Source organism: Panthera onca, chromosome A3 (genome assembly GCF_046562875.1).
Source record: "Panthera onca isolate mPanOnc1 chromosome A3, mPanOnc1 haplotype 2, whole genome shotgun sequence".
In the NCBI taxonomy this organism is placed as follows: Eukaryota; Metazoa; Chordata; class Mammalia; order Carnivora; family Felidae; genus Panthera; species Panthera onca.
The window spans coordinates 128120208-128230365 of NC_138341.1; the positions used below are offsets into that span (position 1 = coordinate 128120208).

The following is a 110158-nucleotide window of genomic DNA, read 5'->3' on the forward strand; positions in this document are numbered from 1 at the left end:
ACCTGAAAAATCTCCAACATTCATTAGAAAGACAGAAAAGCACGAACATGATAAAACACATCAAAAAGATCTTTATATTTTCTACAGGCGTACCTTTGTGCGGCTGCACAGACTGAGGCAGGGTTTCTCAGCGTCAGCACTGTTGACGTTCGGGGCAGGATCATTCTCCGTTGTTGGGACTGTTCTTCTTTGTAGAATGTGTATCCTCAGCCTCAGCCTCTACCCATTAGGTGCTGGTGGTACCTCTCTCCTGGCTACGACAACAAAAATGTCACCAGATGTTGCCAAATGTGCCCTGGGGACAAAATCGCCCTGTTTTAGAACCACTGGAATAAGATGGAAAGGGACTGTTTTGAAGAGAGAAAATCAGTTACATCTGGGAGGATGGGAAGGACTGGGATGGTGATAGAACGTCTTCATTCATTACTGATTTCATTCATTTATCTATTTCACACATATTTGTTAAGCACCTACTATGTGCCAGGCAGTGTGTTAAGCTCTAGGGATGCAGCAGGGAAGAAAACGAACAAAAATCCCTGCCTTTGTGGATCTGACATTCTTGTGGGAGAGACAGACAAGAAATAAATGAGTAAAACCTCAATACATAAGATGGAGCGAATTGCTTGGAAGAAAAATTAGGCAGGGAAAGGGCTGGGGTGGGGGGCTCGGGCCAAGGTGGGGACTTTACAGCCTCAGTATAATGGTTTAATTTCTTAGAAGAAAAATAGTTCCATGTGCTGACTGGTTTTAGATTCTTTAAAGACTGGGTGGGCCTGGCTCCCGGCAGATGTGACAGCCTTCATGGGATTGCACTGCCGTGCCTGAGAAGCAGCTGGCCCAGCGCCTCCTTCCTTCCCCACATCCTCCCAACTTTGGACAATAAACCTGACAGATACCCTCAGCTGTAGATGACAGCTGTCAGGCCGGCCAGACACATGGAGACCTCATGGTGCTATAAAATAATACTAATGCTCCTTGGGGCCCTGAATGTCTGGTCCCTCCTACCCCTCTGACTTCATCCCCCACTTTCCCTCTGACTCACGAGGATCCAGCCATGCTAACTTTCCTTCTGCTCCTTGAATATTCGAGCTGGGCCCTGCCTCTGGGCCTTTGCACTTGCTGTTTCCTGTTGCCTGGACTGCCTTCCCCATGATCTTCCCACGGCCTACTGGTTCTTGTTAACCACGTCTCGTCTCGGATGTCACCTCCCCAGAGAGGCCTCCTCCGACCACCCCAGCCAGAAGAGGTCCGTCCTCCAAATCTCTTTCCACGGCCCTCTTCCCAGGCATGCTGCCTTCATTGGACTTGTTACTTGATGACATGATTCGGTTTGATTATTTGCTGGATGGTTATTGTTGGTGTTTTCCACTAGCATGCCTGTCCCTTAAGAAAAGAATCTTATCTCTTGATAAGGCATCCGAACAAGTGCCTGGCACATAGTAGGTGTTCAATAAATACTCATCAGCATATGAGTGAATGGATGAATGAAGAAACAAGCGTCATCACAAGTATGATGACTGCCTATCGTATGCTGAGTAAACCTTCCTCTGTTAACTCTGGGTTCTTTTTGTCATTGTTTTGTCATATCTGTGTACTTTCTGTACTATTATTGCTTAGCATTTCTCTTTAGATCAATTCCTTGATTTAAAGAAACTGATAGAAAGGCATCTTGACAATAACACCCTGTAGGGGGGAGAATCACCATATACTTTCTATAAATAGCAGAAAAATGGCACAAATAAATTCCATGAAGACACAATAACATCATCAAATGTTGGACATTTGCTATTGCAGGTGCTAAGCCAGGAGCACTCTGTTGTTGTTTTTTAAATTTTTTTAATGTTTATTTTATTTTTGAGAGAGAGCATGAGCGGGAGAGGGGCAGAGGAAGAGGGGGACCCAGAATCCGAAGCAGGCTCCAGGCTCTGAGCTGTCAGCACAGAGCCCCATGCACGGCTCGAACCCACAGACCGCGAGATCATGACCTGAGCTGAAGTCAGTTGCTTCACCGGCTGAGCCACCCAGGTGCCTCCGTTTTGCTCAAAAGGAGGCTGGCAAGTATCAGAGAGGCGCTGGAGACAGGGTGACCCCAGTCTGCGGCTTTCTCCTTGCCGCCATCAGTAGGACCGAAGGAGAACTCGAGTAGAACTGGCACCCTCACTGCACGACTTACCATCATGCGAAGTCAAATCCATAGACGGCCTCAGCCCGCCTACCACAGCGGTGGCTTTCGAACTTCAGGGAAGGCCGTGCTATCGCGCGTTACTTTATGAGAGGTTCCTTCCCCCTTTTACAGCCGGGGAGGCTGACACTCACTGGAGCCAGTCACACAGCCAGCAGAAGGTAGAGCCAGGATTCGAACCACTCAATTCACATCTCAAGTTCTTGCCCCATTCTATAGAAAGCATGACCTCTGATCCCAAGTGGACCATCTACTTTCTGACCTCTGAGTCGGGCCGGTCCCGGCTCCCCTGCTGTAGGACGAAGCAGGGCTCCAAGGGTAACTGCGAGGTGGACAGAACTGAGGATCTGGAGGTGCCCAGCCCTGCTGTGAACCTGGTTCTTTCCCTACCAGCTGCAGGGCCAAGAGCCAGGCCACTTCCCCTCAGCGAGCCTCCGCTCTCCCAACCTACACGGAAGCAGCCTCAGGACCTGCCTTGAGGCTTCTTGGGAGTGTGATGGTCGGTTCGAGACTCTGGTGCCCAGTTAGTCAGTCAAACACGGGCACAGATGGGGCTGCTGGGAAGGTGTTTTGTGGATGTCACTGGCATCTATAATCGTTCCCTATATGGACAGGAGATTATCCTGGATCATTGGGTGGGCCTGGTCCAATCAGTTGAAAGACTTTCAGAGTAGGTCTGAGGTTTCCCTAAAGAAGAAGAAATTCCACCTGTGGACTGGTGTCTGCTGTGTCTGCTCCTACCTGAACCTCCAGTCTGCCCTTCCTGATGTCCTGCCTGGCTTTGGACATGTTTAACCAGACTGCCACCACATAAGCCAAGCCCTTAGAGTCGACCCCTCTCTCTCTCTCTCTCTCTCTTTCTCTCTCTCTCTCTCTCTCTCTCTCTCTCTCTCAATCCTGGATCTGCTTCTTTGGCAGAACCTTGACTGACTCAGGAAGGATAAATAAGATAATACTTAGAAGGTCTGGCACAGGGGCGCCTGGGTGGCTCAGTTGGTTAAGGCGTCGGACTTCGGCTCAGGTCATGATCTCACGGTCTGTGAGTTCCAGCCCCGCGTCGGGCTCTGTGCTGACAGCTCAGAGCCTGGAGCCTGCTTGGGATTCTGTGTCTCCCTGTCTCTCTGCCCCTCCCCTGCTCATGCTCTGTCTCTCTCTCTGTCTCTGTCAAAAATAAAAATAAACATGGGGTGCCTGGGTGGCTCAGTCGGTTGAGCGTCCGACTTCGGTTCAGGTCGTGATCTCGCAGCTCATGGTTTCGAGCCCCGTGTCGGGCTCTGTGCTGACAGCTCAGGGCCTGGAGCCTACTTCAGAATCTATGGCTCCCTCTCTCACTCTTTGTCTCTCCCCTACTCATGCTCTGTCTCTCTGTCTCTCAAAAATAAATAAACATTAAAAAAAATTTAAAAAAATAAATAAAAATAAAAATAAACATAAAAAAAAAAAGGTCTAGCATATGGTAAATGCTCAAGAAATACTTGTGCCATTATCATTGCTTATTCTCCCCTTCTCCCTCATCTGAAAGAGCAGACCTCGCTGAGGCCATTCTGAGACCAGCAGATGTGGCTGACAAGACTCTGACCTGGGAGTCGGAGGACATCGGCTCCGGCTCAGCGCCACCCCCCCCCACCCCCCGCCCCTTCCTAGCAGTGACCTCCTTTGAGCCTCAACCTCCCTCACCTGTAGAGTGACAATAATCTTACCCCCCACAGGCTTGCTGTGGTTTGATGTCACCCTGACTGTGTAGCACCTGGGACACCAGAGATACTGTGAAGAGGCCTCACGGGCCTCCACACCTGTCTGCTGACTCAGCACGCCATAGGCACAAGTGTGCTAGGCATTGTGGGGGATTACAACCCACATGGAAGTCGGGGCATCGCACGGCCCGTCTCTGAACTGAGACACACACAGATGTCTCTGAAGGAGCACACCCCTGTCCCTGGAGATCCTCGGATGGGAGAAGGCCAGGAGGGAGGGAGGTAGAGGTGGCCTGGGTGACTGAGGTTGGGATCATATGACCCATAATTTCTCTTCAAGATCAGTGTTCTCAAGATTAACTCCTAACCACCCAGCCACTGGCCCATTCATCAAACTTCCACCAAGGGCTTACTACCTGCCTGCACTGTGCAAATAAGGGACAGAATATGTGCTAGACAGGCCTCTCTCGACCCCGAGCCTCCTTCATCCCTGCTTCCAGTCTCTCCTTCTGGGGAAAATCCCTCTCCTGGGACATCAGGGGACAAAGACATCCAGGGACTAGGAGGAGATCTAGGGGCGGCCTCTCTGCGGAGAGATCCAGGCCCTTCCCACCATGTGGAAAAAAGTAAAAACCTGTGGTTTCCCTCCAGGGCCAGAGGCCAGGGAGCCTGGGGCTGGGGCTGGGCTCCTAGAGTGCCAAAAGTGGCTGGTGGTGACATTTCCCCTGGGAGCTTTCCAACGGGAGTGGGAAGAAGTAGGGGGGTGGATGGGGGAAGGGGGGCAGGGAGTACTTGTATCACCAGATGGGGGAGGGGGAGTAGAGGCTGACTGCGACTGAGAGACAGAGCCGGTCAGGGAGAGAAAGACTCAGGAGGACAGCTGGACGTAGAAATAGATCTGGGAGAGGGGACGGAGAAGGGGAGAGGCTGAGACAAGGAAGAGAGGTGAATCTCCACGGATTGTGAGGTGGTGCCCTGGGTCCTGTCCCTCCTGGTCTCAGGCCCCCCGGGACCCCCATGAACCTCAGGACAAGCCCAACCTCCCCTCACCCCAGCTTGTGCCCTGGCCCCTCCCAGACTCCCTCCTGACCCTCTCCCCTCACACCCCAGCGCCTCACTGACCAGGCCGCCATCTCTCCCCGGCTTTTGGGACTTGGCCCAGGCTGTGCCCTCTGCCTGGAACCCTTCCCCTCCTCCTCCCCCTGCACATCCTGCATGTCTCAGCTCAGACCCTGCCTCTCCCAGGAAGCCCACCCTCAATCTCTCTCCAGGGGCAGATGTCCCCCTACCCCCGGGCTCCCACAGCCTCTGGGCTTTCTTCCCCCTTCCCAACACTGGCTTCTGTGTGGAGGGATTGTCTGGGTCCCTGTTTGTCCCCCCACTTGACCAGCAGCTCCAGAGGACCATGTCCTCTCCGTGGGCCTCAAGGTCAGGCACTCGGTGGGCGCAAGGGACTGGAGGGGTGACTGGGATGGGGTCACCTTTGGCTGAGGGGCTCAGGGCAAGCGTGCATGAGAAAGATGGGGAGAGAAAGAGAGTAAGAGACAGAGAGAAACAGATGTTCAACAAAGCCCGTGCTCTGGCAATCTGGCTCTAGAAACTACAGTATCAGCCCATGAAGGCAAGATCTCGTCTGTCTGGTTCAGGGCCTTGGCCTGGCGTCGGGCCTATGGTCAATACTCAGTAGCTTTTGGCCAATTGTCAGTTGATCAGTCCACTGTGGCTCAGAGGCAGCCCCCACCACTGACTCTGTGACCCCGGCCGGCCACGGCCCCTCCCCGAGCCTCCCTTCCCACATCTGTAAGTGGGCATTTTAAGACTTGGCTCTTAGGTCCTACACATATTAACACTCAAGGACGAGCTATTGAGTGAGTGAATGGACTCCGAGCTGGAGGGGCCACGAGAGTCCAGGGCTGTGAACTCAATCATCCCGACATCACAGGACGAGAGTCATAAATGACCAAGTGAGCCGAGTGCGGACTGCCGTAGCCACCACTCAGCTCCAGTCACCAGCCACCGGATCTCCTGGTTTCTCAAGGGCAGCCGTAAATACAGTCTTACGAGAACTTTCCTAACTTTTAAGTGGTGACAACTGATTTATAACACTTAGACACATCTGTGAGCAGGATGTAGTTGCAGGCTGTTGGTTTGAGCCTCCCCAAAGGCCAACTGCTGCGGCTCAGAGGTGGGGACTGGAGCCCAGAGAGGGTGAGCCAGCAGCCCCAGGTCACAGAGTACAGGAACTGGAGGGAAAGTGGCCATCTTTCTCCCCAGGCCTCAGCCCCGCTGCCCAGGCTCAGGGCGCAGGCTGGACTACTTGGCCACAGTCCCGAGGGAGGCAGCCCTGCCTTCTCCACCCAGGCCTGGCCGTCCTGGGACGAGAGGTTACCACATTTCTGCCCACCCCACCTAGACCAGGCCGTATCAGGCACTGAGATCCAGAGAATAAGTCTAAGCAACAGGCTGGCCTAAGAAGCAAGAGCTGGGGTGGGCTGGGGGGTGGGCACATTCCTTCCTCACTTCAGCAGAGCTGGGAAAGGGACAGATCTTGGTTCAATTCCTGCTTGGAGAAGTGTGCTCTGCTTCCGAAACTGGACCCCCCCGCCCCCCAAGCCCAACACCACCTTTATAGATCTTGTCGGGCGATACCTGTACCAGGCCCGTCTCACCAGAGCTCATTTGACCCCTACACCCTCCCTGACCTCCTCTCTCCATCTCCCCCACATCTGCCCCAGTCACAACAGCTAGTCCAGACATGCCCCCACCTCAGGGCCTTTGCACTTGCTGTTGCCTCCACCTGGTATACTTCCCCCCATTGTCCACATGGCTCATGTCCTCACCTCCTTCTAGGCCTCTGTGAAATGTGACCTTCTCAGTGAGGCCCTCCCAGCCTGTTCACCCGGCTGAAAATCACAAACCATCCCAACATCCCCGTTCCCCATCTGGCTTTGTTTTTCCCCATAGGACGTCTCACTAACATCTTATACGCTACACTTGTTTATTTGTATATTGGTTTCCTGTTGCAGCTGTCACAAATCACTGCAGCTTCGTAGCTTACAACCGTGCAAGCTTATTATCTCATAGTTGTGGCGATCGGAAGCTCAAGCTGGGTCTCATTAGGCGAAGCTTAAGGGGCAGGAGTGAGCTCATTCTGGAGATGCAGAGAGAAAATCTGCTTCTTTTCCTTTTCAGCTGGCTACAGGCCACCCGCCTTCCTTAGCTCTGTCTTCCATCATCAAAGCCAGCAGTGGTGAGTCTGGTCTCTCGCGTGCTGCCTCCCTCTTGGACTTAGAGGGACCTTTATGATTCCACTGGGCCCACAGGATGGTCGAGGATCATCTCCCAGCTCAAGGTATGTTGATTCGCATCTTTGATCCCCCCTTGCCGTGTCACCTAGTGTGTTCATTCTCAGGTTCCAGAGATCAGGCCGTGGACATTGTGGGGTGGGGTCTCACATTATTCTGCCTAACACACACACACCCCAAATTGGCTCCAGGAACACACAGGTTATTGTCCATCTGGTCTATACTAAGCCAGTGCCTGGTGCTTAGTGGGTGCTCAATAAACATCTGGTGATGGATGGGTGGATGGATTATACTGTGGTGGCTGAAGGAAAGAGAGGCATGAGGAGATTCGGACACCCCAAAACTACCCCTATCTGACTCATGAGGAGACCTTGGCTCAGAAGGACCCAATATGCCAAAGGTGAGGGAGCTCTGACTTAGCCTCTGGCCATCCTACGCCAGCCAGAGCGTGCCCATGTTGTCATCCTGTGGCCACAAAGACGGGGTGGACACGGGTGTTTTCATTCCCTTATCGCTTAGCTCTGCCCATTCCAGGAAGGAACTGAGCTCCTTGTCCCCTGACAGGCTGTGGGCAGCGTGTGAGAGCCCCAGGGAGAAGGCCTGAGGTCTGGGCAGCTCAGACAGGGGAGAGGCGTGGCCGTGAGCCCACTCTCCAAACGCCCGCTTACGACCTCAAGCTCTCTCCCCAGGCCGTGCCAGGCTGTGCGTGCAGACAGCTGCCGGGGCCCAGCCTGCCCATCTGGGGGCTGCGGCAGCAGGTTGGGGGGGCTGGTGGGGGGGGGGGGTGCAACAGGACCCCACATGAGTCACGCAGGGAAAATCTCTCCCTCCCAGCCCTGCCTGTCTTCCCGACTTCAGAGAGGACGGGCTCGGGCCCAGGTTTCCTCATGACTGAAAAATGTTCCACCCCGAAGGACGTGAGCAATTGGGCTGCTGGAAAAGATGCAGAAATAAATGGCTTTTCGGCACCGGGAGGGATGCTCAGCCACATGCGGCAACGTGTGGAGACCGTGGGAACAGCATGTCGAGTCAAAGAGGCAAGAAACAGAAGGAGAACCTGTCCTAACGTAGAAACGCTCACGCAGAAAATAATACTGCTCGTTTCACAAAGACACGTATGCACCCAGGGACACATGTCATGGGCCTGGGCATCAAGAATGAAGGGAGAAATCAAACAAAATAAGATAAAAAGCAGTGGAAATCCCTGACACAAACCAATAATGACAGGTTTGACTCCACAGCTAAAAAGAGCTCTGCTTCACCCTCAGTTTATAAAGAGAAGTTTATGGGGCGCCTGGGTGGCTCAGTCGGTGAGCGTCCGACTTCAGCTCAGGTCATGATCTCGGGGTTCCTGGGCTCGAGCCCCGCGTCAGGCTCTGTGCCGACAGCTCGGAGCCTGGAGCCTGCTTTGGATTCTGTGTCTCCCTCTCTCTCTGTTCCTCCCTCGCTCACACTCTGATTCTCTCTCTCAAAAATAAATAAACATTAAAAAAAAATTTTAAGAGAAGTTTAGGGGCACCTGGGTGGCTCAGTCAGTTCAGGGTACAAGCAGAGCCTGCTTGGGATTCCCTCTCTCCCTCGCTCCCTGCCTGCCCCCCAACTATCTCTCTCAAAACGAATTAAAAACACTTAAAAAGATCTTTAAAAAATAATTAAAGTAAATAAAAAGAGAAGTTTAAACTACATTAAGATACATGCTTTCATCTATTAGAGTAACAAAAAATCAAAAAGCTCCTAACGCACAGTGTTGGCAAGCTTATGGGGAAACGGGAACCCTCACACGTTGTTGGGGGGAGAATAAATTGGTACGACCTCTACAACGTGCAATTTGATCCTATGGACCTCAAATGTCAAATGCACAAATTTGTCCTAAAATCTGACCTCAGGGATTTTCCCCACAGATCTTCGTGCCCGCGCACACGCACGCACAAAGGCGTTAAAGGAGAAAGACAATGACTCTGGTATTGCTTGGAAATGGCAAAGAGCTGGAAATAACCGAATGGTTCAACAGTAAGGGAATGACTAAGGAGGATAAGGTCCCGCCACACAGTGGAATACTGCGCAATTGTAAGATAAGAAAGGATGACGCCCCCGCATAGGTGACAAATTAAGATCAACAAGACGTGCAAGGGCGCCCTCTGGTGGCTCAGTTGGTTCAGCATCTGACTCTGGGTTTCGGCTCGGGTCATGATCTCACGGTTCGTGGGACTGAGCCCCGAGCTGGGCTCTGTGCTCACAGCGTGGAGCCTGCTTGGGATTTTTTCTCTCCTTCTCTCTCTGCCCTTCCCCTGCTCATGCATGCTCTCTCTTCTCTCTCTCTCTCAAAACAAGATATGTCATGTGAAAACAAGCAAGATGTGAGACAGAGGGAACGTCATGCTTCTATTTGTGTATAAAGACCATCTAAGGTCACGTCTATTTGCATGCGTATGCTTTCTCTGGAAGAGCCCACAGGCAGCTGCGCACAGGCCTGCTTGGGGGTGGGGCTGGGAAAGCTGGCGGCTGAGGGTGGGGAAAAGACTTCATTTTCACTACATACCTTCTTGTGCCATTGGAATATTTTACCATTTACATGTCTTACCAATGTTTTGAGCATACTTTTTTTTTTAAGTTTATTTATTTATTATGGGAGGGAGGGGCAGAGAGAGAGAGAGAGAGAGAGAGAGGGAGAGAGAGAATCCCAAGCAGGCTCCATGCTGTCAGGGCACAGGCCGACACGGGACTTGATCCCATGAACCGTGAGATCACGACCTGAGCCAAGATCGGACGCTTAACCGACTGAGCCACCCAGGTGCCCCTGAGCATAATTTTTAAAAAATAGAAAAGCCACACTCATTTCTCCCCAAATTTAGTGAAATGCAGATAATATGAAACCAATCGTCTCTAACCCCTCCCCTGAAACAACGACTATTAACAGCTTTCCAGATTTAGTAAATGATCTCAAATTTTGACATGCTTCTGTATTGTTTGAACTTGTATGACAGGGGCATGACCCAAAATTAAACATAAAGTCTTTTCCCGTTTAAGTCAGAACAAGCAAGAAGTCTGTTGTAGTGGCAAAGGTGAGAGAAAATGGTGGCCTGGACAGGCCGTGGAGGCAAAGAAGTGGCTGGCTTCAGGAGACAAGCATCAGGGACAGTTGCACAGGCAGGCGAGCAGGGACGGTGGGCCACAGGCTCCCGCGTCCAAGTCCACACGGGGCTGGTAGGCCTGTCCCCGTCAGATGGGGCTGAGTACAGGGTCCCGGATAGGAGCCCAGACAGGATCACAAATTCAGGGATGGTGGTGGGTCTGGGGGCACGGGGAAGGGGTACATGGGTCCTGGATATTAGAGTCTGGAACCCTCAAGCTCAGAGCAAGATTCATGGATGACGCACTCAGTTTCAAGAGTGAAACTCCACGGGTACATGGAGTTCCGGAGTCTGGACTCATTGCTGTGAAGTCTGGAGGGAGACGGTGGTGACAATGTTAACGATCACAATAATAATTACAAGAGCCAACACTTTGTAGCACTAACTAGAAGCCAAGTGCTTTATACGTGTTAACTCACTTATTTTTATTTTTTGATATATATTTTTACATTTATTAGAGACAGTTAAGTAGGCTCTAGAGCTCAGCATGGGGGTGGACACAGGGCTCGATCCCACGACCCTGGGATTACAACCCGAGCTGAAGTCCAGAATCAGATGCTCAACTGACTAAGCCACCCAGGTGTCCCTGTTAACTCTTTTAGTCCCCATAACCATTCTCTAGAGAGATGCTGTCATCCCCATTTCACAGATGAGAAAACCGAGGCGCAGAGGGGTAAAGCAAGTTGCCTAAGGTCACACAGCTTGTTGACATGCACACCACTCAGGGCACACCGCTGAGTAAAAAGGAGGTCCCTTCACCCTAGAGCCCCAAATTCCACCTTCCTCACTCTGCCTCTCCAGCCCACCACAGCGCGGACAACAGCAACAGCCCTCTCCTCGGCTGCCCGGCTTCTGCCCTCCTCCCCCATGGTCCCTTCTCTACCCAGCAGCCAGAGAGGCAGTCCTAAAGTGTAAATCTCCTCGTCTCTTGGCCTGGTCCCTGGTAGGGCCGGGGATTCAGGTGAGGCAAGGCCCAGGGCACATAAATCTCAGGAGACCCTCACTTTCAGGTGAGACCCTGCACCTGCCCGGCCCCATTAGTGAGGCCCCCTAACTTCTTTTTTTAAATTTTTTTTTTTTTCAACGTTTTTTTATTTATTTTTGGGACAGAGAGAGACAGAGCATGAACGGGGAGGAGCAGAGAGAGAGGGAGACACAGAATCTGAAACAGGCTCCAGGCTCCGAGCCATCAGCCCAGAGCCTGACGCGGGGCTCGAACTCACAGACCGCGAGATCGTGACCTGGCTGAAGTCGGACGCTTAACCGACTGCGCCACCCAGGCGCCACTAGGCCCCCTAACTTCTCACCCTCGGCTTCTCACAGGTCCTGGTCTTGGGCCTGCTATTCTGTACCCTTCTCTGGCTCCCCATGGCCTTCTAGAAATGTCCAAAGTCCTGAGCAGGTCTTGGAATTCCTGATCCGACCTGCTGGCCTGCTTCTGTCTCCACCCCCCTCCCTTCTCCTCTCCACTGGCCCAGCTCCCGGTGCCCTGAATCTCCCACATCCTTCCCACCTCTGGGCCTTTGCTCAGGCTGTACCCCGCCCCCACCCCCCGCCCACTCCACCTTTCTCCTGATAAAATACTGTTCAATGATCAACTGTTCCTCACTTGATATCCACCCCCCTTGTCGCCCCCGCCCCGGTCCCCACAGCCAGAATTAACCTCTTGGCTGCATGGATCCCCCATGGGGTCTGTTCCCTGGGGACCTTCCAGAGCGTGAGTCCCATATTCCTCTGCGTCCTCTTGCCTCCCTGGGCCCCTGCACAGGCTCTGCTCAGAGCAGGCTCGGTCACCGCAGCAGGAACAGACCCTCATTTTACGTTCTCTCCCAGCAGAAGGGGCTTCTGAGGCACAGTCTTCAACTCAGGGTGGAGAGATGGAGATCAGAACAAAGTCCGGGAGAGGTTCTCGGGCCGGTACCCTGGCCTGCCTCAGCCCCCTCCCCTCTTGCCCTCGGCCCTGGGCTCTTTCTGTAACCGTCTCACTGACAGAGGCATCCGGCAGGAAGGAGTGGGCTTCCAAGGTGGTGCCGGGGAGACCCATATATCCACTGCACCTGGCACTCCTCCCCCAGGCTCCCCGAGAAGCTATCCTGTGCCGGGTGGGGGACGGGGTGGAGAGGAGATGTGGGGGTGGCCGTCAGAATCCCCACCTGTATTCACTGGGCACTCACCAGTGCAGTCCACGCCCCGGTGCCCTGCAGCGGGCCCCTGCTGTCTCTTGAAGGCACGAGGCCAGCAGCCCTCGTAAACTAACAGACTCTTTCCCTACTCACCCAAAAAGGTCCCAGGGAAGATGCTCATTGACGTGGCTTTGGTCACTCTCCACGAGTTGCCAACCGCTCTGGTCACAGGATACTGACTTCTGGAGCCAGAGGTGGGTTCCGCCCATCAGTCTGGATCCCCGTGTCCTTGCCTAGTTATAAGTAAAAATTCAAAGCAAGTGAAGGCAAGCCAGAGGCTATACATCAACAGTGATTACTTCTTCCAACCTAGAGCCCAAGTTCTTACATAGAAGTTGTATTTTTTTTTTTTTTTTTTTTCTGATTCCCCTTGAAGCTCTTCAAGTTCCCCTCTCAGGATTCTTGGTTCTAATTCCCTAAGGTTCAAGTCTCCATCCCTGCAGGGGACATGAAAATAAAGCCCCCAAGTAATGATTAATTAAAAAGGGAAATAGTATTTACAGGAAAACTTTTGTTCAGCTTAGCCAAATGATCAAAGTGAACATCACCAATAAATGATAGCAATAATAATCAACAATCGTTGGGGCGCCTGGGTGGCTCAGCCGGTTAAGCATCCGACTCCTGATTTCCACTCAGGTCATGATCTCACGGTTCAGGAGTTCGAGTCCCACATCAGGCTCCGTGCTGACAGTGGGGAGCCTGCTTGGGATTCTCTCTACCCCTCTCCCTGTCCCTCCCCCGCATGTACACACACACTCTTTCTCAAAAATAAATAAATAAACTTTTTTAAAAATCAACAATTGTTAATAACAACCAGCATCCCGTGTCACCTGGTAAGATGTACCCAGAAGGTTCCGACATTCACTCCACAGCTCTGGACAAAAGCACACAACCTGAGTCTACACATGAGGAAACACCAGGCTGACCACCGAGGAGGGACAGTCTGCTCAAAGGGTATCCAGATCAAGGACAGAATCTCTCAGATTCAAAGAGACCAGAGAGGCACGATGGCCAAATTAGACTCGGGATTGGGGAAAAACTCGCTGTGAATGACGTTACTGGCACAGTTGGCAGAGTGGTTATGGATTTTAGATAGTATCTGTGCCACAGCTGCTGAATTTGATAGCTATGTGGTTGTCCAAGAGGATGTCATTACCCTTAGGGAAAACACCCCAAAATATTTAGGGGTAAAGGAGTATCCCGTCTACAATGTATTCTCAAATGATTCAGGGTGGGGGGTGGGGTGGGGAATGATCCCGAAGAGAGAAAGAATGAATTGTTAAGGAAATGGTAAGGTGGTAACAACTGGTAAGTCCAGGTGAGGGGTTTTAGGGTTCTGCATCATCACATTCTTGAAACCTTTATTTATCTCAGAATTAAAAGTCTTTTCACAAGTTCCTAGGATCCCTCCCTTGTCATCAGCTTAGGCGGCATTTTCTACTCTTGTGCCATCCATTTACAAGGCTACTTGTCACGTTTTATCCAGAATCCCTCCGTGCTCTGGCAGGAGGGTTTCCCAGTTCTCTGACCTGTCCCCAGACTCAGCCTCAGGGCTCCCTGAGGGCAGGAATGCTCCTCTCGGCAGGAATGTGTCCCTGTAGCCCCTGCAGCCCAGATGTGGGCCTGGCGAATATTTGCTGAATGAATGAACAAAGCCACTGGTTACCCGCTGGGTTCAAATTGCAGCTCTGTACTTCCCCACTGGAGAGCTTCTTTGCTCAGAGGAACCTCCCTTTCTCCCTCTGCAAGGAGGATATTTCCAGGTTTTTTTAAATCTTTTTTCTTTCTTTTTTTAAAAATAAACCACAGGTACAGAAAACCATGTGGCACGAATCAATACCTTAATAACTACGGTAAAAAGAATACACTTTCTTGAGATCACCTCCAGGTGGAGAACAGGACTCGGCTGGCTCCCAGAAGCCCCAGCAGGAGCCCCGTCCCCCAGCCCCTCCTCCCTCCCAGCAGGAACCACTACCCTGGTTTAGGGTCCTCACTTCTGCTTCTTTCTCTACGGAGGTCCCCAGACAGGACACTTGGTCTTGCCCATTTTGAAAAAACTCCGTGTCTTTTAAGTCTCTCTCCCTGTTTCCTGCCCCATGCCTTTCTCGTCCTTGCCATCTGTCTGCTGCAGCCCCTGTGCCCTGTGATCTGCAGACTCTCCCAGGGGCTGGGGGGCTGCCGGGGGGGGGGGGGGGGAGGGGGCTGCTGGTAGCACATGCTTCAGCTTTGGCATTTCCTGCAAAACAGCAGCTGCATCCAGAGGCTTGATCAGGGTATTTGCAAGGAATGAGGGTGTGTAGGCAGTGCCTGGCTTGGGTGGGCAGCCCGAAAACCGAGACTATTTGGGGTGCCCACGTGGCCTGACCGCAGCTCAGCCAGGGCAGACATCCGGGCTCCACAGCCCCCAGCTCTGAGTCCTGCCCACCCCACCGTCGGCAGGCTTATCCCAGTGGGAGCTGGTGGCAGAATGGCCAGTAAGTTTAGCCCTTTCTCTTCCCTAAAATTATTTCTCATCTGGAAACGGTTTCCAAACCCTCCCCAGGAAGGAGTTAGTGGCACAGGAAACGTTTTTCTATTAAAAACCAGAAAAGAGGGGCGCCTGGGTGGCTCAGTCGGTTAAGCGGCCGACTTCGGCTCAGGTCATGATCTCACGGTCCGTGGGTTCGAGCCCCGCGTCGGGCTCTGTGCTGACAGCTCAGAGCCTGGAGCCTGTCTCCCTCTCTCTGACCCTCCCCCGTTCATGCTTTGTCTCTCTCTGTCTCAAAAAATAAATAAATGTTAAAAAACAAAAAAAAAAAACAGAAAAGAGACACTGAGCGCAGGGTCTCTGCATCCCCGGTTCTGGAGGCCCGGCCAGCTTCTACCTTGCCGGAGCGACTCTGCCAGGAAGAAGCAGAAAGTGACCTCCATTGCCAGGATCCCCCATCCCAACCTGGGCACGGACGCAGGGTCTGTGGGTGCAGGGCCTACAGGGACCAGAACGAGCTGGGGAGAAGCATGTGGCCCGGGGTGGAGCGGCTTCCTCAGCTGCTGGGAGACTTGAGGACTGTGGATTGTTCTAGGTAATGTAGAGCATCAGGTCACAGAGGGGCTGTTTTCCCCACAGGGATTCTCTCATAGCTGCTCTGAGCATCTCAAGGAATAAAGCTCTCTTGCTGTTGGCATGTTCTTATCACCTGGATAACTAACCCTCTCTCGTGTCCTTTCTTTCTTTCTTTCTTTCTTTCTTTCTTTCTTTCCTTCTTTCTTTCTCTTTCTTTCTTTCTTTCTTTCCTTCTTTCTTTCTCTTTCTTTCTTTCTTTCTTTCTTTCCTTCTTTCTTTCTTTCTCTCTTTCTCTTTTCTTTTCTTTCTTCCTTTCTTTCTTTCTTTCTTTTTCTTTTTAAGGTTTTGTTTTTAAGTAACCTCTACGCTCAATGTGGGGCTTGAACCCACAACCCCAAGATCGAGAGTCACATGTTTCTCAAACTGAGCCAGCCAGGCACCCCTCTCATGTCCCTTTTCACAAAGCTCCAGCAGGCCTCCGCTCCCAGGCCGGACCAGCGAGAGTATCTGGCAAGAATGTAATGACATTATGTCGCTCTGACTGTATTTATTCCCACCTTTATCTTCGTGATAAATGACATAGGATTTCCATTTCTGCTAATGATATATAGTTTCCTTTGTGCAGAAACAGATTCACCTACAAAAAAAAAAAAAAAATGTGGGTGGGCGTCCATTCAAAATCTACATTAAAGAAGGCAGAGCACAGCACGAAACTCAGAGCTGGCTGGAGATTGGACAACTGGGTGCCCCGGGTTAGAAGGCAGACTACAGAGCCTGAGGGAGGGAGGGCCTGGGCTCAAATCCTGCTTCTGACATTCGTGGGCTGTGTGATCTTGGGCAAATCACTTGCCCTCTCTGAGCATTGGTTCTGTATGTGTGAAGGAAAGGAAAGTAATAGCTCTTCCCTCATAAAATTATTTCTGAGGATCCAGTAAGACAACGCTGGGAAAAACACTCCACACAGCGGGGATGTGAAAGATTCAATAAATTCATCCATTCAGTCAGAGCACACTGAACCTCTCTCCTGAGTTCATAGTGTTTCCTCAAGAAGCCGCGAAGCATCGGGGCAGCTGGGTGGCTCATCCAGTTAAGCGGCGGAAGTCGGCTCTGGTCACGATCTCCCAGTTGGTGAGTTCAAGCCCCGCATTGGGCTTGGGACTCCCCCCACCTCCCCCCCTCCCCTGCTTGCTCACTCGTGTCTGTGCGTGTGTATGCACGTGTGCTCCCTCTCTCTCTAAATAAATAAATAAGTAAAAACTTAAAGGAAAAAAGAAGCAGCAAAGCATGGAGGTTTGCCCAGCCGGTTCAACCCCAGCCACTTCCTGGTTGTCTGGGTAACCTGCACCCGCCTCTCTGAGCCTCAGCTTCCCTGTCTGTAAAAGGGGAGGCTGATATCCCCTTGAGGTTCCCGAAGGAGGTGGAGGGCCATTTTCTGGGACCCCATGTCTCCCTGTGTGTCCTGTGTCTGACCCCAGGCCCTGCCTCTGCCGCTCAGAGAACTCAGCCCCACAATCTCTCTGCCCCATCCTGCCTTCTTCCCATCTTTTTTAAAAGTTTTTTTTTTTTTTTATGTTTATTTATTTTTGAGAGACAGAGCTCGAGCAGGGCATGAGCAGGGGAGGGGCAGAGAGTAGGGGAGGCACAGAATCCCAAGAAGGCTCCAGGCTCCGAGCTGTCAGCACAGAGCCCGACACGGGGCTCGAACCACCAACCGTGAGATCATGACCTGAGCCGCCCAGGCGCCCCCTCCCATCTTTTTATGCCACTTTAGCAGACTCAGCTATCGGGGCTCCTGGAGCCACCCCGGGGCTTCCGTGCGCACCATCCCCTCAGCCTGAAGTGTCCCACGGCTTCCACACGGATAACTTGTTCCTCCCGAAAAACCCAGTGGGCTTCCCCCCTTCCCCTGCGGCATCCCCTGAGGCCGGGTGAAGCTGCCCCTCTCTGGGCCGCCCCAGCTCCCCGGTTCTCTGAGCCTTCCTGATTCCCCGATACGGCGGGCCCACAAGCGTGTTAAACAAACGACTGTGCTCTGCCTTAACCCACCCTCTTGGGCACAAGTGTCCGCCTCCCTCCCTGTGGTCAGCACGCGGATGCGCTCATCCCCTCCTCGCAGGGGACCTGCCTCCGTGCACCGTGGAAGGGCGTTGTGTCTGCCCAGGGACCTCACTCGCCCGGCCTCAGTTACCACCTCTGAATAATGGGGGCAGTGACAATACCCGCCTCATTCCGGTCGTCCTCAAGAAAGGAGCTCATGCCCACAGCCCCTTGCTCTACGCAGAGCAGGAGGAACGCCTATCTGGGAGGACAGAGCCTCTTAGACCACAGCCTGGGCTAGTGTGAGGCGAGTGAGGTGCCAAGGGTGCAAAATTTAAGGTGGCGCTCACTCCTGTGGCGGTGCTGGTCCTGCGAGCCACAGTCGTCCCAGAGCTCCGTTCGCCCCCTGCTGGCCCCTCTGCAGAATGACATCCCTTCCTTCTGCTCCCGTGGGTCTCCCACCCTCATGGCCAGAGCTGGCTGGAAAGAGGGCACCTCACCAGCCTCTGCCCCCTGGGAGCCTCGGTTTCTTCACCCGTAGACCAGGAAAGCCTGCCTCACAGCGCATGACAAATAGAAGGCATGCCTCAAACATTTATGCGCTTCCCTTCCCGCAACACCACTATTTAATGAGCACCTACTATGTGCAAAGGACTGAAGAACATGACTGAGATATGTCTTCCCCTTCAGGGGCTTAGGGCACGGAAGGCAAGGAGGCAGAAGGCTGGGAATGGTGACTGATGTGAGGCACTGTCTCTACTGAGCATGTCTACAGTGCCACATACAGTTCTAAAGGCTTGTGGATTAATGGTCTCAGAACACGATGAGTGGGTGCTATTGTTACTTCTTTTAGGAAGCTCAGGCCCAGAGGAGTTAACTAGCCTACCCAAGGTGGCACAGCCTTGGTGGTGGGGGTGAGATTAGAACCCACAGATTTCTAGTGTGAGGCTGTGATCCATTCAGCAAATACTTGTTGAGCACCTGTTGTCAGAGCTGGACATGGGGAGAGTGCAGTGACTGAGCAGACACACCCCTGCCCCCCAGGAGGCTGTTCACAAGGAGCGGGTGGGCAGGAGGGGAGATAAGTAAGCAAAACATGTCCCTGCCGATTCTTGCTGTATATAAAAAATAGAGGGCAGAGGGCAAGGAGGCAGGCAGGGATGCGTTTCGATTTTAAATAGCGGGCAGGGCTTTGGCTTTCACTGTGAATGAGGTGGGAGCCATGGGGGGTTCTGAGCAGGGAGGGACATGGGGGTGACCGAGAGGAGTGGGGACAGCTCCCTGAGCCTCCCTCCAGATGGAGCTGCCTTTGAGCCAGGGAAGGTGGGGAGTTTGATGGGTCCATTCTCGGTTGCCTGTTAGCGTGGGGGCGGAGCTTGGGTTTCTCCGCATGAAACACCTCGCATTAACCCGGCACATCGTGAGCAGCCGGGGGCGAAGCGGGATCGCTGCCACCATTGATACTTGTCATCACATGAACCCTGGAGGGATCGGTTCTGAGTCTTGGCTTCTCCCGAGGCTGCTGCATTGTCCCGCGGAGCCACCAGGTGGCGCGAGCGCGCGTGCCTCCCAACCAGCGCGGTTCGGGCAGGAGCGCTCTGTTCCTGTGCCCTGCGCGTCGCTCAGCAGCGTCTCTGGTCTCCACTCATCCCGGGTCAGCAGCATGCGCCCTCCTCCCCGGCTGACAACCCAGACTGTCTCCAGACATTGCCAGGCATCCCCTGGAGGGAAAAATTCCCCGGAGCAATCAGAGCCGAGACCTTGGTGCCTGTTCCATTTACTGAGAGCGCCCACTGTGTGCCCGAGCCCGGGCTCGGCTGGAACTTGAAGCCCAGAGTAGGCTGCCAGCAGAGACCACGGGCAGACACAGCTGGACCCCAGGTCACGGTGAGGCCGACATTCAAGACAGTGGGACACCAGGAGTCAAGTTCATCCACCCCGTGGGGAAGAGGAGCCCTGGGTTCCATCCAGGGGTTGCCATCTATTAGCCACGTGACTCTGGGCAAGGCGCCGTAGCTCTCGAATTTCCCCGGAGGTAGAATGAAGCAGGAGCCCGTTTCGGAGCCAAGCCCCACGCCGGGGTCTGGGATCCAGCCGCAGGGAGGCCACCGTCCCCCTCCGGAGCCCACAGGCTTGGACACGCGGCATCTGCAGGGTGAATCCCGCTTGTGCCAGTGCCTGCGTGCTCCCCGACGCTCCCAGACGCTTCCCGGCCCGCGTTTTCTCCACTTCGTCACCCGACACACTGTTATATTCACTCACTTCTCAGGTTTATCCCCAGGCTTCTATCTCAAGCGCGTGAGCTCCCTGAGGGCAGAGGTTTTTGCTACAGTGACTCACTGCCCTGTCTCCAGTGCCAGGACTGTGCCTGGCACACAACAGGGCCTTCATCTGGTTGGGTGCATAAATTCCCTTCTTCCGTTTTGGTCCCATCTAGTCCGTTATCAACAAGGCAGCTTAAGGGGGGCTGTGGAAACCCACCACAGATCATGTTCCATGGAACTCTTCTCAGAGTAAAAGGCAATGTTCTCCCTATGGCCTGTAAAGCCCAGCATGATCTGCCCTCCCTCCCCCACCAATCTTATCTTCCTGACTTCATCTCCCACCATCCTTCGCCCAGCCTCTCTGTGCCAGACACACTGGCCTCCTTGCTGTACCTCACACACATTGGCATAGTCCTGCCTCAGGACCTTTGCACTTGCTGTTCCCTCTGTCTGGAAATCTCTTTCCGCCAGATATTAGCATGGCTCCTCCCTTCCATCCAGGTCTCTGCTCAAATGTCACTGCCTCAGAGAGACCCCCCAGCCCAGGCACTGGTTATTTTTACAACACGTATCACTAGCAGAAAGGATTTTATTGGGATATTAACTTCTTTATTGTCAGTTTTCACCCCACAAAAGACAAACACCTTCCCTCTTGGAGCTCATATTATAGTGAGCCAGATGGTCAGGAAGGGCCTCTTTGAAATGGTGACGTTTGAATTGTGACTTGAAGAATGAGAAGGGACTGGTCATGGGAGACTGAGGAAAGTCTCTTGGAAGGAGGAATGGCAAGAGCAAAAGCCCTGGGGCTGCTCAACCCTCAGAGCCTGCCTCAGAGCAGGCTCTATCTAGGCGGGCCCTGCTCATTTGGGTGGTGGTTTCCCAGGCCAGGCCCACTTTTGGCTTGAAAGCCCTTAAGTCATCAGGAAGCCGTATACCGTGGACAGGGGCTGGGCCAGACCTGGCCGCACAGAGGCTTATGGACAGCCAGACAGGAAGGGCCCGAGGTGGCCCGAGCGGTGGCTCCTTCTTGCCAGCTCCCAGGATGCTCTGGCTGGAACAACGGAAAGCCTGGAGCTTCTCAGTAGATTTGTGTTTCCCAGAGTAAGGGAGAGAAACGCAGGTGGCCTGGTCCCTTGGACACACAGGGCGGGTGTGCAAGGGCTCTGAGTTCCCACGGCACCGTTCTAAGTCCAGCCCCGCCCTTCGCTAGCTGGGTGACCTTGGCCGCGCCCTCTCACTCTCTGAGCTTCAGTTCCCCCCTCCCCAAAATGGGGTGATAAACAGGCCCGGCACTACAAGGATGGTGGAGGTCGCATGGGGGAGCAGCAGGAACCAGACATGAGCCGGGAGGTGTTTGACAGCAGGGGGTCCGCTGCGGTGGCCATTGTGGGGTAGGCTCCCGTGGTTCTAAGCATTAAGACCAGAGGGGAGCATGACTCGGGTTTCTGGTTTGGACCAACCTGGGTCCGGCTCAGGTTTCCTGCTTTCCGGCTGAAGGCAGGTATGATCTCCCCGGCCATGCCTCAGTTTCCCCATCTGTAAGGCAGGGATAACAGGAGCCTTACACGGGACAATGACTAAGGCAGCCACACTGAAGGCCCCCTCTGGTGACAGAGAACAGAGAAAGCATCAAGGCGCACCGGAGACGGGAGGAGAGCGCAGATGTGCGCAGGGCCTGGAGGCAGGTGGGCGACCCCTGCACGTTCATGTGAACAGATGTACAAGCTCGACCGCAGGTCAGGGTGGTTGAGCACGTCTCAGGCTCGGGGAGCCGCAAGAGCTGAGACCCTGGGAACAGAAAGCCACACGGCAGCAGCCGAGGCCACGGGCACCTTGAGAAGTCCTGCTAGAAAAGTCGGCAGGCCCCAGGAAGGGGAGCGCAGACACCCCGAAATCAGGAGTGTGGCCATGGGGAGCTGTGGGAGGCTGGGGAACTGAGAGCCAGACCGTTGTGCCCTTGAGAGCTGGCACAGACAGGAGGGAGACCGCACTTCACAGCTTCGTCTCCAGCACCCAGCTCGGGGCCTGAGGGACAGCTGGTGCCCGGGGAGATGGTTTGGGATGAATACGAGAGTTAATGGGGGAGGGGGAAAGCTGAGCCTTCCCTGGCCCTTCTCCACCGCATAGCCCGGGGTACCTTGAAGGACTTAGCGGTAGTTTTTCAAAAGCTATAGTAGCTGCTGTTTGTAGAACATGGTTTACTGTGTATCTCCTATGTGCTAGGTATTGGCGAGAGCCAAGAACTAAGCAGACCTAGTCCCAGCACTGGTGGAGCTCACGGTTCAGTGACAGGTAAACCGACAAATAGGATGCCTTCAGGTAGAGTGCTCAGTGCTTGGGAAGAAGCAGGGTGGGCGTGTGAGGGAGCGAGGAGAGAGTTGAGGACACAGCCGCAGGAAGAGCTGAGGGAAAGGCATACCAGGCAGAGGGACCGGCACAGGCAAATGTCCCGAGGTGGGAATGGGCTCAGTGAGACGGAGGAGCAGCAAGGAGGCCAGGGAGGCTCGGCAGAGAAAACCAGAGGAGAGGAGCCTCATAGGGTGACGAGATAGGAGGGCACTTCTGCAAGGTTTTGCACAGGGGAGTGAATGGCTTGATCTTATCTGCACTTTAAATCCTCCTTTCTAAGGGTTTAATCGTTGCTATCCCCATTTTACAGATGAGAAAACTGAGGCTCCAGAGTTTTCATGATTTACCTTAGGTCCCACAGCTAGTAAGAGGCAGAGCCAGGGTGCAAGCCCAGCCTATTTGTGTCTGGGGTCTGCAGGGATGAAAGGGATTAAAAGATGCCTGCTGTGCCCACAGGGCTCCTGAGTCATGGGTCTGGGCCTGGGGCTCACCTCCAGCAGCCAGGAACTGCCCTGGGAGGTGTCCCTCACAATGCGCCAGGGGTCTGTCAGGTGCTTCCACACCCTTTCTACTCTCCGGGCAGTTCCTGTCGCTGACACCAGCGCTGAATGCCTTGTAGGAGACTGAGTGACAAGCCGCTGCCCCATCTGCCCCCCTGCTTTTGCCATGTGGCCTTGAGCGAGCACCCCACCCTCTCTGGGCCTGCCCTGTGCCTGCTGCCTGGCCCCACCCCAGTGCACCGTGCCCCTCCCTTTGCACCGCGAGTCCTGGCCGATTGCTGATACTGGGTCCAGGCTGAGGGCAGAAGGGCGGGGCAGATACATGCAGGCCGTGGAAGGCGCCCCCGGCCCCACAAGCCCAGATGCCTGTGAGAGCGGCCGAGGCTCAGGCCCCACCCGGATGACAGGACCCAAGAAGCGAGAGACTCCTGCACCGGAATTTGGCCGCCCCGTTCCTCCATTCGGTCCCGCGTCAGGTTTCTGACCCACTTCTCACTCTACCACCCTCCTCAGCGTCCTCCAACCAGGTTTCCACCCTCTGTGCCACCAAATGGCTCTTGATGTCACAATTCTCGCTGCCAGGTCCAAACGTGGCACCCTGTGCTCAAGACATTCTTGCTGTGCTCTGTCTTTGGACCTCCTTCCATGTCCTTGGTGACCTCCCCCATTCCACTGCTTTAAATAAACGTGCGTGCGTGCGTGCGAGAGATGACTCTAAGATTCCCATCAGCATCCTGATCTCTCTCCTGGACTCTGGACTTGAAACATCCTAAAAAGACATCTTAATTTCCCCAAACACGTATTTCCCTCCATCCCACCCTGAGCCTCCAGTCTTTGTTCTTTTGCTTCTGTCCAGCTCTGTTGCCACCACCCTGGCCCAAGCCACCACCATGCTTGCCTACGGCCCCCTTGCTGGGTTCTCTGCCGCCGGATTTGCTCCCCACAGCAGCCAAAACATGCCATTCCCCCGCTGAAACTTTGCAGTGGCCTCTGGCTGCTCTCCCCCAAGCTCCAAAGTTCCGGACGCGGCCTACAGGATCCCACCTTTTCCTCCTCCCCTCCCTTTCAGCCATACTGGCTTCCTGGCTTCCTTTCATTTTCTCCAACAAGCCAGATTCTTTCCTGCCTCAGGGCCTTTGCATTTACCCTTCCTCATCCTGTAACTCTCTTCACTTTTCTTGACATAACCGCCTCATTTCTTTTATAAACCTCAGCTGAATCATTAGCTCCCCAGCGGTGTCCTCCCTGACCATCTAACCAAAGGAGCCTTACCCTGTGTCTGGTCACTGTCAATGCCGTCACCCTGTTCATTTCCTTCATAACTTTTAGCGTGTCTGGAACCCGCTTATATACTTCTATATTGTCTATCTACCCCTCCTCCCCAGACTGTTTGTTTGAACTGTCTTGTTCACTGCCAGAGGTGGAAACCAGGAGTACAGCACAGTATCTGGCACATAGTACATGCTCATTAAATATCTGTTGGATGCAAGGATGGCTACATGGATGGATATATATGCAACCAAGTAAGTGAACCTCAACTACACCTTTATTCATGCCACTCTCCCGCTCAAGAACATTCTTTGGCTCCTTACTGTCTATAGAATGAACAACAGATTTTTTGTGCATTCAACGCTTTCCGAATTGTCTCCAGATAGGATGGTTACTGCACCCTCAGAAGATAAATGATCCATTCATACTTAACCATTAGGAAGTGGATCACTTAGCTCAGAAGATAAACGATTCATCCATACTAAGCCATTAAGGAGTGGATCAGTTAGCTCAGAAGATAATTCATGCATACTAAGCCATTAGGGAGTGGATCTGCCTTCCCCACCTGGCCAGGAGCCATTTGAGAGCAGGGTCTTAGTACTCTGCATCTCTGTATCTCAGCATGTAGCCCCTGGCCAGCAACATCAGAAGTTTGACGAATAAACAAGGATCAGTGAGTGAGTGAGTGAGTGAATGAGTGAATGAGTGAGTGAGAGAGTGAGTGAAAGAACCCGTGGTGACCCTAGAAGCCAGCAAGCAGGAAGGCTCAGAAACAGAAGCTTCAGACCCAGACAGATGACCTTTTCAAATTTAGAATATGGGAGTAGTTTCGCCATTTCAGGTGACTGCTCCTGGTCGGGGTTTCAAAGTGTATAAAGCTGGAAAGTGTGGTGACAGGGAAACTTTGAAGCCTGCCAGAAATGAGGCAGGCAGTGTCTCCTCACTCTCTCGGGAGGGGATGATTTGACTAACAGCTCCGATGATAAGACCCCGGCGGCTCTGTTTCAGAAAAACACACTACGGCACCGGGAGCAGAGGTTCTTGAGGCTTCTGGAAGGTCTTGTGGACTTGCTTTCTGTCTTTGCATGCCTCTAAGCCTTTCAGACTCAATTCTTTGGTCCCCGGGTGGGGTGGGTGCAGCGCTGTGATGGAGGGCAGGCAGCTGGGTGACCGTGGGTGCGGCCTGGCCTCCTCTGAGTCACCAGCTCTGGAGAACGGACCTGCCCCACAGAGCGGCTTTGTCCTTTTTTATTGCTCGTTGGCTCAGTCCCTATCTTTGGCTGGGTTCACTGGAAGGCAGACTCAGAGACAGGTTTGCACGCAGGCCTTGTTTGTCAGGCCCTTTGCACCTGCTGTTCCCTCTGCCTGACGCTCCTTCGGATCTCCCATGGCTGATTCCACACCCTTCAATCTGCCATGTCCCCTCCCTACAGCCCTGAGCTGCCCGGACGTCACCACTGACCACCAGGAGAAGGAGGACCCCATCCCCCAGGCCTGCTTTGAGGCTCCTGGTGTGGGACAGACACAAAGGCTCCCCATAACCTGGCACCCATAATACCGCAGCCATACGTAGTCTGTTCCCCTAATGACCGTGATCGCTGAGTAATGATTCATATTTACCATCATGTGCAAATTTGCTGTGAGGACAAACTCTTAAGGTCAGTTTATGCCACGTATGCGATGAATTCTGCTTGTTGTGGGCAGAAAATTGCCAGGGAGGGTATGAACCGTGCGGCTCCCTTATGAGCACAGCCTTCCGCCCTTTTCTCTCACCCCTAAAGGCGGGTCTTTCCTCTCTGCCACCTGGCCCTGCCCCTCCACTCCCCACTACTGCTGGCCAGGCACCGACAGAAGCGGTGTGCTTTATTTCCAGAACACTGGTGGGTGGCTTAGGGAAGTAGCCAAATAGGAAAGAGGTCCCTGCTTTGCGGGGAGCCTAGAGGTAGGAGGAGGGGAGGTCGGGGAGTAAATCTCTTGCTCTTAATTCTAGAAAGAGCAGGGATGTGGAAAGATGTTTGACAGCGAGGGGCGCTCGGGTGGCTCAGTCAGTTAAGCATCCGACTTCAGCTCAGGTCACGATCTCGTGGTTCACGAGTTTGAGCCCCGTATTGGGCTCTATGCGGACAGCTCAGAGCCTGGAACCTGCTTCAGATTCTGTGTCTCCCTCTCTCTGCACCTCCCCCACTCACACTTTGCCTCTGTCTCTCTCTCTTAAAAATAAATAAACATTAACAACAACAGCAAAAACAGATGGCCGAAAGCCAGATTCTACCTTCTACAACCAGAGCTCCACAGCCTGGAGAAGTTCCTTCACTTCTCCGTTTCCTTCGCTGTTAGAGAAAGAGAAATTAGATAAAACCAGGGGTGGCCCATAGTTTTTGTAAGAAGGACAAATTGAAAAGTCTAGGAATCTGGGTAGATAGCCATCCCATCCCATCCCCCCCTCCTACACATACCTCCTGTCTCTCTTTCGGTTTCTCTCTCATTCAACACATTTTTTAGAGTTTATTTATTTAATTCGAGAGAGTGTGTGTGTGCAAGCGTGAGCAGGGGAGGGGCAGAGAGAGGGAGAGAGAGCATCTCAAGCAGGCTCCAGCACGCAGCCCGATGTGGGGCTTGAGCCCACGAACCGAGAGGTCATGCATGACCTGAGCCGAGATCAAGAGTCTGAGGCCTAACCGACTGAGCCTCCCAGGCGCCCCATCCTACAGATATTTTCACCCCATGTACTGGCACATGCAGCTGTGGATGATGGGGAGTGTGCAGCTTCTTTGTCGTCCGGAAGCTTACAGTGTCGAGGGGGGAGGCAGCTAATAAACCAGGGAACGACCAAATGAACAAGGAACTTCTTCTAATGACGTGGTGTGAAGAAAAACTAGCCAGGATGGGGACGGTCAGCTGTTTCAGACTGGGTGTTCCGGGAAGACATGTATCATATCTGAAATCAAAGAAGTGCTCCCAGCAGAGGGAGAAGCATGGGGAAACCCCCTGGAGGCTCATGTCCCAACGTCAGCTCTACACGCATTCCAATTCTTTCCCTACCACCCTGCACACGAAGTGTCGGGCTCACGTACAAAATTTAATACTTTGTACAGGAAATGAATCAGTTAGGCAAGAAAGTGGCACAAGAAGCTGTCAAGGCCAGAGGGTAAACATTTTATTTTTAAATGTTTGTTTATTTTTGCAGAGGGAAAAAGTGGGAGAGGAGCAAAGAGAGAGAGAAGGGGACAGAGGATCTGAAGCGGGCTCTGTGCTGACAGCAGGGAGCCCGACGCAGGGGCTTGAACTCACGAACGGCAAGATCGCGACCTGAGTGGAAGTCAGACACTTAACCGATAGAGCCACCCAGGCGCCCCAATAGTGACTATTTTAGATATGGGGGCCATACGTAGTCTGTCACAACTGCTCTGTTCTGCCGCCCTCCCTTGAGGTCGCCACGGACAACTCGTAAACAGACGGGCATGGCTGTGTTTCAGTCAAAAGTTTATTTACAAAGACAGGCGGCCGGCTGGCCATAGTTTGCTAACCCCTGAGTTAGGCTAAAAATATACAGAAAAGTGAGCGGTGAAGGAGGGATCACAGAACAAGGAAGGAGTCCAGGGAAAATAAACCCAACGATCTGTACTGGCTGGTTTATCACCGCGTAACACGTAACAGGAGTACCGTGGAAGGAAACTGAACCACCCGACAAAGAGAAGAAAGACAATTGAGGCTCTGGCAACGCAAGGGAAAAGGGAGCGACAGAGAAGAGTGACAGGTTACACAGAAACACGGAAAAGCCAGGCTGACGGGGGAAGAAAGGTCACACCACAGGAAGGACGTGCCCGTTAGAACATCGAACTGTAGCTTCTTTGATCCTGGCACGTGGCTGAAGAGAGAGCTACTGGAGATTTAGGGCAAGGAGGGACATGACTTCTGTGTCTGCCGAACCAATGACCAAAACCAGCGTCGAGGCAAAATAGATTTTTAAAAAATGTACCACTTAAGGGGCGCCTGGCTGGCTCAGTCGGTTAAGCATCCGACTTCGGCCCATGTCATGATGTCACAGTTCGTGGGTTAGAGCCCCGCATCGGGCTCTGTACTGATGGCCCAGAGCCTGCAGCCTGCTTGGGATTCTGTGTCTCCCTCTCTCTCTGCCCCTCCCCTGTTTGCACCCTCTCTCTCTCTCAAAAATAAACATAAAAAAAAAAAAAAAGTGGAGGTAATGGAGATTAATAAGTAGAATTTTATCATTTTTTAAATTGTGGTAAAAATATGCATAACGTAAGAGTAAATCTTAACCATTTTTACAATGTGTCTAGTTCAATAGCACGAGGTATATTCACGGAGGTGTGCGGCCAATTTCCACAACTTCATCTTGCAAAAATGGCATCGTACTATCATCGAACACCACTCCCCCTCACTTCTGAGACTCAAGGTGACCTGCTTATGTCCGTGCACGTGGATTTACACGTGTTCACTGTGGGGCATATGATGTGACAGTGGAAAACTGAAAACAAATTCCATGTCCTTCCCGAGGGAAAGGACTAAATAATGACATTGGTCCACACAGCGGTTACTCCATGTGGCCATTCAAAGGAAGAAGACAGCTACATTCAACAAAGATTTAATGAGCACCTACTATGTGCCTGGGCCAGTTCTTGGCACTAGGGATAGAGCAAGAACAAAGCAGACTCTACTTGACAGGGACTACGTTTTAGTGGGTTGACAGTCAAAGAGCAAAGAACCAAGAAAAATAATGGGATTCAGGGCAAGAAGTCTTGTGGAAGAAAATAAAGGAGACTAGGGAATGAACCATTTTAGCGTGGTGCTCACACAATGCCTCTCCGAGGAAGGGACACTGAGCTTTATTGGAGGAAGCCTTTCAATCACAGAGAAGATATCTCCAAAAAATAGTAGGATAGGGGTGCCTGGGGGGGCTCCGTCGGTTAAGCGTCCGACGTCGGCTCAGGTCATGATCTCACGGTTCGTGGGTTCGAGCCCCGTGTCGGGCTCTGTGCTGACGGCTCGGAGCCTGGAGCCTGTTTCAGATTCTGTGTCTCCCTCTCTCTCTGACCCTCCCCCGCTCACGCTCTGTCTCAAAAATAAATAAACATTAAAAAAAATAGTAGGATAAAAAAACAAAAGTTATTACAAGACAATTGATGTTGTTTTTCTAAGCATACATGTCTTTACCTCCCCATACATACGTGTAGGCAGACAGGCATCAATATAGACACGAGCCAAACTGCTAGCATTCAAGGGGGAGAAATTTAATACTTTTTCAGTGAGCACATACTCATGTATTACTTTTATTAATAAAAATATTTAGGGGCGCCTGGGTGGCTCAGTCGGCTAAGCGTCGGACTTTAGCTCAGGTCATGATCTCACGGTTCGTGGGTTCAAGCCCCACATCGGGCTCTGTGCTGACAGCTCAGAGCCTGGAGCCTGCCTCGGATTCTGTGTCTCCCACTCTCTCTGCCTCTTCCCTGCTTGCACTCTCTCTCTCTCTCTCTCAAAAATAAATTTAAAAACATTAAGAAATTAAAATATATATATATGAACCGTGTCTTAAACAAAAGCTATTAAGAGCACATATACAAAAGAGAAGTCGGACCAGAAGTAGCATAGGGGTTCAGAGCATTTACCTTGGGGTAAAAATGACCCCGTGTTCAAATCCCGGCTGTCTCCGGGTGCTAGTTTTGGGACCTCAAGTGAGCAGTGGCTTTGGTGGCTTCTGTTCCCCAGCACTAGGACAGCAGTGGCAGCCAAGGGATTCTGCTCTCCCCAGGGTCATTTGGCAATGTGTGGTGACAATTTTGGTTGTCACAACTGGGGAGGACGGGGTGCTGCTACTGGCCGGTAAAGGGTAGAGGCCAAGGGTGCAGCTAAATTCTCTGCAGTGCACAGAGCACAGCCACGGCCGCCCCCCACACCGTTGCCTGTACAAAGAATGATCCCGCCCCCCACACCGTTCCCTGTACAAAGAATGATCCCGCCCCAAATGTTAAGAGCCGAGGGTTGAGAAACCTTGCTCTAGAAAGAGGGACAGTCTCCCCTACAGGACTGAGGACTAATTGTGTACAATGTGCTGCGTTAGCACAGCCCCTGACACAGGACAAGCATCAATAAATGGGAACTACCATTTTTAGGACTGTACTTCCCCCAAATTAAAAAAAAATCATGAGTGGGGAGGAAGTGTAGTCACCAGGAATCAACTCTGCCTAATTCCAATTCTGGTGACTCACTGAAAAGGAACCTTGTTTTTTTTGAACAGCTGTAAGGATCTTTCACAGGGTGTCGGTGCCTGCCACGTAGAAATGACTAGGAAGGGGTCCTAATTCCTCTCGGGTTTTGTTGAGTCTCCCCCCTCCCCCGCCAGTAGCCCAGGTACATTCCTGCTAAATTAGCCCTTGTGCCTCGGATACTCAGCTCTCTTTCTCCCGTCGGCGTCTCCCTGCGGTTCGAAAACATACTCAGGTTTCTCTGGTTGGAAAACCAAAATAAAACGCTCCTCGAGCGTCACACGCTTCCCTCAGCTACCAGCCTTCTCTTTTCACCCCTTCACATGGGATTTGAGAGATGCCTGCACCCACCGCCGCCTCGCCTTTCTCGGCCCACCCCCCGTGGGACGTCCATCGCCGGCCTCCTCCTTGCTCCGCATGAGTTTCAGGCCTCATCGTACATCAGGTCTCTGTTGACCCCTCGCCCTCATACATCTCTTCCCTTGACTTTCCCATCCAACCCGCTGCTGGTTCCTCCAACCAGTCTGAGTGAGCCCTGCTCACTCACCTTCTTCTTCTCAGCCGGTATAAATGGAGCTCTTCGACGCTTGGGCCTGCTCCTGCTCTACTCGGCACCGAACCAGCTGGTTCCACTCCTAGACCCGCACTCCTCTCCCACACGGGGGACTCCTGATCCATCCTGGTCCCCGCTGCGCTTTGCAGTCCCCAGGCTGGAACATGTACAACTGCTTGTCGGCCATTTCGGCTTGGGGGTCTCAAAAACCCCCCGAACTCAACATGCTCACAACTGATCTTGTGGTCTTTCCCGTGAACCTGGTCCAGCTCCAGTGCCCTCGTCCCAGGGAACGGCCTTGCCGTCTACCCAAGTGGGGACGCCGGAGGCCAGGGCACGTCCCCCCAGCTGCCCCCCAGCCCCTCTCCTCCATACTGTCCCCGCGTGACTGCGTGCACTTACCCGATCCCCCTCCTTCTCCTTTGCTTCTCTACAGCACCCATTTTCCCTGCAGCCAGAACCATCTATCAAAATTACTACTGAGGGATGCCTGGGCAGCTCAGTTAAGCATCTGGCTTCAGCCCAGGGCATGATCTCATGGTTCTTGAGGTCCAGCCCGGCCTCGAGCTCCACACTGGCAGCACGGAGCCTGCTTGAGATTCTCACTCTTTCCTCGCTCCCTGCCCCTCCCCCGCTCACGCTTTCTCTCGCTCTCAAACTTTAAAAAAACAAGATAAAATAAAACTACTAATGACATCACACACAGCTCTATCTGCTGGGAACTCTTGAGGCCATTGCTCTAAGGACAAAACCCAATCTCCTTACCTCGGCGCACGAGGCCCCGAAAGGCATTCTGGCTTCATCCACCTTCCAGCCTAGCAGTCCCCAGGGCAGCCCTTTACTGTCTGCACCGGCCTGATGCTTTTCTGTTCCTGCAGTTTACTGGGTGACCCCACTTGTCTCCTCTGAGCTCATCAACATCCCCTCGGGAACGCCTTCCACACCTTGTGCTCACGTCCTTTGTAACACTCCTGTGGTTTTTAATTTTAATCATACCCTCCACGGGGGGGGGGGGGGGCGCTGTGTGAGGCAAGAGGACAGTAAGCTTTAGGAGGCCACTGACCCTGTCCTTTTTGCTAATCATTATATTCCTAGCACCTGGGCACGGAACTTTATACTCCATAAAGATCAGTGAGTGGTAAACACTCAACGAATAGAAGCTATGATTACAATCTCCAAGCGGAACCAGGCAGGCAGCAAACTGTGGACTGGCCCCAGAGGACCTTCGATCTGGACTCCATCAACTTTCATCCTCTCCGTGCCCAGGTGTCTTGCTCGACTCGATGGGCATCACCTGGGCCAATTCTGGAAAGACACTGTGGGAGGATGCCTGGGCAGCACAGTGGGGTTCGGCGCTTTTGCTCCAACGGCTGAGTTTCTCACTCACTGGTCTGGTCTCGGGGGTCGGGTGGGCAGGTTTTCTCTCGGGAGTACCCAGAGGCCGGCGGAGCAGCGTGTGGAAGTCAAGCTGCTTGAAGGAGCACACAGGAGCTGAGCTCCCATGAGAAAAGGAGAAGAAAGGCCCCCGAGGAGCCAAACGGTTCTAGGTAAAGACAGATGACCACCAAGGTTTGGTTCTTGAATATGTATTTTTTACTGAAAAAATCATTCATAAATTAACATACAAAAATGTACAAACACATGAGTAAATAATGTAATGACAAAGGACTATTTCTGTGAAAAGTGTTTTTAAAACATCTTTAGATTTCAGTGCAAAAATGTACCCCTGGCACCTCTTAAAACATAAGAGCAAGCTCAAAAAAAAAAAGAAAATGTAGTGATGGAAGGGTGCTAGCTAGCTACGTTCAATGCCATCATCAACGGTGAGTGGACATGATCAGTACATGTGGCTGCTGCTCAGCTATTAATTCTGTGGCAAAGGAGCTGCAACAAAACAGTCCCTGTAATGTCAAAAGAAATATTTTTGCAATAACTCCTCCCCCCCAGAAAAACCGCGTGAAACGAGAAACCTTTCCCTGCACGCAGCAATCAAAGACGAGACTGATTTAAGGGGTCGCCCGTCAGTAGCCTTGAAGAATTTCAGCTGCCAAAATACTCACAAGGTCACATTTGGTTCTTATTGTTCTTTTTTTTTTTTTTTTTTTCTTTTTTTTTTTTAACATGAGACTCTTACACCATTAACAGCTCACGGGCCTGGTTGTATATTTTGCCTTTTATATTTCCGCACGACACTCCCAACTTGGTGGGTAAATGACTCAGCGGCACACGGGCAAAGCGATTTCACACTAAGAGAACAAACTCACATGTGATCGCAAAGACAGTTTCAGTGACCTCACTTCAAGCAGTGAAAAGAGACCTTTCCTCTTGTCCTCAAATCAGCATTTTCTTTTTAAAATCAGGTGTTTCACCTCTTGCCAACATTTTGTTCTCGGTGGCAAAGACGTTCATGAAAAGCTTCGAACGAGACCATTTTACGACACTGCTGGGTACACACACATCGTCCTTAACCAAGGATCGGTGTATCCCAGCAAATTCTTCCAAATGACATCATATAGTCGTGTCCCACTGAAAGCGGCTCACGGCCTTCAGTGACGAAGGAGGACAGGAGAAGGACCAGAAGCGTCAAGGCCAGCACACAGGCCTGGGGGAGGGGAGGGCGGAGAAATCTTTATTGCTCTATGCACCAGACTTCAAAAAGGAAAACCAAGTGAGCTCCTGGGTGTGATGTTCCCCCGTGAAGGTCTTTCAAAGCATGAGATGCTCGACATTCTTTTAAAACCTAGGATACAACTTACCAGCATTTTCAAGGGCAACAACCTGCCTTCTCATATGAGCTGATAAGAGCTTTGTAATGCTATTTTCTATATATACCATTCTATTCTTCAAAAGAACAAAAAAGCAAGAACAAAAAACAAGGCCCGGCCAATCACTCCCACAGCTTGTGGGGGTCATAAGTCCATGGAACCGACACATGCAACGGAGAAAACCCCCAACCCGCACGCGAATACACAAATATAGCCCCTACACACACATTCATGTAAACCACGAAAATTAAGGAAGTTGAAGGCAAACAAGGCAATTAAAAAAAATATGAAGTACTTTTCAGGAAGTACTCCTAATCACGATATATAAATATGTTTTATGGAAAAGGAGAGGGAAAAAGACTGGCATTTGTCGGCGTCCTGCAGAAGCCAACAGGAACTCTAACTTGAGGGATTTGGCCCAGGGAAAAACAGAGAGGCACAACTTCGAGGGCAATTTGGAATCTAACTTCAAGAAGTGCATGGGGTGTGAACACAGCGCATGGGCTTGGGTCCTTGCATCCTGGAGCTTTATTAGTCTGCTTTGCAAAGCTCTGATCGGGGCTAACCAGGACCCTAGCTAACTCACGGCACACAGGTGTCACCTGCTCCCCAGCTGAATTCTTCATTCCATCGCGCTCATTATTTCTATGTACTAGTTCATAATGTTGACAAACAATCTTTCCAGAAACCCAAACAGGGAAATATTCAGAGGAATCACTGAAGCTAGTTAGTAATTTAGGCACAGATTTCAGGAATTGTGGCCAAGTTCCACAAGAGCAAAAACAAAAAAACAAAAACAAAGAAAAAAAAAAAAAAGAGGAGAAAAGAGGCAGAAAACCCATCCACCCCACCCCATCCCCACCTCTCTCAGTGATGAAAGGATAAACACTAGAGTCCAGAAATCCAGGGGCGTGTGCACAGGGGGGCCCCCGAGGGCTCCCGTTCAGCAGGCGGCTGGATGAGGGCGTGCGTGCCCAACTCGGGAGAGCGCGTCCACAGCAGAAGTCAAGAGCAAAGACTTTCGGAAGAGGAGGATGGGAGGGGGCAGGAGTTAGCTACCAGTGACAGACTGGACCGGCTCGTTCTGTAGGTGACATGCCCTGCATCCTCTCCCTTCCAAAGTGACAGCAATTTGGGAGGGGACATTCTTCCACTTCCCCTGCGTTTTTAACGGAGTTCCTGCATTCGCCAACCAAATAAGTGAGCTAATGTAGAAATCCTCGGTTCGAATTGGAGCCAGCTATAAAATTAAATTTAAAAAAGGCATTTTACATGGCTTATTTACAATTATACTTCTTCAAGAAGTGATCGTTATAGGTCTATTTATCTTCCCCAAGCCCTCCCCCCCACCCTCAATCCCCACCCAAAGCAGGTAATTTATGTATCTATTTTTTTCCTTTTAAAAAAATGAAGCCGAAGAGAACACCAGAGATGGAGAAGGACGGTGTGTGGAGTTTCATTTGCGCTGCCCTGGGGTGGGGCTGCCTCTTTGCTCCAAAGGCCATTCGTAGGAACGGGCTCGGCGGTGGGACCGCGGCGGATCTCAGTTCCGGGCGGAGAGATCCTGGCTGAGACGGGACGCTGGGGCAGGAGACCGGGGGAGCAGAGCAGCAGGACAGACGTCGTCTTGTGAAAATAGAAAGCCAGTCCTCACGAAGGGAGTTCCCAAGCCACAGTGAAGGCGTTTTGTGCGTGGACACGGTTCACATTTTTTCTTCCCCCTCGAACCCTTATTTCTACTCTCTTCCTGTGTGGAGCCCCCAGACCTCACACCAGGCTGCCTTCTGGGTGGCGGCGGGTAAAGCACATACATCCTCTCCTCCTCTCAGTACTCGCTCACCTGAGCCAGCTCGGGCGTCAAGTTGACAGTAATGTTTTTATACAAGGCGTCGTATGTGATGTTTGCAAAGTAGTTCAAGTTGTTGAGGCCGTCCAGCCCTTGCCGTTCTTTGGACTTCCTCAGCAGAGCATACCTGTTGAAGCAGAGAACAGAGGGGTGGCTCTGAGCGAGGGGCTAACTTCCTCCTGGCAGGGGATGGGGCGGGGCAGACACGGGAGGGGACACAACCCAGGGCAGCGTCCCCTGGCGGGTGACCGGCCCACCCGTGCAGCTGCTCCAGGCCAGATGTTATTACGGGAAACACCTCCTACTTCACGCCAGGTGCTTTCCTTATGACATCATTTCAGTTAACGTACCTGCCCCGTAGCAAATGAAGAAGCCAGGGCTCATGATGTTAAATGACTTGCCGAAGGTAAGGGCAGAGGGCAGAGGGCAGGGGGCAGGGGAGTGGCAGGTAAGATACTAAAAATCCATCAGATGAGAAGGTCAGGGTCGGCATTCGGTGCCTTCCTGCTCCCATGACAACAGAATGCATGCAGCGAGAACTGATGGTCCAGAGAACAGGCCTCCTCCCAGTTAACGAGACAAAAAGCTACTCCTGGAAAGGCAGAGATGTCCCTCCATCTATATGCCCCAATCAGTCCAGTATGGAAGCTTCTTATCAGAAGCAAAGGTGATAACAAAGCAAGTACAAACGGAATTTCAGGGGCCACGCTTCCGGAACCGGAGCTCGCAGGAAGGGCGCCAGTCTGCTCTGTGGTGTGGGTGTAGGTTACACAGAGACCTTTAACGGGAGTGGATTTTTCTCCAACTCCCTGAAGACTACAGAAGAGACCATGAAGCTTAAGTTGCCAAGTGACCGATTTCCTTAAAAGATCTATGATCAAGTTTTGCACCGATAATCTGATTTCACACAAGCGCCTGCCTCACGGGTAAATGAACATCTCTCCAGGAACTATTCAACAGCCACCAGAACCGGACCTTAGAGAGGAGGTGGGGAGGAAGACAAAGGGTTGCCACATGCTCTGGGACATCTGCAAATGCAAAGTACAGAGGGTATTTGTGAGAAGGATAAACACATTGCACCAACCTTCCAAGAAACTGGACTTCTCCTCGATGGTGATGAGGAATAGATTTGTATTTCCCGGTGTCGCCTTCTGGCCGGCTCACGGAGTAGCCTGCGTTCTGTACTCTGTCCGAGACAAAGAGAATGGGCTTTTAGACCAAATGATCTAGCAGTGCAGGTGTCCACATCTATGCCGAGGCTGAGAAACCCCAAGGTGAACAACAGAACTTCTGCACCTAAATATTCAATTGCCTACCCTCTGGGCAAGTGCATGGTTGCAGACAAGAGGTCTACAATACAAAAAAAGTTTTGAGAAAGAAAAGAAATTTAAAATTCTCGAGAGTGAGGTGTGCTGCCAGGTCCCCAGGGACAGGTACATCGGTGAGCGTCCCCCAGGGGGTGAGTGCACACGCCCTCTCGGCCGGCTTGTTCGGATCCTATCAAAAGTATTTTTCTCACTGGTGGACAAAACACTTTTCCTTTCCACCACCTGCTATAACGCAAGTCAGGAAAGTCAGAGTTGCACTGTGCTTTCCTGGTTGTGAACTTAATTACTCTGCCCAACTCCCCCGTCGCCACGGAGGTCAACTCATTTGTAGGACATCCTCTGATCTAGATGTAAAACTTCACAACACTATGGGGACAGCAGCATTTAAGGAGGTATTCGGTTATTTATCCTTACTATGAAAAAGGTAGGATTTTGCAAGCTGGGTTTACTGGAAACTTGACGGGACTGTAAGAAACTATGAACGCATGGAGGCAGACTTTGGAGAGCTGTGTAAAATTTACGGTTGTCTTCATATGTCAACACTGCGGGAGAATATTATTTCAACATCCTCCTCTTGACTCCAAATTACACCCTCCTTTTGATACAGGAAAGTGTGTTCTTACTCTGAGTTGATAAATACATACAGGATGCCTACTGTGTGCCTGGAATTGTGCAGCACACTGGGGGGAACCAGCCCCAGATCCTGCACCCAAGGGGGTTCCTGCTGACCTGGGGACAGTGCCAGCGGAGAACTGACAGATGTCCTGAATTGGAGTTTGACTGGACTCAAGGACCAGTCAACCAGTAGGTTTGTGGCAAAGCTGTTCATCCTCACCGGGTTCCTAAGAAACCCGAATTAATTAAAAGGATGAGATGCCATTTTTATCTCTCAGACTGAGAAAGAATTCTCTGGAGCTCCTCTGTCCGGTACAGCAGCCCCGGGCCACACGCGGCTGCTGAAGGGCCGAAATGTGGCGAAATGTAAAAGGTTGTTTATAGCCAATGTTGGCCGTGATGGAACGGTGATGCACCATGGCTTGGACTCTTTCTGCAATCTCTTCTGGAAGAAAATCCTGGCGATTACTATCCACATTCAAAAGAGCAACTTACTTGACTCTGCCGTCCCACAAGAAGGAATTTAAGCTACAGAAATATCTGCACACGTGAACAAGGATATTCAAAACTGCGAACAACAATGTTCATCGACGGGAGAGGATTAAAATAAATTCTCGTGTATCCACGTAAAGGCATACCATGCCGTTGCTAAAATTAAGGAAGTGGCTCTCTCTGTATTAACGTGGTTGGAGAAGGGATGGGCCTGGGTTATTTACGTAGGAACAGAAAAAAGTGGGGAAAGAAACAGCCTGTTCGAAATCGCTACTTCCTAGGAATGAAATAGGATAGCGGTGGGGGATTAACAATTACGCTCTGGTTTATGCACCTTTGTATTATGTGAATTTTTACGGGCAAGTATTGCTCTGTAATTAAAAAGCAACACGTAGCTTTCTTTTTTAAAGCCAATTTAGAAAGTAAACAGATACAAGGTAGAAATTCTTTTGCTTCTTTGTTCCTTACTAGGTTACTATTCACTTACTGTGTAAAAAGACTAGTTGACGTACTCAAATACAGCACCATTCACCCAAACTTGTACAACGCAAGCCTGACCTGATGGTATGGATAAATATGTGTACACATCACTAATATGTGACCTCTGGTTTGGGGAGGTTTCAGTGAAATGTGCCAGGAGTGTAAAACAAATACCAGATTTCAAAGCTAGACGGGGGAAAAAAGATGAATGTGAAGGGTCTTGTCAACATCTTATACTGATTATATGTTGGAAGGATATTATTTCTGATATATTACGATAAATACACTGTTAACATGTTTTATTAATAAAATAGTGAAATTAATTTCCCGTCTTTTTCTTTTTTAACCTTTTTAAACGTGGCTGCTAGAACACTTCACATTACCTCCGTGGCTTGCACCCTATCCCTCCTGCGTGGCGCCTGTCTGGGGGAGCCTAAGGCAGTGTTTCTAGAAGGCACCGGAAACTGGAAAAGGGGGTACCTGTTCCATAAGTCATCATCTTCTCCACCCCAACCCCAGAAAGCGTTTGGGAAGCCATTGATCTTCCGGAACTGTTCCACCGTTAAGCCGCTCACTCCACCAAAGAACTCGGTGTAAGGAAGCCTGGAAGGAGACGTACAGCTTCAGTCATCTGTGCGTCCAAGGGTGGTTTGTCCCCAGGACAGGCCGCCACCTCACCGGAGAACCACACAACGTGAAACAGCGCTCTCCGCACTGCTGTCCTGACCCATCTGCAACCGTTTCCTTGTGCTGAGGCACGTCGCCCTCCGTAGCTAACTGCATCCTTCTCTAATTGTTTTTTCATAACAGCTTTATTGACACACAACTGGCGTTCCATATAATTCACGCATTTAAAGTACACAACTTCGTCGTTTTGGGACATTCACGGAGTCGTGCCACCACGACCCCACTCCATTCTAACACCTTTCATCACCCCAAAAAAGAAGCCTTGTACCCATCAGTGGCCACTCTCCGTTCCCCCTCCTCCCCTCAACCCTAACCATCACTGTCCTTTCTGTGTCTGCAGCTTTGCCGAATTCTGGGCAAGTCATGGAAATACAATCAGGCCAACACGTGGCCTCTGGTAAGTAGCTCCTGCCTCGCACCAATGCTTTCAGGGTTCATCCACCTGCCAGCGTGTCAGGACTCCCTTCCTGTTTGCTGCCGAATAGCGTGCCATGCCGTGGCTGTGCTCCATTTTGTTTATCCCTTCGCCAGCCGATGCGTGCTGGGTGGAGCTAACTGGGTTTGGCCACCTTTGCATCTCTCAGCATCCTTTCAGATTTGACCTCTTCCAGGGGACGTGATACTCACAGGTACATATACTTGTCCAACTTGGTTGCGAAGTGTCTCGGCATCTGCCCGCATCCATAGTAGTTCCGATCGCTTTCTGGTATATGATCCACATCATGAAAAATAAGACAGTCCCAGTCCAGATCCTTCATTGCTTCTTGAAAACCGACGTTGAAAAGCATGGCTCGATTAAAAGGCTGGGTGCCGACCTAAAAGAAGCAGAACTTTATTTTTCTTTTGCTCCCGGAGCAAACTCTTTGCTGTCCCAGCCCTGCCTAAAGGAGCGCTTACTGAACCCGACGGGGAGGGACCCCTGGGGGCTGGGCCAGCACGCTCATCACTGCCTCACAAGCCACTTGACATCTCGCCCCGATTTCCTTAGAAATGAGAGGGGTGATGACTCTCTCCCAAGACTGTCCTAAAGGCAGACATTCGACCCATAACAGCATTTGGAAGTCCCGTAAAGGGAGGAAAGAACAATACAGCCACTCCTACTCACGGCTCCTTATCCTTATCTTAAGGGGAATTTCCTGGGTCTGGAGACTGAAGACACCACCCAAGGCAGCTCTGACTCCACCCCCACACAAGGAGCCTCTGTTGAAGGGCACACAAAGTTCCACCCTGGACTCGGGTCTGCCCGTCTCGAGTGACACCTCAAACCCAAACTGCTCTCTCTGCTCTCCCTTTCACCTCTGGGTGGCTCGATCGTCAGATTTCCGTTTCGCTGGCTCTGCACTCCAAAGGTGGACTCTAAACTGCCGCCTCGGAACAGAGAGAAGAGGGAAGGAAGGGCCACTCGCCTGTTCAACCACATAAAACGCAAACCGCAGACGCTGGCGCTGGAGCATGGGAATCAGGTGTCTGAGCAGGACTGGGAGGTGCTCGTGGCGGTTCCGGAAAGGGATGAGGATCGCCACCTGGAGAGGGTCACAGCGAGAGAAGCCGCCCCGTGAGTCCCCCCGACTTCTGCTTTGTGGCACGAGGCTGCTGCGGAATCGGGGGACCGGCTCTCGGGCTATTCTGGAAGGCTGCCTTGTCCGCAGCCTCTGCTGAGGGAGCAGCTGTGTTGGCAGGTGGACCCTCGGAAGTAAGGGGACTTTGTCCTCACACACACCACGCTGTGTACATAGTGCACCTGCTGAGTGAGTTCTTTCTAGGCCACAACCCAGAGGAAGACGTTCATCCTCCACCAAGACCTGTCCCACAAACACGTCCATGGACACAGAGGCGTACAACTAAAACACGCTCCACAAAACAGTACTTCCCCTTAGAGCGTGCAGCGCACTCTGAGATAGATATACACATATCTATCTCATCTCTTAGTGCTGGTCACACGCCCAGTGATGGTCTGGAAATGCCCGTCTATTCCAGATCTGCCCTGTTCCTTGCAGGACCGGCACAGAAACAGCACTTGAATAAACCCTTGTTGAAACACTGGACTCAGGCCGGTGTCACGAGCCAGATCCACACGCTGATGCCTCCTAACTACAGTCATGCAGAAAAACAACCAGAAATTCTCAGTGTCAGGCTGGAGAACTCCGCTCTTGGTCGCACTAAGCTCAGAGTAACAACGCCGAATGAGGCACATGCAGCCCCGGATTTGTGAAGATGGCTTTTGCTAACATGGCCCAAGAGACCTACCAACCCTCCTCCTTGCTTAGCCAAGACGCCTATAAAGAAGACCAAAGGGTCCCGCTCAGCCATGCGGACGACACACACTTCGGAGGCTGCAGCCTGTCCTTAGGGAAACCCACGCCTCCAAAGTGTTTCCATGAACTGCAGATACTTTGCATCGGGCAGTAGGGTGCAAAGCACAGATTATCACGGTCCGTGAATCCCACGGCGACCTGGGATGATGGCCAAGTCCAGGTGGGCCTCCTGGCATCTGGTCTGACTTCACAGCCTACCTTCCATCGAGGCACGCAATCCGAAGGCTTCCAGTGACCTCCGAGCTTGATGGCTGGGTCTCTGGAGAAGATTTCATGGATGTCGTCCATTGCGATTTCACTCATGTTTATGTCTATTGGGCCCTCTGAACACAGAAAGGGGTGGGGGGGAAGAAAAAGAATTAAGAGGCCAGAAAATGACAGAAGCCTCCCCCCCATGTCCAGGGTTTCACTCTCTAGGGAGGTTCAATGCTTTTTCAGCTGACTGCCACCTTTCACAGTGCTGGGAGGCCCTTCCTCTGCTTTGCAACCCCCTGTATTTCACTTCATCACTATTACTGGGCAAAGCAGTAAGTCAAGAAGTTAAGACTTTAGAGCTTTGGCTCTGCCAATGGAGTGGAAAGAAATTGAGACTGAGTGAATGGCAGCTGAACGTCTCAAAGAGGAAGGAGGAAAGTGGCTGTGCTTGAAGCCTCTCTGAGGGCTCCCGAGGCGAGCACCCACGCACGGCCCCACCACCGATCGGTGATCCTGAGTGATCATGCCCAAACTCAAGACATTCATCTTCTGCTCAGGTCATGATCTCTCGGTTCGTGAGTTCAAGCCCCACATCGTCCAATCCTCTGCAGCCCCCTCTCTCTGCCCCTCCCCCACTTGCACTCTCTCAAAAATAAAACATTAGGGAAAAAAAAAACCTCTCACTCTTATTTTAATCAGATAAAAAGACCCATCAGTCTGCAAAGTCAGGGCGGCTCTACTCACTCATGGAAGGGAGCCTCTCAGGGCAGGTATGGTTTGCAAAGTAGGTGAAGTCTTCGGGAAGAAACGTTGTGGTTTGTAGGAAGGTTTCGCTGTGGTTCAAGTCAAGAGGATAATCTAGAGAGGTAAGAAAAAAAGGCACATGTCCTCAATTCTGCAATTCTCAGAGGCCTACCAGAGAAGTATTTTTCTTAGACAGCATTTTTTTGTTTTGCAGAATCGGGACTCTGGGCTAGCTGTTTACCGCAGCTAAAAATGCGAACACATCAATAAACAGGTTAACAGACGATCTTATGCTAACCGGTGTTTCTATTCTTATTGTTACTACAGTTTTATATGCACCTCAGTGTGCAAAGAATTCTAGAACATAATTAAAAAAAAAAAAAAAAGAAAGAAATGAAACAGTGTCCCCCTCCCATGTCTTACTCTCTACAGGAATTATTTTCACTTCTTTCAGACAACTACTGTGGTATTCACTTCCACGGACAGCTGTTCCAGGAGCTTCTGTTTTAGGTCTGTGGGTTTTGCTCTCTTCCCTCCCTGCCCCCACGACACACACACTCTTTCACCCTCCCATCCCCCAACATATATGATCACTGTGGTTCACAAAATCCTTAGTATGTACACGGAAGGATTTATTCCTCAGATACTATTTGTAGCTAAGAAATGTGGAAGGTTAGGATTCCTTTTCTTTTCCTGCATAATTTTTTCCTGGAGCGACTGTTTCTGTTTGCTTAGTTGTTGTTTTTTTTTTTTTAAGTTTATTTATTTCGAGAGAGGGACAGAGAGAGCAAGTGAGTGGGGGGAGGGGCAGAGAGAGAGAGAGAGAGAGAGAGAGAGAGAGAGAGAGAGAATCCCAAGCAGGCTCCGCACTGTCAGCACAGAGCTGGACTTGGGGCTCGAACTCACAAAGGCACTGTCAGCACGGAGGCCAGTGTGGGGCTCGAACTCATGAACCGTGAGATCATGACCTGAGCCAGAGTCGGACACCCAACCAACCGAGCCACCAGGTGCCCGTTTGCTTAGTTTCATGTGGTGTCACGACTAAGCCGACACCGTGCCCTTTGCCACCACATTCCCACTTAAGACATTCACAAGCCTCACGTCTTCCCTCAACTCTGTCATCCCAAAGAGGTCCTGCGCCTTCCGACCAGTCTGGACTGGCTCCCTGCTGTGCCCGCTGTGCAGATGCTGTCCTGGGGTCTCCCCTCCCCTCTCAGCAGGTGTGGAACCTCACTTTTCCTTGGCTCAATTTCTCCCTCTTTCTCGCTAGAACACATCTCCCTCTGGCTTCCTAAGCAGGGGAATGGAAGTACATCTGTTTCTAGTCTCTTTCCCTTGATCCATAGGCGGGCCGGGCTTACAGAATTCCGGGCTGGACACAATCCTCCCGGAGAACCGGGCAGGTGCTCGACTCCACGCCTCCTGCTGAACCTGGAGCCATTCCAATTCCAGGTCCCTGTAAAGGTGACCGGGAATTGCTTTCCCAGAGTGTGATGAACTTCCTCTGGGGTCAGGAAATGTTACATTTCTATTTTGGGGTCTATTGTCACCCGCTGTGTTGACCATTTGGTGGACCTTTACCGTGTAGAAATTCATGTCCTCCTGTTCTAGAATTTGGGGGCAGGAAGAATAGTATTTTTTTTTTTAATTTTTTTTTAACGTTTATTTATTTTTGAGACAGAGACAGAGACAGAGCATGAACGGGGGAGGGGCACAGAGACAGGGAGACACAGAATCGGAAGCAGGCTCCAGGCTCCGAGCCATCAACCCAGAGCCCGACACGGGGCTCGAACTCATGGATCGCAAGGTCGTGACCTGAGCTGAAGTCAGATGCTTAACAGACTGAGCCACCCAGACACTCCCCGCACACCCCCCCCCCCCGCCTTTTAATGTTTATTTATTTACTTAGAGAGCATGTGTGAGTGGGGGAGGGACAGAGAGAAGGAGAGAGAGAATTCCAAGCAGGCTCTGCCCTGTCAGATCAGAGCCTGATGCAGGGCTTGAACCCATGACCTGTGACATCAAGACCTGAGCTGAAATCAGGAGTTGGACACTTAACCGACTGAGCCCCCCGGGTGTCCCTCTCAACTCTACTAACTCACCATCTTGCCACTTTTCTGCTCTGCCTTCTAAAAGGTTTCCTCGTTTTACCCAACCCTTCTTTTTAATTATCATTCCTGCTATTTTTTATTTTAACAAGTCCTTTTTACTTCTGAATGTCCATTTCTTACAATATACTTCTTTTCATGTTTGCAATCCCTTTCCCCACACCCTGGAGAACGTATGTGATAGGTGTTCTGAGTTTTCTTCTCCCAGCATGGCCTGTTTTCTCCTGATTTGCTGCTGCTTGTCCGTTTTGATTCCTAGCACAGTCTTCCTTGGTTATCCGCTAGTATTTCAGAGGGGACTAACCAGCTACCTGGCAGGGCTTGGACTGAGCTTCTGCGTTGCAGAATGTTGTGGCAAGAAGTCTGGTTTGGAAGCCTCCAGCGTCAGTTCCTTAGGGGCTTTCTTCTTGGTCCAATCAGATTCCCCAGAGAACTCTATTCTTTTATAAAGATTTTTTTTAAAGCAACCTCTATATCCAACATGGGGCTCGAACTCACAACCCTGAGATCAAGCGTTGCACGCACTTACCAACTGAGCCAGCCAGGTGTCCCTAGAGGACTCTGCTAACCTCCTGGCAGAATGGTGCAGTCCCTGCCACAGGCACACTGGGACTGAGGAGAATAGGGCACCTAAGCCAAGCCAGGTGCCCTCAAGTTGAGGGGCCTCTGTCTTACCACCTCTGAGGGTTATCAAGTCTCTAGTTCTTTGCCAGGATAGGGGAGAATCTGGGTTTCTGACTGCTTTTTAAATAGCTTTCAATCTATCTTTACCTAGGCTGCCACTTTTAGTCTTATCTGCAAAAGTACTTAATATTGCTAATTCCTGAGCTTCTGGGGGATTCTGGGGTCGTTTTCGGCTTTCCCTGCAGCCGCATTATCAGTCAGTTTTCTTGGGTCTTTTGAGCCCTTTATCACTGGTCTGTCTGCTTTCCAACTTCCAAAATTTTTTGCTGTGGTCTCCCTTCTTGTTCTCCTCATTCTTCAGGGTTTATGCCATTCAACACACACACACACACACACACACACACACACACACACACACACACACTCTTTACTGTCATTTTAGTGAGGAGGCTTTAGGAGTGTGGAGTTGATGCCTCTTTCCTGGGATCTGTATGAAGGGGGCCCTCCAACTTCTTATTTTTTTTTACAGAAAAAGAAACCGTGTCTACACAACTGGTACAAGGAGACCTGGCCAGTACATGGGTAACTCTGGGTTAGTGATCTTTCCATTACACTGCACTATTTTTTCAGAGTATTAAAATCTCTCTTACCGATCCTTGGGGATTCATGCAGCTTCTACGAAATTAAAACTTTCTACTCAAACTCACTTTTGTACCTGAGAATTATACAATCTTCAACTCATATATTTTTTTAAAAACACTGTGAGATGGTTTCCAAGAATCAAACAGTGACTAAGTACAGGGAATCCTTTTATACAGGCACAGGGCTATGTACTCTATAAGCGCTCACAGGACACAACTCAGTGAGCGTTGACTTGAAGAGAATTAAATTTCTTAATAGGGGAGGAAAAGAACAAAATGCTTTCTGTCCTTTTCACTAGCAGCTTTCCTGAAAAACACCAAGCCTGCATCATATCGCCAAAAACAAAGCCAGCACGAACCCTAAAGGCAAAATCACATTTACAACAGAAATGAGTTCAAAAGTCCTCAGCTCATACATGTACACCTGTCCTAAACTGATCCTTTTTGAAAGTATTAACATTTCAAAAAGCTCTGTCAAGCACCTCCAATACTAATCATTACTCTGGATAATCCTGATTTTACTTCTTAATCATGTATATATATCTACATATACCTACATGTATATATATGTAGATATATGTAGATATACATATGTGTGTGTGTGTTTAAATCTATAAACGATTCTCTTTAAGAAAAGTTTTCATGTGTACTAGAAAATGTGTATTTTGTGATATGTACATGTGCAGAGGGAGAAGCTTCTTCAAAACAGCATCACAGTAACTACATTTGCCTCTCTGAAGGAGAAGAAATTCCCAGGGGCAATGTAATAGCATTTTCATAAGCAAATAATAGTAATAAAACACACACACAGAAGAGAATAATAATTCTGGGCAATGACAGAACCAAGCTTCAGAACTACAGCCTAAACAGGAAAGAAGAAGAAAAAATAAAACTTACCATGATGTAGGAGAAGAGACAAGACACTTTCTAAACCTAATGATCCTATAAAGCCCCTTCTACTCTCTTCAAACACTAATAAACCTAGTAGCAACGAGCATGAAACAAACAAGACCAAATCAACATCACTCATTTTTTCCCTTCTGATTACTACATTAATAAACTATTTTTTTAACCCCCACAAATAAACAACTCCTAAGTAGAAGTAACCTTGCCCTACACCGTGAGGGGAAAAAAGGCCCACAAAAACCTTCATTTCCTCATTTCTAACTTTAAATTTTTTACATAAACATTTAAGTAAAATTTGCTTTCTCACCGGTAGAAACCTTTGAAAGAAGTGGAAGAGGCAGAGGAAATTAGCTGCTCGTGACCTGGTAAAACTATGTAGTTATTACCGTGGGTGCCCAGTCCTCCTCTCCAGCTGCCCAGAAACGGGAGCTTCCAAATGACAGCTTCTTCCTCTTCCTCTCTTTTTTTGAAGACTTTATTTTTAAGTGACCTCTACACCCAACGTGGGGCTGGAACTCACAACCCCGAGATGAAGGGTCGCACGGTGCTGACTGGGCCAGCCAGGAGCCCCTTCCTCTTCCTCTCTGCTGAATGAGGGAGGGAGCAGCTGGGCGGGAAAACAAGCTGGCTGACTTTCTCTGGCCGAGGCTTTGTGTTTTCAGTCGAATCTGTTTTAAATCAGGACATATTCCTCCAGCAAAGGAGACAGAAAGGCAAAGAAGGTACTGTTTTTGCATTTATAAAACGGGAAAACAGCAGATAGCCTTCGTACCTACAAATTCAGATGGCCTGCTTACTCAACTTTGCTTTCCACCAGGGCTTCGGCAGCCACATCTGCACATTAGAATCGTCTATGAAGCTTGTAAAAACCCTAATAACACACAGGCTGTTTCCCAGACTGATGAAGTAAGAACCTCTGGGGGAGGGGTGCAGGCACTGGTATTTTTTAAAGCCCCCACCCCTCGGAGTTTCCAATGTGCACTCAGGTTGGCACGGCTACCCCAGTGTTTAGGAGGGGCAAACGTCTGCCCTCTCCCTTATCTTGCCAAATCCAGTTGAGCTGGGACTGGGAAACGCTGACCAACAGATTCCAGGAAGAACCACCACTTTCCCCTTCCATTTGAGAAAAGACCAAACACTCCCCTCTCTGCTTGAAAAATATGGAAATGTGTATATATTAGCAAGCTGTCATCAGAACAAATATCTGTAAAATACAAAGAATTAGCATTTTTCACGAGTTAACAGGCCTAAGGATGACCTTGCACCTGCTGGGGGAGTAGACACAAGGAAGACCATGGACTGAGCACCCAAAAACCAGACAGAAAGAGGGGCGCCTGGGTGGCTTAGTCGGTTAAGCGTCTGACTCTTGATTTCAGCTCAGGTCATTATCTCGTGGTTCATGAGTTTGAGCCCTGCATCAGGCTCCATGCTGACAGTGTGGAGCCTGCTTGCGATTCTCTCTCTCGTTCTCTCCCTGCCCCTCCCCTGTTCGCATGAGCGCGTGCACTCTCTCTCTCAAAACAAACAAACTTAAAAAAATTTTCTTTTCCTAAAAAATAAAGAAAAACAACAACCAGAGACAAAGAGGTTAAGAATATCTAGCTCACTGAGTCTATTGCACAGTGCCCTGGCAATGACTTTATTCACTTTATTTGCCTATGGCAACAGATCTGTTTCCAAGGATGTGGACAAGAGAACATTTTTCTGAGCACGTGACTATAAAGGGGTTGGGGCTGTAAGTGTGGGAAGGTCTGTGTGCATGTGCGGACACACGTGTGTACAGAGGCAAGAAATCTCCCTCTGGGTAAAAGTTACCAAGTAGAATGGCACCTGCAAACTCATATTTAAGGATGAGAAAGGCCCGGTCCCCCAACCACTCGCCTCATTTATAAAACTAAGTGGGTGGGGACGCCCTGGCTGACTCAGTCAGAGGAGTGTGTGACTCTTGATCTCAGAGTCACGGGTTTAAGCCCCCATATCGGGCATAGAGATCACTAAAAAAGTAATAAATAAACTTAAAAACAATCCTAAGTGGCTAGAAGAGATGAACCCAGATGACCCATTCTGATGTCAATGTTCTTTGAGCATCTCCCCTACTGCTCACAGTAAATTCTGCAGGATTCCTGAGGTCACACACACACACACACACACACACGGCACCGAGAAGCCTCCTCTCCAGGTTATTATTACTTCAGGTGTATCTCCTGGCTCACAGTCCTGATCCTGACAAGTGCATTCTTTTTTTTTTTAATTTTTTTTTTTTAATGTTTATTCATTTTTGAGAGAGACAGAGACAGAATGCGAGTGGGTGGGGGCGGAGAGAGAGGGGGACGCAGAATCCGAAGCAGGCTCCAGGCCCCGAGCTGTCAGCACAGAGCCTGACGCGGGGCTCGAACTCACAAGCTGTGAGATCATGACCTGAGCCAAAGTCGGACGCTCAACCGACTGAGCCACCCAGGCACCCCTGACAAGTGCATTCTTATTGGACAATCACCACTTTGGCTTTCAAGGATAAAGCCAGCATTATTTAAATGCCACACTAAGCTTTTTGGCTACACTTGGCCTAATGAAAGCCTTTGAAGATGGGCATGGGCCCCAGCACTGTGTCCAGGGTGGGGCAGTGGAGCTCGTGGGCCACCTCCGTCCTGCTACCCTTGTCAAGCCCGTGGTGGGAGTGGTCGGGTCAGAAATGACGGTCACCCACTATCTCAGCAGGATCAGGTCGAGAGTGCCCTCTCTGCCTGGCACTGCTTTGAAATGCATAAAAACGGTGGGTTTTCACTGGATACCTTTCCAATGAAATGATGTTTCCTCTCTAAAACTCACTCCCCAAGGATGTGCCAGGAACATGGAAGCCAATTAAGATGGTAATCTCAGAATTAGGTTACAACACTTAAAATGTTTTGTTAAATCTGTTCACTCCCGCACTCAAAACCCACTTCCCGAGGGCCTTCTGGGGGCTGGGCGGTGTGCAACGTGCTGGGGCTTCCAGACCAGAGAGGCCGCGAAGGCTGCCGGCATCCGGAGGTCGGCAAGCCCTGCCCCACAGCCCCACCGAGCCCTGTATCTTACCTTCTCGTCCCTAAGGTGGGAACGCGGCAGTCGCCTTACTGAGTTCCTATGACGGGTCCACGAGGCAGTGCAAGCAAAGTGTCGAGCGCATAGTAACACGGCCCCTGACAGCTAAAGACTTCCAATTTATAAGGGAAACAGACACCATGGACACAAAATGGGTGATTATCCCCACCAGAGGGATGCTGGGAAGAATTATTCTGGTCTACGACAATTTGAAAATAAACACGCGCAAAGTCAAATCACAATGGGTCCCTGGATACGTCTTCCGAGGGCACCACTTGGTTTTCAAGTTTCAGGGTGATCAGTGAGACCCTGTGCTTGTAGGAAGGGCAGCTGCCCGTGGCCCTCTAACTTCTGAGAGAGAACAGACTAACTCACCAAATGCCCAGATGGACGTCGCAGTATCACCTAACTTTGGAGAGGCATGGAGACTTGGACCGGATAAATGTCATGACAGCACAAATGTTCCTTTTTTCCTGACTGATTCATCAGGGGGAAGGCTGACGAGTAGTCAAAGGACTCCCTAGTTTCATCACACAACGAAAAGCAGGTTTGGGGCAGGGTTCGGGCAAAGTCACCTGAACAAGTCACTCCAACGCTTCTAAGATTATTTGTGCTACCTGTGCAAAATGGAAGTGACATAAAATCCTGTCCACCTGACAGGACCATGCTTGAGTCAAGGGTGATGATGTTTGAGCAGATTATTTGCAAAATCTAATGTCATACACGATGAATCAGGAAAGTGTGCTCAGCCTTCTCTCATGCCTTTAGAAACTGTATGGATTCCTCTTCCAGATCTGGTTCAGGGCTCAGGCCAATTGTTTAATGAAACCACAATTTGGCCGAAAGGCTCTGAAAAGCCAATCACTTGCTCTTTGCAAACAAGAAGAAAGGAAGTATTAAAGCTTTGGTTTGCTAACTGTAGTCCTTTGTTGCTAAGTTGGCCAGCAGGCCAGACTGATGATAAACAAGGATGTGGTCAATTCTTTTAAGGATTTCACTTCCCTTTGAGAGGCAATGCTTTCTCCCGAGATCCCAAGCACCACAGAATTTTCATTTGCAGTGTTTGCAAAGCAACTTCACATTCTACAGTGAGCTCTGGACAATCTCAGAACTTAGAGAAGGCTGATTCGGAGGCAAGAATATTTCTTCAACTATACTCATTTTATGATATTGCACTAGGCTTGAGTGAAATTGGTAATAAAGCCACAGGAAAGCACATTGGGTCTCAGTTAAAGAAATACAAAGGCAAATCATAAATGCTTAGCAAAATAAAATCTCGGGGGTGTCTATTTTTTAAATAAAATACATCCCTGGCCAGACAAGAGACGCCTCACGACCGTCCCATTTAACCATCTGGAAATACTTTCTATGTTCAATTTTTGGAGGAGTTAAAAAGAGAGACCAAAAAGACAGCTTTCAAAGGTGAAGAACTTGCTGTGTATAGCCTTTATAAAAATAGTTAGAGTCAAAACCATGATTCAGGAACAAGCTCTTTTCATATAATGTTAGGCAAGCCATCTAACCTCTGTGTTCTTTTTTCCTCTTTATATAATTAGTGCTTGTAAGACAATAAAAGCCACAGGTAAAAGTTCCAAAAGACTGAGAAGGCAGAAATGTTCACTCTTGCGTCCATCACTGCTATCTTTAGCTGAATAGTCTCAAAAGCTTTCTGCAAAGCTGAAGGATTCTGACTACCAAACTCAGCCACGTAGCTGGAATTAAACCACAGGATGAAAACCACACCTGACTAGGGAAGATAAACCAGGCAAACTATTGAACATTTCTTCCAGAAGTGGCTGTTAATTTGCGGAGGCTGTCCCAGATGACGTGATTATTATGAAATGGAAATCTGTTAAGTCTCAATTAAAGCACTCATAACCAACGAGGTAAGCAAGTCCTATGGGGCTGGCGAAATTCAAGCACAGTCCAACAGGAAGAACAGAGTTGGAGCAACTCTTCCTGTTTGGCAACCACGGCCAGATTTACTTTGAAAATACCGTGGACCACCACTACGTGCAACTAACGAGACAAAACCAACCAACCCACCAACCAACCAACCAACGATCCAACCAACCCCACAACGTTGAGCCACAAAATAAGCAAGTGTGAGGAAGTCCAACCAAGTTCTGTTTTTCCTCGTTGGCTGTATGGAACATTTTTTGAAATCAAATTCTTTCCAGAAACAACTGTTTTGCTGGTGTCCTAAACATAAGCTTAATTTTAGTCCCCTCTTAGAGGCTGAAAAAAGGGGTCTTAAAAGATATTCTTTACCCCCCCAACCCTGAAAAGTATCAGGAGCAAAACTGGAGTCATCCAGTCACCTTGAGTATAGTGTTGGCAACACGAAGAAGGATTCATTTTGCAAGAACCTCTTTTTTAGGAAGAAGGGAAGGCTCAGCCAAACCTTCTCTCTTTTACAATGCACTTTTTCTCATCACAAATAATTATTCGAACCAAATTTACCTCTCTGGGGAGGAGACATTCTAATCAGACCATCTCTTGACTAAAAATATACCTGAGTCATTCACGCTGCTGTTCCTCTTGGCATAAGCACTCCGAACCACCTGCTCATAAACCTGAGCTCCGATGGTTCTCATGTTGTCCCGGATCAGAATGCCTTGAGCCTGCATCATGAAGAGGTAGGTGTTCACTGCAGAAAACAGAAGAGAAGGGGAAAAGAGGTGAATTCAAAAGCCATCATGAAAACAAAACAAAATAAACACACATACTTTGGCTCACTTGCTTTCCTTCTTTAAAAAAGTTTTTTCAGGGGCGCCTGGGTGGCTCAGTTGGTTAAGCATCCAACTCTTGCTTTCAGCTCAGGTCATGATCTCATGGTTCATGGGTTTGGGCCCCACATCAGGCTCTGTGCTGACAGCACGGAGCCTGCTTGGGATTCTGTCTCCCTCTCTCTCTGTCCCTCCCCTGCTCGCTCTCTATCTCTCTCTCAAAAAAAAACAAAAAAAACCCAAATAAACAAATAAACATTAAAAAAAAAAACAACCCACTTTTTTCAGCTCTGAAACCCCCAAATGCCTTAACTCTATTTTTCATCCTGGGCTCTATGTTCCTAAGACACCAAACATTCCTTGGGTAGCTGAGTAGGACTAAGGGGGCATTTCTGTCAATATTCAGCAGCTTGAGGAAAAAAACCCAAACACATAAATTACAAAAATTATATTCCACCAGGTCTTCAAATAGCCAATCGGTATTCTAGCGCTGTGATGATCACAAAACCTTTAATTTAAAGAAGATCTCATCTCGCTTTAAGTTCACCTTCTCAACGCTCACTGGCTATGAAAGGAAACCACTGACCGCTCTGCCTACTGCAAACACTTAGGTCCAGGTCTGGTCTTGGCAACCTTCTGAAAGTGGTGTACTAAGGTCCAGCTACTTTTCTCTGGGGGGTTTGGAGAGAAACAGAAGACAGTGAAAGACTGCCAGCAGTCTGACTACCCACCCACCCCAGCCCCGAAGTCCAAAGCAAATGGGAAACGAGCAGGCTGCTTGGTCCGCGTGCAACGGAAACGCACTCCCTTCGTACTACACACGAGTACTGAGCTACGGTGCGGCACGCCCGAGACACGTATGTCAGTGACCCTCAATAAGACCAAACCAAAGCAAAAAACATAATCGTGACACACGATCATTCGCATTGACTGTCCAATCATCGTCATCTCTGGGGAGTGAGCTCCACTTGCGTTTTCTGCAAGTGTCTCTGAGATGTCAAACTGGGGAGTCACGATTATGCGCGAGCACAGCGCCTGCATTCCCGGTGCAATCTCAACTACCAAGTCGTCCGTTTCCAAGACATGGTAAGGTTTCAAGACACACATTTGCAAATCTGAACTCCGGCCCGTGCTGGAGACCCTCTGAACACGTGGCTGCCCTCCCACCAAGCCCCAGACAGGTCCGCTACGTCTGGGCCACTCGGCCTCGATGCACGTGGCCTCGGGCACGAGCCGTGTTTTGTTGACACTGCTTCACCATTATCGTCTCGGTGTCCTGCGCACAATGGGCAGTAAATAAGGGCTAAATGGATGAAGCGGAGAAGTCAATTTATTGTATTTCAGGCTACTGTGTTCGCTGCTTGCACTGGTGACGGGGGTGGGGATGGGGACGGACCATCGGGCACAGCTCTCCATGAAAAACCCCAGGTGGCCCGTGTTAAACAGGGACATAAAACACTGCAAAAGATTTCAATGATCCCGAAGGTATATCCGGAGCCAGAAAATAACAAACAAATTAAAAATAAAGTCGATGTTCAGAATGCTTTCGGGAGAAATTAGGTAGTTTCAATGTAGGCCTTGCACCGACAGGAAGACAACCACACGTTAACTTCTGGCGTCAGCAGAGAGGAGATCAGAGTGTTTATTCTCTATAGCCAGAGGAGTTACGGCAAAAGATCCCTTCAAATCCTTTAAAAAGTGTAATTCCGTGAAGCCTCTGAAAGCAAGAGTCACATCCCACTTTCTTTTTACAGCAGGTAGACAGCACAATGCCCAGTCACAGGAGGTAGGCAGTCCAGAAATATCCCTAAACAGAAGATGTAAAGTCCATCCAGTAATAAATTTCCAATGTAGTTTCATGGTATCTTTTATTATTATAATATATACATTATACATATTATATATAACTGTCCTAAATCTTCCTTCCATCCCCAACATACTACTAAACCAGCTGTCTTCAATAACATAGAAACAAATATTAATTAAACTTTGTGTGTACAGCTGTTAGTTCGTGGGCACTGCAAAAAATCACTGCTTTCCTCTCCCTAAATTTCACAACCTTCTCGGTGCCTGTTACCTCCTACACTGCAAAGGACACTGTTCTTGGCCCCTCTTTTAAATTCTCTCCCTTTCTTTGTTCTGGAATCCCAAGGGCAGGATTCCTCTGGGGCAGTTCTCAAACTTTTCCCTGCCCACCACCTTGCAGAGCTACTTGGAGCCTGAGTGGGGCCCATGAATTTGCACTCGCAGCAACCTCACAGGCGATACCAGTGTGGGGGTCTGAGGACATTTCCAGAACCAGGGCTCTAGGGAAGTGCAGCTACATAATAAATAGTTAAGTTGCATTCACTGAGCACTTCATTACATAATTCTTTATCTCATTTAATCCTCATAATTATCCTAAGAGGCAGGTAAGAACTATTCAACTTACAGTCAGTTTCTAGACTTCAGGTTCTCTATGCAGCTTCACCAAGGTCAGCTGAGCCACGGACCCGTACAGGTGCACCCATGCTCAGAGGACTGAGCTTTAGGACTTTGCTCTAGCCAACACCTCTCCCTCAAAGATTTCAGGTACCCACGTGGCTTACACGATTCCTGTTAAGGAGCTAGCTTTCCAGTCTTTATCTCCTACACAAAGCTGCCAGATGGATCTTTCTTAATTACAGATTTATCCACACTGCTCCTGCTCAAAAGCCTTCCATCCGGGGGCTTCTGCGCTCCTGTCTACCATGCAAATCTCATTAATCCTTCAATTCCCAGTTACACACTTCTTTAGTCCTCCTCGAATTTCTGTGGTACTGTTACAGATTATCAAAAATCTGCCCTTTGTTTATATTTTGTCTTAGTTTCCTAACAACTGTCTCATGTGTTGGTCTTCCCATTCAAATAACAAATTCACTCAAACCACCTATTAAGGCTTTTTCTAATTATCTACAGGAATTAGCACAATGCTGGGGAAAAAAAAAAAAAACACAAGACTGAGGAGATACATTTTGCCAAACAAAAGAAAATAAACACGAATTCACAGACTCAAGATTGGATGAGATTTTGAAAAACACTCCTCAATCAATGAAACCAGAAGCTGGTTCTTTGAAAGAATTAACAAAACTGATAAACCCCTAGCCAGTGTGATCAAAAAGAAAAAGGAAAGGACCCAAATAAATAAAATCAAGAATGAAAGAGGAGAGATCACAACCAACACAGCAGAAATAAAAACAGTAAGAGAATATTATGAGCAATTATATGCCAATAAAATGGGCAATCTGGAAGAAATGGGCAAATTCCTAGAAACATATACACTACCAAAACTGAAACAGGAAGAAATAGAAAATTTGAACAGACCCATAACCAGTAAAGAAATTGAATTAGTAATCAAAAATCTCCCAAAAAACAAGAGTCCAGGGCCAGAGGTTTTCCAAGGGAATTCTACCAAACATTTAAGGAAGAGTTAACACCTATTCTCTTGAAGCTGTTCTAAAAAATAGAAATGGAAGGAAAACTTCCAAACTCTTTCTATGAAGCCAGCATTACCTTGATTCCAAAACCAGACAAGAGACCCCACTAAAAAGGAGAACTATAGACCAATTTCCCTAATGAACATGGATGCAGTAATCCTCAACAAGATAATAGCCAACCGGATCCAACAATACATTAAAAAAATTATTCACCACGACCAAGTGGGATTTATAACTGGGATGCAAAGCTGGTTCAATATCCACAAAACAATTAACGTGATTCATCACATCAATAAAAGAAAGGACAAGAACCATACGATCCTCTCAATAGATGCAAAGAAAGCATTTGACAAAATACAGCATCCTTGCTTGATAAAAACCCTCAAGAAAGTAAGGATAGAAGGAGCATACCTTGAGGTCATAAAAGCCATATACGAAAGACCCAACACTAATATCATCTTCAATGGGGAAAAACTGAGAGCTTTCCCCCTAAGGCCAGGAACAAGACAGGGATGTCCCCTCTCGCCACTGTTATTCAACATAGTATTGGAAGTCTTAGCCTCAGCAATCAGACAACACAAAGAAATAAGAGGCATCCAAATCGGCCAGGAGGAGGTCATACTTTCACTCTTCACAGATGACATGATACTCTATATGGAAAACCCAAAATTCCACCAAAAAATTGCTAGAACTGATTTATGAATTCAGCAAAGTGGCAGTATATAAAATCAATGCACAGAAATCGATTGCATTCCTATTCACCAACAAGGAAACAACAGAAAGAGAAATCAAGGAATCGATCCCATTTATAATTGCACCAAAAACCATAAAATACCTAGGAATAAATCTAACCAAAGAGGTGAAAAATCTATACACTGAGAACTATAGAAAGCTTATGAAAGAAATTGAAGAAGACACAAAAAATGGAAAAAGATTCCATTCTCCTGGAGAGGAAGAACAAATATTGTTAAAATGTCCATGCTACCCAAGCAATCTACATATTCAATGCAATCCCTATCAAAGTAACACCAGCATTCTTCACAGAGCTAGAACAAATAATCCTAAAATTTGTATGGAACCAGAAAAGACCCCAAATAGCCAAAGCAATCTTGAAAAAGAAAACCAAAGCAGGAGGCATCACAATCCTAGACTTCAAGCTATACTACAAAGCTGTAATCATCAAGACAGTATGGTACTGGCACAAGAACAGACCCTCAGATCAATGGAACCGAACAGAGAACCCAGAAATGGACCCACAAACGTATGGCCAACTAATCTTTGACAAAGCAGGAAAGAGTATCCAATGGAATAAAGACAGTCTCTTCAGCAAGTGGTGCTGGGAAAACTGGACAGCGACATGCAGAAGAATGAACCTGGACCACATTCTTACCCCAGACACAAAAACAAACTCAAAATGGATGAAAGACCTAAACCTAAGACAGGAAGCCATCAAAATCCTTGAGGAGAAAGCAGGCAAAAACCTCTTTGATCTTGCCCACAGCAACTTCTTAACTCAACACATCTCTGGAGGCAAGGGAAACAAAAGCCAAAATGAACTATTTCTGCACAGTGAAGGAAACCATCAGCAAAACTAAAAAACCATTGACAGAATGGGAGAAGATATTTGCAAATGACATATCAGATAATGGGTTAGTATCCAAAATCTATAAAGAACTTATCAAACTCAACACCCAAAAAACAAATCATCTAGTGAAGAAATGGGCAAAAGACATGAATAGAAGCTTCTCCAAAGACATCCAGATGGCCAACTGACACATGAAAAAATGCTCCACATCACTCATCATCAGGGAAATACAAATCAAAACCACAATGAGATACCACCTCACACCTGTCAGAATGGCTCACATGAACAACTCAGGCAACGACAGATGTTGGCGAGGATGCAGAGAAAGAGGATCTCTTTTGCACTGCTGGTGGGAATGCAAACTGGTGCAGCTGCTCTGGAAAACAGTATGGAGGTTCCTCAAAAAATTGAAAATGGAACTACCTACAACTCAGCAATTGCACTACTAGGTATTTATCCGAGGGATACAGGTGTGCTGTTTCAAAGGGACACATGCACCCCCATGTTTACAGCAGCACGATCAACAATAGCCAAAGTATGGAAAGAGCCCAAATGTCCATCGATGGATGAATGTATAAAGAAGATGTGGTATATATATATACAATGGAGTATTACTTGGCAATCAAAAAGAATGAAATCTTGCCATTTGCAACTACATGGATGGAACTAGAGGGTATTATGCTAAGCAAAATTAGTCAGAGAAAGACAAATATCATAGGACTTCACTCATTTGAGGACTTTAAGAGACAAAACAGATGAACACAAGGGAAGGGAAGCAAAAATAATATAAAAACAGGGAGGGGGACAAAACATAGGAGACTCTTAAATATGGAGAGCAAAGAGAGGGTTACTGGAGGGGTTGTGGGAGGAAGGATGGGCTAATTGGGTAGGGGGCATTAGGGTATCTACTCCTGAAATCACTGTTGTACTATATGCTAACTAATTTGGAGATAAATTTAAAAAATAAAATTATAAAAAAAAAGAAAAGAAAAACACTCTTCAAGACCACTTAATACTTCCACACCAACCCAAAAGCTGTGCCTTCCAAGAAGACTGAATCAGTATGTAAAACAGAGCCATCTTCAAAGAAAATCCTGCTTTGAGTTGGGTCCAAAATGTTTCCGAATCACTTTTACCCACTGGTAAAATTCACATCTTCGTGAAGTAGATATCATCCTGATTTTTTATTTTAGATAAGGAAGTCAAGTCCTCCAGAAGTCATTTACCCAAGGTCATACAATCAGTGAAGTAAAAAACAGAGACAGGTGAAGTTAGGTATTCTGTAACATTTTGATAAGCTTTTGGGAAAACAGTCCTTCCCAATAATATGGTCTTGATCAACAGTGGCTCAATCACAACTAAAAACAAAACAAAACAAAACAAACAAACAAAAAACAAATGAATTTATTTATTAGTATTGTTTTTTTAACCTGATTTAAACTGGCACTCTGTTGTTGAGTCCTCCATTGTGTTAACAAGAATCTACTGAGCGCCTGCTTTCCTGGGTGCTTCTGACAGGCGGTACTAGGTCACTGGGGGCCAAGCATGAGTAAGACAACACAGAGTAAGGTACAGACACAATTAAACAATTATAATGCAGTGTGATAAATGTCAAAATAACATTTACTACAAATTCAGGCATACTGTTAACTTTTTTACACTTTCACAAGAAACCCTAATTATTATCCAGCCCCAGTATCTAGGTTAAGGGATCTCTTATGACCATAAAGCAGTTGAGAAAAATGAGCCCCATTCGGGTGCACACAATTGGAAATTTCCATCCCCATGCCAGTGTAAGCAGCCTTGGGCCATGGCTTTAACTAGAGCCTTTCCGGAAGCAAAGCACTGGGTCTCCTAAACCGGAAGACATACTCTCTCCTCTCCATTAGAATTCCGATCAGCTTCCACATCCTTATGAATCAGGTAAATGATTTTCACTTGAACACACACATTAATAAGTGACTGTGACTCATAAAAATTCCTTACAAGATCTGAAATTCCAGATTAGGAGCAAAATAATTTAAGGAAAAGACAAAATAACAGAATTCTACATATTTAGAGAGTTCATAATTTTTTTAGGCTAAACATGTGTGTCCTTAATGTTGGTTACATCTGGCTTGGTAAGCTAGAAGTAGAAAGAGAAAGCCATTCTTTTCCTGACCGCTCTTGGAGACCTGTGTCTTACCCCCAATACCCAAACACCCCAACACACACACACACACACACACACACACACACACACACACACACACGCACTTGCACACCCACAGCCCAATCTGCCTTCCCAGCTTTATTTTCCTAGTTGACACACTACACATTTTCTTCTTTGTCTTGTCTAGGCTACTTCCCTCACTAGAACGTGAGCTCCCTGAGGGCTGGGAGCTATGCCCCTGGTAGCTAGAACAACGTGTCTCGAACAAGGAAGGTGCACAACAAATAATGTAAATAAGTGAATAAATGAGGACAACAAACAGAAGAATCTTCTGAATGAGGCTGTGCCCAAGGAGGTACAGATACGGGATTCTCAGCCCTTCTCTTATATTAGCCCTTACTCCTTTATGAGAGAAACCCAAAATGTTCCCCAAACTAACCTGTTCCTAAGAAAAGTTCTGCAATTCCTTTTTACCAACTGAGCAGAGCTGCCAAATTGATTAGTTCTTCCCCCCAAAAATGTTCTCTGGGACTCTCCTTCCTCATGAAGTTGGGTTTTTTTTTTTTCATGCTCCTAATATAACGCACGAGTTAATCAAAACCTTATACATTATTTGTAATAGAAAAACATTGGGAAGAACCTAAATGTGCATCCAAAAAAGATTGGTTGAATACATGACCATACACCTACGTGGATGGAGTACTAGGAGGCCATAAAGAAGAGTGAGGAACCATTAAAAATAGCCCCAAACTGGAAAGAACCCACAGGTCTATCTGCAGTAGAACAGATTAAAAATCTGTAGCTCATCTGAATCAGAATCTATACAGCAACCAGAATGAACTACAATTATGTGCGACCACACAGATGGGTCTCCCATACGTCATGTGGAGCGGAGAAACCAAAGAGCGTACATATCATTCCATGCACATGAAGTATAAAGTCAAAAACAGGCACAACTAGTCTACTGAGTAAGAAGTCAGGAGAACAGGTATCCTTGGAGTGGGCAGTGTGGTTGGAAGGGGGCTTCTGGTAACTTTTTAATTTCTTGGCCTGGGTACTGTTTACATACTGTGTTCATTTTGTGAAACTTTATCAAGCTGTTCACTTATATTGCTTCACTTATTTGTGGATTTCATTAAATGTACCCCCCCAAAAAAAAGAATGAAGACAATCCGTGAACTGAATTTCAGGATATCCTGTTAAATAAATTAAAAAAAAAAAAAAAAAAAGCAAAGAGAAGTAACAGCATACACATGTGCACATGTGTGATTGTTTCTGATTGTTTAAGTAATAAGGTGAAACTTATACACTTACATTTTTAAGGAAAGAAACACATGAAAGGGAAGCCATTATATACCTATCATGTGCCAAGAACTGCCCTCCACTCTGCGGATAAACAGATCACCATAAATAAGGTACAGTCCTTGTCACTGTCTGCAGTGCAGGACCCAGGCAAGGAAACCTGTAACTAGTCCCGTTTCCAAGGGACAGGAGAGCAGCCACTAAATCCCTCTGTGAGGGCAGGGTCAGGAAAACGGTCTCAAGAAGAGGAGAGTCGGGAAGAGCACGGCATAGGTCTAGGCCAGGAAGAGGGCCCATGAGGACGAACGGGCACCAGGGGAGACATATGTTTGAGGATCAAAGAGCAGCTCAGTATGGCTGGAACGAAGGGTGTGTATGGCAAAACGTGCGAGGAGGCCAGAAAAACAAAGGGGGTGAGATCACAAAGGGCTTTATGTGCTATATTTAGGGGCTTGACATTGAAGAAATGGTCCAGGGTCAGATTTCGGGTGGGCCGACTGGCAGGTATAAATCCAAACATATAAATTAGCCCTTACTCACTCATGGCTCCAGAAAAAGGACTCGTATTTTTAGTATCTACAACCTAAGTTCCTTAATCAAAGGAAGAAAATTCTTTGGATGAACTGACTAGGGTTCTGTGTGCAGAATCCCACTTGGTTATTAAAAGCTGGGTGTCCAGGAGCACCTGGGTGACTCAGTCAGTTAAGCGTCCGACTTTGGCTCCGGTCGTGATCTCACGGTTCGTGGGTTGGAGCCCCATGTCGGGCTCTGTGCTGATAGCTCGGAGCCTGGAGCCTGGAGCCTGTTTTGGATTCTGTGTCTCCCTCTCTCTCTGACCCTCCTTTGCGCGCACGCTCTCTCTCTCAAAAATAAACATTGAAAAAAAAAAAAAAGTTGGGTGTCTAAATCTTACCAAAGGCCATATTTTTGCTCTACGTGAAGCAGCGGGGGGAATGTCCTGTCTGCCAAAATCTGAGAAGCCAGCAGATGGAGTGAAGATGTCAGGATGGAAAGCTGAGGACTGCTAACACTAACCACACCCGGGGAGAGCTGGCGCGGGGGGCAGGCACCTGACAGGCAAAGGTGCCACTTCCCACTGGAGCAGGCTGTTGGACCACGTGTTCTTTCCCTGGATTTACTCACACCGGGCATCTCTGCTCTGACCACCCTACAGACCACACAAATGTGTGACTTATAACAGTGTCAAGGACATTCCAGGAAAACACGGTGACAAATCTATGAACAGATTATACCCCGTTAACCCCAATAGGGTTATACCCCATTCAGATGCCCACGCTCTCAATATAAAATGAAGGCCGGGGAAAGGGAACAGAAGCAGAAAAGGAATTAAAGACAGGAAAACAGGAAGGTTGCTCACTTCCTTTCCCTTCCCCCGTATGTAAGGAACACACACAAGATAACAATGAAAATTAAGGGGAAACAAAGAACAGAGAGGTGTCATAGGAAGTTTGGACTTTGAGTTTTGCCAGAGTATCTGCAAAACCTGCGCCACCTTTTTTGACCAGTATTTTCTGAGAAAAACCAGAACCTGAAAAATAACTGATCTCTACCACCAAAAACAGAGATTACCAGGGTTCACTGCTCCGCACAGAGGAGTTCTGTAAAAGAATGCATTCACTTATTCTCCTTTTTTAAAAATGTTTTTAATGTTTACTTATTTTTGAGAGAGACAGAGTGAGAGTGGGGAAGGGCAGAGAGAGAGGGAGACAGAATCCAAGGCAGGCTCCAGGCTCCGAGCTGTCGGCACAGAGCCCCACGTGGGGCTTGAACTCACGAACTGTGAGATCATGATCTGAGCCGAAGTCGGACGCTCAACCAACTGAGCCCCCCAGGCGCCCCCGCTTATTCTGGTTATAATATCCATATAATACACACACACACACACACACACACACACACAAGCCCTTACAAAGAGATGGATTCCTAGGAAAAGTCAAGCATTTGTTGAGCCCGTGTGCCAGCACTTTCCTGGATACCTGTGTCTGTCACCTCATTTCCACCTGACACTAAACCAAGGTCGGTTACTACCCTCATTTTATAGACTGAGGGGACTCAGGCTGGGAAAAGTAACTCAACTGTGTGTAGCCAAGATTTCTCTGTCGCCAGAGTCCAAGTTTTTAACAAATACTATGTTCCAGTTTCTCCGGTTCTCAAATGCCTAGAAATCTCTTGAATGCACACTTACTGTTCCCACGCTTTGCTTACAGATTCCTTTCATCTGGATCCGTAGGGTCAATATCTTACACCTGATTGGCTCCCAATATCACACTTCAGTAGTGGGTGTCCGTGCTCATGATATAGTGTGGTACATCCCTAAAATTCTATTAAGTTTTATAAGAATGTACTAAGTTTGAGGCTCTAATGTGAATCCTGAATCTTTGCGTTTCAGATCTACTTAAATACTGGAGGCTTACAGTAGACATTGAGAGATAGAAAGACCCAAGGTGGTTAAGTACACTGTGGCACATATCTAAGAAAGAAAATATAAACTTTTTTTTTAAGATGCAAGGAATTTCTTGAAAATAAATTTAGTCTTTGGCACATCTGTTTTACTGCTCCAGAGCAACTGTGTGGCAATTTTCACACAAAAAGTATTTAAAAAAACTGGGTGTTATGGGAGGGGAGCATTAAGAGAGTTAGGAATCCCCAAAATTATGGAGGAAAAATTTCAGTCCACAAATCTTTTGCTTTCCTAGTTCTTCCCATGTGAGGCAGAAAAACCACCAAGTCAATCGTAAGTTCCGTTTTTCACTCTCCCTGGTTATTATTCCCACCAATTAAAAAAAAAAAGAGCAAAAAAAACCCAAGTGGTAAAAATTAACAACTATGAAATACTCTGTTAACGTTTCCGCTGCCCTGCTAGTGTATTAGCTGTTAAATTATTAAACTGTACATGAGATTAGAAATGAAAATGCTGCCTAAACAGATATTAACTAGCCAAGCTGCCTAAGGCAATCACTTAAGCTTCAGCTTTGTTCCCCCCAAATTCCTAATAGCACGATTACCAACCTTCAGAGGTACAGACCCGCAAGAGGGGCTCAGCAAACACGGAAGCCCCAGTCCTGCACTGTGTAACCTGCACAGAACCCTGGGTCAGAGAAAACTATGAATGACCCATCTGGCACTGTTCCCATCCAATGCCTGCATCTACCCTGGCTCTGCCTTGGGGGTTAAGTTGCAGAGAAGGTGGAGATGTCACTGGGGGGGGGGGAGGGGGGGACGGACAGAGCAACACCGCTCTCAGCAGCTGACTCCAGCCAGACAAAGGCTCCGCCCACCTCTTGGGCCCACCCTCCCGGATGACCAGGCAGAACCCCACCTCCTGCTGCGGCTGCCACCTCTCCTGTCTGAATGTGCTCCGGTGACACTAAGCTTTAATGGCCCTTTTCACAGTGTTTCCTGATATCATTCCACCCCCAGGATTAGAATGGTCTTGGCTCTTTCCCAAGGGATACATAAACTCTTATCCATGACCCCATACCTGTGAGCATGGCTCTTCCAGCAGGCTGTGGGTATGTGTTACTCTTCCCACCCCCTCCCATCTATGATGTCTGACAAACAGTAGACACTTCACTATTTATTAAATTGATGAATTACAGCTTGGCACAGAGCATGTTGTTATGGCCATTTGGTGGAGGTGACCTGTTTTCTAAAGCTAGCCGTACGCTGGTTTTTTTGCAGCCACACTAGAAAGATTCGGCCAGAAAAGGGCACAGTGAGACTTATCCTTGACCAACTTTGCTGCTCTAAGTGTAAATTGGTATAACCCTTTGGAAAAACTATTTGCAGATTCAACGAAGAGCCATAAAAATGCTCCCATCCTCTGCTCTAGCAATTTCAAGCAAACTATTCCAAACCTGAGGGCATTCTACACGCAGAGTCTTTTATTGAATTATTTCTCCAAGAAAAACTTAGAGAACAACTCAAAAGCAACAATAAAATAACAGATACGTTAATTGTGATACGTACTCTTGGCAGAACCTATAACTTTACAAGTACAAACTATGAAACCTTATACGCAGAACAAATGTAGAACACCTAACACAGACTATCACCCTTAACCTGAAACAAAGTTCTGTTATATTAGGTAGTTACTGCTGAGGAACGAGCACATGCATGAGGCAAAAGAAGATTAAAAGCAAGTTTACTAACAGGCTTAGGTGTAAACAGTATGTGATTTGATTTTTTCCTTCTATTTTTACAACTTTTCTCTACAACATGTGTGTGTGTGTGTGTAATATGGGGGGAAAAAATAAAGGATTCCTCCAGCCAGAGTGAATTTACCTGACAAGAGACATTAATAAACAAAATATACACAATTTCATTCTTTAGTTGTCAGGCTGGCGGGAGCGGTGGGGGGGCGGGTGGAGAAGCAAGCATATAAAGTATGTAGCTGTCATAATTGAATTACCCCCATATCAACATTCTGTTCTAGGAAGGTTGTCAATCACGGCTGCTCAAGTGCTCCCTACCTTGAAGCCCAGAAGAACTTCTTAGAACCAGAAATGTCTGCAGAAACCAAGAATTTACATACTGACAAGGAGTTCTACCTTTCTGTCTTTGGGGAGTAGAGCTTATGTGTACCACGCAAATAACAGATATGACGGGAAAGGTTAGAAACCCCTCATAAATATCTTCCTTCTAACGGAAAAGCTGGAGGGGAAGTTCCTGAACTGGGGGGTCCTGGTCTAAGTCCTGTCCCTGGTGGCTCTGTGCTTTCTGGACCTTGGCTGTCCCATCTGTATCATGTTCGTACTGAACTGTATGAGGTTTTCTCAAACTCTTTCCAACCAGGCCACGACCCCCATCACTGATACACAGGAGAAATGCAGATACAATTATACTAAATGCATTCAAAATACAGAATTATTTAATACTGAAAAATTCTGATTCTTCTCCCTTCCCTTGGGACCTTGAGAATCATCGAACTGCTAAGTCTCCTTACCCTTCAAATCTCACGATGGTTAAGTGTGTTGTTTTCTTTCTTCACTTTGGAAAAACTGGCCCACATACACCTCAGATTTACATTTTCTGCCTTCTCTCCTCTTCCTTCCCAGAGCTGGTTAGGGTTTGACTGTCCTACACTGTTGGCCTTCATTTCCAGAACATTGTGCTTCAGCCCCCTTCATGGTAAAGCTGGAAAGGGTGCTCGACTGGATGGGAAAGCACATTCCCAGGGCCACCTCCTTCCCCATACACACGGGTCAGGAAATTATACTGGAGCTATCTACAATGAACAAGGGTCATAAAAGGGCTTCTAATTCTCTCTCTCTCTCTCTCCCTCTCTCTCTTCTCCCTCTGTTACCACGCTGAAAAATTATATTTTACTTGTGATTTATAAGAACGCAATTCTAGAGTAAAGAGTTGAATTTCCTCACCTCCGAAATGCTATCTGCCTACACCTAAGTTTCCTCTATCCTTTTGCAAATAAGAAACCGGACAAATAGGTGTGTTCAAGGATGTTTATCTCAGTATTATCTATAAAAACAAAACCACAAACCTACCTAAATGTGCAACAAAAGGGACTGGGGACAAAAATTATGGCCAAGTCAACGCCATGGAAAACTGAGCAATCATTATTTCATCTAAACAATCATATTGTGGGACAGTGTATGTAGTATATATCACATTTGTATTAAAGAAAAAGAAACACAGGAAAATACATGCATAAAACAGTGTTACAATTTGCGCATCAAATGTTCACAGTGTCATCTCTGCTCAGTGGAATTATGGGTCATCAACACTTTCCTTTCTCTGTCACCATGCAGCATTCCCATGGCTGTCAGAAAAACCCTCATATAATAAAGAAGTTCTCTGCTCCAACAGTGAAAGTTCTTGCAGGAACCAAATCTGTTTGACCGCAAATTTCAAGTTTTCCAGAGTTGCTGCTACAGCAAATACTCAGCACCCAGGAAGAGACAAGCGGGGAATCAGAAAAGACGGTTTATTTCACACCTGTGCCAGCCGAGTGGTGTCACCTCCAAAGGCTGAGCCCGAAACTCGGCCTTGGCCTTCTCCTAAGGCTGGGATGGTAGGGGGCTGAGAGACAAAAGAATAAGGGGAGGGGGCACTTATGCAGGTGGGTGGTACAGGCAGGAGGCAAGCAAGATTACAGAAGCCAAAAGCATGCAAGGGAGTATCCACCGTGGACATCTGGCTGGCCCCTTTTATCTTGTATTTACTAGCTTTTCTTCTCATTAGTAAGAATGTCTTTTTCACATAGCACCTATTGAATATCTATGAACACACTCTAGGAATGCTGCCTTTGAATGTGGTTTCTTTCTTTTTCTTTCTCTTTCTTTCTTTCTTTCTAATCTATTGATTTTGAGAGAGAGAGAGAGAGAGAGAGAGAGAGAGAGAGAATATGAACCCCAAGCAGGCTCTGTGCTGTCAGCAAAGAGCCCGATGAGGGGCTTGAACCCACGAACCGTTGAGATCAGACCTGAGCTGAAACCAAGAGTCAAACGCTTAACCAACTGAGCCACAAGCACCTAGGTGATTGTTTTTTTAAAACAATCATGCATTTTAATATGGGGAAAAGGGGACACAAAAACACAGCTGAGCTTTTGCTCCCCCCTCTTTACTGCTCCAGACCCAAAGGATTTCTCCAACCCCAAACCATCATTCCACCTTCACCTACACCCATGTGATTCCTAATTATCGTAAAATTCTGATCCTTCTAGTTATAACTTCACCAAGCAAGCTTCTTCTGCCCAGTCTACAATCCCAAAGTATTCTTCACATACTCTTCTTTGGTCTCTCTCCTGATCCTCTTTTGGAAAGGAGATTATTCTCCATGTCCTATGGGGATAATATATTATAATCATATTACTGTTAGCCTGGAAGATTATAACAGACTAATAGGGTTACCCACTCTTTAGGAATTTAAGTGTTTCCAAAAGGCATCATTCTAGCTGACATTAACATTCACATTGTCAGACACATGAAATCAGAGCCATGATTTCCATAGAAAGGCAAAAATTACCATAGAAAGCCCTTGAAAATGTCTGGACTCTAGGCATAAACACTTAGCAAAGAAAGATCTTCCCTTAACACCCTGTGGGTATGATACCTTCCTCCAGACCAGATGGCTGTCTTTAGCAGACATCAAATTGTAGTCCTAGAGAGGGGTCCTCTGAGCCATGCAGAATGCTGGGCTCAGGTCTCTCATCTATTATACTGTTTTATCTTTCACTTGATCCAGAATGATCAGACATTAGCACTTCTTTCTGTAAGTGATGCTCACGTGCTTAAGCAATGCAAGACCTACCAAGTCCAAAGAAATGGAAGGGCCAACCAAGAATACTCTGGAAAGAGGAATGCATGGTCAAAACTTGGAAGACTACTCCGGAACATTAAAAAATTCTTCCCACAGATTACTTGATTACAAAGGGCAAAAGGTACATCTACAATGGAGAGTTCAGACAGGGACCACCTGACCAAGGGATCGAAACGGGCATTACTAACATTGGAACAAGCCAACATTACCTTGAGAATATTCTTGGCAGAGACTCATAACCTAAAACTAATCAAGCTTTCAGAACCATCTTCCAGCTTACAAAAATCAGGGGGTTAAAAAACACATCAAACGGACACCAAGCAACTCCAGAATGTAGAACATTCTATAAACCAGTGGCCTGGACTCTTCGAAGTTACTATAATAAAGGATATGGGGAGGGGTGGGACGACTACAGACTGAGACCAAAGAGACATAATCAAATATAGTATGCAATTTGAGGAAGGGTGGCTATAAATTGAGCACCACTGGGGAAATCTGGATATGGTCTGGATATCAAAAGATATTATCAAAGTACTGTTAATTTTCTTAATTGCAATAAAAGTATACAGGAAAATAATAGTATACAGGAACATATCATTTAAAAAAATACTTTTATTTTTGAGAGAGAGACAGAGACAGAGACAGAGACAGAGCACGAGTGGGGGAAAGGCAGAGACAGAGGGAGACAAAATCTGAAACAGGCTCCAGGCTCCGAGCTGTGATGCAAGGCTCCAACTTGCAAACTGTGAAATCATGACCTGAGCTGAATTTGGAAGCTCAACCGACTGAGCCACCCAGGCACCCTGAAAATATCATTTTTTTAAAGATTTGATTTTTAAACAATCTCTACACCCAACGTGGGGCTTGAACCTACAGCCCCAAGATCGAGTCACATGCTCCACCCACTGAGCCAGCTAGGCACCCCTATCCTTATCATTTTTAAGAGATCCATGCTGATGCACTTAGAGGTTAGATGTCTTGATGTAGCTACAGTTTAATTTCACAGGGCTCAGGGAAAAAGAAAAAAGCCAGAGTTAAAATAAATAAAACAAAAGGTAATAACTGTTGACCCTAGATGAAGGGTAATGTACACATTGTATTATTCTTTAAAAAAAAATTTTTTTTTTTAATGTTTATTTATTTTTGAAAGAGACAGAAAGAGACGGTGTGAGCAGAGGAGGGGCAGAGAGAGAGGGAGAATCAGAATCCAAAGCAGGCTCCAGGCTCTGAGCGGTCAGCACAGAGCCCGACACAGGACTCAAACTCACGAACCGTGAGATCAGGACCCGAGCCGAAGCTGGACACTTAACCAACCGAGCCACCCAGTCACCCCTCACTGTATTATTCTTTTAATTTTTCTGTAGGTATTAATTTTTTCAGAATAAAAAGCTGGGGGGGGGTGTTTGATTCTGGACATATCTAAATTGCCAACAAGATCTAAATTAAAGTATATTAATACTATACGAAGAATCCTGTAAATGGATAAAAAATTGTAATACAGGGAGTAAACACCTAAGTAACGCTCATGTAAGAAGTGAAAACATTCAGCATCTATTCTATACAAAAAATATATTCTTTATTTTGTCTTTGAAACCAACAATTGCATTTACTCTTTACCTATAACTTCATAGGAGAGCTGAGGAGAAATTACAAATAAATTTTCCTGTTGCTTCCTCTATTTATATTTGAATGGCTTTCCACTGCCTCCAAGGTCAAGTTCAAATTCCTCATGCATTGCATGACTTAGGAGAATCCATGAAACTTGGCCTCTGTCTGTGCAATTTCAGACCTTGCCACTCCCCAATCCCACCCTTGATGGACATCAGCAACTCTCTGGAACCAACCAAGATCTCAGACAATGCCGCTCCCTCCTTTTGCCCAGAACTTAGAGACACAAAACCCAAGATGAAGACAAAGCAAAAATTCCCAGGACAAATCAACCATCCAAACAAAAGCAAGTGCTCAGGAAAAGGGAAGGGGAATGAAGATTCCAGTGAACACCAAACCCAGATGTGCTTCCCTCACTCTTTGCAAGCAGTATTCCCGAGCTGGCTTATTTGTAGCTCCTTTTCAAAATTACATTTGCAGGTTTACAGAAAGAAAAGTGACTAATTCCTGAGGTTGGCCTAACTCTCAGGCAAAAATTCGTAGGACTACACACCCTACAATCAAAAAAGAAAAAAAAAATTTTAAGCCTGGGTGGCTCAGTTGATTAAGCATCTGACTCTTGATTTCAGCTTATGTCATGTCATGATCTCACGGTTCGTGAGTCTGAGCCTCACATCGGGCTCTAAGCTGGCAGCAGGATTCTATCTCTCCCTCTCTCTCTGCTCTTCCCCCGCTGTGTCTCCCTCTTTCAAAATAAATAAACTTTAAAAAAAACTTTATCGGTTAAGAATTAAAACTCAGTATGCCCAAAGACTTTATAAAAACGACCCTCTGCTAACAACCACAGAGCACTGAAATGCCAGAAAAATTAAATTACAGGGCTTTGTAATAGATTCAGCACTTTATTTTTAAATATTAACAAGACTGCCGGAGGGAGTAAGTTTATCAAGGGATAAGAATCCTCGAAGCTCCTAGTTCACTCAGAGGCCAATTAACATTTCCCACCACGCCCAACACCTAGGCGTTCAAAGCGTTCAAAGCGGCTTTAGGGCCCCGTGGGTTTTTCTGCAGGGGCCTCTGACAATAACCTACTGCAATCAATGCTCTAGGGGCTCAGCGAACAGGAAGCCCAAACCTGAACTATCACAACCTTGTGAGCCGATTTCGTGTGCCTGTACTCTGTTTTGCTTCTTTTGCGGTCTGAAGACCCCAAAACCCAATAATGTGGCTCGTTGATTTTTAGTCTCTCTTCTCACCTTGGATTTTTCTTTCCCACAGTTATTTTGAAAATCATCAAATGCCTAACATTCATAAATTGTCAGTAGCCATCTGTGCTTTTCACAAGTAGATCACTGTTAAAAAAGAACAAAATTTTTAGTCCAGACTTTACTTCAACAATCTGGCAAACCATTAAGGGGGTAAGTGAATGATTCCATCTTTAGAGTGGGGTCACTGTACTATGAGGCCACCCTGAAAAAACCCAGTTCTTCAACAACTGCAGGTCCTGAGTCTTCTGGTTAGAGAAGGCTCCCCCAACCCCAAATTCAGCTCCCCAAACAAAGCTTCATACTTTCTGGATCCCTGCTCATAAAAAGACCAGTCCACTGATGGGGTAACTGCAAAATTTTTGAGGGGTTAAAAATAATACCAGGTAAAAAGCAAAAGTAAAGAGCAAAAACAAGAACAAGAAGTTCTAAGAAAGCTGTGAACTAAAGAATAGACCGAAAATTCACCTAGAAGGATACAAAAATGATCAAATAACCCCAACTACAACCTTCTACCCAAATGACTCCTCTCAATGGATCCACAAAAAGGTTCTCTTGAAGTGTCTTTTGCTAATTCGTGGTTAGAGCACAACAAACTCAAGAAAATGATGCTCACAGCAGGCCACTAGTACCAAGTAATTTTATGAGATTATATCTGTGTCTGTGCAAATAACTTATTCTGGGAGCAGTAATAAGCAGAGATCAAGTTAAGCTATTGACTGAAGATACTAACCTTGTCAGAGAGAGAGAGACAGAGACAGAGACAGAGACAGACAGAGAGGGAGAGAGGAGGATGAAAGGAGCACCTGAAGACCCAGCATGATGTAGCTGCCAAATGATCAACTCCCTCTGAAGTCCCGTTGCTCTTACAGACAACACGGTTTGCACCTGGCAGACAGATGTGCCTTGACTGCGGAGGTCCTGCGGTAGGAGGGCTACAGCAGGCATTTAGCAAAACCGCTAAGAAGCTGGCTGAAGGGAGGAGAGGCACAACTGGACAGAAGACAGTGAACAGCTGTCCTGGCCCGTTTTGCGGGAGGAAAAGGAAAACCCTGCCCAGCAAGTGTCTCACTCTTCAGAAGAACAAGGTTAAATGGCATTCACACTCCATGTTCACGATGACTAGACCTGCGGCCTTCTGGTGAGGAATGTGGTGGATAATGAAGGGGAGTCATTCTGAGGAGCAGAGAATTACTTCTGTGTTCCTCCACCTACAGAAAGGCATTGCCATCCCCAAATTATGGGGCTGGGGCATTTGAATACACCCCCTCCCAAGAAGTGCGTGTGCCTTTCTTTTAAGAGGTGCCATCGTTGTGCTGACTTCTTTGCTCCCTGGGGTCTTTCTGCAGCCTTTTCAGAAGCAACTTAGAGTGCCGGCCAGAGGGCACTGCAACCTTCTGATGTTACGTGGGGAGCATGGGCTAGAAAGCCACAGGGCTTCAAAGATGATCAGAACCACACCAGCTGTCATGGGAAGACGACCCACACTCAAGTCAACTGCTAGCTCTGCCTGAGTACGAGAAGTCTTAAAGTGACCTCCCTCCCCAGAGTCTGGCCCCAAGATAACACGACAGACGCACAGTCTGGTAAAGTGCGCGCCACCTCCTTCCACCCGTCGCCCCCGCCGGCACTGCACCTCGCTCCTGTTTTCCAAAGCAGCACTTCCGGGACAGCATCGCCCTTTAAGACACTGCAACTTCAACCATGGCTGACGTGTACTATCATTTCTACTTTCTAATCCCCTTTCACACCAGTTACACTGTGAACACTGATCACTGATCCCAAATGCTATAGCTCCATACACTTAGTGGCATTCTGTTAAAGTGAGGCTTCTTCGATTCTATCTTTTTCTCACTTCTAAAGTGGACGGTCTGCGTAGGGAAAGAGGGGAGAGTGCTGTTTTATTATGCAGCTGAACGGATGAAACAAAGCTTAAATATAAGCAGAACGCAATACAAAGCAAGACTTACGCCCTCCAAAATTACATACAGATTTGGTTAATGTGATAAGTGAAATATCTTCTAAGTCATATGTTGGCATGTGCTCTAAAAGATATTTTCTATCACAGGGAGCCTGGCTGGCTCAGCTGAAGGAGCATGCAACTCTTAATCTCAGGGTCGTGAGTTCAAGTCCCACAGTGGATGTAGTAGACATTACTTAAAAATAAATGAATAAACATCTGGGGCGCCTGGGCAGCTCAGTCAGTTAAGCATCTGACTTCGGCTCAGGTCATGATCTCGCAGTCTGTGAGTTCGAGCCCCGCGTCGGGCTCTGGGCTGACAGCTCAGAGCCTGGAGCCTGCTTCGGATTCTGTGCCTCCCTCTCTGTCTGTTCCTCCCCTGCTCACGCTCTGTCTCTTGCTCTCAAAAATAAATAAACATTAAAATAAATAAATAAATAAACAAATAAATGTTTTTAAAGCTATTTTTCCACCTTATGGCAGAGTCAACAAATTTTATTTCTTTAGAGCAAAGGAGAATGGCAAGGTAGAGAATCAGATGACATTGGAAGTGAGCCTAGATCTCACCCCTCCTGAAACGCCAATCAGATACAGCCTAGGGCTCCTGAGCTAAATTAAAAGATGAAGGTCAACTTGGTTACTAATTTCCCAGAAACAGCCCAAGGGAACCAAGAGAGAAAACCAGAAGCAACCCTGAACTCAAACAGAATTAAATGCATGTCAAAGCATTATTTATAGTCCAGAATAAGTAGATAATAATTTGGCTGGACAAGAGTTTAGGCCTTTTCCTGAGTTGACTCACCTACTGTTCAAAGAATGCAGGTGCCTTCCTATTGTAGCCACAAGCTGGGCACCAGCCGTGAGTCCTTAAGCAGACACACTCAATGGTGTGGACACTGGCTCTGAAAGGCAAGACTTATTATCGGCTGGTCATGAGGTTTTGAAAAAGTCTAGCAATGCATGCTTGATAAGATACATGATCACTGAGCCCTGGAAGCCATCCAGGGGCACACCAGGGCTCTGGGAGGACAAAGTGAGGCAGACAGGTAACAAGGACACGTTCTTTTCAAACTTCTCCTTGCTCAAGCCTTAATCAAGAAGCAAATTAAGAGTTAAGGGGTTTCATTTCATTTCAATGAAGTATTATGATTTCCTAATTTTATAGGAAAACAGCTGAGAGTCAATGATTGCTTTGATGTGGCCTAAAAGCTCCCACTAAGCTTGCTCTAAGACCATGGCGATCCTGGGCCTTCGGAAGTACTTCAACACAGATTGTCACTGCTAGTACAGCTAACGGGCAAAAATGAAAAGTTCTCACGGTTCATGGCGCCCAAAGCAAAGTCCCCTCCAATCTCCCAGATATATTAATTTCATTCCTTGCCCGCTAGATGATTCCATAAAAAAAAAGAAAAGAAAAATTGTAAAACCTAGGGCCAGCCCGAAGACTAACCACAATTCAAAAGGAGAGAACAATGGCTACTTTGATCTTCCTTTTCAACTCCTTGCGGTGCACTGTTTTCAGCACTGCTGGCGTGACTCGATGAGCTTTGGGAAATGACCTGAAAGCTGTACCGGAAACAACTAAACCAGGACTGTGTCCTCAAAACAACCGCTTGCCTCTAATTTTCTTCTCATTTTTTTTTTTTTTTACACAAAGATTTTTTTTTTTTTTTTGCAATTGCCAGGCTGCAAGTGAAGCTAGAAATTAATTTTCACTCCCCCCCCCCCCCATCATTCTTTGCCACCACAGGGAAGAACATTACTGAGCCTTGTCTAGGAGACTGAATGTTGGTTAAACAAACAACGCCTTGTTCAACACGTCAACTGAGCTTTCAGTGGACTTAACTCCTGAACCCCAAAGGAGGGCCAGGTTCTCCCTCAATGCACTCCCTGCCATGAATACCGCTGTTATCTAGCACAGAGCCAAGAGGTTATTTAGGATATGGCAAATAACACCACAAACGCCTGGAAGCAACAGGCGAACATTACAGGACTTGCCCCCAATCTTAGCAATTTGTTAAATGAGCAAGTTGTAAAGTTATGCTCTCCAAAATACTTCTCATCCCAGTTCCAGAATGATCTACTCTGCCATGATTGCCACCTTTAAGCTGTCACTTTTTGAGGTTTTCTATTTCAAATGAGACAAGCTTATCCTTTGATTAAAAATGCCACATATAAGGGGCACCTGAGAGGCTCAGTCGGTTAAGCATCTGACTTCAGCTCAGGTCATGGTCTCCCAATTTGTGAGTTCAAGCCCCGCGTCGGGCTCTGTGCTGACAACTCAGAGCCTGGAGCCTGCTTTGGATTCTGTGTTTCCCTCTCTCTCTGCCCCTCCCCTGCTCATGCTCTGTCTCTCTCTGTCTCAAAAATAAATAAACATAAAACAACTTTTTAAAATAAAAATGAAGTAAAAATAAGAATGCCACATAATATCAAAAATTCATCAAGTCAGGTTAGAGGATAACTCATCCAGCTACTTGATATCACTGTCACTATTTTACTCGCTGCACCAGTAAGAGTGAGGGTTGCGTGGGCCGATGGGGCACTTCAAGTTCTCACAGCTTTCCAGACCCACAGACCCGGAGTGCTCTGGAACACAAGGCTGAGTCATTGAGACCTCTCGAACCCCTTTTCGAAATAGGACTCAAACAAAAAGTTTATGTTAATTATTCAAAAGAGTTAAAAAAAAAAAAAAAAAAAAGAATGAAGGCCCTGATAGGCTACAACATAGATGAACCTTGAGGACCTTTTAACCTAAGTGAAATAAGCCAGATAGAAATGCAAATATTGTAGGATTCCACTCATATGAGGGACCTAGAACAGGCAAATTCATTGAGACAGAAAGAAGAAATGGGATTACCAAGGGCCAGAAGAAAGGAGGAGCAGGGAACTGTTGAACAGGTGCAGAGTTTTTGTTCGGGATGAGAAAAAAGTTCCGGGAAGGGACAATGGTGACGGCTGCACAACGTTCTCAGTGAATTGAATGCACTTGACTCTACGCTTACCATGTGTACAACGGTGAATTGTATGCTGTGCGTATTTCATGACAATTTCTAAAAAAAGCTGTATGTAAGAACTAGAGTTAGTGAGGTTAGAGGTGGTAGATAGTATGTCGACCCCAAGGGGCACGAAGGTTCCATCCTTAAAGCCCATTTCAGGATGAAAAGAACCACCACTCCAAGTGTAGTGACGCAGTCCAGACAGAGCTACAGCGGCTCCTACTTTCTCCATCCAGTCTCATGACCCTGAATGCCATTCGCACACTGAAGGCTCCCAGACTGAGATCAGCCGTGACCTCTCCTGGGCACCGACCGGTCTTGTAGGCCAACTGCACCCTTGACAGCCCCACCTGGATGCCTAACGGTCTTCCCAAGCTTGTCCAAAACCAAATCCCCGTCCTCACCTACCACCTGCTCTGCCTACTGCAGCCTTCCTGTCCTGGTTTAAGGGTGACCGTACCGTCACCTCCCCCCTCAACAGCCATTCTCAACCAGGCGCCCCGCGGCGTCCTTCAAGACACAAGTCAACTGATCTCACCCCTCTCTATTCAAAGACCTCCAATGAATCCTCATTTTCTCTAGGAGTAAAGTCCAACTCTGGGCCACAGCTGCTCTCCTCAATCAAGAGTCGGCAAACTTGGGGGCCCAAATCCTGCCCCCCACCTGTTTTTGTAACATGCTATTATCGGAACACCGCCACGCCCGCGCGTTTTGCGCTGTCCAGGGCTGCGTCCGCCACCAAGCTACAAGGTAAAGTAGCTGCCAGCATGGACTGCACGGCCCGGAACAGTCGAGTCTGCCCAGCCCGGCTCCACAAGTGTGTGCCTCTGCCTGCCCTCTGAGGGCAGCTCCGTTTCCTCTCCAACTCACTCACTTTGCTCTAGCCACACTGGCCATGTTGCTGCTCCCAGACACCCTGTGCAAGCGCCCACCTCAAGGCCACTGCCCAAGGGGCTCCCCCCCCCCCACAACCACCCACCCTCCAGGCGCAACTTTTCACTTCTGAAAGTATTCAGTCGTCACCTCAGGGAGACCCTCCCAGGCCACACAATGTTTAAAATTGCAACCCTCGGGGCACCTGGGTGGCGCCTCAGTTTTGAGCCTCTGACTTGATTTCGGCTCAGGTTCGAGAGATCGAGCCCCGTGTTGGGCTGCTCGCTGACAGTGCAGAACCGCTTGGGACTCTCTCTGTCCCCCTCTCTCTCTGCCCCCTCCCCTGCTCATGCGCAAGTGCTCGCTCTGTCCGTCTCTCAAAACAAATAAACTTAAAAAAAAAATTGCAACCCTTGCCCCACAAAAAACACCCATCTGCACTTTCCCTTTTCTGCCTATCCTTCTCCACAGCGCTAATCACTAAATATATATAATTTTCTTTTTTGTCTGACTTGACCCCTACACGCTAGAATATTAGCTCCACGAGGCCAGGGGTTTTTGTGATTTCTATTCGCTTATCCCAGGGCCTAACATACAGTAGCAACCCAAAAAATAAATAAATACTTAGAGTTGAAAGAGCGTGTGGTATAGTTAGCAAGCCTAAGGCAAAAATTCACAATTTCTATCTAATGGGGGGGAGGGGTCAAATGATTAACAGAAGAGGGGAAAAATTAGGATTCGTACTTAAAAAGAATCTGAAGACACGATTTTGGCTTATGCTACATTCCAAATATAGACAAATACCTCTAAAGTTAAAGATAAACTTCTCAAAAAAAAAAAAAAATCAAACACCAGTCTAGAGTTGGAATTAAGTAATAAATACCATATGTGCTCATAATTTGAAACCTGTTTCAAGCTCTAGCTCTCCAATTTACTCATTTCCTACTGAGCTGTATTTTTAATTTGCAAAGTCCACATCTTCATTGATACATATCCTATCCTTCTATTCCGATGTCCTGTTAATACTGCTTTGCCTTTCACCTTCTGAGCCGAAATGACCAGAACTAGGGGGTGGGGGGAGATCCTGTTTGGATGAAGGAGGTTAAAGACGAGGGGTGTTAGCAAATTACACAAACCAACCCGACGCTGAGAAAACTGACAACTCTAGTTTTTATGAGCAATATTTAAAAGAAGAAAAACGGATCATGCAAAAAAGGTGAAAGATGGAGAATGGTAGTAAATTCTTTGCCCCACAATCAACGACATCAAGGAAATCTGTTAAGAAATTGGCCTTACGGACAGATAGCTTAATAAATACCATGTTGATATTTACAGCAAGAATAATACACCTGAAATGAACTCAAAAACTAATAATACGTTAGCTTATGTTCAGAGAAAAGCTTAGAAGAATATGCACCAGGCTGCTTAACGGCACTTACTTGGAGGAGGAGGTGGGATTGTGAAGGGCTTTTGATTTTCCAAGATTATGCATTTCTGTAATGTTTTAATTTTCTATACCTTCATATGCTTTTGTAAGAGAAAAATAAAGATAGAAATAATACAGAAGACTGAAAGAAGCTTGTATACAGCAGATAAAAACTCCCAACTAGCAATGATTAATGAAGCAGTTATGTTACAAATAAACTGTTTTGATCTCACAAATAGTTAATGTTCAGATGAGAAGCTACACAGTAGCCGCATACAAAGGTGTTCTGTTCGGCCTATTAGGTGTCTTCCGGTTTCCTTTCATCTTTAAACTGTGACTTAGCTGCCAGATAAATAGTTCGGTGGTTCAAAGTATTAACTTTGGGGGCGCCTGGATGGCTCAGTGGGTTGAGCGTCCCAACTTTTGATTTCAGCTCAGGGCATGGTCCCAGGGTCGTGGTGGGATCAAGCTCCACAAGAATCCTGTTTGGGATTCTCTCTCTTTCTCTCTCTCTCTCTCTCTCTCTCTCTCTCTCTCTCTCTCTTCCTCTGCCCCTCTCCCCTACTCGCTCCCTCTAATATAACATAACATACATTAACAGTATCAACTTTATATGTAAACCACCTGTGGTTAAATCCTAGTTGGCCAAATGACCTTGGGCAAATTACTTAACCATTCCGTGCCTCAGTTTCTTTACCCATAAAAATAGGGGTAACAATATTTGTACCTCATTTAGGATTAAATGAGGTAATATTTGTAAAACACTAAGAAGAAAGCCTAGAACATAATAAGGACTACATTTATTTCAATGTTCGCTGTTATTATTATTCATCTAGAAAGCCAGATTTCTAGAGTCTCTTGAAATATTGATCTGGCAAAAACAAGCATGTAATTCCCACCTTGCCTCCCTGATGCAATCAATCATCAGGTGCTGAGTAGCCCAGTGGCTGTCTCCTTTTAACAGAATACAATCTTTTTAGTTGGCCCTAATCCCCCATTTATGCCCTCTGATCTAGACTGAAAAAGGAAAATACTTTATAAAATCAGAATTTCATGGCTTCTACCCTCCAAGGAGTTACTTTTATTTTTTTTAATTTTTTTTTTTTACATTTATTTACTTTTGAGAAACAGAGTGAGACAAAGCATGGGGAGGGGGGCAGAGAGAGAAGGAGACACAGAATCCGAAGCAGGCTCCAGGCTCTGAGCAAGCACCTGACACAGGGCTTGAACCCACAAACTGTGAGATCATGACCTGAGCCGAAGTCGGACGCTCGACCGACTGAGCTACCCAGGCGCCCCAAGGAGTTACTTTCATAGTAATAGAGGCCGCTTTTAGGCAACAGGCTTGAGCAATGGAAACTTGATCAAGGCAAAGGGCCCACGGTTGACTCCTGACTGAATACAGACTGGTCCATCAGGTGACCCACCCCAAAATACCCACAGGCCCTAACTGACCAATGGCCACATCCAGGCACAGCTCCCAAAAGGGGAAATTCCGTACGCCCTCATACCTGCTCCCCTTCCCGCTGGAAATACAGCCCCCGGCCACTGCCTCCTTACAGTCTCTGCTGAGCTGTACTGCCCGTGGCTTCCCTGCAGTGTGTTCAATAAACTTCTCTCTCCTTTGTTCGGCCTCAGCTGAATCCTTTCACTGCCATCACCACTGACTTCCCCCGCCCCCCGACCGGGTCACCCCGCATCGGACACCACACTAACCAGCCTTCAACATGGAAGTGTCTACAATGGAGCAATGGCGGATCCAACGGCCGTAAAACAGGAGCGCAACTCAGCGGGTGAGAACTAGACTCCCAAATAAACTATGTGGACTCGAGTGCAAGCTGCGTCACATATTAACTGTGTAAACCTGGTGGTCAAGTTACTTAGAGTCTCTGTACCTCAATTTCCTCACCTAAAAAACAAAGCGAATAATAACTCCTATCTCACTGGGCTAGGAACACATACGAAGCGCCACGACGGGGCCGTGGATATGATTAACACTCGTGTCAGTTCAAGACGGACTGAAAGGAAAGAAATCGCTAAATTGCACACCTGAAACTAGTATTATGCTGCGTGTTACCTAACTGGAATTTGAAGGTAAAACCTTTTTAAAAATCAAGGAGGGGCGCCTGGGTGGCACAGTCGGTTAAGCGTCCGACTTCAGCCAGGTCACGATCTCACAGTCCGTGAGTTCGAGCCCCGCGTCGGGCTCTGGGCTGATGGCTCGGAGCCTGGAGCCTGTTTCCGATTCTGTGTCTCCCTCTCTCTCTGCCCCTCCCCCGTTCATGCTCTGTCTCTCTCTGTCCCAAAAATAAATAAAAAACGTTGAAAAAAAAATTTTTTTTTTAAATAATAAAAAAAATCAAGAAGGAAAGAAAAGAAAGAACAAGCTGGTCCCTGAACTGCCGGAGGCCACGTAGGAAGAACAGAAGTGTAACCATCAGTATGTGCCACGCACTGTTATTGGTGCTACGACAGAAATCGAGGCATATGTACAGGCCTGAGCGCCACGCTGAAGAGCCACCTGTTCAAACAATTACACCCCAGGAGACAGACAGGAAGCTAAATGGGGTGTGATTAGTCTTTCCCTCAGCTCAGAGGAAGGTCTGAGTCAGGACCCTGTGGTCCTGAACTTCTTACAGTCTCGTGAAGGTTAGAGATAACAGATGTCAGACCCCTAAGTTAGTGATTAGAATAGAGTAGACCTTCAGGAAGTCACAGTTATTATTCTTTTCATATGCCTTCTACTTTAGAGTAACTTTAGATTTACAGAAATAGAGGATTACATTACAACGCGTTCCCAATGATTACTTCTATCCACATTGTTATTCTGATCATAGAGACAGAAATCATCTCTGTGCTACTTTTAAAACCCATGACGGCAATGAAGACTGACACTCTGGGAAAATTCTGATTTAAGCACTTTAAATAAATACACCAGACCACATCAGCGGACTGATTTAACAAGTATGTTTAGATGTGTCATGAGATGTGTTTCAAGGCAGATGTGAGTAAGAGGCTACGATGCTCATCACAGATCTAGCAACACCTTACCCAGGCTACCGTCTCCCACAGGAGCTTCGCAGGTATGGAGGGGTGGGTACCTCAACTAACGCCACAAACCCAGTGGCTTCAAAAGCTCCTCATATGCCCCGCGGGGCCCATCACAACACAGTATTTCCTAACCGACCAGAAAAGGAAAAACTCTATGGCCCAGACAGGCCTGTATTTGAAAGCGGCAGGGACAGCAGTGACTGGGCTCCCAAAGGTCAGACCATCCAGAGTGCTGTGGGCTGGCAAAGGTAGGGGAGAAAAATGCTGGATCTGAGCCTGGATCCAAGCGTTCACTGAACAATTAATTTCCAGGTCCTTTCCTTCATAGCTGTTTGACTCCTAGCAGATGCCTATCATAAAGGTAATGTGAAAATATCATTTTGTATTTTACAAAATAGAAATTACAGACTCAGGAGAGACACATCAAGACAGTAGCTAGAAAAGTGGGAAAATAACAGCTATTGTCCCAGAAATCGAACACAATTCGCGCTAACATTCAGACCAACTTTTTTTCTTCTTTTTTTAGACTCACTTTGAAGAGCTCTCAAAAGCTTCCTGTCATAGACCTCTCTGGATAGTTTTTAAAGCCTGTTCTTTAAGAGTAAGAAGAAAGCATCCTCTGAATTGAAGCGTTAAAGCAATTCGTGTGAAATGCTTGCTACAAGATGTAGGTGCAAGAAAAATGGCAGCGTTTGAGCACTGCAGAGGGCTTTTTCTCCTCTTCACCGACGCTGGGGTGAACCCTCTCTGACTCAGCACCTAAAAAGCACCATGGGAAGGGAGTACCACAAAAAGCCATGCATTATTAATACGAGCCTCGGCATTAAAGCAGAGTGATTTGGAAAACAGGAAAATGTCTGCAGCATAACAGAAAGAGTAGCCAGCAGTTCAAATCACTTTTGGTAGTGTCATACCATTCAGAAATGTCCACTCCAAGTCAGTTCTCTTCTTAAGCAGGCTTTTTCTCTTGTAACCCTTAGTTTGAGCCCTAATTTGGATCCCTTTATGTCCTTCCTACCTTGAACTCCAAGCGGTTATTTATATTCTCTGGGCAGATTTCTCGGTGTTAATTTGCTCCTGTCGGCTACGTCAGATCACCGTGAGAAGAGATTGCAACCTTCTGCTCTGCAGAAGCCCGAGGAGATGCCACACATAGGCTGGGATGGTCCCCACCACCTAGAAATCGAGAATCTGTCCTCTCAACTCTAGGACAGGTGCACCAGTGACCTAAACTCTCCATTCACAGCAGGTAAGCGAGTGGTAAACAAACCCACATACTCTTAGTGCCATTTGAAGAGCCCAGGATCTACCATCAAATGATCAGGCAAGAGGGAGGCTGGAAAGCCATCCAATGATGAAAGACAGCGACCTGAGTAACTCAGAGTTCACTTCTCTGGCACTATACACAATTAGGAAAACGACTCCCTCCTCTTAGGTCAGTGCTTTTCAACCAGGGGTGATTCTGATCCCCAGGGGACATGTTGCAGTACTTGGAGACATTTTTGGTGGTCACAGCTCAGGGACCAGTGGGTAAAAAGCCAGGGACGCTGCTAGACCATCTGCAGGGGGCAGGAAAACCCCCAACAGCAAAGGATTGATTATCCAGCCCAAAGCACCAAAAGTGCCTGCAGGGCTACTCCCTGAGAGTATAGGCAAACCAGAGGCAAACCAGAGGCAAACCAGAGGCAAATCGAGCCCTCCCAAAGCCACACCCTACCTCTGATGGCTCACTCCCTCAGAGGAGAAATGGGATCAGACCCCACACTATTTGCCTGGCAAACGAAGTGAGCCCACTCTAGAGGATGATGAAACCACACAGGACCACTGTAATTTTTTATATACAACATCCAGTTTTCAATCAAAATTACCAAGCATGCCAAAAGACAGGATCAAACGACTGAATAACAGAAGAAGAACCAGACAACAGGAAAAGATCCACAGGCGATACAAATATTGGAGTTAATGACTCTTGGGCTTTAACAATAACTGCATCTGGGGTGCCTCGTGGCTCCGTCAGTTAAGTGTCTGACTCTTGGGTTTTGGCTCAGGTCACGATCTCACAGGTTCGTGTGATCAAGCCGCATGTCCCGCTCGGTGCTGATGACAGCATGGATCCTGCTTGGGATTCTCTCCCCCCTTTTCTCTGTCCCTCCTGCACAGACGCGTATGTGTGCATGCTCTCTCTCAAAATAAATAAACTTAAAAAAAAAAAAACAAAAAACTACATTCAAGAAAACAGAAAAAATAGAGAATAAAGATGTGAAGAAAATGGAGAATTTCATCATAAAATTGGACTCTTAAGTATCAAGTAAACATTCTAGAACTAAGAAATACAGCGGGGCGCCTGGGTGGCGCAGTCGGTTAAGCGTCCGACTTCAGCCAGGTCGCGATCTCGCGGTCCGTGAGTTCGAGCCCCGCGTCGGGCTCTGGGCTGATGGCTCAGAGCCTGGAGCCTGCTTCTGATTCTGTGTCTCCCTCTCTCTCTGACCCTCCCCCGTTCATGCTCTGTCTCTCTCTGTCCCAAAAATAAATAAAACACGTTGAAAAAAAATTTAAAAAAAAAAAAAAAAAAAAAAAAAAAAGAAATACAGCAACTGAAATTAAGAAGTTAATAGATGGGTTTAACATCGGATTCGAGGCAGCAAAACAGGAAAATTAGCGAACTAGAAGTCAGGGCATAAAAAGTATCCAAACTGAAGTCTGGAGAATAGGAGAGAAGAGAAACATACAGATTTGTACTGAGCGTTAGCCTTAGAAAGTATCTTGGCAAAACACACGTATCCGTTGGATGTGGTATGTAGAAATGAACACAGATGCTAACTGTGATGATTATACAGGGCTTATATTACTTGGGTCATTTCTAGAACAGTAAAATAACCAGAACAGTAATCTTTGTACTCAATGAAGAAAGACACTGAGAGACCCCTAACATAGTAAAGATGAAGAATTCAACGATTCTTACTTCGCTATCAATCTCAAAGTGAAAAACATCAAGGCAGTGGTCAGATTCAAATGGCTCCATTTCTGCCCCATGGTGACCAGAATCTTACAACATCTTTAAAACCAACATTTTATTATGAAAAATTTCAAACATACAGCAAAATTGAAAGAATTTTATATGTAAACCCATTTCTCACCATCTTGATTCTATTACCTTTCTTACCAAATATATCCATCTAGCCATCCATCAATTCATCTTATTTTTTTCATGGATTTCCCAGTAAATCGCAGAGATCAGCGAACTGCTCTCTAAATACTTGAGTGTGTCATTAGTAAGAGTTCAATATTTGCATAATTTTTCCCCTTTGGATATAAAGTTTCATGAAATGAGTGTCAATTTGCTGAGTTTTTATGAATGCACACCTGTGTAATGCAAATCCCTATCAAGATAGGAAACATACCATCACCTCTCAAAGTTTCCTAGTTCCTTTCTGGTCAATCCCAATGTTCATTTCCCCCTTCAGGAACAAGTGTTATTTCTAACCCATCCTTTTTCAGAAATGTATTTTGAACAACCTTCAAGTCTATGGGGTGAGGAACCAATCTTAGAAAAGCAATGTTTAAAAACGCCATTTTAATTATAAAATATTAGATGAAAGCACATTCCTGAAGTAAATTTATATGCTTATATATGTAAAGGTAGGAAAAAGTAACCTCTCTAAATTCCTGTAATTCCTTTACATTTAAATACCTTTAAATTCCATGTTAAGTGATATTAATCTAACAGCCAAGTTGCTGCCAGTATCTTTCAATGTAATAATATTTAGCTCCCAAGAAGGCACACTGATTGGTATGCCAACATATGTAGCCTTTATTTAACAACTATTCTTGTTTGCTGAAATTCTATTTTTATTAATTCATGGAAGCACAAAATAGTCTAGGGAAGAATCCTCAGCCACGGATTTCAATTTTATCCATAATTTACATTCCTTGAATACTTGGATTTCCTTTCTGCATATGACCAAAACAAATCTTGCTTGGCAAGAATGGATTGTTCTCTCTGCTGTGAACTATAGTTACCTGGCCTTATCCAGCAACCGGTTAATTTCACATACATTAGCAGACTGCTTGTGCTCTGGTCCTAGAATATTATTTAACAGCAGGTAAGAGCTATAACTGATCAAAACAGGGCTTGCTGAGTCAGGCAAAACTTCTTTGAGGATTAATTTATTATTTCAACTTCTGAGACTATTTACAGATGAGGAAATATGAGCCATTCTGATAAAACCAAGGTGTAGCTTCAGACATTACTACTATATAAAAACATACCAAAAATGTCCTTCTATGGCATATGACAAAGTCCACATTTTCATACGGGACTGAAAACCTGACACTCTGCCTCTAGATTATACTTTAAAATTTTAAGTTAATATATAAAATCATACATACAATATGAGCTCAATTATGTTTCTGAACAATTACACACACACCAAAAAAAAAAAAAAAAAAAAAAAAAAAAGACAATTCCCAAAATGTGAATAGTAAATTAACTTTGGGTTATGAGATTTTGTGCTGTCTTTCTTTTCTTTATGCTTGGCTGTATTTTCCAAATTTTATACTTTCAGTGCATTACTTTTATAATCCAAAGTAAATAAGAACTACTGGGGAAAAACCCCAAAACCCTGGCAGTAACTAACCTGTAATGATCCCCATCCTATTCTGATTATGGAGCTACAGTGCCCTTTGTACGTGTTTTATCTCTGCTGCTCCCCCAAAGATGCACATAACTGGTTTTCGTAACAGCAAAACACCCTGACATCCCACATACCCCATGTCCGTAAGGACAGCACATGGTACTTGAACTGTTTTAAACCTATGCCCCTACAATCGTGCTTTCTCACTATCTTCAGTGTATTCCCATCTGCCAAGTTTTTTTTTTTTTTAACTTATTCACTGTAGTCTGCACTATAAAAACAATAGGTGTGTTGAGTGTGCTTTTTCTATTTATACACAAGCCTCTCTCAGCCTCGCCCCCACCAAAAAAAAAAAAAAAAAAAAAATCCTGCTATTGTCATATCATCATCATCCAATGCCACCTTTATGAAAATCCTTGGTTTAATAACTGGACAAGAAATGAGTTCTAGTCTTGGTATTGCCTGGGAGACTGCATAAATCCTTCACCATCTCTAAAATCCCATTTCCCCACCTGTAATATACAGGGTCATTCCAGTCATCTTGAATATCCTCTCCCACTCTTTTATGTTGTAATTCTTCCATCCTGTTATGTTCCGTATATGTAGCCTGGTCCGAAAAACACATCTAAGATCAGAATCTCCCAAAATGCAGACTACCAGTCACAGCTGTAGCCAACATTCACTGGGTACACCACTGGCAGGAACCTTGCTAAGGACTCCACTACGAGGTAGGAACTACGACCATCCCGTGAGAATGCTGACACACACGCGAACAGAATAGTTCGGGAATTTGCCCCAAGTCACGACTCCAGCAAATTGCAGAGTTGGGACATGAGCTCAGAAGGTGTGGCTCTGGAGCTCCACGCAGTTTTTATCTCCTACGTGCAGGCAAATTCCCTCCGTCCTGAACAAAGCAGACACAGTACGTGGGTAACTTGGGTGTCTCTGAAGGTCTGCAAGCCAGATGATTGGGAGACCGACAAACAGATACATAGGGAGAGTAGAGAGAGAGAGAAAGCTAGCTAGCTAGCTTTCTACATCTCTGTTTCAAGGAGTCTAGGAAGTGAGTATAAATATCCTTACTATTCTCATGGTTACACGTCATTAAAAAACAAGCTTACTTTCCTCACCACTTTCAAAAAGCCTGGCTGACAGTATGTTTATTCTCAGATACGATTAGCTCAGCTCCACGGTTAGAGAGCAGTGCAAATGAGGTTACGGTGCCAATTCGACTCCAGGGCAGGCCTGCAGCTTTTCATAAAGAACAACTCTTTGCATAAGGAGTAGCCTGGGGGAAGCTCCCGGTCCCCAAACAGCGACCTCACAAAGGCCTGACACCAGTCACAAGGGAGAGCTGTCACGATGGGGGACAAAGGCACAAAACAATTCATCCCTGCACCTAGAAAATAATTCAAAACCACATGATGGACACCCACTTTCAACTGTTATTAACGATGAGCCACATCACTCCACTCACAGAATAATAACAAGACTGAGATGGGCTGATAAACTGAGTAACCTCTAAGCTGCTCTTCCTTAAAAGCATCAGGTCTTTGTAAAGGACCTTAATATTCACATTCGTTTCCAAAGAGAAGTTAGAAAAGCTGTGATCCTCATTCTTCGAAGTGCCCCTCTGTACGAAGAGCACGGAGTTGTGGCCAGATCGGAGAAGAAGCAGGCTTATCGGGGGTTCACACCTACCACTCCTTTGGGCCCATTCCAGGAATGCCAGCATTTAAGTGGCACTGTTTCCAGGCAGCTAATGGCGTCTATTTTTCTTCTTCCAACTATAACTTTCAAGAGCTTATGCTTCCTCTTCCTAAATCAAAAGGAATCAAAAACAGGGATTGAAAAATTCAGCCTCCTCAAATTTATCCTAATCCTACAGAGGCAGCATCACACGGTCACGAGGACAGGCTCTAGGAAAAAAGCAGGCTTGGATTCAAATTATACCGCTAACCTCTTACAAGTTATGTGACCTTGAACAAATTATTTAACCCCTCCCACCCTTGGTTTCCTCACCTGTAAAACCCGTACATCTCACAGAGGTAGGGCGTTTTAATAGGGTAACACATGCAAAACACCTACAGAGAGGGCTCAGCCAAAGGGGACAGCACCTGCTGCCACTGTCATGGTGGGAGAGGGGAGGATGGGCCACTGAGCTAGAAGGGGAGACACAGAAATGCAAACTATGGACCAAGACCGTCACTTCTGGAAAGCAGGCTTTCTCAAACACCACAGTCCCCATCTATATCACAGGGAAGTCTGAAGAGGGGAGGAAAAAAAAAAAAGACTCATCAGAATTACGTGGGCTACAGACTTCACCCTCTGGTTAGTTAAAAACGGGCAGCCCGTAGGAAGAAATCAAGAATGATCCTGTGCACCGAGAGACACAGAAAATGATCTAGGTGACATGGCCCCGGGTGAACAATTTTCCCCCCAAAATGTGAATTTACTTAGCAAAAAGTTTTATGTAGACCCCTTCTGAAACAAGTCAATCCTTTTCTTCCAAAACACTTCAGTCCTAAAGCCGTTAGGTGGGACTGAGCTCGGAAGGGGTCTGTGCTGAGGTGTCTGGGGGTGGGGGGAACACAACGCGGGCCACGGATGGAGGCCTGAGCACTGCGGGACGAGGGCTGTCCTGATTGCAGTGTCAGAACCAGGAAGGGTGAAGAGGGCACTCAGCAGAAAGAGGGGGATGCCAGAGTTGGGGTGCCACAGCCCGAGCAGGGCTGAGAGGAGTGTCTGCCCAGGGAGGAGCAAGCAGTCCAGTCCACGGTGTCAGAACCCCCGTGGGGCAAAGAGGGCACCCACGCTGGCAGAGAGGCTGGTGCAGGGCATGAGAGCTTAAGTGGGATAAGGACGGAGGAGGAAAGCCCAGCAAAGAGAACTGAACTGTTTGGGGTAAGAAGGATGTCCAAACAGGGACTGGGGATAAAGCAGCAAGGTGCATACAAAGAATTGATCAATTAAGTAAATATATTAAGAAAAACGGGAGCTGGGATTCTCACCGCCAAAGGAAGGAATTACAAATATGGAGAGGGAGAAAACTAGAATGAACCCTGAGGTGTTAGCTGCAAATGGCAGGTAGTGATGTGAAGCCACAACTTTCCATTTACATGCATGTAGAAATATAGATGCCAATGTGGGTATGTGTCCACATACACACATTCCATAGATTTATACACTGAGGCAAGAAGCCTGGACACTCCAATAGCAGTGAGGGCACAAAGGACCTGGATCTTTGCTTCTACATATCGATCCTCCACCAAAAAGAATCAGGATTCTTTGGCGAAAGAGCTGATTCCAGATCTGGGATAAGGAAAGCACAAATGTGCCTAGAACATGTTGTCATGCCAGAAAGTAAAAGAAGTGATTCTGAGCTGAACTACTTTTTTAAATTTTTTGTTATTTATTTTTGAGAGAGAGAGAGAGAGAGAGAGAGAGAGAGAGAGAGAGGACAGAGTGCGAGCGGGGGAGGAGCAGAGAGAGAGGGAGACACAGAATCCGAAGCAGGCTCCAGGCTCCGAGCTGCCAGCACAGAGCCTGACGCGGGGCTCGAACTCACAAACCGAGAGATCATGGCCCGAGCCGAAGTCTAACACGTAATCGACTGAGCCACCCAGGCACCCCATGAACTGAACTGTTAATTATTTTGATATAAAAGACATTATTGGGGCAACTGGCAACACTCTAATGGGGACTCAAGGATTACATGGCCATGAAGTATCAATGTCAATTTTTTTTTTAATGCTTATTTATTTTTGAGAGAGAGACAGACACACTGCAAGCGGGGAAGGGGCAGAGAGAGAAGGAGACAGAATCCCAAGCAGGCTCCCAGGCTCTGAGCTGTCAACACAGAGCACGACGCGGGGCTCGAACCCACAAACCGTGAGATCATGACCCAAGCCGAAATCAGACGCTTAACTGAATGAGCCACGCAGGCGCCCCCAACAGTTTTTGATTGTTGTGTACCTAACTTCATTTTTTCCCCATAAGTTCTACGGCTTTTATTCAACAATTTTGTGTAGCATCGTGTTTTTTAGGAACGCTTAAGTCATGTTATAGCAGAACTAACTGTATTTAATATAACCACCTTAACAAAGAAGAATAAATTGCATGACATCAATGGTATCCCTATTCTGCACCTACAGACGTTAAAAAGAAACAAAGAGGATGGAAAAAGAAAACATCCCATTTAGTTGCAACCTAAATTTCCAACAACTCGGAAGCAAAGGAATATCCTGAGTTTTCATTCTGTCTAATGGTTCCACATGGGATCTTCCAACAGGCGAGGGAAGCCTGGTCAGCCTAGAGAAGGCCACACAAATTAACTTTAACTACATATCTAATTCCTTTAACTACAGATTTAGAGGGCACGCTGTGTCACACAACTGCATTTGAAAAAACAAAGGAGATAACGGCAGTAAAGTATGTGAATGTTTAATGTGGTCGCAGCAACCCACCTGACCCCCTACGTTTTAAGCTGCTCTGACCTACCTTTGAGTGCCTTCTCAATCATTTCAAGTTTAGTTACTCCTGACAAGCTGGAGAAAACAATACCAGGCTGGAGAAAAATAATCACTAAGTACAACAGCTTTCTGAGAAAGCCTTTCTTTCTGCTTTGTAGAATCCCATCAAAGTAGGAGCCAGATTGAATACTACACTTTCACATTAAATTAGCCACACTGGTATATGAGTTAATGAAATATAAAATTCTTCCGCTTAATTTTTATTCGTAATATTTAGGAATGAGATTAAATCAACCTGACACCAAAGGGGCTACAATTTCCTATCTGGTTTTCCATATATCAGTAAACACAGCAAGTATGTTTTCTTTATAGCTCTCCTTTTAAGAACCCCTTGCCAGAAAAAGATCTTTTTTTTTTTAATGTTTATTTATTTTTGAGAGAGAAAGAGAGAGCACAAGTGGGGGAGGGGCAGAAACAGAATCCCAAGCAGGCTCCAGGCTCGGAGCTGTCAGCACAGAGCCTGATGTGGGGCTTGAACTCATGACTGTGAGATCATGACCTGAGCCGAACAAAGTTGGGCACTTAACTGATGCTTAACCAACTGAGCCACCCAGGCACCCCCAGAGATAACCTTATAGCGAGACGTTATGTTTAGAGTGAGGGAGAGACAGAACTAACCAGGAAAAGATGTTACAGCAAAGAAACTGCAAAAGGGTAATCCAGCACAAAACAGCATTTACTGAATTGCTACCCTTCTCTCCAATCAATTCTCTCAGACTAACAACTCCTAAGGTGCAAAATTTTCAAATATCTGAGTGTGTATAAAGATGAGAAGGAAAACCAAGAGATGAAAACATTTGTGAGGAAAAGATTATGAATAAATTATTTTAATTTCCTTCCTGCATTGTTCAAGTGGGTTTAATAGTTTAAAAGTGTTGTTCAACAGCACAAGGGTGGTAACATTTGTGAGACCCTAATTAAATATGATTCATTCTGGAATGTTTCCGGTGACACAAACTCACATAAATAATCTACTGGTACGTTTATTCAGATGTCACAATGAAACGAGTCTGTTTTTCACACACACAAAACAACCCCAAACTGTAGCTTCCATCTATGCACACTGTTTTACTATTTTATTTATAGAACAATTAAATTAATAAAATAATATTAAAATTAAATTGGTGGCAGTGATGTTTAATTTGTGGATACTGGGGAATGTTACTGAACGCAAACCACAAAACCTAAGCCAAAACTAGTCCTAAGAGAGGTATTTTTCCCACTTTCCCTTGTGAGCTTGGTACTTCGCTTTGGTCAAAGCTGACATAAAGAGCTACAGAAATTAGCAATACAGTCTCAGAAAATAAGGCCACGGAACCAAGAGAACACAGGTGGAAGACAGGCTAGCAGTTAGTGGCGTGCTCCCAGGGGACCCTAGGGGCCTTCATCATCCTCAGCCATAGCACCTGCTTCTCAAGCTCAGCAGAACCTTCCAGACAACATCACAGGATGAAAAGATTTATCCTTTGCAAACCTACTGACCCTTGTCCTTCTAGCTTTAAATTCTGAGGGTTCAAATAAGAACTGGGTAACAGAAAAAATGAGACCCTCCGGAAACTTTGCTGCAATCAACTGCTTCAGCCCTGGTCTACTACGTACCCCTTCACGGGAATTGGTAACCCTAGCAGGGAGTTCCCCACTTTCCCTTCCCCTCTCTACTCCAATAGAGCACTGCGATCAAGGGGCTGGGGAAGAGGTGGGAACGGTGATTTGTTGAACACCTAACTGGTACCAAGACTTGCAAACATGTGATGATATCCCTCCTTTATCGTCACAATAATCCTGCATTTATGTACCGCTCATCTCCCGTTTTTACATATTAAGAAACACTCATTTGGGCACCTGGATCAACAAGACATCTAAACAAAAATGAAATCGAATTATCCAAAAGCTTTAAAAATCAGCCTGCCCTTATGTTTTGTTTTGGTTTTGGTTCTTTGTTTGTTTTTGTTTTTTGGAAGGGGGAGTGTTTCGGCCCTTTTACCTTTACAGTTTTCAGAAATACAAAGGTCACATCAAAATATTACCTTTGTTCATGGCGGTCCAGTATACTATTCATACTGCTTTTGTACAGGTTTGAAATTTTCTGTAATCGAATAATTAAGGGAAAAAAATTATCTCAAACATAAAGCAGACCAAAAAAGTAGCTTCTTACCTACAATTAACTGCCAAATGAAGTTTGAATAAATGCCAATCTTCTAACCCACCCAAATCTTAAGATTTCTCAATACTTAAAACCAGAATGAAGATAAGCCAAGTCAACAATAAAAGAGAAAATCAGGCCAACACCAAAACAAAACATCTCACTTGCCCTATGCCACATACATTCTCTCTCTCTCTCTCTCTCTCTCTCTCTCTCTCTCTCTGACACACACACACACACACACACACACACACACACACACACACACGCAGAAGAATGAAGGATTCCAGGGGCGCCTGGGTGGCTCAGTCACTTGGGCATCCGACTTCGGCTCAGGTCATGATCTCACAGTCCATGAGTTCGAGCCCCGCATCAGGCTCTGTGCTGACAGCTCCGAGCCTGGAGCCTGTTTCAGATTCTGTGTCTCCCTCTCTCTCTGCTCCTCCCCTGCTCACGCTCTGTCTCTTTCCTTCAAAAATAAATAAACATTAAAGAAAAATTTTTTTAAAAACGAAAAAAAGAATGAAGGATTCCAGTTGCCCCTTCCAGGCAAAGCAAATGATGGGTGCCAGCCTAGCACAATCAGCTCAAGTTTTTATCGAAAACATAATCTTAGCAACAGAGGCAAGGTTATTCCCGCTTTCCATGCACAGAGCACAAGAGACTAGCTACTTCTCAATCACAGACTTGTGCTTCATGCCGTCCGTACGGTCCAGTCTCAGAAGACACTTCGTCCTCATCTCTCCTTGGATCAAGTAAAATACAAAAGTTTCTCATTTCCTATGCGAAAACTACCTCTCAAAATGAAAGACTGGCAAGCAGAGCCAAGACATAAAGGCATAACTTTTATAAGTTTAAAAACACCAAAGTCATTAACCTAGATACTTTTCTAATTAAAAAATTAGAAATGGGGCGCCTGGGTGGTTCTGTCAGTTGAGCATCCAACTCTTGATTTCGGCTCAAGTCACGATCTCACGGTTCATGACATCAAGCCTTACATCAGGCTCTGCGCTGACAGCACAGAGCCTAAATGGAATTCTCTCTCTCCCTCTCTCTCTCTCTCTTCATCTGTCTCTCTCTCTCTCCCTCCCTCTCTCTCTTCCTCCCTCTCTCTGCCCCTCCCCCACTCTTGTTCTTGCACTCTCTCAAAATGAATAAACTTAAAAAAAAATTAGAGGGGCGCCTGGGTGGCGCAGTCGGTTAAGCCTCCGACTTCAGCCAGGTCACGATCTCGCGGTCCGTGAGTTCGAGCCCCGCGTCAGGCTCTGGGCCGATGGCTCGGAGCCTGGAGCCTGTTTCCGATTCTGTGTCTCCCTCTCTCTCTGCCCCTCCCCCGTTCATGCTCTGTCTCTCTCTGTCCCAAAAATAAATAAAAAACGTTGAAAAAAAAAAAAAATTAAAAAAAAAAATTAGAAACAATGTTCCTAGCAATATATGAGAATCATCGTAGCTGCCCCATCCTAAATCAGTCAGGACTGTTTTTCATCGACATGTCAAGTTTACGCACAAGACAAACCATTAATAAATTCATCTGCGACTTCCAATTTCAAAGCATTATCACACACAGACTAGGTAAGACACAAAATGCTTACAAGGGTTAAAATCCTTATTGAATACCAAACGGGCAAAACCTAAAACTACCACTTGTCAGCTGCCCACACACTAGGCCCGCATAAAACCAAACATCTAACTGTGCTGGGCATAATTAATATAAAACCGTGCTCTGTGTCATAGTTCAATTATAATGAACATTTTTACAAATCCATCATGTTTTTATTTGATTCTTTTAGTTCCTCACCCTGAAGTTTTCTTGGTTAGCACGGCAACCTTTAACATTCCCATATGAGCAGGGAACTAGCTAGTTGTACTTTTCAGCACCTCAGATCTGTCCACCTCTCCTTTACTTCCCTAACTTAACAAATAAATAGTGGGGCGCCTGGGTGGCTGGGTGAAGCCTCCGACTTCAGCTCAGGTCATGATCTCGCAGTTCGTGAGTTCGAGCTCCATGTCAGGCTCTAAGCTGTCAGCACAGAGCCTACTTCGGATTCTGTGTTTCCCTCTCTCTCTGCTCCTCCCCTGCTCGTTCTCCCTCTGTCTCTCTCTCTGTCTCTCTCAAAAAAATAAACATTAAAAAAACACAAATACATACTGACTGCACACCTTCTGTGTGACAAGACAGTGTTCTAGGCAGGAATACAACAATGAACAAGAAAGGTAAGCCCCATCCACTTAACACTGAATGAGAGAGAGGTCTGAAGATGGGCAGGAGCACAGAAGTCAGCCAGTGAAAAGGAAAAGGAAAGAGTCTAGTCTATGTTGGAGGGACAGGAGAAGAGTGGCATAAATGAGGCTGGAGAGGGAGGTAGAATCAGGTAAGATAGAAGGCCTTACAAGTTATGACAGGGAGTCTGAACTTTATTCCAAGAGTAATCAGAGTCACCGAAGGGTAGGAGACAAATTCATTATGTCGGACAAATGCCTCCTGAGCACCTACTCGGTGCCAGACTTGTATTCTAAAACCGACACTCTTCCAGGTGGAAGAGAAGAGGCCTCGGCATGTAAATGTGTCCCTCCTCCACTGGTCCAGAGAGCACTGTTCTTATTGAGAAACATCAGGTCATTGCTTACCACCATCACCATGACTCCATTCAGGAGACACACAGCAGCCACATTCCCTGTAAATGTAACCACCAACCAAAACCAGGCACAACCACTGAGCCCAGTGGGGTAGGAAATCAAATGTGTTTTCAAGAATTTAACTTTTCTGCTGTCTCAAATACCACGGTCTTAAATGTCTTAAATTATATGCACTATTATTTCTGACGACTAAGGAATGTTAACACCAACTGAACAGCAGTTGAAACTGATCTTCAACTAGACACATCCATCCAGGAGTATCAAATCACGCAAAATTGAAAATGTTTACTACAGGGGAGCTGTAGTCCCTAGCCGAATACTTAAAAAGTAACAGAGCTGTGGTGCCTGCCTTATTCATTGCCGAACCCCAAAGCCCAGCACACTGCGAGGGTGTAACACGGAGATTAAATTAATGAAGTTATAGCTCTAGTAGCCAAAGTAGGCAGATGAAAAGCCAAGTTTATGTACTTTTTTTTCATCACAGAAAAAAAATTTTCTAAGGACCCACCTGTCTTTAATCACTACCATTATCACTCATGTTTACATAAGTACATCTGCAGCTGGCACCGGGCACAAAACAATAAAATTGCCAAATTTCACCTTGTCAGAGGTACAGGAGTTCAGCAGGTGTTACATATTAGGTTTTCCCTTTTGCCCATTCTTTACACTCTGTTCATATTCTGATAATGTTACGAAGGAAACAGGATGAAAAATAAAAAATCCTGTGTTCACACCACACCCCTCCTCATCATGCAGTGACCATCCTGGCAGCGTGTGCCTCACCTCCACCTGCCAGCCTGGCCTGTGCCGTTGACCGGGAGGCACGGGGAAACAGAACGCTCTGGTGAATAAGGAATTACCAATTTTCAACGAATCAGAAGACAAAACAAAAACAAACAAAATGACCCCACATTTCATACCAAACTCAAAACCACGCCTCCACTGTCTTCATTCTAACCACCAGCACCTACTATTAAATAACCAAATGTAGGGGCCTCTGGGTGGTGGCTCAGTCGGTTGACTTTGGCTCAGGTCATGATTTCCCGGTCGGTGGGTTTGAGCCCCGCATCAGGCTCCGTGCTGACAGCTCAGAGCCTTGATCCTGCTTTGGATTCTGTGTCTCCCTCTCTCTCGCACTCTGCTCTCTCAATCTCTCTCAAAAATAAATAAGCATTAAAAAAATAATAACAAAATGTATAAGGTGCTGGTTAATGGAGATTTGGGGTCAACCAAATGCCAAGTAAAATTTACTTTTCCCTATCGTAGAAGTCATCAGCCCCTTTCATTTCTGTATGGAAAATAATGAGCCCAGTGTTTCATTAACTATGTTCACCAATCTGTAATATTTTCCAAATTTCTCTTCTGTAGCAGATGTTCAATCAGTAAACTGTATTGTCCCCACCACCAAAAATGTGGTATCTCAACATCTGGCCTTGCCTTTACACGGACTTTCAGAGAACCGCGACTCGAAGCAGAAAACGTTTAAGTTATATTTCAGTCCCGCTGGACAAAATAACCAATAAACAAAAAACATCAAATAAGACGTGGATAGTCCCCCTTCCATCAGAAAAAGTCACAGGACTCTTCTAACACTTGAAATACTTAACACAATCCGCACAGCGTGTCAAGTTTAGCAGAAAGAGTAACTATTTTAAAGACAGAGTCAGAAGTCAAGCAAGCAGCATCACATTTAAAGAGGTTAAGAGCAAAATAAACCAAAAACCTGTGACTCCTCCTTTCTCAGTAACCAGACCAGTAGTAGCTTGTGCAGGAAATGCACGAAATGCCTTCTGGTAACTTAAGCATTACAAACGCCTATCAGACCTTCACAGGCAGAAAAAGGAATGGGCACGCTGAAGAGAGCAAAAGTTAGCAGTACATTTTTTTAAAGTGCAAACAAAAGAAAAAAAAGAGACAAATTGAACCTCATTAAAATTAAAAACTTTTGCACACCAAAGGTTGCTATCAAGGGTGAAAAGCAGCCCACAGAATGGGAGAAGATATTTGCAAACCACAGATCTGATAACAGCTTAATATTCAGAAAATAGAGAGAGCTTCTCACAACTCAACAGACAATCCAATTAAAAAATGGGCAAAGGACCAGAACAGACATTTCTCCAAACAAGATACACAAACGGCCAATAAACCCATGAAAAGATGCTCATTATTCGTCATTAAGGAAATACAAAGCAAAACCACAATGAGCCATCATTTCACACCTAAGATGTTTATACTCAAATAAAAAAAAAAAAAAAAAAACACCCAAAAATGGAGAATAAGAAGGGCCGCCAGGATGTGGCAAACTGGAACCCTCATACACCGCTGGTAGGAACGTAAAATGGTGCACCCACCGTGGAAAAGTCTGGCCGTTCCTCAAAAAATTAACTAGAATGACCACATCGCTCAGCAATTCCAATCCTAAACATATACCCCAAAGAATTAAAAACAGAGACTCAAGCAGATATTTGTACACTAAAGTTCACAGTGGCATTATCCACGTACCCAAAAGGTGGAAATAATTCAAGTGCTCGTCGAAGATGAAAAAACCAAATGTGGTGAATACATACAATGGAATATTCTTCAGTCATGAAAGGAACAAACTTCTGATCATGCCATCACATGGATGAGCCTCGAAAACACTACAGGAGGTGAAACAAACCAGGTACAAAAAGACAGTATTCTAGGATTCCACTTATGTGAAGCATCTAGAAAAGGCAAATTCATAGAGACAGAGTAGATTAGAGGGTACCTGGGGCTGAGGAAAGAGGAGAATGAGGAATTACTGTTTACTGGGAACAGAGCTTCTGCTTGAGGTGATGACATTTTTGGAAATGGTGATGGGTGCAAAACTTGTGAATGTAACGAAAGCCACAGAATTACACATTTAAATTACTAAAATACAAGGCAAACTTTATGATGTATATTTTTCTATCACAAAGAAAACAAGTACAAAGTAGTTTGGGGCAAAATGAATGCAAAGCCACTTCAAAACCAGGATTAACAGAAGAAGCAGTCCTTCCCCCAGAGTGAATGCAATCCCACAACGAAAGGCTGATTGATTTACCCGGACGACAGTTTCTTCATTCACGCCATCAAATGCTGAAGTGCATACAACGTGCTAGGCACTATCCTAGACCCCCCAAAAAAATCACAATCCAGAAAACTTCCCCATCAGGACTCTACAGATTATGACGATATGGATAAAGTGAGTTTTTCTTAACAAGTTAAAAGATTAAATGCTTTTATTTAAAATACACAGTTTCATAATAAGTACATCAAAACTCCTAAAACCAGTCTGTTACCATTTTGGCCCACGTGGTTTAATTGAAGTTACCAATTTGTCACTTTCTTTTTTTTTTTTTTTTAATTTTTTTTTAATGTTTATTTATTTTTGAGACGGGGGAGACAGAGTGCTAGTGGGGGAGGGGCAGAGAGAGAGGGAGGCACAGAATCTGAAACAGGCTCCAGGCTCTGAGCTGTCAGCACAGAGTCTGATGCAGGGCTTGAACTCACGAACAGTGAGATCATGACCTGGGCCGAAGTCGGACGCTTAACCGACTGAGCCACCCAGGCGCCCCCCAATTTGTCACTTTCTAAACTGGAATAAAGGACCTTTCTTTCTTTCTTTCTTTCCTTTCTTTCAACAACCCAAACATGATCACAGCGCAGCATTTAAGAAAATACTATTTTCTGACCTTCACAAGCCAATGGGCTACCACTCGGAAAATATATACATCACAATCCTGAGTATAATTTAGGCGTGGTGCCTAAAAGCAGAACTCCTCAAGATGGGATAATTAGCAGTTCTATGAGGGAAAAAAACAAACAAACAAACAAACAGAAAAAAAACCTCTTGTTTTCCCATCTTTCCCAGCGCATGGTTGTTCAGCAATGAGAACTAAGCAAAAGGTTTAAATGACTATGAATCATAGTTTTGGGACCACCTGGAGGGTGAAGAAAACAGTTCCCCCTTTATGATATTTAAATGGTTTGCAGCTCTTTAATAAAAAATAATACACAGTCGTGCTCACTAGCATAGCCTAGATTAATTTAAGTTTTAAAGCACAACACTGAGCTGTCCTACGACCCACGCCTGCTGGTACCTGACGCTCCACAGCATTTTCATCACCATAATTAGGCCACTAATCGCCTCAGAGAACTGTTCATAATTGATGACGGTAACTAAGGTAACTCAGAAACAATGACCAGGTTGCCTTCTAGTCGCTGCAAAGTACCTGGGTATCTGTAACCTGGGAAGGAGCAGGAACAATGCCTACCGTCTAATAATTGCTTACTCAAACCAGCAAAGGGAGGGGAGGGAGGGACACTGGAGAAGAGACAGCATTTTAAATGATTCAGGGTGACTCCCGTGCCTGGGAAAACACTGAATTCAGGGGATCGGCAGGAGGTATGAATGTTCTTCAGGATAAAGCCACAACATAAAAAAGAATTTACTGGGTCAAAATGTGATATTCATTTTCATTTAGCATCCAATTACCTAGAGGACGGAGGACGGAGCAGGAGCTAATGAGTCCGGGGCTATCTCACACTTGAAAGCAAAAGTGTGATACTAGGGAAAGGACTGATTTAGCAGATTAAAACTTAAAAGGATTTCCCCAAGGACAAAAAAAAAAAAAAAAAAAAAGGGGGGGGGGGAGGTTTTAACATCCCCAAGATATTCCCCATAAAATTCTTTTTAGTTTCTTTCCCTTGCCCAAGACAACACACAATTTTTTTTTTTCTTTTCCTTGTCATAGTAATTTCAAAGATACAGACTTGAGTGCAAAAATTCTTCTTTTTAGGGCAAAAACTGTCCCAAGACAACAGCACTGCACACAGTGAACTTCTCCATCACCCCAAAGGGGGAAACTGCGCAAACACTTCGCCACCCCAGCAGTGCCACAGAAGCCACGGCTCAGCACCTCACCGAGGGTTAAGCAAGCGGGAAACCCAAATTTTAAAAGATGGGTGCCTTTACGCAACACAAGCCATTATTCCTTCTTCCACATCAAGGTGCCATCCACACTCGCCCAGAATCCTGTAACCTCAGATCTGACAGCATCCCTAGAATCTGTACCACCATCCGTGCCCTCAGTTTACAGACGTGAAGACTGAATACCGCTTCCTGTCTAGTCACCGGTGATGCCGGACTAGAGCCGCGGTGGAGGACGTCTCCCACTTACAAATAATCGTTACAAACCTAGGGAGCTTGGTGTCAAGCTCTGTGCTAAGCCCTTTTACATACATGCTCTACTTAATTCCCACCACAACCATGAGAAAGATAGTATCTTCCACTTGGTAGATAAGAAAATTGAAAATAATTTGCCCGGGGGACCTGGCTGGCTCATTGCATAGAGCTTGTGACTCTTGATCTCAGGACTGTGAGTTAGAGCCCCGCTCTGAGCAAGGAGGAAAAGGAGGGAAGGGAGGGAGGGAGGGAGGGGAGAGGAGGGGAGAGGAGGGGAGGAGAGGGAGGGAGGGAAGAAACAATGTGCACATTCGGTGTGTTGATTCAAAACCTAGGTCTGGCTGACTTCTAAGCTAATGTTCAGTCCTATTCTCCAGTCCTTACCATGGCTACAGGGTCCTACACAGCCTGACCCCTCCTACATTTCTGAATTCATCTCCTACCACTCTCCCATCTCTTAAAAAAAATCCAGTCAGGGCCCCCGGGTGGCTCAGTCGGTTGGGCATCCGACTTGGGCTCAGGTCACGACCTCGCAGTCCGTGAGTTCGAGCCCCACGTCGGGCTCTGTGTGGACAGCTCGGAGCCTGGAGCCTGCTTCGGATTCTGTGTCTCCCTCTCTCTCTCTCTGCCCCTCCCCTGCTCATGCTCTGTCTCTCTCTGTCAAAAATAATTTTGTTTTTTAAATCCAGTCAACCTTCACTCAAACTCATCCCTGCCTCAAGGCTTTTATACATGCTGGGTATCCCCATCCCTACCCCCACCACCACCCCCAAACCTGTCAACGATTCATTCTACCCCTCCAAGACAAGTATCACCTCTTCAACAAGGCTTTCCCTAACCACTCAATCTAAAATAGACACTCAGGGGGCACCTGGGTGGCTCAGTCAGTTAAGTGCCTCTTGATCTTGGCTCAGGTCATGATCTCAGGTTGGTAGGATGGAGTCCCACGTTGGGCTTTGTTGGGCTCTGCACTGACAGTGTGGGGACTGCTTGGGATTCGCTCTCTCCCTTCTCTCTGCCCCTCCCCCCACGCGTGGGTGTTCTCACTCTCTTTCAAAATAGCTAAACTTAAAAAAATAAACAAATAAAATACAACAGATACTCCGTCACTCCTACAGCTATCTGAAATCTTCTTGTACATTGGTTGTCTCCTTATTAGGATAAAAGCACCACAAAGGCAAAAACCTCTCACTGAAATAAAAGCGCCAAGATGGCAAAATGTTCTGCCTTATTCATTTCTAGACGACCCAATACCCAAAAGAGCATCAGACCAGAGGAGGCTCTCAAAGGAACCACCAGTTGAATAAAGGAATGAATGCCTTTATTCTACTTTTCCCTAGTTGTTTCTTGTGATTAATCTTATCTTTTCAACCATACTGCATGTGCCTCAGGGATATCTTACAATTCTCACTTTGGGCAAGTTAATGACTCAACTTGGGCTTATACAATCATCTAGAAAGTGAAAGAAGCAGTCAGTCTGGAATTCAGGGGTGCCTGGGTGGCTCAGCTGGATGAGCATCTGACTCTTGATTTCAGCTCAGGTCATGATCCCAGGGTCGTGGGATCAAGCCTTGTGTGGATCCACACTCAGCGTGGAGCCTGCTGGGGATTCTCTCTCTCCCTCCCTCTGTCCCTCTATCCCTCTCAAGCGTGCGCACACTCTCTCTAAAATAAAACATCTTGGGGTGCCTGGGTGGCTCAGTCAGTTAAGCGTCTGACTTCAGCTCAGGTCACGATCTCACGTTCCGTGAGTTCGAGCCCCGCGTCGGGCTCTGGGCCGATGGCTCAGAGCCTGGAGCCTGCTTCCGGTTCTGTGTCTCCCTCTCTCTCTGACCCTCCCCCGTTCATGCTCTGTCTCTCTCTGTCTCAAAAATAAATAAACGTTAAAAATAAATAAATAAATAAATAAATAAATAAAAAATAAAATAAATAAAATAAAACATCTTTTGTATTTAAAAATGTTTAAAAAGAAGCTTAGAATTCAAATATCTCCCACAGCTGGTAACATAACAGGTAGATACTGAAATACTCATTATTGACCCATGGATCTTAAATTCCTTTCATTTTCTCACATATTTCTACAAAAATACACCTACTGTGTGAAGGCAAGCACGCTTACTTAGCTGGTATTAGAAACTAAGGAATAACTGGGGCGCCTGGGGGGCTCAGTCAGTTAAGCGGCGACTTCGGCTCAGGTCATGATCTCACGGTCCGTGAGTGCGAGCCCCGCGTCGGGCTCTGTGCTGACAGCGCGGAGCCCCCTTGGGATTCTGTCTCCCTCTCTCTCTGCCCCTCCCCCATTCATGCTCTCTCTCAAAAATAAACACTAAAAAAAAAAAGAAGAAAGAAAGAAACTAAGGAACAACTACCCTTACACTAGCAGCATACGCAGGCCCGCCTCTTCTCAAGAGGGCTCCGTTCGCCTCTTTCAAGCCACACCCAACCTGTCTGCTTCTGATTATCCTTTATCTTGACCAGTGTTAAGCTCCAGTTTTCTCTACTTCTTTGACAGGCCTCAGCAGCATCACATTCTTTTACTTCTTGCCTGCTAAAGTTTTGTTTGCTTTAGACGGTTGGATGTGTCCAACAGATCTCCTATGATCAAAAAAGCTCCAAAATTAGAGCAGTCAGTTGCATTTTGGCTTCTATGGTTTGGAATTTCTACTCTCCTGAAGAGTTCCAAAGAGTCTTAGCAACACAGAGACCCTCCTTCCTGGTAATGTATTATATGCTGCTCCCACTGGCCTCTCAAGCTTGGGGTGGGGGGGGGGGGGTGATGTCAGGATTGGGGCGGGACCATCTACTGGCTACAGTATCAAAGGCCTGGAACCATATCTGATACCGTGTGAACGGCTGCTTCTAAAGATTGTCCAAGATGAGCATATTTTCACTGTTAAAGACATTTCATCTCCAAACCCAGACCTTGTTTCCAACACAGCAAAATGCTGCAGGGGAGACATGAAACGTCGCCAAAGTCCTGGTCAAAAATGTGCTGTTCCGGGGCGCCTGGGTGGCTCTGTCGGTTAAGCGGCCGACTTCGGCTCAGGTCATGATCTCACGGTCCGTGAGTTCGAGCCCCGCGTCGGGCTCTGTGCTGACAGCTCAGAGCCTGGAGCCTGTTTCAGATTCTGTGTCTCCCTCTCTCTGACCCTCCCCCGTTCATGCTCTGTCTCTGTCTCAAAAATAAATAAACGTTAAAAAAAAAAATTAAAAAAAAAAAAACGTGCTGTTCCGTTTTATAACTTCAACCTGTTCCCTAAAGATGGTTTCCTTCTAAGACAACTGACCGGACTCAAAGAAAATATTTGAGTGAGTTGAGTGTGAAAATGAGCATGAGGGGGTGGCGATCTTTAACAGGATGAGGTTTTTTTACTTTTATTTTTTTTTTTTTTTATTTTAAAAATTTTTTTTTTTTCAACGTTTTTTATTTATTTTTGGGACAGAGAGAGACAGAGCATGAACGGGGGAGGGGCAGAGAGAGAGGGAGACACAGAATCGGAAACAGGCTCCAGGCTCCGAGCCATCAGCCCAGAGCCTGACGCGGGGCTCGAACTCACGGACCGCGAGATCGTGACCTGGCTGAAGTCGGACGCTTAACCGACTGCGCCACCCAGGTGCCCCGGTTTTTTTACTTTAAAAAAAAAAAAATAACCCACATTCCACCATATGTGTATCACTCCACAAAAGCTCAAGAACTACATGCACTGTGGCATTTAGGGGGCATTTTCACATAGGGTACAAAAAAACCCCACAAAAAAACAAAAAAACAAGGCTGTTTTCATACCAAACTGGGGGTTCTGAAATTTTCCTATGGTTATTAGAAAAAGTTGCACTTGACTACATAAAACATGTATCTTATCTAAAATCTTAGGCCCAATATTTGTACAGAATATGAATGAATTATCAACTTTCTGTATGTGAAAACATCTCATTAAAAGTTGGTTAAGATGGGGGCACCTGGGTGGCTCGGTCGGTTAAGCGTCTGAGTTCGGCTCCGGTCATGATTTCACGGTCCGTGAGTTCGAGCCCCACGACGGGCTCTGTGCTGACAGCTCAGAGCCTGGGGCCTGTTTCAGATTCTGTGTCTCCCTCTCTCTCTGCCCCTCCCCTGTTCATGCTCTGTCTCTCTCTGTCTCAAAAATAAATAAACGTTAAAAAAAAAAATTAAAAAAAAAAAAAAAGTTGGTTAAGATGAAGTTCTGGTTTTTCAGACAACTTTGGGGTTTTGTCAAGTATAAGATCAGAGAGAATCAAGTGACTTGCTCAAGGTCATTTGGTCAAATCAGGTGGGATTAGCATTACTGGTTCCTGCCTTCCAAAAGCCAACCAAAAATCAAACTTTTCTTGGAACTAAGCAAGCCAAAAGGGAAAAATCGTTCCCCATTTCCTCTCCTCGGTAATCCAAGGACAAACGAAAAATTAGTTTCAATGGCAGAACCTCAATTCATAAAGTTTCGTCAATACATAGATTATTACCTCCAACCATGCACGGCACCTCTCTCAAAATTAGTAGCTATTTTACCAATTTGAAAGGTCAGTAACCTCTATACAACCTTCCCATCTAACAGCCCCATAAACTTACTAAGAAGCTTTTAAATCAGCCTTTCCTATGTACACCTATAAATAGTTCACTTCTCTTATCTTCTATAAGATCTGGTCAGACTGCAATATATAGATGTACTCTGAGCTGTTAGATTTTTTTTTTCTTGAAGTTAAGGGATCATAAATAAGTTCAAAGTTTTCTTCAGAACTCTGAAAGGAATAGGGATATTTCACCAGGACGGGTGAAACAGCGATTAAACACACGGGAATCGGTCAGGCTGTGGCTGGGGCAGGGCTAGAGAGGCTCGTACACATTTTGATCACCAGATCAGCTGCTGCTTCAGACATTTCAAATCCAGCACCTTCATCACATTTTCTGCCCCATCCTTTTCATTTCTACTTTCAACCTGCTGATATAAAACACTACCCTTGAATTAATAACAGAAATGTAATATGCCGTGAAGCCATATTTTGAAATCACTAACTGGACTGGGATAGGGATATTGAAGCAGCTGGGAACTCTTTGTACTTATTACAAGCACAGTGTACTCATATCTAGCAAGGAACAGTCCTCACATCCAATTTTCTAAGTCGAATGGTGCCATTACCCCTATTTCAGATGACCCTCAAGTCCGGGATGTTGCCCTTTGCTCTCGGACGAAAGGTCACCAATATTAGAAGCTGGCATGAGAACTCAAAGATACTAAGTCAGTGGGCAGGCTAAAATTGTGGCTGGATTCTATCATATATGAACAACTTTAAAATACTTAAAACTAACATTAATTTTCTCTTACCTCAATTTCAATTCAAGTCTACTTATTTCTGAATATAGTTGTAACACACTTTTTGGACTGATGATTTCTCTTTAGGCCTTTGAGCAAAACGTGATCACTGGGTATATAAGGCAAATCAAAAGCAGGACTGGAAAAAATTAAACCCGGAAGGAAATGTAAGTCACTAACACTTTCCATTAAGCCAGAAGTGAGAAATGTCATTATTTGGAAATGAATCAGGTTAAGCTATCATCACACTGCCAATATACAACTGTTTTTGACCTGCAAAAACAGAAATTTCATATGGTTCAACCTAATGTTATTTTCTAAGCTCATTTTAATAACTGTCTCAAATTAAGGTGTTGACAACCCAAGGCCCATAAAACCTTCTATTTCTCTAGATTGCCTTAACCTTTGGAAAGATTTGCCACCCCACTGTCCAAAGCTGGCCATTGGAGAAATTAAGTGTATTAACAGGAAAGCCAAGATTTAGAAAACAAAACAAAACAAAAACAAAAACAAGACCAAAAATCCCACCAAACAGCTGACTATAACTGTGCCTACAAGAACCCTAAAGCCATTCCACATCTTTTGTGCAGTTCACATTCTCCACTAACAGAAGTTGAATCCTGAGAAGATCTGCCCTTTGGAAGACTTCCATTTAAGGAAAAACCAGTGAAAATGTAAGTGCACCGCATCTTTTTCAGTTTTCAATGACACAGGAATCTAAGCATGGTAAATGTTCATCATTTTACACTGGGGTTCCACTGACCTAAAAATTTATTGTTGAGGAATTCTAACTGAGTTGGTGAGTTCTGCTGGAGAATGTGCCTTCTAACCTTTCTAATCTCAAGGGTGATCACCATCCCAGTGGGATTATTCTGCTATTTGGATATGGTTGATTTATGTACAAACAACAGAAATAACCTGTCACGGAAAGCGGTTATGGCTGCAAGAATACATTTAGGTCTAAATCTATATCATCTCACACCCATTGTTAGTAAGTCTAATATCTAATATGCTAATGACCTCTTTTCTCAATTAATTCCACTAATTACTCACCTGTTCTCATTCTGCCAAAATTCCTATCTCCTAATCTGATCCATCAGACCACATACTATACTCTCCCAGAGGGATGTTTTTTCCCTAAGATACTTCATAAACTGTTAGGACAATCAGATGGTGCCTGTTCTATCTTTCCAGGTTTCATTTATAGTATACAGCAGCAATATTAACCAGCAAGTGAAATACGCTCTTAAAAAAAAAAAAAAAAATCAGGAGAGAATCTCCTGCTCTATCTGGAAATTCCTCTATTCAGCTAGTTCAGTGTTGACAGGTCAACAGAGAATGGCACTAGGCATTACTACAGTCCTAAAGGGCATGCCCCTATAGTGAACCCATCAACCCTTTCCTAACATCCAAATGACCCAGACTTTTTATAGCAGAATCTACTCTCCTTGCCCCAGCCCCAACAGCATCTTCTGGTCATTTTTCACCCTGAACTAAAGTTTTCTCTGGAGCGTGTGGTGACACCCTGTCAGTCAAATACATTCTTTAAACCTTCCATCTACTCCCTTCTTTCTCCAAAGTTGCATGTAACTGTTTTTTAAAAAAACACGTACAAAAACTCCCTGTGCATCGTAAGTGCTTTAAAAAAGAATTTATCTACTTCCATCCTTAAAACCCTATGAGGCTAGGCTTAGTACTCCCATTTTACAGAGGAGAAAAGCTGAGGCTCAGGAACTTGCCCAAGGTCATAAAGGGCAAGGATTTGAATTCGAGTCTGACCTCGGTGTCCTCTGACCTTAACCCTCATGCTGTATTTCCTTCCAATCTCTTTCTTCATGTCCTTTATGTCTGTCTGCTCTGTGGTCTTACAAAGTCTATGCTTGGGCAGTGTTCAGTTTCTCCCGGGGCTGTCTTGCCTTTAAAGGACATGCCTTCCAGAAGAATGAGTACCCATTCCATTTTTTCTCCATGCTCCTCCTTCCCACCTGGCACCATTTCCCCCAAGGCTCTTATCACATCTCCTCCTCTAGGGCCAATTTACGTGTCCTCTCGGTCCCTGAGCAGGCACCACTGAGCAGGCACCACAGGATACTGAAGGGCCACCTTCTACCCTCAAGGCTACGAGAGAGAAGTAAAAGGGTGGAAGGGTCCAGACAGCCCCTCTCCTAAGTCTTCATTCAGGAAGAAACTGCGGCCGAGGACCGGAGGGGGGGGGGGGGGGCGGAGAATTTGGGGAAGGAAAAGAGGTACGGGGCGGAGTAACAAGGGTGTGCCCTTGGGGGTGGGGGGTGGGGAGATGGAGATGGGGAGGAGGCGTGGGACGCTCAGGGTTTAACAGATTGAATGGGAGGGGGGGTGGACCGCCATAAGGTGGGGGGGGGGGGGGGTGCCACCCGGAGAGGAAAGGGGCCACTTGGAGGAGGAGAATGTGTGCGCTGGGGAGGAGAACCTGGAGGTGGATATAACAGGAAAGTGGAGGGAAGAAAGGGTAGGGAGGGGGAGCAGGAAACGGTGGACTCACCCGGGAGGAGAGAGGGGAAGGATGGATGGGAACCGGGAAGGTGGGGCGCCTCGAGACCCCACCACCGAGGCTCGGCGACGAGGGGCGGGAGGGCCGAAAGGGTTCGGGGTCCGCGGAATGCCGGGAACCGGGGCCTCGGGAGACCCCGGGGGAGGAGGAGCGGGAGTTCTCGAGCCGAGCGGCGGGAAGGGGGGCTCGAGGGAGGCAAGGGCGGGAAAGGGGGCGTCCCGGCCCGGGGGCTGGGGGCGAAGGTATCGTCGGGCTCGCCAGGGGATGGAGTAAGGAGGGCCGGGGGTGCGCGGGAGGCAGGCGGGGGCAGTGGGTTCCGGGGCCCGTCGGGGTGCAGAGGGCGGGAACGTCCTGGCGTCCCCCGAAGGCCGGGCGTGGGGTCTCCCGAGGGTCGGGTCGGGGTCCCCGCAATCTTCCGCGGCCAGGCTCCGGGCGGCCTCCGGCCGGGGTCTTCCGAGGGTCGGCGCGCCGTCAGGGTGGGGCGAGGGGTTCCCGAGATTCTCCCCCGCTCCCCGAGGCCGGAGCGGCGCCTCCCCCCCAGGACCCCAGGCTTCCTTCCTACCTATGCCGGGCGCCACATAGACGAAGTAGAGCAGGGAGGACGACAGCGAGAAGAAGAAGAGTGCGGCGAGCAGCGAGCGGCGCGGCAGCCGCAGCAGCCCCCGGCGGACGCGCATTCTGCAGCCGAGCCTGCTCCCGCCGCTCCCCGTCCGCCGCCTCCTGGGCTGCCGCCGCCGCCTGGGCCTCGGCCACCACCTCCCGGGCCTCGCGGGCCGCCGCTCGCCGCCGCCGCCTCGCCGCTCCCAGCCGCCGGCCACCGCGGGCCGGGCCACATAGAGCGGGCGGGGGCCTGAGCGGCCCGGAGCGAGCGCAGCGGCGGAGACGGGGCGGGGCGGGGCGGGCCGCGGGAGGCGGGCCGGGGGCGGGGCCAGCGCCGCCGGGCACCGTCGCAAAAGACCGGCGCGCGCTCCCTCGCCGCCCGACCCCCCGGTTCGGCTCCCGCGGCGGAGCGGCGGCCCGCAGGAAACGTCGCTAAATGGCGACAGCCCCTCTCCTGGCGCGGCCACCGCCCAGGCTTTCGGGGAGCGTCGCTCAAGTGCCGGTGGGCTCCGCGCAAGGGCGCCCCTAGCCCGGGAGCCAAGGGGCCGTCTGCAATGTCTGACGCTGCTGGTCGCCTACTGCGACAGTGGAGCGGGGATTATAGGCATAAGGGCTCGGCATACACCTTCACTCATTCATTCATTAATTCACCTCACCATTTATTAAAAGCCAGACATCGGCCATAGGCCAGACACTGTTGTTGGTGTTGGGCATGCTACAGAGAACAAAACAGACAAAATCTGTCTTCATGAACTCACGCTCCAAAGCGAGGAGGAAAGGAGACAAATCAGTTCATAGTATCGGGTACTGATAAATGATATGAACAGAATAAAACACGAGAACGTATTGGAGGCAGGCTAGTGTGGTTAAGGAAGGCCTCATTGACCAGGTGACATGGGATGAGACATAAAAGGGTGAACAGCAGGCACAAAGGCCCTGAGGTCAAAAAGCCTCCTCTGTCCCCAGGTTATCCAAACCCAGGATAAAGGTTAGATCTCTAGGCAGGGTCCACATCCCACAGAATCATAAGGAGTGTAATGATAACAATTATCAACGTGAGGACTTGGGTTGAGAGACGCTGGGCTTTACTTATGTCGTTAAACTGCCCCAGCAGCCCTGCAGTCTGTGCTCTTATAATTGCTATTACACAAATGAGGAAACTGAGGCTCCTAGGGGAAGCAATTCCCCCAAGCCTTGCAGTAGGGGCTCAAATCAAAACTGACCTGTCTCCCAAGGCAGACCTGTGACCACTAGGTGGTAACTTACCTCAACATTACATCTGGCTACTAATTCGCACCCTGCAAGTT

The 110158-nt window shown here is 47.0% G+C and overlaps 1 protein-coding gene and 1 long non-coding RNA gene across 4 annotated transcripts; both read right to left on the reverse strand.

Annotated features, from left to right (window-relative positions):
* Positions 1 to 35236: 35236 nt before the first annotated feature.
* Positions 35237 to 109112, reverse strand: B4GALT5 (beta-1,4-galactosyltransferase 5). 2 transcript variants are annotated; one of them, XM_078443959.2, is made up of 9 exons: positions 108814 to 109112; positions 52074 to 52208; positions 42202 to 42315; positions 41461 to 41585; positions 40354 to 40470; positions 39575 to 39762; positions 38741 to 38863; positions 36430 to 36531; positions 35237 to 35472 (listed from the first exon to the last, which is right to left on the reverse strand). In XM_078443959.2, exons 1-9 carry the CDS (start codon positions 108926 to 108928, stop codon positions 35325 to 35327), a joined length of 1167 nt encoding a protein of 388 aa, XP_078300085.1. In that variant the 5' UTR covers positions 108929 to 109112; the 3' UTR covers positions 35237 to 35324. The 2 variants fall into 2 exon arrangements, with proteins under 2 accessions (XP_078300085.1, XP_078300087.1); XM_078443961.2 differs by lacking the exon at positions 108814 to 109112 and adding an exon at positions 52874 to 52960.
* LOC144615863 (uncharacterized) lies at positions 85706 to 93698 on the reverse strand. 2 transcript variants are annotated; one of them, XR_013554489.2, is made up of 3 exons: positions 92457 to 93698; positions 87599 to 87716; positions 85706 to 86504 (listed from the first exon to the last, which is right to left on the reverse strand). It is a non-coding gene; the product is annotated as an uncharacterized LOC144615863 (long non-coding RNA). The 2 variants fall into 2 exon arrangements; XR_013554490.2 differs by lacking the exon at positions 92457 to 93698 and adding an exon at positions 88095 to 92448.
* Positions 109113 to 110158: the final 1046 nt, after the last annotated feature.

Coding starts and splice junctions, on each gene's coding strand:
- B4GALT5 (XM_078443959.2), bottom strand. CDS start 108,928: ATGCGCGTCCGCCGGGGGCTGCTGCGGCTGCCGCGCCGCTCGCTGCTC. Junction 39,763..40,353: donor CGTTTTATGTGGTTGAACAG/GCGAGTGGCCCT, acceptor TGCTTCTTTTAG/GTCGGCACCCAGCCTTTTAA. Junction 35,473..36,429: donor GAAGTCCAGTTTCTTGGAAG/GTTGGTGCAATG, acceptor CTGCTTCAACAG/GTATGCTCTGCTGAGGAAGT.